The sequence below is a fragment of the Pleuronectes platessa genome, chromosome 7 (genome assembly GCF_947347685.1).
Source record: "Pleuronectes platessa chromosome 7, fPlePla1.1, whole genome shotgun sequence".
In the NCBI taxonomy this organism is placed as follows: domain Eukaryota; kingdom Metazoa; phylum Chordata; class Actinopteri; order Pleuronectiformes; family Pleuronectidae; genus Pleuronectes; species Pleuronectes platessa.
Genome location: NC_070632.1, coordinates 25,521,207 through 25,629,193, shown reverse-complemented (window position 1 = coordinate 25,629,193; position 107,987 = coordinate 25,521,207). Strand labels below are relative to the sequence as shown.

Genomic DNA, 107,987 nt, shown 5'->3' with positions numbered 1-107,987 from the left:
AAAAAACACTCTTGAAAGACCAAATGTAAGCCAATTCTCTCAGTGTTTTTACATGGTGCCTCAATAATAACATTCATTTATGTAAAAGGGATCAAAAAGGGTGCGGTTATAGAACTATAATAGCATTGAGCACTCAGCTCTACCAAGGCCCAGCAGTCTTCTTGAATTCAATCAAGCTGCACCAAATTGCACACATACATATCAGTTTCCTAGATGTGCACAAAATGTCAAAGAAAATGATAAGAAATGTTTTGATGAGCCCCCAGATCCAGATCCACACTCAGATCTGAAGGAGTTCTTCCTTGACCCACACCGTATCCTTCCTTGTTCGTTTCGTGGTTATCCGTCCAGTAATGTATTTCTGAATGTGCAGTATGAGGGAGGAGGCAGTCAGAAAAAAGTGTTGAAAGATCTGCGTTAAAATTAAAGGTTACAAAAATCTCCACTGTATGGATTCAAAATGATTGAGAGGATTTATGCCATATTCTATTCCACAATCTGGATCCATAATTTTCTTTTACTGCCTATAGCAATATAAAAGGTGTGTCTCCTCATAGAAGGTAGAAGGTAAATCAAGGAATCTGGTGTAAGCAGATGATACCTTTATGATTTTATCTCTTTCTGCGTTTAACGTTTTAATCAAGGATAAGTATATAGCCTCAAACCATCTGAATAAATCAAGGCATTTGAAATTCAGGCCCAAAAGATATAGCATCATTCATCAACGCTCTTTTTATGCAGTGATTGAAGTTTATAAAACATGCAGCAACTTTAGGAAAGAAACAGAGTAATTCTTATTTACATCATAAGTTACTTCTTGATGTCATTTCCTTTTGCTGTATTAGAGCATTTGCTAGTTCAGTCTAAAACAAGATGTTGACTCGTTCCTACTCTTGAGTAAAAATCAAGCAAACATGTCTTGCTTGTGGTCACAAAGTGACACACACACACACATACACACACACACACACACACACACACACACACACACACACACACACACACAAACATACACGCACAGACACACACACACACACACAAACACACACACACACAAATTACGGCTGTTCGTCAGACTCTGGTGGAATTTTCCAGCCCGTCAGGAGAACATGGACTTAATGTGAGGTATCTTAACCACCTCACTGCATTGTCCCTGTATTAAAGCTTGAATCATCCCAGCAGAGTCCATGTTAATCCCCAGCTAACACGAACATGAGGCATGTCTGTCTTTGTATCTCAGTCTTTGCATCTTGTCTTTCATCTCTCTTCCCTCTGGATCCTCCACTCAAGATTCAAGATTCAAGATTCAAGATTTTTATTATCAGCCGCCTCCAGAGCTACTGGTCTCCTCTAGTGATTAGTTTAAGATTGGAGCCCAGTTTGTGTGCGTAACAGCTCTGGGCAATGCACGTAAGGATGAAGAGAAATTTGACATTACTTAACACTGTCACAAATTCAAAACTAGTACATTTACATTGTGTTTCTTATTAAGATGATGCTACAGTTTTATTATGCAGCACAAGATTGACTTCTATAATGTTTTAGACATTTTTCTATGAAAATTGTAAACTTAAAAAATCCAAAAATGAAAGAAACAGCATTCTTTTTTTTAAATACGACTATTATCACATTAAAACTGACAACCTCTCCTCTCTCCTTTCTAATCCCGTCTTAAAGTCTTTAAGTCAACAACAGCAGGCTTAACACACCACCTCAGTTATCAACCTGTGTATGTGTGTGTTCCTGTCTCCTGCAGTAAGTGATACACACTAATAACACGGCCACATGCATGTTCAAAAAGTGGACAGGTGCGCGACTCTTGATGGTGCCACTGTAAAAGAAAAAAAAAAAGTTCAACTGGATGCAGGTTTTTGTCCGGGACTCATCAGGTGAGTCAGCAGGATCGGTATGCAGGTCAGGGACTACCGCTGAAATCCAAGCACGCACCTCGGGTAGTTCTCACTCACATGCATGTGAGCACACGCACATGTACGTAAATGCAGAAGTGATAGCCCCCACAAAGAAATGTGCTTACACTGAGACCATGTAGCTTTGACAGGTGCCTTGTAAATATGTCTAGTTTTCTCACTGTCTGTAGTTTATACAGGGGGGGGGGGGGGTTCATTTAAAAACAGATGGTTGGGTAGAAATCACTGTAAGATTGATGGCACTACGCAGAAACACATACAGCCACTTAAATTGCCCCTTTGTACTGACACTGAGTGCTTTTACCTGTCATCGCTGTCCATGCTCATATTTGTTTGTAAAGTTTTTCAAACTGCACACCCTTCCTATACAGGCTTAACTGAGATGACCCTGATGATGTCATCCAGGTTTTTTAGATTTATTATCAATATCCTGGAAAGAAAAGGCAGAGCAGTGCTCCTCATGGACGGTCCAGCTGTCATGACCATTTTGCTACATTTTCAACTCGTTGTAACATTAAAAAGCTGTGTATGACCTACTAATTCCACAAATGTCTATCTGTCTGTCTGTATGTGGAACGTATATCTCATGAACCGTTCATCTGATCAGCTTTGCACTTGGCTGCAATATATACATCATCGGTTTGAGATTGGAAATTTGTCTTCAAATTAAAGCACACTGTTTGTTTTGTTGCTGTAATGGTATATATCGAGCTGAATAACAAATCTTTTATCTTGAAAAGTGAAGTTACAAACTGACAGGTGGAGAACACTGCACTGGACCTTGTGACGGCTAGGAAAGACAGCTGGGCGGGGGGGGGGGGGGGGGGGGTAACATAAAGTACACACACATAAAGTACATTTTGCTGATGTCTTTTTTTTGTTTTATAATTGTAGAATGTTGGACTTCTACTTCTAATGAATTATGTGTATAAGGACATTGCCATCTTTACTCAAAGTAAAAGATCTTTGTTGTAACCCATTTTGAAGTGTGCTTTGTGTTTTATGGATGTTGGCGATGAGTTACGTTAATTGTACGTCAATTGCGCACCTTAGGGCATAGGTAGGTAGTACTAATTAAAGCCATACAAAGTATTTATTTGGAAGTCACACAAACAGTTCCTGGGAAATTTTATCAGGAAGACCCACAATGCTTCTCAACCCTGCCTGCAGCATCATATTTTTTTTCCTGCTAATTTATTTAGATGTTCACAAGATTTTTTTTTGTATTATTCTTGCAGTGCACCGACTTTTTTTAAGGTGTTTTTAAATAAATCCAGACAAAGTTTTGCCATTATAGTCTTATTGTCAGTAAACTGTTTTTTCACCACTGCCCACAGAGCAATCAGATATGAACTGGATAATGCCACAGGAGTGGTTCCAAGTCTGTCATCATTTTTAGATTTATTTTCTTCCCAATAAAATGTTTCAGCAATAGAATCATATTAAACTTTAATAAAATTAGGTGCAGTCGCAGTTTAAACTAGACAACACACACACACACACACGTACATGCAATCTTATCATTTTATAAAGCAACATGTGCCAGTCACTGCCGTTCTGACCTGCTGAGTCAAACTCATTAAACCGTTAATGAGTTTCTGCCTTAGTGATATCAGGGAGGTTGATGGCACCGGGTGGAGTGAGAACACAAACACACACATGCAAGCGCAAACATACACACACACACACACACACACACACACACAAACACACACACACACGTTCCCATTACACAAATACCTTGGCTGCCTTCATTAAGATTTCTCATCAGATATTACATCTTCCATTGTTTAGTTGCTGCTCAGTCTTTACCAGGATGAAACTTTAACACAATAACAAAGGGGCTTGTCGTTGTGTTGTTGGCTCCCCCTATTGATTGTGCATTGTCTCTGCACTTAATGGAACACTTTATCAAGCACAAGGACTATGGACAAAATAATGGAAACACCACATGACAGAGAAGCACTTTAACTTTTAAGTCTTGTTACAAATCCAGCTGCAACAGCTGAGTGACAGAAGGGAGGCCAACTAGCAGCACTTATTCTTTTAAAACATCATGATTAGCTCTTGACTTGACTTGTACTGAAGTACTTTGGGATTGTTTTGTTCTCTTGGTCGGAGTTTATGCCCCAGAGCAACTTCAAAAATTAGTCATTTTTTATTGTTTGTGTGCAGGACGTTTGTGCAGAGCTTTTTATCAACATGGTTCAGAGTGAAGTAGAAAACAATGTGTTCCTCCTACCTGATAATCTGCAGTGAAGATTTCATAGTCAATATTTTTCATAAAATGAAACTGAATTTGCTTTATTACAGTTCACTTATGTGGCTTTTATAGATTACATTTATTCAAAATAAAAGCTTTGTTTTTCACCTGGATATTAAGCATTGGAGCAACAAAACATACATTTTAATTTGAAGTCAAATTGCTAAAGAGTCAGTGATTCTATGATTCTGTGTTGCTGCGATGGAAATTAGAACCCACAACACCCATGAATGTCTGTGTCTGTCTCAATCTGATATGGTGAATTAAAAATAATCAAAAACTCTAAACGATCTGCAGGGACTGATATTATTTAGGCTGCCAGTTGTTGTCCACTGCTGTACTTTAGAAACATAAGTAATAGGAAAAAATTACAATAAATTAAAAGGGATTTAGTAAAAGTAGGTTTTGAGAGATGATTTAAGTTAACATTTTGGAACTCACTTCCATCTGTCTGAGTGCCACACTCGTGTAGCAAGATAGAGCCCTGAGAGAGGTATTTCAGTCTGATGATTCATCCTCCGCTCTATTTAGGGACAAGTGTACACAGGGATAAAGGCAGCGGTTGCCTTCAGCCCCAGACTGTTTAACATCTGTCTTCAACTGCTAAACATGGTGAGCGATCAATTATGGTACGGACAACCAGGCCATGAGATAGATCTGACTCTTCCAGCATTATGTTTTCACATTGCATGTGGTTAATAGCCCTCATACACGAGGCTAAACTGCAGATTCTTTGTATGAACACTGTATGGACACCAGACTTAAGCTTAAACAAATTAGGTGACCTTCCAAAAAAGCAGATCTGAGAATAGCTGAACATTTAACTTGACTCTGAAGTAAGGAGGAGAGTTTTATTTTATTAGCAGAAGGTGGTAGATTTTCTTTGATTTTCTTTGAGAACTTTGACCTTCTTACCTTGATTATGATTGATGATGTGATCTGGATATGTCCTCAGGTGCATAGATTTCTAAGAAACATGGTCTTTAATTTCAAATATTCTGTTAACAATTATAACCTTTACATCAATAATTTAAGATCAAGCTGATTAAAGTTCTGCAACAGATGAGCTGATGCCCCCATTCTTCCAAAACACAACATTATTTGTTTAAGTTTCTCCATAATGAATCATCAAAACATGTTTCCACTGGCCACTTCTCACAATTTTCACTTTCAGCTGCAACATGTGTGCGAGCGAGGCCCAAATTTATTATTCAACATGCGGTCCAACACATCTTAAAATTCAGACCTACAGGCTTGTTGGCTGAGGATGTTCATTCCAGCAGCCAATCTTCCAAGGTCGACATGTATCACTGTCCGACCCTGGGGATGCGTTTTCTGTCTGCTGTGACTGCAGCTCCCTGGCTTTCCTGTTTGTAGAATCAAGGTGTTTGCAATGTCAAGTGGTGAGAGGGGATGTTAATTACAAAATTGCTTGTTATCTTTTTCTAGTTGTTTTTTTTTTTAAGGGAGACCTGTATATAAGTGTGGCCACAGAATGATTGCCAGGCAGCCATTACATCTTGGCGTACAGGTTTCTGAGTAATAATTCCAGAAATGGAAGCTTAAATTCTCAGATTCTCATTGACCAACCCAGTCTGGTTTGAAACCTCCTCAACGAATAACTCCACAATCACTCATACAAAAATGTAATCTCCATGAAAGGACCAATAACCAGGACTGGGAGTGATGGTACAATGAGGAATTCCTAGGGAGTGTGATCACAGCCAGACTGGCGTTGAAAGCCCATATCTGTGGCTAAGTGGGGCACCAAGTCCCAGGGGACCATGTGCAGGGGTGGAGACCTTTTGTAACCACACAACAGGTGAACACAGAGTCCTGAAAAATAAAAACCCACTTTTATCTATAAACCTGAAACCATGTTAGCATGAACACAAGTAGAATACATTTTTCAAAGTGATTAAGGTTTGAACATGGCACAGCAGGCAGAGGCAGGACGGTACATTCCACAGTGGACATCATGTTTTTTGTTTACAGCACATTGACAACGATGTCAACCTGCATCACCAAAAGCTCCCTTGACATTTGCATCAGTGTCGTGTACTCTTCATCCTTAGATATTCATTTTCTTTTTGTGTTTTAAATTTTTCAGTCTGTTGCGCAAGAAACACCAACACACCCACTTGCTCACTAGGAATCCTCCAGATGATCTCCTGCTGTTATATCACGGGGCTGACAGGAGAAAGTCCTTACTTACCTAGAAACTTACGTTTCATCCTGAAGAACATTCTCTGCTGGACCAAATGACTGACATTGCTGTCCCTATAGTCACACCTCTGGTGTGGCCAAACAAACTTTCCTATATCGTCTCACAGTTGCCAAAAACCACATCCTGGGTACATGCATAGGTTTCTACCTGTGCTGCTGCGGCCTGCATTTCACCACAGCAGCTACTGAAGTGGGACAAGGCAGACTACAACAGATACTGTCAGGATGTGTGGAAATATGTTCTCAGTCATCCCAATGGCGCTGCCTCCTTAGACTTTGATGCACTGCCAAGATATTTCTCACACCGATACTCAGATGGCTGCAAAACAGAGAGGGACACAATCACTTAGTGGGGTATGACAGAAATGATACTTGCACACAAAAGTTCGGTTACTTTTGTATCCTCAGTCTTCATCATTCTGCATATTTTAATACATCAGTGTCTTAGTGCCTTTTGAGTCTTCTGTGTGATTATTGTCTGAGCGGGAACAGTGTAACGAGTATCCAAGGTGACTAACCACCGGCTTAGGGATGAGTCACAGAGCAGCCCCCTTTTCACATGCAGAGTTCTCCATTCTCCCTTTGGTGCCTAGAGGTGATGAGTGGCTCCATTGTCGGCACAATGGTGGCACTGCACGCCATTCAAGTTCTAGGCTGAGTACAGGGTTTATAAAATCCCCCTGGATTTATCCTCCAGTGTGCCTCATCATCCCAAATCTGAAGCCTCACAATTATTAAGCCACTTGTGCTGGATATGGGGGCCTTATTAAGGATGGAAAATAAGCCTCAGTAATACTTTTTGGGCTTCATCAATCATAATTTCACGCATAAGGACACTTTAAAAAATCAGCAAATATCCTTTTTCAATAGGTCTAAAATGACAATGTGAAACATTAGTACAAATATGATACAACAGGAGTAAAATGATGTACTTTTGGGACTATAATGATAGATTCAGTAATGATATATTTGAGGACTCTATTGTTAGTTCAAAGTGGAGTCGTGGACGAAAGAAGAAGGTGACGGATGGATGGAGTCTGGCCTGTAAGACGTAGATTACTATCATCGTTGCTCTCCTTGCTGTCGCCCTATAATAGTGGTAAAGTAGAGTAGCAACATGAGTAGTGAAGTGACCCAACCAAAAAAAGAACAGATCTGTGGCGGTGGCAATGAATGAACTCTGGGCCTTTTCAAAAGACGGATAAATTACAGTGTTGGAGGAAGAGGGAAAGGGCACAGCTCAGAGGAAGAGCTTGTAGCTGTCAGGTGGCAGTTCCCTCTGAAGTGCTCATTATGTAGCTCAACAGTCAGCTAGCTCATAAATGTACCACTGAATAACAAGCTTGCTAGAAAGGAGAAAAATAAGGTTTGGGGGATTATAAAGGCGAAAAGCTAACCAGCTTTTCAATTCAGTTCAATTCAATCCAATGCCGGTATAGATATTGCTAAGTGACAAACAAATTGAGTTTCCATGTGGTATAGAAAGTAACACAGACAGTATTGACACATTAGAGTCTAAGAAAATAGATAAACGCAAGCAATAAATAAGACAAAATTAAGTGTATTAAAACAGATGGTTGCATGTACTCAGGTATATAGCACATAGTAACATTACAGATTATAATATTGGACCAATGGACATTATCACAGTTGGTTAAGTTGTCTAATGGCACTTGGATAAATGGTTTTGTATTTATATAGCGCTTTTCTAGTCTTGATGACCACTCAAAGCGCTTTACAGTACAGTTTTACATTCACCCATTCACACACACATTCATACAGTGCATCTACTCGCAGCACTTTGTTATTCTATGGGGGGCCATTCGGGGTTCAGCAGTTTGCCCAAGAACACTTCGGCATGCAGATGGGTCAGACTGGGGATCGAACTGCCGACCTTCAGGTTGGAGGACGACCACTCTACCCCTCAGCCACAGAAAGGGTGGTGACCTGGGTGAGATGAGTCACTTATGATGTTTGTGAGCCGGCAGAACAGTGGGGTCTGTGTCTGTGATGGTGTCAGTGACTGAAAGTGATCTATTGGACCAGTTTTTTTACTCTTTTCTATTTTCCATAGCAAATAAATACCTACATACAGTTCCATACTTAATTATCCAAATATTTTTACTTTAAGCTATGTTATGATTTTATTTCACTCTCATTTATTTCAGAGGTCAGTCTTCAGTAGATGTTTTGAAAGCCTGAGTTAGTCATTCACACATTAATGATTTACACGTTATCCCAAGATCAGATGGTACATTACAATGAGTTAATTAGTTCAGCCTTTTCCACCTAAAGACAAAAGAAATCCGATCCCCGCAAATTAACCTATTTAATGGATACAAATTATTTTAAAAGTATTTACTCATTTATTGGTCATGTTTACGTTGTTTAATTCATGGTGAAGTTTGAGTTTGGCCTTAAAAGGGACAAACGCAAGTAACAGTTTCTCCCGATGTAGTTGTGCCACACTGCATGGATCATGAAGGTGCAATGAACAACACCCCTGTGACTAAGGATGGTCAAAGAAGGTTTAATCCACCAGACTTCCTTATACTCTGAGCTCACACATTATACTTTTTGAACTTCCTCCACCAAAAACCTAACAATCCTTCCACCATCTGTGATAATGTTTAACAAACCGGAGTGATTCTCCTTCCATCCACCCCTCACCCCTCTGCCCTGTCTCTCTGTGACTGTGGGCTTTTGTATTAGGTTACACGTTTTACTTATTGCTGGTTTAGCGTGAAAGAGAATGAGTCAGACACATAGTGAAACTGATCTCATTCCTCTTAAAGCGCGCTCTTCAAACCCAAAGCCGTTTAGGAAAATAGTGTTTGCTCGCCATCTACCGGTGAAAGGCAGGGCTTACACACTGTGACAGCGTCTTTGTGTTAACACGGGGCTTTCCTTAAGTCCCTCCTGAGGATGAACTCCAAAACCTGAACGATTTTGACCCAACATGCTCTATTAGAATGAAAACTAATTTAATCCCATAAATCGGAAGCAAACTACACAAAACTATTTCTTGATTTAAAAACCTTTATATGTACAAAAATGTAATACAAATTTAAAAAAGTATATAAAATGCAAATGTCCTCTTGCAATGAAATAGTTTTTATTCATTTAACCCTGGGAGGATATTTTTTTTGCATTACAGCAACAAGTACAAGAATAAAACTATTATTCAAATTTTTACTACTGGTTTATTAGTTAAAGCCATATACATTGTTGTACTCCACTGCCTTGACTTGTGATTGTGCATCATTGTTTTTATGTAGTCTATATGGACATATAGTTGTGTTTTGACTCACCAAACTGGTGGTTTTCAAATTTTTGTCCATATTGAAAGTACCTCGTGGCCAAATCACACATGCAGGTAGATAGCGAATAACATCTTGCTCATTTCTTGGACATGCTGAGGAAATTTCTATTCATTTATTCTTTCAATTTAAAATAACTTTAAGATAGATTTCTCATGTTTCCAATAACACGAATACAAATCAGTAAGAGATATGTCCCCCTTGAGAAGATGGAGGTTGAGGTCACTGTTGATATATTGAAGTTAACAGGCACAATCTTTTAAAAACAACAGTGATTAATGAAATCCTACAGACAGGAATGACGTGGAGCTCAAGTAAGGGGGGCCGGATAACCCGGTCTACACAAGGAAGCGACAGCATCACTGAGATCTGATGTAAACTGAACTGAACGGAGCTGGGAAGCCACCCATGCCATGACGTCACGCAGCTCTGACAAGCTGGTGGTGCCGGAAGAAAAGATGGCGGATCATGAGGAGCAGCTATCCGAAGAGGAAAAGGTAAGACGCCGATATAATCGCATGCTTTCCCCCAACACCTGGCCCGGCACGCCAGCACTCGAGTTCTGGGTCGCGTCAGGGTCGGTTGGTCAGTGCGGAGCGGCGTCGTTGTTATATTCACAGAAAACCCCGGGCCTCGGCTCCACCGTTGCTGCTTCTGCTCTTATTATTTTTAGCTCAACTTCCGCTCATTTGCGAATCTCAAACGGAGGCTCCTTGTACGGTCCTGACTCAAAATAGGAACCGTGTACATATTATAAATTCACCCAAGCTCACCTGCGACGACCCTTTGCTCCTGTGGACACGTCGTTTCAGCCACGAGTCGTTAGCTGCTGTGTTACAGAAGTTTTTACACACCAACGATCGGTAGCTAGTTAGTTTAGCTTAGCCTGCTATCAGACATAGCAAGTCTTGCTAACACGCCCTGTTTCGCTCTGTGATTACACGTCTAAATAGTGACAGTGGTTTTGTTCCAGGGTATTTCCTGTTATAATAAGACACATCGCAGCAACTATTCACATTTCACAAGCTATCCTGCTAACCAGCTGCTGTTCATGTGACGTGCATTGTTTCACTGTCAGTTCAAATATCTGGGAACTTGTACGAGCTCGGTATGATCGAAACGACCTGAAATCACACTTGACACATAGTTTAGAGAATGTGTCACTTGTGTCTTAACGTTTTTATTGATGTTCCTCTTCAATAGATTCATTTTATTTAACAGACTTAGATCCTTTGCAAATCTCTGTTTAGCTTGTTTACCTTTTGGTCAGGCAAATTGATCAGAGAGCTGTTGTGACGTGAGGCATGTCAATATGATAACCACAGCAACACAGTGGAAAGGATCAATACATTGACAATTTGATCATGGAAAAATACCAATAAGTTACTTGTTATAGTTGCACAAGTTTGACGATTTATTTCATTGTCTTGGTTTTAAGTCATAGTAAATATAACCCTTCGTCTTTTCAATGCCGGTCAGAGTTTGTAAGCCAGTTCCGATCAGCACCTGGTTTTATTTAGTTCACCTCCACATCGCCCTGAGTCAGAAGTTCTGTTCCCAAGTGTAGGCAGCTCATTCACCCGAGGGTGTGACTGCATCATGCTCATCAACACACAGGCACCAGCACCAAGCTGACCATTTCAATACAGGGGTGTGGGTCCCTGTGGCTGCCTTGGGATTTTGTATTGCACTAGCGTCACAATTTGTAATGTTTTCAGGCTTACGTTTAACAATTTTAGACTTTGGTGCTGTAAAGAAGATGGTAGTTCTTTTTAATATCTTAACGACATTGGTTTCCAAAACTGTCAAGCTACTTTCACTGTGTTGACCAGACAGTGTGATTCTGTATAACTGAAAGAGTGCTTGTTGAAGACCTGCCAGGTAGACTACCAGTATTACGCAGTGTTTAACTTGTTGATGTGAAAGCTGTTTGCTTACTTCTGTTGTGAGACCGAGAAGTTATATTACATTATGCATCTATATACTATACGTGGTGCCGTTGAAAGCATTTCTGTGCAAACTCTGCAGTTGCATTTTGCACTTTGAAGGCAGCCTCTCCAGTTTATTAAGAGCAATCAGCCATCTGCTCCGGCCCCTCAGCTTGTCTTGCGCAGCTCAGACGGAAAACTGCAGGGAATGACATTGAGTGTTGTTATTTGCCTAAAACAGTGACAGTGGTCGATATTTTATTTTAATATTTTATTATATCAATAATACTTTTCAAAATTCACTAGCTAAAAACACTCTCTGGCCAGTCATGATTTAAAAAATAAAGGGAAGACTTCATGTTTTTATGACTTTGACGTCCATGACATTTGTGGATCTGTCAGATAAAGGTACAGGGGAAAACCAAGCCTCCGCCAGAAACTCCTAACACACGTCTGATGGTATTTCCCCACCCTCAGTGACAAATCTGCAAACTTGCTTTATCTTTGGGAAGCCTTACCTGCTCTGATCTGACATTATTTTGATGACTGTTTGATCTATTTTGGAAGAAGTGGCTCGACGATACTTTGAGGTCATCTACAAAAGTTATCCTAGGCCGTTTCACTTTTTCAAAGCAACACAATAATACAATCGAATACAATTAACAGTTTGGACTTTGTCTCTATAAAATACTTTCTAAATGTGTCCCAGAGGAGTTGCGAATGTGTGGCCTGGGGCTGTTATCACTGTCAGCATCATTTTGTGACTCAAAATAGAACCAAAGCTACCTGATTAGGATTTAGTGAATAGTTTCTTCAACTTGTAAATGATTAAACAGCACGACGAGTCTTGGTTTAACCACAGAGAAAAGACTGTGTGCAGCCTTTTGAAACCATTTGGGTACTGGCCTGCCAGCTTCCTGATTAAAGCAAAGAAACCAAAAAAGTATAACAGGAAGCTCACATTACTTGCATTCGCTGTTGGTTCTTTCATCTGTACTTAAGGGCCTGGGCAGGTGCCACAACTAGAAACATAGCACTTTTATTATTTTAGCTCTCAACTTGATTGTTACTTTAACAAACGAGCTGAAAGAACGATGTGTTAACTTTGATTGGGCAATATGGGTTTTAAGAAATCCTCTGTAAAGGAGTGGGTCTCTGCTTTGGTTCTGGTTTCAGAGAGACAGTTCTTTCTGGTTTGGTGAAAATACATAATCTTGTGAAATGGCTCATAATTGAGAGGGGAAGTAATATTGTGTGTTTATTGTCTTAGCTGTAATGTTGTTATCCTGAGGTGCTACTTGTGATATCCATTCGTATTCAAGCTGATGCAATTGTTTATCTGTGATTTCTCCATAGTGCTCAGAAGTGCTGTCAGCGTTTTTACATAATTTTCGTTTTTCATTGAACCTGTAGTTTGTTGGTAATGAACGGCTTAATGCCTGCGGTGAGAGGGAAAGTCCACTCAGCTTTCACAAGTATATTAAGACCAAGAAATACTGCACATAATGCTGTTGGTGCTGAACTAGCAGATAGTATCACAGTCGTCAGGAGACTCTAGAACACATAAGACACTTAAGCCACATGCAGAAATGAGCAAGCTCAGCATATGGTACTGGTCCCCTTCTCCATAATAGGGCATGAAACACAGCACTCCTTAAGTTTGTGAAAATTGAATCAGTAATTTGTGGATGCAGTATATAGCCACACACCTCTGTTTATAGGCCTGTAATCTCATACTTCTATTTTGAGCCCATTGTAGAAGGCAATGCAATGTAAATGTTCAGGTAAGACCACACACACACCTTTTACTTACTCCCAGTATATATTTTATTTCAAAGACGGACTTGGTTCATAGACATCATATCTCGTATGCCTGTTTACCAGCATTGGGAGCAATTAGCAATTAGCTTCTACTGTGTGTGTGCAAGCATATTTGTACAGTTCTGTCTGTTGGTTGCGTGTTGTAGCATACAGGACAAACAAGAATGGCTGTTGTTTTGACAGCGATGCGAAAGGACATTTGCTAAAGAGTGTAAAACAATCCTAAAAACAAGCAGCTTATAAATTCACTGAAGTATGTGAATCTGTCCTGCATGAATTTAAGAGCAGAGTTGGTTCTTCCAAGTGGGGTTTCACTGATGTATAAAAATCTGAATTCAGCCCTTTATATTTAAATACTTTATATATACACCAGGAGCTTTTTTTTATAGCAATCCAAACTGGACAGACTGAACACCTTTTTAGTTTTTATGACAACTGAAGGCTGCCACAGGTTCTCTTCCTCTAAACTTGGAGAACGTTCATATTGTTCTGCTGTTGATCAGAAAATATATAGGCACTTGTAGCAAAGCATCCAACCGACTGGAACACTGGACTTAAATGAAGAAAACACAATCAACGATTCAGAGTTGCAAGCCCAACCCCAAGTCTGTAAAGGATTCCAGCAAAGGTCCCTACTTCCTGAGCTTTATGAAGAGAAAGTAACTTGACAGAACACAGAACATAATGCTGCGGTAAAAAGGGATAGTGACGTGATTCCTACTGGGGGCACCGATGTAAAGAATATATGCCAAGTGCAGGCTGGCTTTTCAGATGGAGGCCTCCATTAAATTTTTGTATAAAATAAAGCATGTTTCGATATTTAAGATATGCATCTTGGTACAACTTTACTATGGTGGAAAGATCTACCACAAATTAAACAGGATAGTTATACAGTACAGTATCATGTAAAACAGTGCTTTACATATTACAACATATTAGAGAATTTAAGTCAAAAATGTTAATCTCATAATCGGAGATTGGGAAATAAATTATTATACTGTCTTTTCGCAAGATTTCTAGTTTGAGTTTTTTTGGATGTGGGTAAGAAAAGCTGATCAATTCTAATAATATTTAACTATGTCCACTAATTTAAATAATTGTAAAATTATTTAACCATGCCTCACTTTACTTTATTGCCACTACAAGATCACAACAGCCCAACATGTGTAGGTGTGTTTAGCTTGTGAATAGCTGTCATTAGACCACATTGTCGGATGCTGAAACATCGTGGCATCTCCCTTTTACTGAAGAATGCTAAGACAGTGGAGCGCTGTCTGCAGGTGCCTGCAGCCGAGTCAGACCTGGAGATGCATGTCTTTTTAGTCTCAGCTTTTGGTAAAAGTACCATTCCTAGAGGGGCCCAAAAAGGATTTAATAAAGCTTGAGAAACTCTTGCTATCAGTAAGCACACTTTAGAATTGTTGCTTTAAACTATACTATAAACTGGTTGAGTTTCCTATAAAATGTTGTGTGGATTTGTAAAGACCAGTGGCTTTACACTGTGCTGTCTGTATACTGGAGCTTGTAATGAAATCCAGTGATATATTGCATAGCTGGTTGTTTTGGGTAAAGTGACACTACTTTTACTGGCAGTGCAGCAGGAGGATAAGTCGTTGGAAGGTGACAAACGAGCACATGGAAAGTAGACAAGGCAGCATTATTTAAGTACAGTGTGTGTGTGTCAAGCAAATGCAAGGGCACAAGTTTGATTCCTGCCAAAGCAGTTCTAACTTGTGCTTAACAGTTAGATGATTCATTGGTTATTGTATGACTTGTTTGTTTGTTCTTTTTTCGTACTTCCAACTTTTAATTGGTATTAATATATTTAACTTTTTTGACATTGATACACACATCAATGTTGACTTCTTGTTTTTCATCTGCGTAGTATTTCACTGACGATAGCACAGACATCAAAAGCTCTGGTGCTATAGGAGACATGGGTTAGGAGAGTTTGCCATTCGCATGGCTGCTTTATCTCAAAACTTTCATATATGTTTGGCATGAAAATAAAGAAGACAAATTAACAAATAACCAAAGGAAGTTTTAAGTCACCACGAAGTCACATTAAGGCTTGACTGAGGTCAACAGGGACGGCAGCTGCCTGGATTTGTAGTTGATGTTTTGCTCTTACTTCTTCAATTTAATCTTTAGTCTACCATTTGCCACCTCCTGATTTGCATCAGTGGAGGGACAATTCTGGTTACAGGTTATGGCTGTTTGACATTCTGCTGTGGGTGTGTTATTCATAAATTCTTGCATGCACACTTCCTCTCTAAAGTTTGCCCTACTCTGCTGGAGCATCTCTAGGCACCAGGCCGGCCTTCTCCCCTTCTAGGATATTGTCATGGAGGAATGCCAGGGAAGGGGATCAAAGCTGATGCAGCCTGGAAGCCAAAATATCACCTGAGTTTATTCCTGCTGTTTTTTGTGCCGTTATCTTGATTTCTATGGATCTTGAATGGCATGATAAGAATATTTCTTTCTTTCTTTATAATGGCAGGATTAGGATAAATGTGGCCTCAGTGTTAGTGGTTGTGGTTTGGGATTAAAAAAGGGTGCTCTGTAAGAGAGTGTTGGGATGGTGCAGGGGGAGAGTCTGCTGCTAGGAAAGGAAGGGTTGTTGGGTAATAGGAGGATGAACATACAGTGAGCAAGTTGAAAGAAAAGAGACAAGCTGGTGTCTAGGCCAAGAGAGCACAAAGACATGATGAACCCACACTACAAGGGTGCCTATGTCCCCCAGTTTTTGTTTGAATGTTTGAGGTGTGTTTTTGTGTGCATGTGTGCGCTTCTGTATTATTATTATTATTAAAGCTGCTTGGTTGAACTCAAACCCCTGACAAACCTTTCAAAGAACAGTTCTCCTCACCACAAAGAATGACTTTGTCCAAGAACATGTGGCTGAAACACATTTTGGTTAAACATATTCTTACACTTAATACAAAAGACAGCAGAAACTGTCACCCACACTTGCTCACTTTCTCTCTCAGGGTTGCAATGACCTAATACTAATATTTGGATGTCAGTCCTATAGATGTATCTATTATTCAGATAAAAAGACCTCCACTTCATTTGACCCTTTCCATCAGTTTATTCGAAAAGCGACTTCATCATCTTGTACAATGCTGTTTATATGTATAATAGTAATCTGCAGGTTAATTATGATGATAATTCTAATTTATATGTTACTTCCTGCCTCCTGCATGCTGCACCACCCCTCGTATATACACTGGAGATTTTTGTGTTTTTATTATCACGCCTGACTAGAGATGCCTCTGCTGCGTTCTTCATAAATGAAAACCCAAAATCCGGAGAAAGTTTGGATCAGTTTTGTGCACATTTCTTAAGACTACATAGTTAGTCTTAAGTAGTCTGACAAGGTTCAATCACCAAAGATTGAGTGAGATAATACAACTCTTGTAGAGATTTCTACTAGAGCTTGGCCCTTATGTTGCACAGCAGTCAGTCCTCAAGGCTAGAACTAGGTCTCACAGCGCCGATATGTCCCAGAAGCCTTTGTCCCAGCTTAACACTACAGTGGAACACTTAACCCTGGAGCCCAACATTCACTTTGCTGCTCTAGAGTAATTACCTTTGCAAATGAGGTGATAATGCGTCTGCTAGTTAACAAGATGCCTCAAATTTGATTTACATTTATATCAATTACCTTTGTCTCTGTAAATGCTCTACTCAGATTCCTTCATGGTAAAAAAGATATGGTTTTAAACAAACAACTTCCTCCTGTCTGTGCAATAGGCTTGTGGTCTCATCACTGACTGTAGCATCTTATTATCAATCAGTAGCAATACAACACAAGAGTGAGATTTAGTCCCGTTTTCCATTCCAAGGAACTATACGTCCCAAACAGTGATTAACATGGAAATAACCATGTGAATGTATGTATTCTATCTATCATTCCTGTATTGTCAAAGCAGAAAATTATATATAACGGTTATATATGATGTCCAAGAAGGGTCTGAATATAACCCAGCACAGAGATTTTGTACATGTTTGGGAAATTTTGGGTTTCACTCAGCAACTTCAACAGGATAACTAATTTGCATGACTTGGGTTCACTACTAAGTAAATCTGCTCCATGAGCCCTGGAGTGTCTGCATATGCAAAGTATGTTTACACTGTCGTCCAGTTTAATGAGGGAAACCCAATGCAAATGACAATTCCCACTGGGATTCCAAGTGACAAACACGTTCAGTACAAATGGGTCATGATGATCTCAAGACAGAAGATTAGATTAATGCAGATAAACTTTGGCTCACACACACAAGCTTCTTCCCAAAAGCCTTCCTTTCTCTCAGCAACGCTCATTAGCAAGAATCAATCTGCAGCTCTGCGTAAGTGCCAGAGCACTTGTATATACACATACTGCTAATAGGGACCCAGGAGACAGACCCAAACAAACAAACACTTAAGGCTGTATCATGGTTCAGCGTTGAAGCAAAAGTCGTAGGAACGCACATCGCCTATGCACAGTGCCTACACCATGTGAGCATTCATAGTGGTGTGTAGGTGTGTGTACGTTGCTTAGCACCTTTCCTTGAAAGTGAATCTGGAGGGGAACATGGCTAAGCCACTGTACCAGGCAAAAGTTAGAGAGAAGTAGAGAGATACAGAGGTATTGCGAGAGAGTGAGTGTGGATTTGAGTTTCAGCACTTTTTCATGTCCTTATATGGTTGTAAACCATGCGGGGGAGGGAGGGTCTGTCTTCTTGCTGTCAGTTTGACATGTGACCTGGAAACAGGAAGTGTTGTGGTGCAGAAGAGAACTGGGGAAGAGGAAAAACATTGATGTGCGGTAGACTGTGACACTGAAGTTCCTCAGTCCTCCCTCCAAACCAGTGATGCAGTCACATTACTCCCCCTGTTGGCCATTCTCCATATATAGTCAGTGTTTATAATGTGGATTATAGACACTAAATTGGTCCTTATAGTGAGCGCAGCAATGGTGTACGTTAAAACTTCAGCACACTTAAAAGGGACTCAAAAGTTTTATGAGAAAAATATATTGAATGCATCAAAAGGTAAAAGCACAAATTTCCGTAAATGCAGTATGCACTATGTCTCATTTTTCTGTTTGAGCCCAACAGAAAATTAACTGTTCTCGTCTAATCCAAACTCAATAGGCATTGGTTTTTTTGTGTCAGAACCCAAGCATGATGCATTTAATGTAATGTTAGTTTATACACTGCACTGCACTTCAGTGTAAAAACTCAGCCTAGCAAACATGAAATGAACTGACCTAAATTTTTTACAAACCCGGCTGGGCCTGTCAGGCATATTATTTCCGCCATTGCTTGAGAAATGGGGCTTTGGGGCCTAGTACCATGCCCGAGTGTCCTGCCTCCTCACTCCCCCGCTTTATATTTACTGCTCTTACTTTACACTTTAAAGGTTCAGTGTGTAAGATTTAGGGGAAAGTGATCTTTTGGCAGAACTTGAATATAAAATAATCCTAGTGGTTTTCACTTGTGTGTAATCATCTAATTTGTCGGAATTGTTGTTTTCTTTACCTTAGTATGGGCCTTTTATATTTAAATACTTGAATAAACATCGTAAGTGAGTCCTCTACATGCTTTTTATAGCAAACCTGACTGGACAAACTAAACACCTTTTGCCTGAAGGTCACCACAGGTTCTCTGTCATTTTTGGAAGGGGAGGGTGAGGTGAGGGGTATTCAGCTGCATTATGCAACTTCACCACTAGATGTCACTAAATTCTACCTACTGAACCTGAAGTTATTTTGTCTTGATTTATTTTTGTTATTTATTATTTTCATTAAGTTATTTAGCAATTTTACAGTACTTAACATTTACTTTGTGTTTGTTTGATACATTTAAACATATCACAACAAAACTGCCAGGACATCAGGGTTAGTGACAGTGAAATGTTGATATGTTGACATCATCATGTTTAGGTTTTACACTTGTCTTGTCTCTGATGAGTGATATCCAGGTTGAATATGTACTCTTTGTTTGCAGGTACGCATAGCAGCTAACTTCGTCATCCACGCCCCACCAGGAGAGTTCAATGAGGTTTTCAATGGTGAGTCCTCTGTTCCCTTTTGTCTACATAATGCAGCGTTTCCAAACGGAATTAATTATATGGCTGTAACGCACGTGCACAAGCACAAAGGTCACTCTCACATGCAACAGATTCCAAAGCTGCCTCGAAAAAAGTCGTCACCTCAGAGAAGCGCCGGGGGGGCTGTCTGTATGCTTCTTATCACAGCCTGACAGCCACACACACACACACACACACACCAAAAGACAATCCCCTAATGCCACTTTGCCCCCTTTCATCTCCCTGGGATTTTACAGCCATTTCCACTGAGCTAATTTACCATGTCTGCTTCACTCCTTTGACATAAATGTTGCAAAGATTGACTGCAGGCGGCTTTGTCATGGTGCTAATCTTCTGTACCCTTCTTCTTTCTCCTCTCTCATTACCTCTCCATAGATGTGCGATTGCTGCTCAACAATGACAATCTTCTCAGGGAAGGTGCAGCTCAGTAAGTCTCCCAGCTTGGGCTCGATCCAGGTTTTGTCAATTTTGCAAAAAGAGAGAAAAACAGGAGAAAAACATTGGTCACAATTAAACTACCAGACACATGTGCATCATTTTCATATTGTGTGGTTTTATTTAAATAATTCATAGCATCACAGCTGTGTGTTGGTTGTTGTTTGTACAAGGCTTTGCTTACTTTGTATATATGATTCTGCGGTTAATGAACACAAATTCTGTCTTCAGCTGCAGACTTATTCTGGTTTAACTCTACACTGTCAGCATATTTTACATCGTCCAGCCCCTTAAATACAATGTATAGATTATGTTTGAAAAAAGAAAAGAGTTAAAGATTTTAAGAGTGTTTTTTGTGTGTGTCCTTTCAGTGCATTTGCACAGTACAACTTGGACCAGTTTACCCCGGTGAAAATCGAAGGCTACGAAGATCAGGTGAGTCCAGTTTCTGACTGAAGATAATGGTTCAAATTTAGACGCTAAATGTGTGAATCTGGATTACGTCATTGGTTGTGGCATAATTGAATGGTCCAAACAAATTATTATTGGAGAACATTAAAGTTCTGATCATTTAATGGAGAGTAAAAACTAGGCCCAACGTAAAAGGTTTTTGGAGATGATAATGCTGATGGTCAATATGTTTAACAAAAAATGGCAACGATACCTAAGATGCTATAATAGAAAAAATGCAAATACTTAAAAAAACAAAGTAAAAAAACCAAACGCATGGTAGTTGACTAAAAGAAGATAAGCCACATAAGAGCGAGAGAGCACTTAAAATGACTGAAATTTAATAAATCATTCAAAAAGAGATTTTATCAATAATACACCTGAATTGAGATAATTAAGACTTCTGAACAGATCATATTGTTACTTACATGTTTGTCAAATGCTCACATTGACAAATTTTTGTTAGCCAACTGATAAAATCTCTTCAGCTCTACTCCAAACACACTATTATTATTGCATTAGGATATATTTTTTTTTTATATTGCTCAGTTCATTTACTCTGTACTTATGGGTTTAACAGTCACATGTTGCTATAGACCAGGGGTGTCCAAACTTTTTGTCCCGAGGGCCACATACAGAAAAAAATCAGAAGGACTAGGCCTCTCACGCCGCCAGCTCCCTGCGCTGGGGCAGACTGTTGACAGTGCGACTCAATTGCGTCGCTCAGGGTGGGGGGGCGTGGCGGCGTTCTGAGGGACAGCTGGCAAGTCAAGGCTGAGAAGTGCAATAGAGTGGGCCATAGTCCATTATATCACATTACATTTCATTTAGCTGACCACTTTATCCAAAGCGACTTACAATAAAGGCCGGCGACTGGTTCTGCAACTGCAGCTGCAACTGTTCACGTAGTTGTGTCGATGGACTCTTTTTAATTTATGGTTCTCCAAGGGTTGCGCGTGTTGCAAAGCAATTCACCGCCAGAACACTAGGTGGAGTACCGTTTTTTGTCGAAGACGACCTTAGAGACGTCTTCTTTGTGTGTGGCAGTCGTCGTCGACTGGTTATCATTTTATTACTTTTTCTGGAGGACAAATTTGTACCTGATCTTTCTCCACAGCTTCGTACCTTCGTCGACCTGCAAACCGACGTTAGCCGAGATGTCCTTCCAGGAATTGCAGGCCATCCGCGTGTCCTTGTATTCCATCAATGACGGGTTATACAAGTGGTCATACTTTCGGCCCTCTTCTCTCAAACGCTCTTCTATTTGGTCCATATTCATTCCTATAAATCTTCTGTGGTTTCTGCCGGGGTTATGAGGCATGAAACCGGAAATGTGACTCCGGAAATGATGTAGTCAGCGGACCAATCACAGTGTTGCGGGCTGCGTGAGGCTTGCGTAGCTTTGTCGTATAGTTAAAAAAATTGGGCAACGCACACAAGGGGCACACAAGGGGCACGCAAGGGGCTCTTGAGCGTAACCCTTCTTGCATGTCTCTGAAAAGGCAGAAGCATGCGCCGGCCTTAAGTGCATCAACCCCCGAGGGTACAAACCTAGAACAACAAGAATCAAGAAAGTAAAATGTCTTCAAAAATAAAGCAAAACAAAGTGCTATAAGTAAGTGCCATTTAAGTGCTACAAAATTTTTGTTAAAAAATTAAATTAAAATAATTAAAAAAACATTTTATATTTTAAGACATTGATGCGGGCCAATTAAAAATGGATGGCGGGCCGCAGTTTGGTAACCCCTGCTATCGACGCAAGCAATGAAAACCCCACAGTCTATATACACAGCCACAGAGATTATTTTTATCACAGGGCAGTGTGGCTTTATAACTGTGTAATCCAATGTGTTCTACATATGTTTGATGAGTGGAAAGAAGAGACAATAACACGAGTATGATAACCAGCATTGTAAAGAGACACTAAAGTGGGGAAAGCAAGAAGCTTATTCAGCTTTATTATTTTCCTGCTCGTATCATGTTTTAAGGGAATTAAAGCAGAGAAAGGGGATTTGATGAAAGGATCACAGCGGTCCCTTTGTTCAAACAAGTCTGTTCTAATGTCATTGTCCTCACTGCCTGTGAGACCGTCTGGAGGTCAAACGCAGTGGTGAACGTGTGCTGCTGTGTGTTCTCCTCAGTAATGATTGCAGACTCTTGTGTAAAGATGTCATCATGTCCCAGTGCTCCCACATTATGGATTGAAATTCCCCCGTCTCATACCCAGCAGACTGAGCCAAGTGTCGAGGTGAAAGATAGTAGATGAGAAGTTGAGACTGATGCCAGTGCTCCTGTCTGTTTTTGTCCTTAGTTCTTTTATTATTTACTTACACTGTTTGCATCATTTACATTTTTTATAATAATTTTTCTCCTCTCCAGGTCTTAATCACAGAGCATGGTGACCTTGGAAACGGCCGGGTTCTGGACCCCAAGAACAAGATCTCCTTCAAGTTCGACCACCTGAGGAAGGAGGCCAGTGACCCACGGCCCCATGACGGAGACAGCTCCCTGGAGGGCTGGAGGAGCTCTGTGGACTCAGCCGTCCGGGCCTATGTGAAGGAGCACTATCCCAGTGGAGTCTGCACCGTACGTCCCAGCTCACTTCATTAGCAAGTCGCTCTAGTTTCATTCACAGATCACCTCTAAAAGTGGAAAGATCTTTGTGTTTTCAGTTCTGTCAGTTCAAAACGACCACAGCTCTAAAATAGCTTTCTCTTAAACAGTGAGCGAATGAAGTCAGATTTTTCAGAGGAAAAAGGACTGAAGATGAAACTAGTCTGTGTAGTATAACCCAAATGTTTTGTAACGTAGGCGTGGGAGCTTGACGACCTTAGCAATAGGATTGCTGTAGTAGTCCATATTACATGGATATTTCTCCAATAGAAATGAGCAGCATTATTGTACATCAACCAGGTTTTTTACTGGTTCTACTTTAGACACTAAGGGCAAGGCATTACCTCAATGAGCTAAAGTGAGAGCAGTGTGCACCGCTGAGGAACAGCACAAAACTTCTTGAAGATCTTTTACGTTATTATGAGAATTGAACCATCACAGTCTGTAATTAAACACTGCAAATAACTCAAAATTCAGCAGAAGACCGAGACTACAAACAGTGAAATCTATTCAGTAAATGCTGTACTAAGCCAACATGTCTTTTCTGGTTAAATGTACGGTGTACTCTGTAAAACCAATGTTGTCAAGAGTTTATTTGAAATTCCCAGCTTGTGGCATCTCTACTTGGCTACCAAAAAAGCCCAACCTTACACATTGACACATTTATCAGGATTCTGCAGTAATTGGCTGGATGTCTTTTAATGTTAAATGGTCCCCTGTTCAGGTTTCTTTCAAGCAGCCAACAGTGTTAAATCATTGTCAAGCATGACAATCATAAATAATTGGATTTTGTTCCATATTTTAAAATGACTGCTTAAAACTTTGCCTCACTCCTTTTTTTTTTAATCAACTCCTTAACTCACCAGTTTTTAATTATCTCTATTCATCTTATTCTCTCGTTCAGATGAGAACAAATAATTATTGGCAACCCATATGGCAACCGTACAGGAAGTAATGGTTCCCATAGAAATTGTTGTAGTTAACTTCATAAAGCTCTTGTTTGTACAACTCATTTATAAATGCAGCATGAATGAGAAGGTTCTGCAGTAAAGACAGAAGAGTTGTGCTGTGAATTAGTTGCGTGTGGTTTGCCTCTGATTATGCTGTATATATTACAATGTCAAGGTTGCCTGGGATTTATTTTGTAGCCGTTAACCACAAACCACTCTGTGATACATCTAATGTACATGTACAGGCGTAAAGTGGAACTTAACAAGGTGGAAGTAAAACAAAGTGGAACTTAACAAAGTGGCCGTCTACCAGCAGGGAAATGCAAAACTGTTTGCATGTTGAATCTGATCTAACTGTCGTTTCATTTCCCTCTAGATTTATGGGAAAACCATCGACGGACATCAAACCATGATCGTGTGTATCGAGTGCCATCAGTTTCAACCCAAAAACTTCTGGTATGTGTCCATCGGTTACAAAATAGATCTTCTCGACATTTTGCACCACTGGGGATTTGAAACCTCTCTTATTTATTTATTTTCTGAGAGGAGACGTTGGACACAGGAGCAGATCACTGTTCGATTCAGGATCGAGCACAGCTGTCAAGCTACAATGTCAATTTTACTTAACACTAAGACTTCCTTCTTTCTCTGTAAAACCAAGAGAGCATTTAGAATTCCGAGTGCTGGTTTTTAAATCAAACTTTAAAAAACAATGTTGAAACGACCAAAAGATTAAAAAGCCTCCAATGTTATTTGATACATACAAGAAGCTTTAGAGTCATTACTTTAATTGGCCCTTAACTCTGAAGTAGTGGACTGTTGGGCCTCATAACTGTTGCTGAGCTCTTTTTGATGGGGTTAATCTAATCGGATAAGAACTGCACCAATCCTCTTTGCTGCTGGGTTTTACTGGGCTTATGGGTAGTTGGATGTCATGATCCCTCTACTTCTGCATGTGGCTGCTGCCTTTGTTTGCCATGTTGCCACCTTTTGTGCATATTCTATATATTATTAAATAAACGAGTATATTATAGCACACATTTCCTCTTTTATGTGATTTGATTTGAAAAAGCCTTTTTCTCCAAAACCACATGAACACCGTTTTGCTTTAAATGAGCACTGACATTTCTGGCAATTCGACTACCGATCAACATGCTCCTTAGAAAACTAAGGAATAATCTCTAAGTCAGAAATGCTGTTATGCTTTTATTTTGAAACGGTAAGCTGCAGGAAGTTTTGCAAATATTTATGCTCGACATATTGGAGAGATAAAGCTGATAAGTCACTATAATAATTACACACCTGTTTCATCTCTACATGTAGCTGTAGAATAATGTGTCCAGGCACTGACATGTATGGACTAATAAACAAGTTATATAAATCTTGTTTTGTGTTTTCTCTTTGCACAGGAACGGACGCTGGAGGTCAGAATGGAAATTTACCATCTCCCCCTCCACCACTCAAGTGGCAGGAATCATGAAAATCCAGGTATGTATTTTAAATATTCCACTGTGTGAAGAGATAGACAAATTTGTTGTAGTCTGGAATTGTATTTACTCTGTGCTTATTTGTCTGCCAACTTGACTTCTTCCTTGCTGCTTTCCTATCATTTATATCAAGTAGAGATAAAGAATGAACGTAAGGTTCCAAATAAACTGAACCAAAACCTTCATCTATACAGGTTCATTACTATGAGGATGGAAATGTTCAGCTGGTGAGCCACAAAGAGGTGCAGGAGTCCATGTCTATTTCTGTGAGTATTAGTTTTGTTGCACACCTACTGACAAGAAGATTCATTCTGTTGTAACCAGAGCTCAAACCACAGAGAACGGTACCTTGGATAGAAGCTACATCAGTCAATTCCACTTAAACTGTTCTATTTCTAGTAACCTCGGATGTAAGTGATGACGTCTCATAAACTGAACACTTACTTTCACCATTTCACTTTTTCACTATTTCATTGAATTTGGATTTACCTCCCAAAAAAAACACAGTTTTGACAATTGACAATTGCCTGGGGATGTTTTGCCTAATTGTGCGGAGGTGTTAATTTGGGTCCTCCGCAGTTTCGAGTGCATCCTCTTCCTGTTGTTTGTTTATCTTTATCTTTGTTTCCACTGTCCTTGAAATAACTGATGCATGTCTTCTTTGTCACCTCAGAATGAGGCTTCAACTGCAAAGGAGTTTGTCAAGATCATGGAAGCTGCAGAGAATGACTATCAGGTATGCAATGTTAAATAGTCATCTTTGTTCAATATAAATGCTTTCAGACATACATTACACTGAACTCTGGGTAATCAGAAATTACCCAGGTGCAGACATTGTCAGGAGTTTTCCTTGCCAGCCCCCTGGTTAAATCTCTGGATAATGTCCAAATGAACCCATGTGAGAAACAAGCAGGAGATTCTCTGAAAGATTCACAGCGAGCGAGTGGGCGTGTTGACAACGTTTCTTACACGCAAAGAAGATTGTTTAAAACATCTTGTTGCAATTCCTGAGCTATGTAGTTGGTTAAAATGAGATATGAGGTTTTACTCTTGCCATACATAAATCACACTCTCCCTCACTTTCACACTGCATACCTGAAGCACAGGGTTTTCCTCACGATGTCAGGTTTTTAGACTGAATAATGAAAGGCTGAGTAATACTGTTAAATTAACTGTTGAAAACTGCTCTTCCACTGTCTCCCAGTCATTAAAAGATACTGAGACCTTGTTTTACTTTCCAAGGTTCACAGAAAATACTGTCATACTTAATTTGTAACTTTTGTTTTTAAATAATTTTGAGTTAACGGTCTTGAGACAAACAGCCTCATCCTACACGCTCAGCCACTGGTAGCCAAAACATTTCCTCAACTTATTATACAACTCCCCCAGACTTTTCATAATGTGGAAATATTTGGTATGTATGTGAATCAATTTCAAATTTATTTTTATCTCCCTCCGTCTCCCCATCTCTATGTTGTTAATTCCAGACGGCCATCAATGAGAATTACCAGACTATGTCGGACACTACCTTCAAAGCCTTACGCCGCCAGCTTCCTGTGACACGCACCAAGATCGACTGGAACAAGATCCTGAGCTACAAGATTGGCAAGGAGATGCAGAACGCTTAATAACAGCAGAGAAGATAAACAGACAGCTCACCCCACCCCCTCCCAAACAACGTTGCATGACTGGATAGTTGTATCGTCTTTGTACCAAAATTTGAGAAACAGGGAAAAAGGAAAGGTTTGGTCTCATAGTCAGATGTCATCTTACACATTGGATGTCTACTTATATTCTTGGTATTCTGTTTTTATACAGACACTGTAAACCCCACTGTATATTGACAATGATAATCGAATTTGGGAAAAATATAAGCTGAGGAAATATGACGAGACATAGGAAATGGGACGGAACCTTGTATGCAAAAACACCCATATCAAATATAATATCACATGTGCAATATTTATTGAGTCAGTGAGACCATACCTTTTAATTTTGACCTGCTAATAAATGGATTTAATTTGCGGTGATGGTGAAACAAAGGATTTTTGGGAGAAGGTTGTCTGCATTAGCTTAAGAGCTCCAATATTATGGCTGAAAAGAAATGACTCCCTTCACTCCACGGTTAAGATCCTATATGGTCAACAACCCCCCCCCCCCCCTCAGACAAAAGAAACATTCTTGGTGTTCATTGACTGGTATCATTGGCACAAGCAGTCACTCAGTGTTCTTGTTCCTTTATTTTGGTACTTCCCTCACTGTTTTTCCTGTATGTGAGATCTCATGCTCGCAGCACTCCTGGCTAAATTGCCTTTTTAACTCAACATCCTCTGATCCCTCAGCGCAAGGAGTTCTGTGACCACTTAACATGCTTAATTAACAAAAGTCATCAAGCGCAAAGTAACGTGCATAATGTCGAATTTACAATAAAACAAAAAGTATCACTATCTCCTTCAGTGCTTATTTTTATTAAAAAAAACAGAACCCGTCTGTATTATATAACAAGGCACATTGTAATATATACCTGTATGAAACATCCTGTCTGTCAGTTTGGTGATTTACTTCCATGAGAGTAATTGTAATTCAGTCACAATTATGTTGGATTAAAAGACAAATTTTCTATTTAATGACTCATTCATAATTTCTAATTTATCTAATTGTTATTATTGAAAAATTCAAAAACCAAACTCAAGCTGCAATATTAAAAGAAGATTGCCACTCACCAAAACTGGAAAGTGAGACTTCCTCTGTGCAGTTTATGTATATTTGTTTACTGACTGGTTTCATGGAGACAAAAATGAGGATTAAATTAAATGTCTTTTGGAACTGATACATTTTCAGAGAGAACTGCAGATGTTGTGTTAAATCAAAGAAAAAGTAACTGAATGAATTTTAATTGTGTCAGTATGACCTTTTTTGTTTAATAAGTGATTTGATGAAAAACTAAAGAATTTGTAGAATAATTAATTTGTTGTTGGTAGAACTGAGTATCTGTCAGGTTAAAGTCAGTGAAATGATTTGGGATTCTACTGAAATGTGAGGAGAAATTAGTTCATACAGGAAAGGCATAGATACAATGAGTATTTCAGAGTCTTCACAGTTTATCTATACAATTAAGGGAAATAGTTTAATGTACATGAGTTCTTTATGTACAATGCATTTTGAGACATTTATTCTCACAATATAATTGGTAACAGATGCAGAGGTGTTAAAGTTTGACTGGTATTATTTCTAAATATACAATACAACTCATCACAAACAACTGATCCTGATTAAGTTGAGCTGTAGAGTGTAATTTCTTTCAAAAATATCAAAGGTTATATTGAATAAATTAAGTAATTACATAGTTTCACACAGCAGAAAGACCATTTATATTGTTTTGCTGCATGTTTGCATGTTCTTTTCATATTATATGTAGCTAAAAACAATCTTAAAACTCTAAATTGTATTAAAATTCTTTAAATACTTATAATACAATCAAAATTGGCACATACATATAGACTAATGCTATATGTATAAAATACAACAGTCTGTTATAGACATATAAGAAACTAGTAAGAAAACCAAACACACGCACACAAACAAATGCATTATTAGATTTTTTATAATAGAAGCCACCTTGAGGCGCAGGTAAATCAGTGAGAGCGCCCTCGTGAGGCGGGCGGAGCTAAGTGTACAGGTTAGCGAGCCGGTGGCTAACGTTAGCAGACAGACACGTCCACAGTCAGTCCTGCTTCTGGATACTGGACACATGTCGAACTGTGCTGGGAGAAATGCTAGCTACAAGTCCGCCTTCAACCCTCCTCCACACGCACACTAACTGAGGTAAGCGCCCACACACACGTCGCCTTCACGGCTACAACCAACGCCGCCGGCGGCTCCACTTTGTTTCTTTCCTTAAAACTTTTAATGATCTGCAAACGCTAGCTCACGTTAGCACTTAGCTAGCATTATAAGTGGCTAACTCTTAGCCAAGTTTAAATGGATACGCTCGGAGACGTGCGTGATATCACACGCACACCAGAGCATCAGTGGGATATTCCCAGTGAACATGTAGTTAACTTCCTCTCTCACACCACCACCACAAGTCATCAGAGGGCTGCATTGTTTTTAATGCTGTCCTATCTGCTGCTGCACGGCTCCACAATGTCAGTGGTGTGCCGGTGTTGTTATTATTCATGCTGGACCAGGTTTGCTCTACAGGGGGAACCTTCTGTTGGGGGGTGCACTGTGAGCACGCACACACAAGTTGCACAGTCCTTGGGTTTGTTGGGAGGTTGAGCCCTGCTTGTTTTGCCCTGTGGACCTGCAGTGTTTGCTCGGCGGGGCTGTGAGCGCTCCTGTTGGCAGCGTGTGTCTCCCTGCTCTCCTAGCAGCGAGCGACGAGTCTCCTGCGACCGTGTGCTGAGCTGCAGATGGAAGAATGTGCTCTTTCAGCAAAGCCAGCTGGCTGCAACCAGAGACGTCAGGAGAGCCTGTGGGCACACAGCGGCTGGCCGAGGAGCCTCACTGGTAGTGTGCATGTATGTGCATGTGCAGGGACTGAACAGTCAGAAGCAGCAGCTCGAGCTTTGGAGGTTTTACGATGTGGCATCACTGTTTCGGCTGCCGACTCTCATTCCGACCCCTACTCCACAGAGAAGGTGTAAGTGTTCAGTATGTGTTCAGCTGCTGCCTCCTGAGTTGAGTCTGACACACACCTGACATCCTGGACGACTCTGGAAAACATACAAGACGATTTCGATCATTTCCAATTATTCTGAGTAATCACTCGAATCACTATACACTTAGTAATAGTTATTGTTATTCAGCCACGATCGCATCGCCTACCCATTTTCAGCCTACTTTTTATCATTATGATCATTAGACATGTCTGGCAATAGACACAACACAATTACAAACAGGAAAAACCCAGCACTTCTGAACTATACTAGCTCCCTTGGACAAATTTCACCCCTCTTTGGTTTTACATAACACCAGCAGGATTATGGATAAAATTACTTTCTGCTTAGTACCAAAATGAAATTGAAGGAGCCAAATAAACGATGGGAGATATATGTGGCAATAACACACAGTTTTGGGCTAAATTACACATTTCATCTGTTGTAATAAGATCTGTACCGACTAGAGGTCTAAAAAGAATCCATTCAATAGCCGGTGCTAATAGGGATAAGTCTTTCACACTACGTTCAATTTTGACATGTTCACAGGCGAATGAAAAAGTTTCATGTTGCTGCAGTCAGATTTTATACTTTTGAGCTGTGTGAAGTGTGTGTAGTAAGTAAAGATGGACAAATCTTCTGCAAAGTTGTTTTTTTTACCAAGGCTATAAATCAGCATGATCAGATTTTAAAAATGACATCCAGGCCATTGCACTTTGCTGCCAGTGTTAATAATGTAGGTAACTTTATAGTGTGATGTTGGACTGAACTGAAAATCCAAAGCCACTCAGTAGCCTGACGCACCTTTTGATATTCAGACTCAACTTACGTAATGTGTTACATTGATAACGTATTTTCACTTCCTCTTCCTCATTAACATCAGACAGATGAATCTTCCTAATTCCCCTTCCCCCTTTTACAAAAAAAATTCCACATCAAAACTAGCAGGAGGTTGTCACACCATCCACTTTCCCTCAGCTGGCCTCCGGTTATTTTAATTCACTTAGCAGTTTGTAGCATATCCCAGAAGTACTTTTGGCATCCCCCAGAGAACTTGATGTTGTGTCCCCCATAGGTGGCAAAAGCAGTAGCTATAATAATACTAGGAGAGAGACAGACCCCCGTGGGGAATAAAACAAGACTTGTGCTGAGGGATTGATTTACGAAAATCCAAAGTTAAACCTATAGTAAAGTTGTTAAAAACTGTAGTATTGATAAGCTTCAAAATATCTGTTCTGCTAAATTTACTGGATAATTTTAGAAAATAAGTTTACAATTTATTATTGCTGGATAATTTTATCTTGCAGATATTAGTCCATAACTGATGAAGACATGCGTTTAATTTTTGTTGCTGTTTCTTATCCAGATCTCTCTCTCTTAGCTGGAGACAGTGTGTGAGGTGCACATATACACAACAACGTTTTGTTTAGAAAAAATAAAACATGTATGAAGTGTGCCTTCGTCCAAATCTAGGCCTGAATCATAATCAACATCTTTTATGATCGGCCTTCCATAGAAAGGACCCACTCCCGATGTAAATATAAAGGTCCCGCTATAGGGTAAAGAAAACAACAATTTAGATGATCACACACCAGTGAAAACATCACTAGGATCATTTTATATTCAATTTCTACCAATAAACCTAAATGTTACACACTGAACATTTAAGACAAGATTTCCAAAAACATCTATGGTCCCGAAGAAGACCTTTTTAGTGGACTTGCATTAAGAAACGAATGGGCTGGCAACTTGTTGTATGCATGTTCTTAAGGTTGCCAATTTTGACACTGGCTTCAACTACACATCTACAAACTATATGCTTACAATGCATAAAGACCGTGTTATCAACATCAATCTGATGAATTCTTGTACCAGCATTTAAATCTCAATTCTGTCGCTTGAATATTACATTCAAATTGAAAGTTGGAAGTTGAACTAAGCTGAGCTCAAAAGAAGGTAGACCCCACTCCTAACTGAAGATTGCTGAACTCAGCAACAAGCTATAATAAGATTGTGGCTCAGTTGCCAGAAATAATTGGTCTTGGACTCTGTAATAGGAATTATAATTTAGTTGTGTAGCCACAAGGCTCAAAACGTCAGACTGTAAAGAGCAGCTACTTTGTATTAACAGATCAACTGCTAGTAGTCAACAGTGACCATTTGAGCAGTGCTTCAATTTAAGAAAGGCCATATGATGTGTCTTACTGTTTTTGTGAAGAACGTTGGCCTGCTGACAATTTGATAACTTGTATCTGGGTTCAGACATATTAGGCAGGGCATCGTTCCCAGGCTTCATTTTCCCCAGAGAAGTAATTGAAACATCAGAAATAGAAACTGAATCTCTTTGAAGATTGGATTTTTTTCCAACAGACTTTCTATGCAAAACAGTTCTTACATTGTTAACCTTGGATTTCACAAAGAACAAGGTAATTCCACTAGCCTGGATGCCAGACGAACTTAGCCCCGCCCACAACATTTTTGGTCGGGCAGTTCGGTCTGGAGTCGCTCCATTGGGAAAAAATGATGGCCCGACCGGGCCAATCAGATTGTCAGGGCGGGCTTTATACGATGATTGACAGATGATCAACGGTGACGTAATCAACCACGTCATCAAAGTGACCTTGGGTTGAATTCGTTTTCAACAAACATGCCTGCCGCTGGCGAGCTGAGATGTGTAGATGCTGCCATTGAGTCTGTTTTAGAAGATATCGACAGCGCATTCATTTTGAAAGAGGAACACAGAACGTGGAGGCGACGCCAAAGCACCGCGCTAATCCCTATCGCCCCGGCGCTTGGCTGTTCACAACGGACACTGAAGCGACGCTGAACCGACAGGCAGCGCTAATAATATCACCCGTTGATCCAGTAGATCGCTGCACGGCTTTGTGCCAGTCACACCGGAGGCTGAAGCACCGCGAGGCAGCCTTGGCGCAGCCGGTCACAGCCTCCGGTGTGACCGGCACAAAGTTTCAACATGGGAGTGGATGGGAGCCAGCTGTTATTTAAGGCTTGGCGCTGCGCTGAAGCGTCCGGTGTGAACCCGGCGTTAGTAAATAACTCACAATGTGTTGCTTAGCATACGTCACATACTACGTTGCTCTGATTGGTTGTAGGTCTATCCAATTGAGCGAAGAGGAATTTTACTTCCTGGTCAGTTGAAACACGCCCCATAATTTTTTCCCAATGGAGCGACTCCAGACCGAACTGCCCGACCAAAAATGTTGTGGGCGGGGCTAAGTTCGTCTGGCATCCAGGCTATAATTCCACAGCTCTACAGGCAAAGAAAAAGTTAAAAAAAATATACAAATAAGTCTGGAAAGGTTCAGGCAGATTTGTTCTAGATGTCACAGTGCAATAGGGGAATAATAACTTCCATACATCACAGAGACAACACTAGCCTGTGTTACAGTTCAGTCCTAAATCAAGATACAGTTGCATGTACGAGTAAATAGAAATGCTAAGAGTTAGCTGAATGGTGTGACACACTCAGACACAGCAAACATTTACCAGAAGGCCAGATCAGACTAGTCAGGTACACTCATTTAGAATTTGTGCACCGCTTTGGTAACAAGATCTCCTCCAGAAATGTTTGCCCTCCTTTTGACAGGCCAGACTGCTGCCAGACTCTGCCTGAAGAAAAAAAAAGTCCACAATCAGAGTCAGTTTTTATGGTTTCGTCCATTCACTGAGGTTTACTCACTGAGATCATCCACATCATTAAGCCTGGATCACCCTTAAAACCTTTGCACCTTGAAGTACCCAAAGTGGTATTTAAAGGCAACACTCACAGCTTGCCCTGTAATATCTGACCCACCATGACGGTGAGGGCTGTGGCCAAGAGAGGGAAAGGTCACTACTGCTGCGTAGGCACCCTGGATCTTCGAAATGTCAAAGACTCTGTTACTGAAGTACAGTGATGAGTTGAATCCAGGTAACATACACTAGCCAATATGGATACTTCATCTTATACTCTGCATTCATAGAAACATTTGTGGTTGTGGCAATTTTCACCATTTATATTTTTTTGTGAAATATTTGTCAAAAGCGCCAACACCCAGATATTCTGCACATAATGAGGATTCTTATGCAAGCCTTGCCAGTGTAGTTCCACCATAACAGTACACTCACCTTAGGTGCTAACCTTATGAACTTAATTAGTCATTAACTCTGTTTAATGGTTGATTATATGCCAAAGAAAAAGGTTAACGGCCACACACAGGGGTTCTCCCTCATCCTGGCTTCCTGCTTTGCATACAGAGACGGTATGATGAAAGACATGTCCATTCGCCTGTATTTACATGCGTTTAAGATACTCCAGATTTGACTTCCTGCACATATTTGAATCTATGCAAACTATATGATAAAATTGACAAGAATCTGAGTAATAGCATTGGTCAGCCTCAGGAAGCATGTCTTACTAAGATTGTCAGTTACCAGTTAAATGTTTCATTATGAACATCTCTTTTCAGTACATCAGTTGGTAGTTGCTCATAATGGTCCAGAGAGTGAGGCACAGATGAAGAAGGGGACAAAAATCTGCTTGTGAATTCAGAAAATACAACATAGCATCAGAATAGAAGAACATGACCGAAGTTTTTAAATCAAATGTTGTTGTGCAAGTTGAACTGGTGAGTGCCAGCAGATAAAAACATGGACTGTAAAGGGCACTCCCATGTCAGTACAGTTAGGAAGTTAAATTAAATTTGAAATATTGTCAAACTCAACTAATAGACACTTGGTCCAAAATACCAGTATTTTCTAGACGGGATATTGATCCTTCTATACTAGAAGGTGGACTTTAGGCATGTGTTGAAATAAAAGGATTGCCTTGCTGTGGTGGAAATAGGAGCTTATAAACCCCAAAGAAAGATTGTGTGGAACAACACTTTTTACTACAGCTGAAACTACACCTCTGTGTGGGTAGGGATGTAGTATTTGTATTCCCTTAGCTGAAAAAATAGGTAAAAAGAGATTACTGGCATTACTCTTTCCTAACGACACAATATTGTTTCTACTACCTTAACAATGCAATAATAAACCACAACACTGCTGGAAAAGAGGAAATAAAGTTAGCAAATGTATAGTGGATGGGATCTTTTAAAAAATGAATTCTTCCTCCCTGTATTATCCACCCTGACTGAGCTTAGCTCGTTTGGCCTTATTCAGATTAGTCCTACTGCTCAAAAGGAACTGCTCTAGAAGAAGTGACATCCCACTCCCCCTGCATGTTATCAAGCCTTTTTCCTTTGTGCATTCACTTCATTGGGTTTCTGTCTTTGAAGTTATTTATTAGTAGTGTTTGGAATGCTGTGGTCCTGTCTCTAATGCAAATTTGTTAAAAGCACATTCTTATAAAGGAGATTGAGTCTGCAGCTTCAGTTGAGTTGGAAAAGGTTTGATCCAGTGTTCTTCGTCTTAAACCACTAGACTGTAATTCGCTTGATTTTCATTGGTTGTCCACACATTAGTGGTCTAGTAATAGAAGCTCTGGGAAGCAGAAGAAGCATAGTTCCCAGTTTTGACCAGTTGGTGTCAGCAGTAGGGGTGCAACGATTAGTCGACGGCGTCGACAAAATTCGATGACAAAAGTAGTCGACGACGGATATACTCGTCGATGAGTCGTTGGTTACGTCATAGCGCGTGTTTATTCGTGCCGTGCCGATGAACTAAACATTGTTTTATCGGAGGTGCTGATGGAAACCGCTGAGGAGTGAGCCATCTCGCTTCCTTCCTATCTCTGAAAGTCGCGCATGTGCAGTAGTGACAACACATTGGCCAATGGCGGCGTGCGCTGCAACAGCATCGCGCAACAGGAAGTCCATAGTTCGGGAAAACTTCACCCTCAACATGGCCCGAAAAAAACTACCTGCATTATGTGTACGGCGGACCCGCTGTACACTGGTCCGCTCGTCGGACCAGTGTACAGCCGGGCCGGACGAGCGGGATGGCGGACACGCGCATTTGAGGAGGAGAAGGTTTGACATCGTAACGTAAACGATGCAGACTCGCCTTGGTAAAATAGCCTGTTAGCTAGCTTGCTACATAAAGGTACCTGTGCGCAGGATTCTAGAATCCATTACAAAAATATGGTTTAAACTTTTTTTTTTACGAGTTTAAAAGCGTAATGTTATCCTAGTGCCTGACAAACGTCTTTTTTAATTACAATTATTTAGTCCAAAGAAGACTGTAGTTTCGTTTGTTGATGCTACTTTCCCTGTCCTTTTTGTTAACAAGAAAATTGGATTTTTGAAATTTAATATATTTTTAGTATCAGCTCTTTTCCTGTTCTTGGTTCACAGAAAAAAGGAAGCTTAAATTAGATTTTTTTTGTTGCTATTATCACTTTGCCTGTCCTTGGTTTTAAATAAACAAAACCTATATTTTTCTTTGCTTTTGTGTCAACAGTACACTAATGTGCAGCAAAGTTTATTAAAATACTTTTTTTAGCATGAAGTATCGATCTTAATTGTCTTTATTTTAAGTCATCACATGCGTCTAACAACCTCAAGCTAAATTTAGAATCTGTTGGCTAAATAAGAGCAATTGAGAATTTGTGTCATTCATAATCCGATTAGTCGATTAATCGTTTCAATAATCGATGACTAATCGACTATTAGAATAGTCGTTAGTTGCAGCCCTAGTCAGCAGTGATAGTGACAGCCTTCCTGACCCAGTTAATACGGTGAGGATGATGCTGCGTTTGAAGTGGACCCAGTGGAGGTAATCAAAGCCTCAACAACCTTCCTTTTGTGATATTCTGGCTCCTGTGAGAAGGAAAAAGAGAGGGGATGATTGTCTGTTATTAAATCCAAAGCCAATCCCTGTTGTTTTCTGCACTGTGGATATGGCTAGCCCAATCCATACTTCCAAACAGTTGGCCCTTTTCAGGTCAGGAAATGACAGAGAGATATATATTAAATCTGACCACCAGCAAATATGACTTCACAGAGTTTTATGTTGATTGAACAATGCCCTGTGTCCAGTTAAAGTCTCTACGGGGCAAGTTGATTGACCAATCACTGGTCCCTGTGGGCAAATGACTGGTCAAAAGACCATCTAAAGATTATGACAAGATAGTCACACTCCTTTGAGAGTGAAATGGATATGGCATTGCAATATATCACTAAGAACATTGCTGTTTCTGAGGCAGTCATCTCTTATAGCAAGGGTCGGCAACCTTTTTTGACAATAAGTGCCAATGTGAAATTTTCTTGTTATGTAGGGTGATATAATTTTTTTTATATTAAGCTTCATTATTGGACCACGTTAATATTTACAACTGTCATGTCATTTTATTCCATCCATATTGGCTTTATATAGAACAACACTTTAAAGAAACATGTTTATCTCATTATGATTGCAATAATGAGTTTGTCATTAACCCCACCAACCACACTCCTATTCAGAATTGCGAAAACTTACTTCAGTCGCCTGGTTTTTGGCAGTGACAAAGACTTTGAGAGAGTTGGCTTGCTTCCCATACCTGGACACTGAACGTTTGATTGATTCTCCCTTATCGGCCTGATCCTTGAAACTTCTTTCGTGCTTTGTCTCAAAGTGGTGCCTAACACTGGACGTTCGGCACGCAACATTTTCAAAACATAACATGCACATAGCACGATCCTTATGAAAAATAATTAGGGCTGGAATTCCTGTGTCTTCGTTTTTTTTGGCTAGCGGGCATGCCATCAACAGTACACCAGAACGGCTGCACTCCACGGAGATTCATGTGGGAAAAAGCGAGCAGCGCCGGTTTGAAGGTTTCTTCTTATTATTTTTTAATGGCAATTGGCATCCAGCCTATGGTGCATTACTGGCACCTAGTGGCTGGGAGTTGTTAACATCAATCAAGCTAAATAATACAGGCTGCGTTACGGTAAAACCTTTGAACGTTGCTTTAAAAAGAAATCGCCTGTGTGCTGCTGACCCCTGTCTTATAACATTCGACTGTAAGCCTCATTACATGACACTTCACTAAGGTCCTTGTGACTAGCTAGCCATGTAGCCAGCTGCATTGAGCTTATCATTGAGCTTTGGTTATAACTGAGACGGTTTTAAGTTGACTTTTCGTCACTGACGTTAAAGGTAGGGTTGGCATGTTGTTTCTGAAACTCTTTTTTATCTTATTTTTTTTAATCCTCTTTACGTCCTGCCATCAATAAATCGAAAAAAAAAGCTGGTGTCAGTTGCCCAGGCGCAACTGTAATAAACATGAACAATCAAATAATTCCAACTGACTGCCACTAACCAACCCTGTCTGCCTGCACGCACCCTGTCCATGCGGAAAATGGCAGAGTGCCGCCAAAACTCCCAGTTCTGCTGTAGACAATTAATTCCAGTACAAAATCAACCGAGAAAAGTGCCTGTTTATGTCTGTTGAGGGTTTCTGGGGGTTTCTGGGGGTCAGTTGCATATTTTTAAAGTGTAGCCTGGTCATGCTTCTCTATTCTCGGCTTTCCAACGCTGGCTTTAATATAAAAATCTGAAATACTGACATCATTATATACCCCTTATTTCCCTATAGCCATTCTTGCGGTGTCATGCTAATCTACTGTGAGCTTTGTATTCTGCAAGAAAATTGTGTCACTGTTTGTGTGTCCTCTCTGTATCAGCTTCTCTCTGACCCACCCCCTGGTGGCTAGCTTCAGTATAGGTAATAAATTCCAAATTCTCCTTTTCAGCAGATGGGACATGGACCAAACTAAAAAGTGAGGCCTGATACATTTAAAAAAAAATAGTTGATTTTCTGAAGCTTGGTTTTAATTAGTAATTTCATACTATACACAAGGTGCCAATAAACTTAGCAGAGGTGGGACCAAGTCATTTTTTTGCAAGTCCCAAGTAAGTCTCAAGTCTTTGCCCTCAAGTCCCGAGTCAAGTCCCAAGTCAAGACAGGCAAGTCCCGAGTCAAGTCCAAAGTCAAGACTGACAAGTCTCAAGTCAAGTCTAAGTCCTGCAGTTTGAGTTTCGAGTCTTTTCGAGTCCTTTTGATCACTGAGTAATAATATATTTACACAGATCATGTATGCTTTTAAAATCTGTATTTATTTATTTATTAAAACAAGTGCAATTGAAATTACAGAAAAAAAATTGTGCCAACATTGCACTTCCCTATTGCACTATTAACCAGTCATTTTTAACATTTAACTCATATTTTGCAAGAATATTCTTCATTTTAAACCACTCCTACAGAATGAACACATTTGAAAAAACAAGTGCAACTGTAATTATTTGTACAAAAGTGCTAACATTGTATTTAGCATTTTAACTAGTTCCACAGCAGTTTCTGTCCTGTCCTGTGTTTATCTCACCTCATATTATCTGTGTTTGTGTGTACATGTGAGAAACATAACAAATACTTGAACATAACAATGAACGGGGTTGTGCTTTTTATATGTCAGGGCCCTATGCTGCATTGCATTTGCAAAAGACCAAATTGGCCAAAAGTCTGTCAGTCATTTGTTCACGATGGGGACGTAGTGTGATTCCAAGAATAAACAAGTTAAACAAGAATAGTCAATCTTCTTTAACTTTTTTTGAGCAATTTAATATATCTCTTGTTCTGACTTTTTTGTGATATACATGGATAAAAGGTACCTAACATTTCTATACTGAAATAATATCGGCATTATAATTGTAAGCTAATTTATTTAATGACGTTATTGTTGAGGGTTGATTTGTATTTCGGGGTTAGGGTGATTCCGAGGTAGTGGTACTCAAATATTGAGCTGGTAGAACGCTAAAAAAAGGCTGGTGAATTTTAAAAGATGCTAGACTAGGGGGGAAATTATTCAAATTTTTTCTGACAACATGTTGGTGTATACGCCATGCATATAGGGATGCAACTAACGACTATTCTGATATTTGATTAATCTATCGATTATGGAAACGATTAATCGGATTATGAATCACACAAATTCTCAATTGCTCTCAGCTTTCAAATTTAGCATTAGGTTGTTGGCGGTATGGTATGACTGAAAATAAATGCAATAAAAGTCGATACTTCATTCAAAAATGTCTTTTAATAAACTTTGCTCCATTTAAAACCAAGGACAGGCAAAATTTGTTTTATTAAAAACAAGTTTCCCTTTTTCCTGTTAACCAAGAACAGGCCAAGTGCTGATACTAAAAATAAATGTTTCTGTTGACAAAAGGACAGGGAAAGTAGCAGCAATAAAAACACCAGCCTGCATAATTGTCAGACTGCATAATTGTGATTAAAAAATACTTTTGTCAGGCAATAGGATAACATTATGCTTTTAAACTCGTTAAAAAAAATCTATATTCAAACCATAGTTTTGTAATGGATTCTAGAATCCTGTAAACAGGTATTGAGGAAGTTGCCAAGACAACTCTGTTTATATAGCAAGCCAGATAACAGTCTATCTTAACGAGGCGAGTCTGCATCGTCTACGTTCCGATGTCAAACGTGCCTCCTCTTGAAATGCTCGTGTCCTGCTTCCATGGAAAGCAAGGTCCGCCTTTTCGGGCTTTGTAAAGGGTGAAATTCTCCCATACTTTTGACTTTCTGATACTCGATGGAACGGACTCCGCCATTGGTCTATGTTTAGTCGTTATTGCACATGCGCGACTTTCAGAAATAGGAAGGGAGCGAGATGGCTCACTCCTAAGCCTCTTCCATCAGCACCTCGGGTAAATCAAAGTTTAGTTCAGCTTCACGGCACGAAAAACACGCGCTATGACGTAAACAACAAATCCTCATTGATTAATCGTTGCACCACTAATATGTAGCTAATGTTATTATCTTTACTGTGGAAGTAACATGATTTAATCAATCAAGGATTGACGGAGTTGAAGCTTAAGGCAGATGGCAAATTTAAATATTGAACACTTTTTTTCTTGATGTTCCGCTTTTAAGACTTTCAGGCCGTATTGTCAACACAACATCAAATCTTCTTGATATTTGAGAATCTGGTCTTGGCCCTCTAATCGACTGGCTTTCTCATGCTCCCCCCCATCTTTTATCCTTCTCCTCATTTCCCCCCCGTCAAAGGACAGCCACACTCCTCTTATGCTTATTTTCAGTTACCTAGCAACCAGGAGGAGATGCCTTTTTAGGGCGGTACTTTGCAATGGAAGCGGGGGCAGGGTGAGGTGTACATTGTTCAGGAATAAATGGTTAATGTATGCAGCTCTACTGATGCAGTGAGGAGTACTGTTTTAAGTATAGCATTCATTGAACCTTAAAACATTTCCATTTTCGCAGTATCTGACTCAATCAGCACTCCCATTCATGTGGACTTCACCACTGTTATGGCAATGTATTTGTAATCCAGTAGCACAATGGTCACCAACCTTTTCAAGCCCAAGATCCCTTTTTAGTCCAAAAGTAAGCCTGAAATCTTCCCCAAAAAATCTTAGGAGGGTCATATTTATTATTTTTGCAAATTCAGTTAAAGGCTGAAGGTAAGAGCGTAAATATACACAAAGAAAGGCAGTACTGCAGCTTATCAATTCAATGCACAATTTTCACATTAATATCAGCCTGTGCTTTGACAATAGCCATAAAAGTGATTATTTCCTTGTATAAAAGTAGTCCTGTATACCTCACAGTAGGGATGGGCATAAGTAATCCTCGATCAATTAATTGATCATTAAGAATTTCGTCAATGACATAATTTTTTCATCAATAAAAGTATTGCATGTTCGCTATGTGATAGGAGGTCGGAATATCCCAGTCGCCCTGAACGCAGCACGGCGAGGATGTTAGCAGCTGGAGGAAGCAGCCCGGAGCTAGCCTCTGCTGCTCGGCTTCATGTCCCCTCAGTCCACGGGGAAGGGAACCAGGACAGACCCGGGTCTGGGTGAGGGGTTCCGGGAGTGAGGGCGTGACAACAACCGGACTGAGAGGTCGAGAACCGTCAAACCAGTGAATCCAGAGCATTACAGGGATCGACCGTGAAGACTTTCAAGATTGACCAGTCGACGGGTTGGCGGCCACTGCTGTATGCAGAGCATGGTGCCAGGGTGTGAAACCATGGACATTTTGTGACTCAAACACACTTAAACTGAATAACAGCAGTTTGTAGGAGTAGAATGGTGACACTGATGCAGGATGTTGAAATTATTCTTTCAAAAAAGAAAATTCAAGAGTGTATGGTGTTCCCTACCTTTGAAACACAATCTGTACTGCCAGATATCCAATTAGTTTATTTAGTCACTAAATTAGTTTAATCAGATGAAAACTTTGGAGCTCTACAAGTTTTTCGTCTGGCCTACGGTTTATGAATCGAGTAGAGCTGTTCTAAATACCATTTGTTGGACTTTGAATCTTCAGTGAGAATTACTTAATTGTATAGTTTGTTAGCAAGCTGGTTGCACTATATCAGTGATTGTCTAAACAGATTCTGTTTATGGTAATGCAGGCCAGAGTTTGAGGCCAGAAGCCTTCTGGTTGCTGTTTCTTGTTGACCAACCATGTCTGAGCATAGGGATGGGACTTTACAGGAGTTTTCATGTTTGAATATTCATAACGTTATTGAACAATTAATCGATTATTTGCTAGGGGGGGAGTCGCGAAGAACCGGGAGACGGCTGGCGAGTCTTAGCGAGAAGACTGCGTCGGAGTCCACGGTGAACAGTGATCCGCACGGCAGATTCAAGGGTGTTGCGCTCTCCACGCTCTTTCTCCTCCTCCCCTCCTGTCTCCTCCCGTGAGTACTCTGACGCTGACTTTCTCCACGGCAGCACTGGGCTTGAAGTTAGCTCCTGCTACAGCTCCTGCTACGGCTAAATAAATGTTTATTTTTCAGTTAAGGAACCCTGGTCTGTGAGTTTACGGGAAGGGATGGAGCGGTTAGAGTGAATACATATTTTCTTTAGATGTACACATCACTGACCTGAACTAATGGTCTGTTAAGATATCTGACGGGGATTTAGCAACCGTTACACTCATCTGCTGTAGGAAGTTTCGCTCGCGCAAGATACCGGAAGATATTGTTCTCATAATGCGCGACTAGAACGATTATTCATTAGGGTTGGATTTTTATTCGAATGAATTCTTAATGACGAATAATCGTATATTCGAATATTCATTACCAACCCTACCAACAGGTAAACGGTCTGTTTGGAGAGCCAAATAGTTGGAAAACAGTGACTGGATTGCATTGGCTATCGAATTTTTTTATTTATCTGCGTTCATTTACAGATAGCTGTTAATAGAGATTAGCCTACAGAGCTAAAAAACCTACAGAAAGTATTGCCGTTGGTGTTTTATTTTGAGAAACATTCGATACGTGTGGTAAAAGAAAGTCACTACTCACATTGTTAACATTGAACAGTGAACGAAAGTGTTATGTCGTATACAGCAGAAGCTCCAAAATATTGTCTGTCGCTCTTTGTAAGACTTTGGGATCCGAGTTTAATGATGGTTCAGCTTTACTTGCATTCTTCAGGTGCTTTGCTAAACTATTTGTTGATTTGGGATATGCCAAAAAGATTGAATGTCCTGTCTGAGAATTACTGGTCTGTATGTTGATTGGCAACAGTTGAAGTGTTGAAGCTTGGAGTCATTGAAGTCAGCCCTAGAATTAAGTAATGAAGTTTAGGGCGTTACTGCATGTTACCACAATAAAGTGTGTATTTACATTGATTTTGAAAACCACTGTGTTATTACTCCTGCCTTGCTCAGCCAACACTGTCGCAACACTTCTGAGCTGTTCATCGCCCACTCTCCCTGACAACTTAGCCGGCGATGTGTGATGTGTGATAGAGAAAGGGCTGCACAATAATGCACTATATGAATGCATGTGTGAATGGGTGAATGGCAAAACTGTAAAGAACTTTGAGTGGACTATAAAATCCCTGTATAAATACAGATCATTTACCCTTATCCACCCAGGTGACATGGTACAAAGTATCCAAAACATATTTGGAATTATCCAAACCCAAAATCAGATATGACCAAGTTGGCAACTTGGCACCACTATAGATGTTTTGGGGAGTAAAACAGGAGTAGATTCAGGGTCTTTTGCCTGTTCTCGAAGCACAAAGACTTGGGAGAAGGAGGAGGAGGAGGCGACTGGGTATGAGACACAAAAGAACAGAGGCCTCCATCAGTACATGCTCCCCTATTCAGCTGTTGAGCTAATCCACATCTTAGCTAGCTTCACGCCATTCACAGCGGGGCCCACAAGGACGTCTGACTGACCTCCCATCTATTTAGGTTAGCAGGCTGGTGTACGGACTCACCACTGTACCCATTCATATGCTCAAAGCAGGCCCACTCTGCACCACTACTGAACTGATACTGGGTTATGTGCACTTTACTACATTTAAAGGCTCCATACTTCAGTCTTCATTAAAGTTTTACTGTACGCATCAATAATGAGATTTACCTCTTAAGTAAGTTCACCACTCGTACATCAGTGCATCCAGAAAAGGGCAGGAAAAACTTGAATCATTTAAATTTAGAGCTCTGAAAAGATTCAAATGTCCTGAATACAGCGACCAAGGTTCCTTTTTTATTTTATTTGCTGTTTTACTAGCGTCAGCTGTGAACTCAGGCATTGTGGTTTTGGGCTTTCCATACGCACCTATCTGCTTATTTACAATCTTGTGAATGCTCTCTGTTTAGCTCAATGTAGCTGGCTACATGGCTAGCTAGCCACAAGTACCTTAGCAAAGCATCTTATAATAAGACAGCATTTCTTCAAATTTGATGCCAACACATAAAGGGGACATATTATGCCCATTTTACCACAGTTGATATGGTTCCTTGGGGTCTTAATGAAATGTCTGTAACATATTTTGGTCAAAATACCACAAGGATCATTTAAAACACCACAATTTTTACCCTGTCTAAAACAGCCTCTCTCAGATTGACCTGTTTTGAGTGTCCCGCCCCCCTCACCCCCGGTGAGCCTGGCTGCGAGAGCCCCAGCGCAACCCCGCAGTGGGAGCCATGGGAGCTTGAGCTGGCGCAGCAGCAGCACACTGTTGAGTCAACATTTAGAGGTGTCTGACGGGTAGCAGCAGCAAGCTAACGCTAGCCGGTCTTCACCAGCCCGATTAGCTTGCGAGCTAACGCTAGCCTGGGAGGCCCTAGGGAGCTAATCGGGCCGGTGGAGCCCGGCTAGCGTTAGCTCACTAGTCCAAGGCCATGTAGCGAGACTCCTTACATGGGCATGGTGTGACTATGACGTTTATTTCGGTCGTAAGCCCATTTGACGCACTCTAGCGTATGTATGGAACCACAACAAATCGCGGAAGTTGTTTTTTTCCAGAGTTTTTGGGACGGTAGACATGCCAGATACCCAAATTAACGTGTAGAAGCACTACAAAAGTGGAATTTTGATAATATGTCCCCTTTAACTTGGATAAATTGATTAGATTTAGATAGTCAAATGTCAATCTGACCTCACAGCTGTCCAATTTTTGTGAATGCGATTTATGACTGGAGGGAATTTCATTACATCAATAAATTATGTCTATTTTGCTGTAATTCAGTTGTGTTTATTAAGAAATAGCAGGCAACCTCTTTTACACCAAATTTCACAGATCAATGCATTATTTTTATTTTTTTTATGCTGTTAATCCCAATCAACTCTTCTCCCATTGCCAGTTTGCCTTTCTGTTTTTTCCCCAGTGTCTCATTTTCAACATCACAAGTGCATAGAAAACTGAGAGACTCTCTCACCTCGCTGTCTTGCCATATTAGCATGTTCACCCAGATGTCATGTTTGATCACAAAACCTGTTTCTACTGCAGAATCATTTGACCCGGGAGTGAATTCTGATTGCTGACATTCCCATGTTAGACAAAAGACAGATTTTAGAGGTTGCTAGTGATCTATACTTGGCTATATTTGGATGCGAGTCCAATTAGAATTTAAGACACAAAATAGTCTTAAAATGTTCTTTCTGGAAACTTTAAATAATAAGTCTTTCATTATGTGTGCATCTCATTTTTGGAAGCTTACACTATTTGCAATTGTTTTCATTTACGCCATACATGTTATGTGTTTTGCTTAAGCATGTAAGGATTTGAGGGTTTAGACATTTTATGTTAGAGATTTCTCTATATTTGCTTTGCTTTCTAAATGATTAGCAGAGTAAGCACTAGATAGGATTTAACGTGACATTTATTCAACATTTTTGATGTAGTATTTTTACCTTAAATGCAGCTTTTACTGATAATGTTGTGATAACATCAAAAAATTTGTGTTTTCTGACTCCCTGAAAGCCAGGTGAGTGCATGTTGTGTTAACAGCAGGTCAACACGCAGCCGTCTCCAATGCTTTGCTCAATACTCATTTCAATTTGTCCAACTGACGGACCGCAGCCCCCTGCCCCCCATGCTGCTTCTGCTTGCTTTTGTGTGTCTGTGTGTGTGTGTGTGTGCGTGTGTGTCTGTGTGTGTGTGTGTGTGTGTGTGTGTGTGTGTGTGTGTGGACAGACAAATGGTAGACAAACCATTTTGACTGGCCTGCTTCCCTCTCATATCCTCCAATGCCCCCCTCTGCTCCAGCTGCCTTCCTCCTCCCCCTCTATATCTCTTTATCTGTCCCCGCTCCTCTCCATCTCCATCTTGCTCTCCCTCTTTCTATTTTCTCCTTCTGATACCTCCTCCTACTCCCTTCTCCCATCTTACCCTTTTTTTGCCTCTGCCCTTCTATCTCCTGCTCAGCTCTTTTACAGGCTTTCCACCCCTTTCTGCCATTCTCCCCCTTTTCTCCATGTTTCTTGCTGCTTCTCCCTCCTTACCCGCTTCTCTCCATTTAGCAGCGGTACAGTCGGTCAGCCTTTTTATTGCCCCCACCCTGCACCCCAACCCCTTGCTGTGACGTCAGTCTCTGTTTGCTTAGCTATTGTCTTACAGCGGCTGCAGTAGCAGCAGCTCTTCACCAGAATTTTATTTTTTCAATCATCCATTCTCTCCATTCCCTGGGAAAGTCTCTCTCTCTCTCTCTCTCTCTCTCTCTCTCTCTCTCACCCCCCTCCCTCCCTTTTCATGAGTAAATCCTACAGTGGAATGAGAAGTGAGAGAGTGACAGAGAGGAGAGGATGAGAAGGAGGCTATAGACTGCATAAAGAGGAGAGATGCGATAACTAGCCACATCTCCATGTCTGGATTTTACCAGATCACCTTGGCTTGAAGGATATCTGTTTGTCTTTATTTTATGTTTTTTTAATGATTTAGTCCTCCACAAGGCCTCTTGTTTTCCGCGTTTTTCTTGCGGCCGGACTTACTGAGTGCGCGCGTGTGTGTGTGGAGGAGGGCTTTTAAAGCAACGACGGAGAGCGGAGCTAGGGCATCTGGCCGTCTGGGAGGCAGTGACGGCCGGCTGGCTGCATTGTGTTGCTTTGATGACCCCCGCTGTGTAGCTGCCTGTTCATCAACCTCCCTCTCTCTCTCTCTTACCCTCCCCTTTCTCTCTCCCCTCTTTCCTCCTTCTCCTCCTCCTCCTCTCTGTCCATCACAGCTCCCGGCCCAGCCATGTTCGGCACAGAGTCCTCATGTAAGTACCACCACCATCCTCCCGCCTCCTCTGTGTTTGTCTATGCTTGTGTCTTTTTATGTTTGTGTGTGTGCTCCATCTGAATGAGAGGGAGAAAAAGGAAATTGCTATGTTTCCTCTATTCCTGCATCCATCTTCTATTTTCCTCACCTTCTTCCTGTTTTGCCTCCATGGTTGCTGGTGGCAAATTGCATGGGGAGAAATCTAGGATCTACCATTTTAGCACAGAGGGTCGGCAGCACAAGCTAGCTGGTCACGCTGAGCTTAGTGCCTGTCTTGCATTCTCTCACTCTCAGTCTAAATGCATGAGTGTGTGGTTACGCGATCATCTCCTGTCTTTAAGTATTTCCAGTCCTCCTTAGTAAAGCGGCGCGTTGGTTAAACGCTATTTAAGCGTGTCATTGTGTATGTTTGCGTTTGTATGAGTGAGCGTGTCAGAAGATGGATGCTTTCCTCTAAGTTGCATCGTTTCCAGAAGTATCAGCCTCCTCTATCTTCTCTCTCTGGCTTAGTCAGATAGCTTTAAGGTCCAAGTGTAGTGTTTCCAGTCATGGATGCTGCCGAAGCTAACATAGCCCGCTGCTGTTGTGTATGTATGTGAGCATGTGTGTCTGTCTTCGGGCACCATGCACCTCCTAACCCCCCTCAGAAGAGTAGTAGTGTCGATCCGTAGGGGGGGCCCCTCTACCCCACCCTCACCAGAATACCTTTCACTTGGATCAATACCATGCCTCAGTCCAATACCTGCTCAATGCTCAAGGAAGCCTGAGCTGATGCATTGATTCTGTCATGGCCATACAGTCACAGCCAAAAGTGACTTATTGTTTTTATTGTCGGATAAGAGCTAGCCGAGACTTTGGTGTATTAGCATCCTGCAGGTTATAGTGGTGGAGAGCTGTCTAGCAGCAATTATCCACAGAGCAGCTGAATGTAACCTTTGTTTATAAAAATGAGGGGATAGAATGATGTGTGATGTGAATGAATTACACGATGGAGTATTGTTACACATCAAACCTCACATTTCACCAAAGCCTGACTGAGGTTTTGGTTTGATATTCAGAATTCTTGTCAAAATCTGAGGTCATTTGAGGGTCAAGCTTAATGTTATCTTGAACCTTGGTTGAAGGTAAATGGTCTTAAGTATTTTTAGTCTGCAGGGTTCGCGTTCAGCTTTTGAAAGGGGTTGGGCATAGTACTACATAAACATTTCACGAAAATATTTGGAATTATTATTTATTTAGATGACATTCTGTAGGTTAAGGGATTATATTATATTGTGGCTGTCAGGGTTATCAAAGTATAAAATGAATGATGATATATGACAGTGTGTCGGGTGAGCTTTTCTGCTCATCCCTATATTAATTATTATTTTTTTTGCCGTTTCTTGCCTTTGAATTTGATGAGATAATTCATATAAAAGAAGATAGAAGAATACAAGTTTGAATAAATAAAAAAATTGAATGGTTTTCTCTTATTAATCTCAAAGCATTCAATCTCCAACATTTTCATTGGAATGCCCATTATTTTAATGCTTCACCTCGCAATTAGACCATTATTTTCAGTTTTGCATTCACACAATATTTTGTCAGAGATGCGATGTTTAATATATGATGAAGCATTTGTCATTCTGCTGTCTCGTGTTTGCATAGGGCTGTAGTCTTCTCCAGTTTGTCACCGAATGTGGAGCTTAGACCAAGTATGCTAGAAAACCATACTTGTTGAGTATTGTAATAGCAAACCAGTTGGCAGCGGTGCTCTGACAAGGCCTCAGTCAATGCACATACTGCATAGACCACAGAAGTTATTCATTGCTAATCAATGAGTTCACAGGATCTGACTTAAGACTGCACAGGTGTAGTTTCTGTGTTGACTTTTATAATAGTGCTTTGAAGAAATAGACATTTTATGGCTTTTTTCGGCAGATAACAAGCTCTGACTATCATTACATATCGTAAATGATGAACTTATTAAGTTGTTGTGGTGCTTGATGTTAGACTACAATTGTATACTTAGATAAACTAAAATCAAGTTTATACATGCATCACAGGCTTAGGACACTTGTTGATGAAGCATAGATAATCCAAGAGTTATTGTTTAAACAAGCTCACACCACTATCTTCTATGCAGCTTTGTTTAAATTCATTCATACTTGTTGAGACTACCTGAGCCATAGAGATGGATGGAAACGGGCTAAAATTTAATGAATTCACCTCTGTAGGTTTAGATTCAATTAACCCCGCCAGCATTTGTTGAAACACTCACTGGTAAGTGGAGCCCCTTTTATTGGCTATTTCATTGGAATTGCATTGTAGGGAACAGCTTGGAACCATGTTTGTTTCTGAGCAGCCATTACTGCATCAGCAAACACAGCAACAGGTAACAAATTTAGACACCTTAAGAAAGTGATGATCTGCCATTTACAATTATTGTATTTATAGACAAATAATGCCTTACTTTGGATTGTATTTTAAACTAATTCTTTAATTCTGACCTTTACCATAGCTATGTTGAAAGCCTTAATAAATTGCAGTCCTTGCAGGGACGTTGGTCAAGCCATTCACTTGACTTTGACAGACCCTCATTTACAGCTGCTTTCAGACATACATTGGAGGGGATGTATGTGAGAAGAACGCAAATGTCCAAGTCAGCTGCTGTTGACATATATACAGTGGAGGAAATAATTATTTGATCCCTCGCTGATTTTGTAAGTTTGCCCATTCACAAAGACACAAACAGTCTATAATTTTAATGGTAGGTTTATTACAATAGTGAGAGATGGAATATCAAAAGGAAAATCCAGGAAATCACTTTAAATAAAATATATAAACAGACTTGCATTTTATCGAGTGAAATAAGTATTTGATCCCCTGCCAATAAATGGCTTAGTACTTGGTGGCAAAACCCTTGTTGGCAAGCACAGAGGTCAGACGTTTCTTGTAGTTAATTACCAGGTTTGTGCACGTATCAAGAGGAATCTTGGTCCACTCCTCTTTGCAAATCATCTCCAAATCCTTAAGGTTTCGAGGCTGTCGCTTCGCAACTCGAAGCTTCAGCTCCCTCCACAGATTTTCGATGGGATTAAGGTCCGGAGACTGACTTGGCCACTCCATGACCTTAATGTGTTTCCTTTTGAGCCACTCCTTTGTTGCCTTGGCCGTATGTTTTGGGTCATTGTCCTGCTGGAAGACCCATCCACGACCCATTTTCAGTGCTCTGGCGGAGGGAAGAAGGTTGTCACTCAGGATTTTACGGTACATGGCCCCGTCCATCTTTCCATCAATGCGGTGAAGTCGTCCTGTCCCCTTAGCAGAGAAACACCCCCAAAGCATAATGCTTCCACCTCCATACTTGACGGTGGGGATGGTGTTCTTGGGGTCATAGTCAGTATTTTTCCTCCTCCAAACACGGCGAGTCGAGTTGATGCCAAAGAGCTCAATTTTGGTTTCATCTGACCACAGCACTTGCTCCCAAGACTTCTCTGAATCATTCAGGTGATCATTGACGAACTTCAGACGGGCCTGTACATGTGCATTCTTGAGCAGGGGGACCTTGCGGGCACTGCAGGATCTTAATCCATTGCGGCGTAGTGTGTTCCCAATGGTTTTCTTGGTGACTGTGGTCCCAGCTGCCTTGAGATCATTAGCAAGCTCCTCGCGTGTAGTTCTTGGATCATTTCTCACCTTCCTCATCATCAGTGATACCCCACGAGGTGAGATTTTGCAAGGAGCCCCAGAACGAGGACGATTGATGGTTGTTTGTGCGTCTTCCATTTTCGAACGATCGCACCAACAGTTGTCTCCTTCTCACCCAGCTTCTTGCCTATGGTCTTGTAGCCCAATCCAGCCTTGTGCAGGTCTACAATCTTGTCCCTGATGTCCTTAGACAACTCTTTGGTCTTGCCCATGGTGGAGAGTTTGGAGTCTGACTGATGAATGCATGTACAGGTGTCTTTTATACAGGTGATTGGTGACTGATTGACACACAGGTGTCTTTGCTGCAGGTAACATGTTTTTTTCAGTGTATCTAAGGAGTAGGAGTATTTAACCAGTCTGTGGGAGCCAGAATTGTTGATGGTTGGCAGGGGATCAAATACTTATTTCACTCGATAAAATGCAAGTCTGTTTATATATTTTATTTAAAGTGATTTCCTGGATTTTCCTTTTGATATTCCATCTCTCACTATTGTAATAAACCTACCATTAAAATTATAGACTGTTTGTGTCTTTGTGAATGGGCAAACTTACAAAATCAGCGAGGGATCAAATAATTATTTCCTCCACTGTATATTAGAGCTGTCAAACGATTAAAATATTTAATCACGATTAATCGCATTCATATCATAGTTAACTCAAAATTAATCACAATTAATCGCAAATTTGTATCTATTCTAAATGTCCCTTCATATTTTTTTTTCATTTTAATGCTCTTATCAACATGGAAAAGTGGATTGGCTTGCTTTATGCAAATGTTTTATTTTATTGAAAAACAACATTGCCAAACAGGGCGGTACAAAATAAAATTATAAAGTGCACATTTCAGGTAAACAAGGAATCGCTCCTGGTACTTCTGCGGCTGCGGCTTTTCACGCAGTTGTGTCGATGGACTTGTTTAATTTATGGTTTTCCAAGGGTTGCGCATGTTGCAAAGCAATTCATCGCCAGAGAGGAGGAGTAACCTTTTTTTTGTCGAAGATGACCTTGGAGACGCCTTCTTCGTGTGTGGCAGTCGTCGTCGACTGTATATTTACATCGCCAATGTTGCTCCTCATAGCCTTTTTCTGGCAGACAAATATTTTTCCCTGATGATGGGTTATACAAGTGGTTATATTTTCGGATCTCTTATGCCAAACGCTCTTCTATTTGGTCCATATTCGTTCTTCTAAATCTTCCGTGGTTTCTGCCGGTATTATGGGGCATGAAACCGGAAATGTGACTCCAGAAAGGATGTAGTTAGCAGACCAATCACAGCCTTGTGGGCTGCATGAGGCTTGCTTAGCTTTGTCGTATAGTGACAAAAATTGGGCGACGCTTGAGTGTCCCTGAAAACGCAGAAGCATGCGCCGGCCTTTACAAACACCGCAAACGCTGTCAGTCATCGCATCCAAATCCCTCTCTCTTTTGAGGCCATCAGTCCAACGCAGGTTTGGGTGAATGGCAGCTGCATTCTGTTGCGCGTTCTCTTTCCTGTGGCCTGTGTCTTGAAGGATCTTATGAAGAATAAAGTGAATCAGTGGCTGTACAATAAACCTACACTGTATCAAAATGGAGGTCAGTACTTGCAGTTCATTCTGTTGTATTTCATTACTGCCTGAAGGAGTATTGATTTTTTGTCTTCTTTTAAAGTCTTTTAAACTTTATCATTACAACACACCATGACAAATGGTGAGGGAGAGATGAAGTGAATATTGTATTACATAAATTTCAGGACAGATTAAAACCAGTTACTTTCAGTTAAAATAAATGCACCTCAGCGAATCTAGTCAATCCTCAAGAAATGTTGATCTGATGTCAAACTGTGGTGGAGGAACATCTGCTTCTTAGACTTGACAGGAACTGAAGGGGCCAACAGGGACCTGGCATTATTCTCATTAGTTAAACAGATGTCAGTTTAACAACTTCTTGGACACTTGAATGCAGGGCTCCACTGAGGTTGTACAGATCTACTCATGACCCGACAGTGCTGCTGGGGTATAACTTGTAGTTACCTCCACTAATTATGTTATGGTTTCACCCTTATCCCTTTGTTGGTTGGTGGGTTTGTTTGTAAGCAAGATCATTCAAAAACTGCTAAACAGATTACCATGAAACTAGGTGGAAGGATGGGGTCTGTATCAGGAAGGAGATATACAATTTTGGTGCAGATCCAGATCAGGGTCTGAATCCTGGAATGTTGTATCACTTTCTTGGACATTGTGAGATAATTATGGGTTATATTTAGGGTTTTCAGACTGCTTACAACATGCCTAACATGTTGTAACATGCCACACAGGCAATGACGAGTGAAAATTACTTCTCAGCCTCCACTAGGGGTGCAACGATTAGTCGATGTCGTCGACTTAAATAGTTGCCGAAGAATTAACTCGTCGACGAATCGTTGGTTACGTCATAGCGCAGGTTTTTCATGCCGTGCAGCTGAACTAAACGTTGATTTACTGGAGGTGCTGCTGGAAGTAGCTGAGGAGTGAGCCATCTCGCTTCCTTCCTACAGTGCCTTGCATAAGTATTCACCCCCTTTGGACTTTTCTACATTTTGTCATGGTATAACCACAGATTAAAATGTATTTCATCGCGAGTTTATGTAATGGACCAACACAAAATAGTGCATCATTTGGAAGTGGGGGGAAATATTACATGGATTTCACAATTATTTACAAATAAAAATCTGAAAAGTGTTGAGTGCATATGTATTCACCCCCTTTACTGTGAAACCCCTAACAAAGATCTGTTGCGACCAATTGCATTCACAAGTCACATTTGCAAGTCACATAATGAGTAAATAGGGTCCACCTGTCTGCAATTTAATCTCAGTATAAATACACCTGTTCTGTGACGGACTCAGAGTTTGTTGGAGATCATTACTGAACAAACAGCATCATGAAGACCAAGGAGCTCACCAAACAGGTCAGGGATAAAGTTGTGGAGAAATATGAAGCAGGGTTAGGTTATACAAAAATATCCAGAGCTTTGAACATCTCTCTGAGCACCATAAAATCCATCATAAGAAAATGGAAAGAATATGGCACAACCGCAAACCTACCAAGAGGAGGCCGTCCACCCAAACTGAAGAGTCGGACAAGGAGAAAATTAATCAGAGAAGCAACCAGGAGGCCCATGGTTACTCTGGAGGAGTTGCAGAGATCCACAGCTGAGGTGGGAGAATCTGTCCACAGGACAACTATTAGTCGTCTACTCCACAAATCTGGCCTTTATGGAAGAGTGGCAAGAAGAAAGCCATTGTTGAAAGGGATCCATAAAAAATCCCGTTTGGAGTTTGCCAGAAGCCATGTGGGAGACACAGCAAACATGTGGAAGAAGGTGCTCTGGTCAGATGAGACCAAAATTGAACTTTTTGGCCTCAATGCAAAACGCTATGTGTGGCGAAAACCCAACACTGCCCATCACCCTGAGCACAACATCCCAACAGTGAAACATGGTGGTGGTAGAATCATGCTGTGGGGATGCTTCTCTTCAGCAGGTACAGGGAAACTGGTCAGAATAGAGGGAAAGATGGATGGAGCCAAATACAGGGAAATCCTTGAAGAAAATCTGATGCAGTTTGCAAAAGACTTGAGACTGGGGCGGAGGTTCATCTTCCAGCAGGACAATGACCCTAAACATACAGCCAGAGCTACAAAGGAATGGTTTGGATTAAAGAATGTTAATGTCTTAAAATGGCCCAGTCAAAGCCCAGACCTCAATCCAATAGAGAATCTATGGCAAGACTTGAAGATTGCGGTTCACAGACGGTCTCCATCCAATCTGACTGAGCTTCATCTTTTTTGCCAAGAAGAATGGACAAACCTTTCCATCTCTAGATGTGCAAAGCTGGTAGAGACATACCCCAAAAGACTTGCAGCTGTAATTGCAGCGAAAGGGGGTTCTACCAAGTATTGACACAGGGGGGTGAATACTTATGCACCCAACAGATGTCAACTTTTTTGTTCTCATTATTGTTTGTGTCACAATAAAATTTATTTTGCACCTCCAAAGTACTATGCATGTTTTGTTGATCAAACGGGAAAAAGTTTATTTAAGTCTATTTGAATTCCAGTTAGTCACAGTACATAATGGGAAAAAGTCCAAGGGGGGTGAATACTTATGCAAGGCACTGTATCTCTGAAAGTCACGCATATGCAATAGTGACAAAACATGGACCAATGGCGGTGTCCGCTGCAACAGCATCGCGGGGAGAACTTCACCCTCAACATAGCCCAAAAAAAACTAGCTTCAATATTTGTACGGCAGACCTGCTTTCCATGGAAGCAGGACACGCGCATTCGAGGAGGAGGCACGTTTGTCATCGTAACGTAAACGATGCGGACTCGCCTCGGTTAGATAGCCTGTTAGCTACCTTGCTATATATACGGATTCTAGAATCAATTACAAAAATATGGTTCAAATTAGTTTTTAACGAGTTTAAAAGCATAATGTTATCCTATTGCCTGACAAACATACTTCTAAATCACAGCTATGCAGTCCGAAGAAGACTGTAGTTTCTTTTTTTTACGTTTTTATTGCTGATACTTTCCCTGTCCTTTTTGTTAACAGGAAAAATGGATACTTGCAAAGATGGTGCTTCTAACACGCTGGACTGTTCAAGTCTCTAAACCGCGTCCGGGCTGTTGCCAAAGTATTATTTAGGTTCAGTTTATAAAACAAAAAGAGGCTGTTAGTGTGATTCATTTATAAAGTGTATAAGACTTTGCTAATATATTTGGGGACATTGAATACCTTTACTAGAGAGTAACAGAGGGTTTTGGATTACAGTCTTCCACTAAACCTTAACTTCTGTGTGTAGTTCATCTTTACCTCTAAATAGTACTGCTATATATACTGTGTCTCTTCTCCAACCTAATACATCTACATCTGTATATTTTCAGCGTTTTCAGATTTCTAGAGTTTCATTGGATTCAAGTCAGGGATCTGGCTCAATACAGACATTAAATACATGGGTTTGTTAAAGTTTTACTCGTGTCAACTGTTGCCAAACATGCTAACACATTGTGGGAGCTGAAAGCAGTTTTGATTAAATAAATCTCTTTTCTTTTGCTCAACCTTTACCAGTCTTCCTTTACCTACTGCTGAAAACCCCCCCAACAGAATGATGTTGCCACCAACATGCCACACGGTTGGAATATTAGACGGGTCATGAACGGTGTCTGGTTATCTTCAAAGAGGATACTTAGAATTCACACCACATGGTTCAATCTTGGTTTCATCAGACCAGAGCATCTCTTTTTCTCGCAGTCTAAAGACCTGTAGATGCCTCTGTCTTTCACTGAGGAGAAGCTTCAGTCAAGCTTTCCGCTGTAAAGCTCAAACTGCTTTCTACTATCTGTACACATGATCTCTGGAACTCACAGTGACCATTGTGTTCTTGGTAGATTGTTTTGGAAAACATACTTATAGTTTAGTTCAGCAGAATACTGCAATAACAAAATATTTTGGAAGTGAAGGGGTCTGATAAAAACCGTCTCCAATCTACTCTGCAGTTACCGCCTGACACCTGAATGTGCGACTAACTTTCGAACAGGCTATTTCTGTGTCAGATTAATTTTAGATTGCCAACATTATGCCTTCTGAGGTGGATGAGCTCAGGGTAATGCAATTGGCAAATGGAGGCATGTTTGGATTGTGGGAGTATTGCTGGGGGCCCTACCTTAGTCATATCTCTCCAACATTGTATAAGTGCCATTTCATCAGTGGCCATTATGTTTCTGTTTAAGCTAGATATTATTTTGTCTATTGCCTGTCAGGATCACATCAACTTGAAATGCAGAGATAAGCCACTAATGGCTTTGAACAGTCATGCTGAGGAGGCTCCAGATTGTGTGTGGTATTTGTTTGTGGCACTGTTGGTACTCAAGACCAGAATAAGGTACTAACCGACTATGGCCATTCGATGAAACCAAACTCTCTGACAGCAACCAGCTGTCTCTGTTGCTGTGGTAACCCCCGTAAGAACGGCAAAACTGCAGAGCGATGTGGTTTCTGTGGTAACTGCTGACTTCTGCTATTTTTGTCTCCTGAGCTCATATAGTGGCTGGAAGGTTAACAAGCCAAAAAATTAAGCTTATTTTTGATAATGGATCCTTTGCACAGACTTTATTTCATATTTCATGAATGAGTCTCTAATGTATTCTCATGCTAATGACTTCTGACCCTCAGTCATCACTGACAGGTGCAAGCTCTTAAAACACTTCAAGCATGTACAAACTGTTCCCCAAACTTTGAATTTGAAGTTGGTTGTTCTTAGTCACCATTCTTGTTGCAATAAGGGTTTCTATCTTGATTTTTGACATACAAACCCTTGATATTGCATGGCCTGCTATGTAAAAGTGTCTGCCAGTTGGAAGGTATTGCTCTTTCACTATGTGTTAGGTGTGTGATTTGAGCTAACTTCATTTTAGAAATGTTTTAAACCTCAATTAAGATACACCAGTATTACTGAAGTAAATCACCTGGGACCATGAGGCAGGAAAATGAGTGTATGAACATAGACAGAAACATGGATACCCTTTGCATTCTTCTCATTCATTACGAAGAATTAATTTTGAAACTTCATAGATCTATCTAGATTTAAATAAATCTCAATCACAGGGGAGCTGCGCACATGCACAAGCCCCATGTCTACCTCACAGTTTGCCATACATTAATGTAGAAATGCTCTTCAACAACCACTTGCTCCTCCTGTCAATGACATTAAGTACACAGCAAAATCTATTGTGTCACTTCGGCAAAGTCTTCGAACAGCACTGTGCCTGTGTCATACTAATTTATCCCACGTATCTGTAAACCGTCATGGCTGTGTTATCTCAGATATCCTTATCAACCCACCTCACAGTTAAATATAGAATTGAAAGATGATTGATATTATGGCTGAAATGTAAATAGAAAGAATAATACAGTCATTAACTGATAATTAAGTTTTGATTGAAATTCAGGCAAAGTGGAAAAACCAACCATACTCTTATATTTTACATGTTCATGCTTGGTGGCAGGATGTGTGAAGTTTGCATGTTCTCCTAGTGTTCACTTGGGTTTTTGTGTAGGTACCCCGGCTTCCTCCAAGAGTCCAAAGCTTAACTGCCTGTAGCATGTACCCGACCTCTCGCCCAGTGTAAACTGGATCTGGCTGCTCCCCCGTCCCTTTCAAAGGATGAGCGGTGGATGTTTGATCTCCTTATCCTTTCACAGGCAGTTGGCTTTAGAAAACTGGAGCTAATATGTGTGAGGTGCGCAAGTTCTCATGGCACGTTCTTTTACCAGTTTATGTGCGGAATTGGCACATGCATGTTTTTTGTACATGCATACATCAGGACCTAGCAGGGTTCGTACGGTCATGGAAAACCTGGAAAAGTCATGAACTTTTAAAATGTGTTTTTCCAGGCCTGGAAAAGTCATGGAAAAAAATAATCTCCCAAAAGTTTTGGAAAAGTCATGGAATTTTGTTATATTAATATTTTCATGTTGTTCATTTTAGGGATGGACATAATTAATAGACGATGAGTTTCGTCGATGACATTATTTTTTCATGGATGAAAACTATTGCATGTTCGCTATGTGGCAGGACGTCTGAATATCCGAGTTGCCTTGAACGCAGCACAGCGAGGATGTTAGCATTTGGAGAATGCAGCCGGGAGCTTACCTGCGCTGCTCGGCTTCATGTCTGCACACGGACCGTCAGTCCACCTGGAGGGGAACCCGGACAGACCCGGGTCTGTGTCAGGGCTTCCGGGAGTTAGGGCGTGACAATAACTTGACTGAGAGGGCGAGAACAGTCAAATTCAGCTAGCTCCAAACGGGGCTTAGTTTGGAGTACAGCAGCGCATATTTTCAAGTGTTAACTGCCACAAGAGTTGTTCATCTTCGAATAAAGATCTCAATGAGGAAACACGCTTTGTTTTTTCTATTTTCACTGCATTTTAATATAGCCTATAAATAGTGAATATTAATATGAAAATATTAATGATTAATCGAAAATCGATCGTTAATTCTCCCAACGATCGATTAAGACCATTTAATTGAATGCCCATCCCTAGTTAATTTACGCTGAGTTTTAAATAATTCATATGCTTTTAAAGAAATACGCTAAAATATAAGCAGGCATACTTGGGTTTGTGTAATTTAAAGTATACTGTATGCCTTGGAATTCTCATTGTTAGTTTGAATACTACATTGTCACTTTTTCGCGAATACACCGAGATTTCAAAAAAATGTTCGGTCATGGAAATTTGGTTTAAAGTCATGGAATAGTCATGGAAAAGTCATGGAAATCCACTGGTCAAAATGTGTATGAACCCTGACCTAGGTATCTAAACTTGACAACAGAGCCTGTATGTCCTTTTCTGTAGGAGAGGTTGAATGAATGATACAATTCACATTCAAAGTCATGTGGTAATTTCAAAGTCTCAGGAGCTGGTCTGTAAAGTGCAGTACAGGATGATTGTACAAGCAAGTAAAATCAGTTTTGTGTATTAAAAAAACATTTGTAAATAAGACCACTGTACATAAACACCAATGTGAAAAAAAAGATGTTCTGGTTATTTGATTTATAATAGTGATATAATCAGTAAACAATCCTCGTTTCATGATATTAAGTTTCATTACAATGTTCAAATGCAAAAATTATCAATATCGGCACTTATCAAGTTGATATTAGCTTTTAAACATCCGTGATGCTCGACCAGTACAATGCTCAGCATCCTAGTTTATGAAATTGATATTCATCCTTGGGACCTGTAAAATCCTTGCTATGCTGCAAAATGAAATCCCTCCGATAACATTATCAGAGGCCTGATAAAAAAGATAGAAAACCTTGATACGAGTAACCACAAAAACCAACATGCTGATTTTGATTGATATCAATAAATCTGGTAGATGAGTTGGACCTTCCGGAGTGGATGGCTGAGGTAAGGGTTGAAGTTGAGTCACAACAAAAGGGGAGCTTGTGGTTCGAAAACCTCTTCTTCCCTGACAAAACAAAGAAAGCGTCTAATTTCTCTTCTGCATGATTTTATTCAAATTACAGGTCTTGTATAAAAGGAGGAATAAATTATGGAGACAATAATTTGAATGTCTTTGTCAGTGTTGTTACCGTTTGCACTCCCCAAACACCACTGTTCAGCTGTTTATGCAGCAGCTATATGCGTGGCTATATAAATTCTAGTCGAGCTGTAAGGGTTGACTCCTGGATTCCTACTGTAAAATTGAGGTGCAGGTTTAGTTTGCCTCCTATTCATTATCACAATTTTGCTCTCGTCCCTAGTTAATACCATAGTTGTTCATGCCTTCTAGGAGAATGTAACAGGGCTTCTGGTGAAGACTGCATGCGTGAAATTCTTTGTGGATCTTCAAGGAAGCGCAGCTTTAATGAAATCAGTTCAGTGGAATCTCGTAGAGGGAAATCACCGCATTTGTCATCATCATGCTCAAACGCTAGCATAGAACTGCAGCTAACCTTGTCAGCCATTTAATTTCACTGCTCTCTCCCCTGTTGTCCTATCTTAGCAAGCGGGAAAAAGAAACAAAGTGCATTGTGACCAGAAAGTTCTGTGTCGGGTGAAAGCGAATGATAATAAATAAAACGACTGCTGTACGGGGGCTCCAGAGAAAAGAAGTTAACCCCCCAATTTCTACATTGAACCGGTCACTGACAATCTTGAAGACTGGTTGGAGTAGAATCTTTAGTGTTGTGATTAACTTTACTGTCTCAAATAGCTGTTGCTTAAAGAGAATATATTCTCTGGAAGGATTGAAAAACAAATAATAATTTGTTTCCCATTACATTAAACACAAGGCTGAATGGCAGAGTCTTGCCTATCTGTAAATCTACACTGAGCAGGCTCCATTTTCTTGTAGGGTCATTTAAGGGTTGTCATGGTTACCTCTGCAGCAGGAGGCTAAGGAGCATCCCCCTTCATTAAAATCCATGTTATTGATTGGCTGGACTGGTATCTACAGAACCCCCTCCTTGTCCTTATTCTACTGGGTTACTAGAGTGAGAGCATGACAGAGTCGGCTCACAATTGTATTGGCCTGCTGTCACTCACAGACAGCAGCCAATCAAGAAAAGCTAACCGTTTTAGGGGCCCCACTAGTAAATGTGCCCTATGAAAGACGGCTAGATGCTGCTTACACTGCTCTGTGGAGGAGGACTGTCTGTGGAGAAACACAATTCTGATTTGTGGTGGAAGAGAAAGGAAAAAAAAAATCCAATTTTACTGTGTCATTAACAAAGATATTTTTATGCCAAAGGCCTTGTTAGTGTGTAGGTGGCTCTGGTGGATGTGTCAGTGGAATGGAGGGTAAGTAAAGTGGTGGCTTCATTTGGTCCTCTGCTATATGTAGTCGGGAACTGAACCTTAGCTGTGTTTCTGATATTTCACTTGCAAATGGCCTTTGTATTGTGTACAGCAGGTGGCCCTGTATATTTTGTATTGATATTCATGAAGTGGAGGGTTTATTCAGCGCGTGGGCGAAGGCCTGCTGGCTGTTTTGTGTGTGTGTGCGTGCGCATGTGTTGCTTGTCTCTTTATGTCTTAGTAGTAGGCTATATCTGTTTTAGTGTGAAGTATTCACTAGCTGATATCTGTGTTTACACAGGGCAGCGAAAGGGATCAGAATTCAAGCTTGCATTTATTTCTGCCGATATCCCATGCGTTTGTTTTTCTTTTATTCTCTGTGGTCATGGGAAATAATTAGAAATAAAAGGTTGCTTGACAGACTTTGTCTGCCTTTGCAGAATCCAGCACAACATCTTGGTTGTTATTTGGATTGAAAACAGCCATTGAATTGCCTTTTCTATCAGCTGGCAAGGAAAGGCACAAAAATCAATAACTAAAGCCTCTTTTCTCTTCTCCCCTTTCCTGTTGTTTTATTGACATAAAATGAAAATGATAATGCCAAAGCATTTTGGGGCTCAACAAAGCATTTTTATGTTTAGAGTGCATTGGCGACATTAAACAATGAGAACAAAGCTGGGAAATCAAAAGCAGTTTTTACCAAATGAAGACAATAATGCTAAAAATAAATGACATTATGTTGCTATTTTCTAGACACAAAATTAAACCAACACTAATTAATAAATCAATAAAATTAATTCCTTTTAGTCTGCAAGGATAATGGCATCATTAAAAAAGATATCATTGAAGACAAGATTTTAAACAATTTGAAAAATTCAGGATGATGTTCTTTTGTGTTGAACATTTTAACTGCTTTCCTTTAATTTGTTATTATAATTATTATCATCACTATTATTATTATTGGCATTAAAGGTATTATGTGTAAGGTTGCCTGAGGCTGTAGTAAACCACATGCTTTTGAGATAGCAAAAATATTTAAAAAAAGGCAATACATATAAAAGCTATTTATTTGAACTAGGTTAAGCTTTCAGATAAAGATATAGGATTGCAAATTGCTATGGCAACTGCTTTAATGCTTTTCAAAACTGCAACAAATCAAGAGCAGAGCAATGTGTTATCAACCAACAGATTTATATGGACTAGTTCCCAAAAATTTAAAAAGAGTGGTGATATCTGGAGAACTTTGAAGAAGTGTTTAAATACTAATTAATTTATCTGTGCTAGAACAATTAAGCTATAGGATCTAAATTGCCTTTTCAAATATTTATGCTTGATAAAAAAACCAGGACCATGAAATCAATATGGTCTGTGTCACTCCAAAGTAAATTACGTCGTGAACTGAATCAGTTGGTCCCAATTCAAAATATATAAAGGATTTGTCCTTGGTTGATATTTCTTTATATTGAACTAACATTTGGTTAAGATGTATTTAGCAGTGCTGCTGATACTTCAACGTGTAATTTAATGAACAAATTGCGGCTATAATGTTTGTTCTTATTGTTGTTCTTGTCTTTGCATCCAAGAGCCATATTTGAGAATTTGTCGAGCATCCAACAGTGTTCTTTATATAAATGGACTGCATGTACACAGCTTTTTTATTCTTATCAACCCCTCAGAGCACTTTACACCACATGCCGTTTCCACATAGACACACTGGTATACTGGGGTAATTTGTGATTAGGTTTTTTCGACACTTGGATATGTGGACTGGAGGAACTGGGGAATCAAACTCTGATTATTAATACATTTTACACATCACACCGACTGCATTGCCGACCATCACTGCTGTGACAAATGTTGGCTACACACTCTTTTGCTCAAAGGTCAACAGAGGTAGTTAGACCCAGACAGGTTCCTCTTAACAGTCCCATCAGTCAGGGCCAGCCACATAAGCACCTAATCGGCCTTGCCAACAGACATTTTAGGCATGAGCAGCTGAGCCAGAGTGACTTTACAAACCAGGTTAGGATGCAGCTGGAGCTCCTACCATTGGCTCATGTTTCTTACTCCAATGATGGGATTAATGGATGATTAATTCATGCTCTGAAATTTAAAGGTTTCAAACAGACTTTAGATGAATTTTCAGTCAATCAAACATACTGATAATATCCCCATACAACTTTTCATCTGTCCATCTCAACCCCTGTTTAGATGTGGAGAAGCCGGTCGCATTCACTCAGGAACCACATGACAGCAGGACTCAGTTTTATACTGTTCTTTTGGTAGACATTGTAATAGCAAACACATTCGAGCTTCATATGTAACACATGTAGGACAGCTGTATTTACAAGAGCCATTTTCAAGTCCACCTACTAATGCTGGCGGTTTGAGGTCTTGTCGGCTTTTGGGTTGGGGTGATTGGACAAATGTATTGTCCATCGACTACTGTTTTTTTTCTCATTTTATATTACTAATATAATGATCTGCCCTCTCGAGCAATGATTTAACTGAAGAAAATATATTTTTCAAGAGTGATTAGCATCAAAGCGAATTAGGTTATAAAGGCATCATGTGAAATGATGTTTTTCCATTGTCACATGATATTGTTATATTACACAGGGTTATGTTCCAACTATACCTTAGGGTCTCTTAGAGATAAATGTTGAAGTTATTTTAAGTAATGTCCATTGTAAGGCAGTATATGCAACCTACTTAAACATGTGATGGTAGTAATATTAGTGGCAGTTTTCTTTAATGCTTAATGAAATACACCTTCCATTTGTTCTGCTTTGTTGTTAGAGGACATAATTGTATGTGTGTGTGACTGTGCATTCTTGAGGTTGATTATATGTTTGCATGTGTGCATGTTTCTTTGTGTCTCAGTGGGTGTCTTTTATCATTCCAGTCAGGCCAGCGGTCTGTCAACCGTCCCCGCTTCAAGAAAGGTCACGTCTCCTGTTGTCTCCGGTGACATTTAGTCCTGAGTCTGTCTGTTAGAATTTGTCCCTTCAATTCATCACTCCATCCTCCCAACATGCTAGCTGCGAAAGAGGTAGGGAAGAAAACTTGTGGCAACAGAAAAGGTCACGAGTTTGAATCATAGCCAAGCAATGAAAATAAGCAAGAGAAATAGTCTCCTCCATTTAAAAACTGTTGTTTGCTTCTTTTTTTTTGTCAGTTGATTTAGAGCTGAATGATTGCATGAAGCTGTAGTAAACCACATTTAGTGGTAATTTGAGAAGATATGTAAAGTATTTGACAGTCCAATGGATTCGCCAGAAAAATTATTGTTGGATTAATCAATGAATTTTTGACCGAAATCAATTAATTAGCTTCAATTTTGATAGCTAATTGAAAAGGTTTTTAACATTGCCAGCTTTTCAGGAGGATCTGTCGCTTTTCTTTGTTTAATTTAGTTGTCGATAAATGCTGTGGGTGCCTTATAAGGGAGAAGCAAGAAGTATTTTAAACTATTTGCTGGTTTCATTGATCCAGTGATATTTGTAGTGGGTGAGCAGGTCAGACTTGGTGATTTAGTGGCAACAGGACTCATGATTCGATTTGAACCAGTGAGCCAGCAAAGCTGCTTTCGGGCAGGCACTAAATTTCATACGAAGCTCAGACTGTTATTTAAGTTCATTCATAATTGTCTCTAGAAAGAACTTCATATTCCTAGAAAGTCTGAACAGTTTTAAACACTGGTGAAAACCATTTTGATTACATGACTATCTTTTTAAACTCCATCACTTTGGCACTGGGACATTTTGTTCAGGCTCTGACAGCTTGTTCTGATTCTAAAGTTAATTGCGAGACATTGAGGCTTGATTAAATTTTAGGTTAATTTAGTTTGAAACTGAGATGATCTCCAAATAGGAAATCCATGTTATAACTCTACCCTGAGGGTGATGTTATGAAATCATACAAGGAGGATGAATGATGTCTGTGAGTGGGACCTGATTCCTGGACTTCCAGTCAAGGAATGACAACCTTTTTTCTGTTCATGCAACCACTACTAACTTTAAGTTATCAGTTAATCTCTTCATAATATAAATAAATGTCCATGACCAATATGACATTTTAAAGTTGAACTGGTTATGAAACAGTCTTATTTTAATATTGCTGCCTCTTTATGACTTACATCAGCAAATGAGACAATTAGGGAGAAAATTGCTTATTCCATAAACTATTCTCAATGTCAGTGGTCAGGTTGGATTAACCGCAAGGAACAAAAGCAACCATTTACAGCAGGGGTGTGTCCTGAACTCACTACGTGTGTTTTTTTTCCACTCCTTGTAGTAGCTTTAAATGTCTGGATTTGTCTGCCTGCAGACAACCACATTATCCTGCTTAATATTACAGAAAAGCAAGAACATTTTGTATCAACTGATTACTGGGGAGTCCATCTACAAAGTAGTGCATTAGTATTTTGCATGTACCTGATGTGCACTGATCACTAACTGCTGTTCAATAACAGTTTAAGGAATTAGTAATGTGATGCCTCTTCAGATAAGTAATATCTAAAAAAAAACAATGACCAAACTGTTTGGAAGACTTGAAGACTATATAAACATTTAACCAATTTGGAAACATTGTTATTCTCGAGTATTTTATATTTTTATATTAGGGATGGTATTGTTTAGATAAAAAAAAACAATATGAGAACCATTGCTTTGTGAATTCATTAGCCACTCTCTCTCTTAATTAGTCTTTAAACCACATGGAAATTTGGTTCCATAGATTTCTCATTCGACCAAATCATCATAAAAAATGTCACTACTCTCTGTGACAGTGTGGTCGAAAAGTGTGAGGATTTTACATGGAATGACCATTATGGATTGTACCTGCCCTGCTATTTTGTTTAATTTGAATGCACAAAGACAATTAAGGCAAAAAGGCATTGGCTTAGAAGATGAGACGATCCTTTGCCAGCCCGGCAGCAGTATCCTCCGTGCAGGCTGACAGCAGCTGTTAGGCATGTTTCACCACGGCCATGCTGAAAGACCCTTTTCTGCTAAAACGAGAGCCCCTACTTCACAGCAATGAATAGCTCTCCAGCTGCACTTGGTTGACGCACGTGTGTGTGCGTGTGTGATGGTGGGGTTCATCTGAGTGAGGTCTTTGTCCCACCCGCCCCATCCTCTCTGTCTGACTCCATGTACCCAACACCCCCACCCAAATGCTGTGGCCGATCAGTTCAGTATCTTTTAGTAACGCTCGCAGAATCCTGCAGCGGTCCTAATGCAGGAGGTGGAGGTCACCTCTCGCCAACAGCAGAATTAATGATACATTCTGGGTATTACCAAACATTAGGGGAATCCATAGTCCCAGTTAACTGGTAAAGACATTTTCAGTTTTGTTTTTCATCTGTGCTGTATATTTCTATTTTTCACAGGCATTACCCGACAGTTGTGATGAAAGAAATGTTTCCTACTGGCGTTTCCTTGTTCACTAACACAAACCAACCATACAAGCTCTCAGACACATTTAGTCATACATTGAAGAATCTTTAGACCAACAGATTGTAATTCTGATGCCTCCAGGTTTGCGTTTCTCCGCAAGTAGATGCAAAGTGTTTGTTTGAGGTGTGACACAAGTCATTTGGCAGTTAATCTCTCCAAGCAGGTCTTTCTTCAGATGCTATCCCTGCTATGTGATCGTAGTCACATTAGCTTGCTTTTTTGTTCGCCTCAAGTTTTTCTGGGTAATCAGTCCGTTAATGTTGCTCCTCCTTACCTGCATCCTGCCCAACAAAGCAGGCCTTTATGATCATAATTCATCATAGGTTAAATTGCAGTCTGAAAAAACAAGCCAGTGTTGTTAGATTGAAAACGATAAACAGTTCTCTGAAAAGTAACAGAAAGGTCAAAGCTTTCAATTTAGTTGTCAGTGCTTCTTTTTTTTTTTTTCTTTCTCAAAGAGATTGTGTAAATGAAAAACCAACCTGAAAAGAGAATGAGAGAGAGATTGTTGTTTCATCCTTCAGGCACGATCTTATCACAAGCATTAAAAACTGCCTCAGTCACAGTGATCCCTTCCAACAAAGTAGCTTGCAGCAGTATCAATAAATGTGGTCCACCGGACAGTAGTGCAGGGACTTCCCTGCCACATCTACTGTCCTTTCCTTGTAGAATAGGAATACTTTTGTATGTGTAATAATTATTCATGATGATGATGATGTGAGTCTTAATTAATTTGACTCATTGATGGTGAGTTGTAATTTTTAATAATATAATATGGTCCAGAATGCACACTTCCCAAAATACCTCTGCAAATAATTTGGATAGACAAACGATATAAAGGCTTTAATGGTCTGACAGACAGTTATTCTTCATCATATGTCATATAAGTGACGTCGTGAAGAACTCAGAATGAAGTCAGAAAATTACCTCATGCATTCTAGAGAAATACATATGTCGAGGTATCGCTGCATTGTAAAGTGCCATATGTAAAGCTTTAATACTGTAGATTTATTTTTGATTAATATGCAGATTTATTTTGATTAATTGATGAATTGTAATATTGAAGGGGTCCAATTTTTAAACCTAAACAATGGCAGAAAATAGTGACAAATTATGGGTATAATGCACAGGATGATGTAATAAAACTGACTTAACTGAAAGTCAGGTCAAATGAAAATAAGCCCATTTGAGAAGCTGTAAATGGAAAACTCTTGTAATTTGTCCTAAATTATTATTTAGTTGATTCATTTTCTGTTGATTCATAATAAATTGCACAATGATAAGAAATGCAGTTTATGTTCTTCACATCATTGTTTATCCACTGATTAGAGTAGTAGCTACATTGGTTCATCTCTCAACCTGGCATGAGTTCAGTCAGTGTGAATAAAATGCAGGCTGCGAGGATGTGTAGCCTTCTGCTCCCTGCAGTAATCAGAGTTCAAGGCAGACTACTGCACCAGTGTTTGCACTCCACCTACATGACATTTTCTATGCTCAGTTATTTTTGCTTGCTGAGATTTTGTGAACTGCTTGTGACTCTTGTGTTTCAGCAAAGGCTGCCAGTTATAGCTTAGTTTCCTCCCTGGTTTCTTACCCACAGCGCTCCCTCACTCTGTAGCTGAAGCTTACGCTGGTCCCCCGGTGTTGTGTAATTTCACGTCTGAGCAGCAGGGATCTCTGGGAAATGCCAAACACTATATGTGAATGATGTGTTCTTTTTTTCCTGAAGCTTTCAAGTCTTGGAATAACAACTGGCCTTGAATGTTGAGTCTTTTTGATGTTTTACTTGCAGACTTTTATTAGTCTTCTCTGTAGACATGTCCTAGTTTTATATGATCATCAAGCATTTGATTCTACAAATATCTTCTCCAAAGTTTTGCCATTTGGTGAAGAAGAGAGCGTTTCTTGTATTTAATAGCAAGCTTTAACCTTAATCTGTCTGTCTTGTGTCTCCTTCACAGTAAGCATGTTTCTCAACACCCTCACGCCCAAGTTTTACGTGGCTCTGACAGGCACTTCCTCCCTCATATCAGGACTCATATTGGTAAGATACTATATTTTCACTTTTCATCTTATTATATTGAATCTTGTGCTGGTAACAGTTTTGAAACTATTATTCTTGTGATGCTAGAAATGACTTTATTAGCTAAACTGACTTCTGAAGTAATCTTATAGCACAGGTATCACTTGCTGAAAAGAACTGCACTTTACAATACTACAACATGACGGGTGTAACTGCAGTACTTGACCTCCCTCCTGTCATACTCATCGTACATTGATCACAAAGATGACGTCCTAGGTGAGCCCAGGATGTAATTTGTTAGTGTTTTAATCACAGGTCCAGAGGCCACCAGGAGCTGAACAGAGAGAAAATCCATACTCATTAAGTGGTGCATGAGACGAACTACCCAAAAATGTCAGCCGCTGGCATTGTCACTGTATATCATTATGGCCTCATACCTTGCAAGACAATTTTAGTGTTTTGCTTTTTATGTTTAAAGATGTCTGTAGAGTGATGGTTATCTGAGCGGAAGTGAATTAGCCTTTCACAATAAAACAACCCTTGCGGCTGACCAGGTTTTTATATAAGCTGAATTAGATGTTAATATTACTGTACGATCATTTTAATTTCAGACTTCTCTAGCAAAAAACATACTGTGAATTATATAAATATGTTATTTACTCATTACACAACCTCTACTGGTGCACTTCTCTACTCTGTGCATTAAACCCTGATAGTTAATTGCAGCGTGCACTGATCAGATGATTAATGGTTCCAAGTCGTTCTGTGCCCCTGGGCAAGGCACTTTTCCTTCAGCTGATCTAGATGAGTCAACTACTGCAAAATGTTGGGTTTAATGCATGTCTGAGATGTAGGTGTGTTGCAACTGCCTGTCCATTCCCAGCTTTGCAAAGAGTGCTTGTCTGCTGACATCTTCATTTAGATGTAAACAGAAGAAAGATGTGACAAATAACATTGGAGTAGGAAGGGAATTTAATGAAGCTGTAAGCACTACTTTTCCTATAAGCAGGAGGCAGGTGTTTTCTCTCTCTTTTAAGTTCTTCACAGAAAGGGCTAACTGTGCAACAGTGGTGGGTCTATATTTTGAAATACTTCCTCTCATAATTAACTCACTCTCTCTTCCCTGTGGGCCATTGGACGATATGCGTAGGCTGCTTAGAGATTGTGTTGAGCTTCGCACATGCTCTGTGAGATGATTAAGACATGTGGAAGCCAATTGGTTTAGTCAAAATGCTACTGATTTTTGCTCTGTAATTTCATGTTTTTGTCCTAATTAGGTAATTTTCCACTGAAGAGTTTGAGACATGCGCCTTCAAATGTGTTATCACTTCCTCACTCAGGCAAAGGCTGACAGTATAGCAGCATTGCCAGATGGCAATCTGTACATCTTAAAATAGCTCTAATCAGTAATCTGAATGTTTGTTTCACAGTTAAACTCATCTCATTAAAATTAATAATTAAGTACTGATTCATATAGCACTTTTATTTTTAAGCCAGAGTTATAAAGTTCTTCACGGAGTGCAAATATAAACACACATATGAATACATACATAAGAAAAAAAAAGGAACATTCTAGGGCAGGGACCATTAATAAAACATTAGGGCTTTAGATTAGATGCAAACACTTGGAAACCCTTTCTGTTGACCTGACCCTCGGTGGAAGACTGATCCGTAACCTGGAGGCAAATACAGAACAAGCATTGTCACCACAGGTCTTGAACATTGACAACTTTAGACCCCTAGTGAGTCTGTATGGGGTCAACGATTCCCTGATGTATTGTGTCCCCAAGTTGTGAAAAGCCTTAAATGTAATCAGGCTGATTTTAAATTCAATCCTAAATTGACATGTAGCCAGTGTACTGAGTCCCGCACCAGGGGGCTAGAGAGGCCTGTGATTCTTAACTGACTACACACGTGCTCCATCAAGTATACCATGCATAACAGTATAGCATGTTGAGTGGAGAGAAAGCAGTGGGTTGCTGTTGTTCAGTCTGTTGTATTGATAAAAAGGGTGTAGTTTTGAAAATATAATATTCTCCTACAGTTAGCTGCCCCACCAAAGCAACCTGGTGCCTATGTAGGGTACTATTCAAAGGTTACTTGTGAAGTTCATCTTGTAAAGTGAGAATGCTTTGACAACTATTGCCTGAATGGTTCTTATTTATAAATTGACTTCATGAGAGGTGCAGTAAGTGTGACCAAACTTTACCTCCCACTTATTACGTCACTACGTCTGACATTATTCTGCCAGTTTTAAACCCCGACATGAATTAGTTTAATGAACGTTGACCGTATACCATTGTTCATGTCCTAATTTAGTCAAAACTATATTCCTCTTATTTTACATCTAGTTTGCATGCAGGGCATTGGTTATCAAGCAGTTAGTAACTGTTGTTTATCAATGTAGCAAAATGGTGTGCAAACCCCAATGCAGCGATATAATGTGATCAAAACGTATAAATGTCTACTTATTGTGACAAAGGTCAGAAAACTCCACATGTCTTAATCCGATTATAGCTTATTCAGAGTATGAATAACTTACATGGCAGTAGCTTATTCAGACTATTGACCCAATCTGGTTAATATCACAATATTAGTGTCCATGTAAACATAGTCAGTGTCCTTGTCTCATCATGTGATCCCAGACCCACTTCATGAGATCAGGGTTTCGTAGCAACTGTGCCATTTGTTGCAGGCCCCTGGTTCATCTTGTTGTGAAGTAGAAGGAATCTGGTACCAATCACTTGCCCCCTGAGTTGGCATTCAGTGTGGATTAGAAGGAAGAAATCTTAAAGTTTCAAATCTGGTCAATTATATTTACACACACACACACACTGATGGAGGAGACCTTCTCACAAGAAGCAGTGTGGAGTTCAGTGTCTTGCTTTACGAGTAGGTTAATTTGGTACTCAGACACGACCCAACAGACCACATTTTCAATCTAACTAAACAGCCGGTGACACTGATCAGTTCCTCCTCTCTGCATAAAGGTGGTCCAGTAATTAATACAATTCTAGAGAAACACACTCATTGGCCTGTGTGCCAAAGACTGGGACTCACTGATTGAGAAAGTGTTAAGAAGTCGGGAAGGATAGTCCAATATAATATTAAATTGATTGTTGTTGTCACAACCCGGCTCAAAGATAGTGACAAGGAGGGAGAGGACACGGGTTGACAGACATTTATTTTAACAACAAGAAATAACAAAATGTGTAGGAATCAGTAGGTCAGTAATGTAAAGCATGTCTAGTGTCCAGGTGAGGTTGGAGGGGGTCATCACATTTTGAATGGATAAGTTAAAGATTCTCTTTTCTTTCTTTCTTTTTTTCTAAGATCTTTGAGTGGTGGTATTTCAGGAAATATGGGACGTCTTTCATTGAGCAGGTGTCTGTAAGTCATCTGCGCCCCCTGCTGGGTGGAGTGGACAGCAGCTCCCCCACCAACTCCAACACCAGTAATGGGGAGGCTGACTCAAATCGACAAAGTGTGTCCGGTAAGAGCTGATTTGGTACATGACTGTGTTACTGTCTCAGGTTAACACCTTGATGTTTAGTGCTCTTTTGACTCTCGCACTACTTATCAGTGTAATTATTTGGTCAGACATCTGAAACCCTACCTTTATTCTAAATGATTCCTTTTTTTTGTCACCATGTCAAAAATGAACTTCCTCTCACTTTTAAAATGTGACTAATTATCCTGGTTTTACTGTGAAATACGTTTATGCTGTCTATGCACATTTTGAGAGTTTTGTGAAATAGTGAGGAATCTGCAATCTGAATATGTCAGATGTGGCTTCAGGGAATATAGATTACATCTTTCTCTTTTTTGTAACAGTTTATACACTGAGCAGTCAATGAATTATTAAATAAAAACAATTATTAGATATAATGATACTAAAAGGTTGTTTGGTTGCAGCCTTATAAAACTTCTGTGAGGGAATAAAAGTATATTGGACTAGACACAGATCAATGGAAGTAATTCGATCACACACAACTAAAATATGATATATCATAATATAATATGATATATAATTATATAATATATAATAATTTTATATTATATAACATATAATATTATACCATTTTAATGGTTGATGGAGCTACCTTACTGCAGATTTGATTACCTCATATCCATCTTGAAAAAGGTCGGAACAACTTGTTTAAAGCTTGCTGCTTAAAGGGATAGTTCATCTTAAAATGAAAATTCACTCAGTATCTACTCACCACTATGTTGATGGGGGTTAGGTGGACTGTTAGAGTCCTAAAAAACCCTTTTGGAGTCTCAGGGGTTCAACTTTGTTAATTCAATTGAAGTCAATGATGAGTCCTTCTTCAGAAGTAATAAAAGAAGCTTCACATGCCTCGATACTGCTGCTGTGATGTCATCCAAGTGTCCAGAAGCACTTTTTCTGTTGTTTTATTATGTCTGAAGATAGGTAACTAATCTGTTTACCCCTGAAACTCCAAAAGTGTTTTGTGGACAAAAACACTTCGGCATAAGGACGAGTAGATAATGAGTGAGTTTTCATATCTGAGTGAACTATCCCTTTAAGAAGAAATGTTTGTTTTAATAATGTACTCTGAAACATGTTGAGTTACACATCAAACCTCTACACTGTCACTGATAAAGTACAGTGGAGGAGATGTAAGAAATTGGATTAGGTCCTGCAGTGTCCTCCACAGTCACTAGGGATGAACTCTGTTTTGTGGCCTCTTGTCTCCCATCTATATCAGTGACTCTTTGATCACAGTAAATCCCTCCATGTGTTTGTGATTCCTCATGGATACTCATTCATTTCAAAAAGAGGAAATGTCTTAGTTCTGAATTAGTGCCTCAGTGCCTTTGGTTCCGTTGCAGATTATGCAGAAAAAAATCAATCCTTCACATGCATCTGTAATCCATCATACATTTAGTGACTCAGGCTAAAATCGTATTAGTGCCAAGTTGTTATGAAAGTTCAAGTTAAAAGGGTAGAGATGATGACTAACCTCAGCATCAGTGTAATCTCTGCACGTTTTTTCTTCAAAGGATTATGTCGTCGATGTCGCTGAGGAGACGTAACACAGCTTGTTTTTGTTTTCAGCCAAACGACTGAATTAAATAGGATTATGTGTGCTGTGTGAAATAAACAAGGCGCGTTGCAGAGAAGAAAGGCAGGTTAATTATTTCAACTCTGCTAATCGTCAGTTTTCTCACTAATAATATACTCTGTAAAAACACTCCATTGTTTTTTAAACAGATGTCGTTAGTAAGTTAGCCCAAATGTAATTAGTAAGAAGCCCAAATAGTCACTGTTAAGGGGATTCTTCAGCACTTGAGGAAATTGTTTAAATGAACAGACTTTAATACCAAATCAAAGTGAAAGAGGCTGAGATATCCTGACCAACTAATGTTTGTTGTGGTTCTAGCTCAGTTAAAGCCTCCTTCTCAAATCCCAACAACCCACAATGCTTTTTCTCCTTCCGACCCAGCAGTCTAAAATTCAAGACTCCAGTTTGTAATCCAGACTTTCTGTTGTATATTCCCCCCCAAGCCAAAGCTGGTAACCCACGATTACATAACATCATTACATTGCATATTATACAACTTTTTTTGCAGGCTGAATATCAGTCATCATAACAAAATAGGATCATCTTGATGTGTAATCAAAACGAAAAAATCTGCCTCTCCAAGTTTAAAGATATTTTAGGTAGCAACATCTTGAATAGCTATATTGTGAAATCCTGTATCCTGCTCATTCATCTGTTAAGTGCTATTAGCCAAAACATGGGCTCGTGACTGTTTTCTGTCAATGTGTTTTTTCAATGAGAAGTTTTAAAGGCCTTTACTTCCTGCCAGCTGCGCTCCCAGAGAGGGCGATGTGCCAGTCAGCGAGCTGTGGGGGGGATGTCAGAACACACAGCCGAGCCTTTTGACTCGCACCGCGGAGGCTCAATGTCGACTTTGCCCTTGACACTCATCACCAGTGTTGTTCTCTCTCTGTCTCCCTCCCACAGAATGTAAAGTATGGAGAAATCCTCTGAATTTATTTCGCGGAGCCGAGTATAATCGGTGAGTGACAGCAGCTCAGCTACCTGTGTGTGAAAACCCCTGGCTGGTCTGGGCCGCCGGGTTAGCCTCCCCTGTTTGTCATCTTTATCTGTTTGATATACTGTCTCCGTTCCTTCTCCTACTCCCTCTCCTCACTTCATGATCTGTAAGCTGTCTGGTGTTTTCTCCTCAGATACAGTTATTTTCTCTTTTTCTCCTAATCCTCCATTTCCTTGTTTTGTTCATTTTCCCTCATGAGCACCTTGTCATTTTCCTCCCCGATTTCTTTCATTTCTTTGCTCCCTCACGTGTCTATATTCTCTTGCCGTTCTGCTTTTAAACTCTCTTTGATGTGTCTGCCTCGCATTCCTCCCATTGAGTCATACTCCTCTTTTCCCTCCCTCACGTTGTAATTATCCTGTCTTTCTCTCCAACTATCAACCCACATGCTGAGCCCAATCTATACCTTGGCCAGTCAGAGTCAAGTACATTTCTTATTAAGTCAGCACAGCCTCTGACTCTTCTGGGATCTGAACATCTAATATCTGAGTGTGTCAATTTGCTCTGGGCTTTGCTTCTCTCGTTCTCTTCTTAATTTCGTCTTTCCCTCTGTATCTTTCATTGGGATTCTTTTATTCTGTCAATTGTCATATATATTGGAGCTGTAATTTAGTAGCTTATCACTTATGTTATTTCTTTTATCTCCATGCTGGTGCTCAGATATACGTGGGTAACCGGTCGAGAGCCACTGACGTACTATGACATGAACCTGTCGGCACAAGACCACCAGACCTTCTTCACCTGTGACTCGGACCACCTCCGGCCTGCTGACGCCAGTAAGGAAATGCATATAAACATGACTATTTCCCTCATCGGAATATGCACAATCACACATCTAAAATGGGCATGTGTGGTAAATATGTTTCTGTGTTTGTGTGCTGGCAGTAATGCAGAAGGCGTGGAGAGAGAGGAACCCACAGGCCCGTATCTCTGCAGCACATGAAGCTCTGGAGCTTGAAGAGTGAGTTTGAAATAGTCAATGTGTTGATACAGGCCTGGTGCCAGGATGAAGTGACTGAGGGAGCTGTTATTTATCGCAAGGGGGCAATCTATTTTCCTAAAACAAGAATAATTGATTTAACTCTCCCTTTAATTGTGATGAAAAGCTTTGTAAGATACCTCATACCATACATCTTGCAATGTTAAAGAAAGCGAAGAAAAAAAAACGCTATTGGATCTGCCCCCTGATCTGGATCTGCACCAATAATTAACGTGTTCTCTCCTGACCCATACCCCATCCTTCCACCAAATTTTGTGGTAATCTGTCAAGTCGTTTTTGCGTAATCCTAAAACTAACAGACAGCCAAACAAATGCAGACAAAAACATAACCTCCTTGGCTGCAGAGTCAACTGCTACTGTATTTTTCCCTATACTTTCATAACTTTTGTTATATTTCCATCGATAAAGCACTGGGGGCAAATAATACAATTAAGGAGGCTAAGCCCTCTTAATACCCCTTCTGGGGCTGGGCCTGTGTTATTATAAGAAAGTACAGTTTGTTTAATAAATAACCTGCACTTATAATGGGGATACCCAGTAAAACAATCAGGCAAGTTAAATCTACTTTTATAAAAAGTTAATTCTTGATTTCACCCTAAACTCCAAAATGAAATGAACCCCGTCAGTGGACTTTCAGTCTAATTCATTGACAGATTGAGAACTGCTGGTTGTCTTGTGTCGGAGATGTTTGATGCATCTAGTCACACTTTGGCCCTCTGGGCGTCTGCATCATTCATAGAGGGAAGACATGACAACTCGTTTTCTCAGAGGTTTGGGTTTATCTTCAGGAGCATCTATTACGACAAAGTCAGGGTAGGAATCGTTGCTGTCAGCTGGAATCAAGGTTGTGGCAGCTGGTTGACTCGGAGGAGATCTTTGTTGATCAGTGGCTTGAAAGCAGTTTTATGGTCTGGAGATGCAGTGCTGTGTAGACAAACAACGTTCCCTGTGCACTGGTTGGTGGACCAATTAATTAATTCACAAGGATGTGAGAATAGATGTATTTATAATTCCCTTTGTAATAGGAGAGAAATAAAAAAAGGATATTCAGAGTAAACATGGGAAACTATAAATAACTGCAGTTAAATATTTGCTCCCGTTGCTTCCCCATGCTGCATCCTTCTCTTTTCTTACTCTCTCACTTTCTGCTCCTATTCTGTCTCCATATCGTCTGTCCTTATCTACCCATATATTCTACCCATATATTTCCTTCATTTTGACTCCTCCTTGTACTCTGTACCTCTTCTTTTTTTTATTTCCCTCTTTCTCCTGCTATCTTTTCATTGTCTCCTCTAATTCCTCTCTCATCTAAATCCCTCTCCTCTCCTCCTGCAGTTGTGCGACAGCATATATCCTCCTGGCCGAGGAGGAGGCCACCACCATCATGGAGGCCGAACGTTTGTTTAAACAGGCACTAAAAGCTGGAGAGAGCTGCTACCGCCGCAGCCAGCAGCTCCAGCATCATGGTACACAGTATGAAGCCCAGCACAGTGAGTATGATTCACTCATTATCAACACTGCTAATAATCAGAATAGTCTTAAATTTTCTTGCAGCTATAACTCACTTCTTGGGCCTTAATCATGATTCTTAATTTAAGAAATAGATTTCAGGATTCTTGAATTCTGTAAATTTCTTATTTGCAACCTCACTCATGTCCTGCACAGACATTGACAAAATTTACATTAATTTTAATATTCAAACTGAGCTTTATTTATTGAATTATTTGTTTGTGTGTGTTTACCAGGAAGAGACACCAATGTGTTGGTGTATATAAAGAGAAGACTAGCCATGTGCTCCAGAAAGCTCGGCCGAACACGGGAAGCAGTTAAAATGATGAGAGATGTAAGTACACTCCTTGCCAGCAACACACACACACACACACACACACACACACACACATACACACACACGCAGAGAACACACACACACACACACACACACACACACACACACACACACACACACACACACACACACCACACACCAAACAGAGCACACAGCACACACCACAACACAACCCATACACACACACAGACAGGATACTCATTGGCCAGCCAATCCCAGCGTCACATGAAATCACACAATTCAAACACATGTATCACTTTTTCATATTATACGATTGTAACCAGATTGTACACTTTTTATGCATAGTGATGACCCAAACCTCATGTCTGCTGTGCATGTGTCGCCCCCTCTCTGGTATTACATGTAACAACAGTTGTGTGTTTTCCAGTTAATGAAGGAGTTCCCTCTCCTCAGTATGTTCAACATCCATGAGAACCTGCTGGAGTCACTACTAGAGCTCCAGAACTACGCTGACGTCCAGGCCGTTCTGGCCAAGTATGACGGTGAGGGAAAAAGGAACACACGCACACTCTTCATGTTCTGGATGTACGTTCAACATTCAGCAATGTGACAAACACTGTATTTCCAGAAAGAGCAGGGGACTTATCAGAAACCTTTTTTTATAATCTATTGGGTTTTCAAGCTTTAAAAAAACAAAAAACAAGCAGCAGAATAACTGTGCTGTGTTCGTTGCAGCCCTAATAAAGCTGACATAACAGTAGAGATAAAACACAGTGTTGTAACAAAGACAAACACTTTGTTTGTTTTTACTCTCTTTGTCTCCGTTCTTCGGAGCCTGATCATCTGTGATATGATGATATCTATGAAACACAGTAGATCTCACTGAGCTGTTAGATAACTGAAAACTAAGAGCTGAGTCATAACAAAACACCCTCAGAGCTATGAAACCCAATCCCACTATCTTCATTCATTAGCCCCTTTGGGCGGCTGCAGGATGTTAAGCGCACGCCTCCCCTCTATCACCTGTAACTCCAAACTTTTGCTGCGTTCACTAAAATCCCCCTTCCTTTCTCTCCCTGTCTGCTTTGTGTCTTCTCCACAGATATTAGCTTACCCAAATCTGCAACAATATGCTACACAGCAGCCTTGCTCAAAGCAAGGGCGGTATCGGACAAGTGAGTATCTCTTTTCATCGGCTACAATGCTCATACAGAGGCCTGACATACCTGTACAGCTAGAGTTTAAAGTAAAGCTGATAATGGCCTGGAGGACGTGTTGTCTGTGAGTGAGAGCAGCGATGAGCAGTGGTGCTGTAGAACAGAGGGCAGGTAGTAAACTGTGTAGAACAAAGATACCTAGGGGGAATGATCAGTGTTATAGTGAAGAGTGTGTGTTTCTGTCTTGCAAGAAAGCTCTGGTTACCATCCTGCAGTTTTTCTGTAATCTCGCTTTCAAACACAATCAAACAGATTAAAACATAAGCTCTTTGGCAGATATCTATCTCTAAGGTGACCTATAGAGGCAAAGCATTCTGCTCAAATTCAAACCTGTGGACCATTGGGTGTGGCCACCTAACCTAACCTGCATGTCTATGGACTATGTGAGGACACTGGAGCTCTTGCATCGCCCCGCAGGTTTCAACCCAGATTATGCTGCAACCACTGTGCTAATAATTGTTAGGATTTATGTGATTAAATGCAGAGCAGCTATTCAGTGATAGCTTAGGAAGTTGGACTTCAGTGTCTTTATTCAGATTTTTTTTTGTGTTCACCTAGTGTAGTGCAATCTTAAGTATGATCACTGGTGTGTTTGTGCAGGTTCTCTCCAGAGGCAGCGTCCAGACGAGGGCTGAGCACAGCAGAGATGAATGCAGTAGAAGCCATCCACAGAGCGGTGGAGTTCAACCCTCACGTTCCCAAAGTGAGTCACAGAGGAACGCCACCTGCATACACACTTTACACACTTGCTAAGTCTTCACACACAAACCACCGTCACACAGGGGGGGATGTAAATTTATTGAATTGTTCACATAAAGAAAGATGATTGGTTGCCAGGGGAGTTTTTCTTGTCTATGCGCTGGGGTTGATTAACTGTAATATACACTGTTTGAAGGAGATCAGCACTGATGCACAAACTCTACAACATTTATATTCTCAGTCCAAGAGTAGATACACTGTTCAAGAGGAAATTGTGACTGTTTAACAACCATGTGATCATAGATCATAGAGAAAGAAAAAGTCAAACTTGACAATATATCAATACTCATCTAGTTGAACTCTAGTAAACTGTATTCAATTGAAGCAGGAGCTGCAATTAGATTTTAAGTCTTAAGGCCGTGTTCAGACATATCCACACAATGGGGTCTTTTCCAGAGTTTTAACTTTCACACATGAAGAACAAAGCAAGAGATGCTCCGCACAGACACATTCAAAACACTGAAATCTCTGGAGTCTTCAGGTGAGGGGTGGTGCAGGAGGCAGGATGTAATGTAGACAATCTCCTGCTGTTTCTCACATGGGTTCACTCGGACCTTATCCAAAGTGTCTACTAGGGGGCTGGCAGGAGAAACTCAATTGGACATTTGCTTCTCACACACAACCCAGATTATCCAACGTTTAGTCTGAAAGCACCTTAATTGTCGTAGTGTGCGATTGTCTGGAGTTTTCTCTTACATTTAAATTACAGTTGACTTCAGTCACTTAATCCTGTTCATCTTATTCTTCTCTCTCCTGTCTGTCATCTTCCTTTGCTTCCTCCTCCTCCTCCTCAGTATCTGCTGGAGATGAAGAGTTTGATTCTTCCTCCAGAACACATCTTGAAGCGAGGCGACAGTGAGGCCATAGCCTACGCCTTCTTCCACTTGCAGCACTGGAAAAGGGTGGAGGGGGCGCTCAACCTACTGCACTGCACCTGGGAGGGCAGTGAGTACACACCGACGCACATACAAACAAAACCACACGCACATGACACACAACTGCTTTCAAGCACATGCGTGAATAGTTACAGGCTGTTGTAGGCATAAGAAAATATTTTAGTGAATCAACCCAGTGATAATTATTCAAAACAATGTAAAGGCTGGTCAGTGATTAATGAGATCATCGTCATCTATCTGCACAATTAGTATTTTGAGCATTGTTAATTTTTTCAAAACTACATTTACGTGGACACTATTCGAAATTCACTGATCATATCATTATAATATATGTTGTATAATTGATTTTATATTAACTGTCTTAAGATTAAAATACGTAATAAAGTTGCTATCGTGAATTCTTCCATCTTGGAAATCTGATGACATTACCGGCCTTTATGAGACCAAGCTTAAAACAACTGCAAAGTGACTCTTGAGTTCCTGCATGTTTACCGCTGAAGAATGAATTATCTGTACTGAGACCTGGGTTTCACCTGATGTGTTTCTGTGTTTGTAGCATTCAGAATGATCCCCTATCCTCTAGAGAAGGGTCACCTGTTCTATCCCTACCCCATCTGCACAGAGACGGCCGACAGAGAGCTGTTACCCAGTAAGAGACGCCCTGACACAGACTTCTACATGCACACCACATCTATTCACTCAGTATAAACCAAAAGCCAACAGCCCTAAAAGGTCAATCCTGTCTGTTGGAGTGTGTTTCATGATTACTTTTACCCTGGAACTAGAAAGCTTTGCAGGAACTAGAGTATATGTAAAGTTCTTATTATGCTACTTTTAAAGTTTGGCACTAAAGTTTAATGGTAAGATGTGTCCTTTATACTAGATGATTAATTCCTCTTTGTGTGGAAGTTTGTTGGTTGGTGTGAGACGTGTGTCGTCCTGCTGTCTGCTCAGCAGCTCGTCTGTCCTTGCACACGTGGTTAACTTGGCGTGCAGCCACCAGCAGTGACACAGTGTTGAGGTTCTATGCAGCAGCGAGGACATTTGTTTACATGCCGTTTATTATAGTGCAACAACAAACCACTGAGTGTATTTAAAGACAATTATTTGTCAACTCTCTGAAAAGACCCATTTAGTTTTTAACTCATTTACAGCCTCATTAAAGATGACTGATGCATAGAAGATGATGTAAACGGTCAATCAGTGGAACAACCTTTGTGTTTTCATCTGAGACAGAAGTAGTTTGTGCTTAATTTTTTGCACTAAAATCCTTTTATTTACAAAAATCCTTCATACAATAAAACCTACATCAGATCAATATTTGCTGTCACCATCAGCGCCAGTTCTTCCTTGGGCGTCTGCACACCTTATTTCAGGTACTTGTCAGGTAGTTTGTTCAGAGAATGTGGAGAGCCTGCCACAGTTTCTCTTGGTTTAGTTTTCTCACCTGAGAGTCTGAATCAAGCTTCATGTCTTTGTTACATTGTTTACATTTGACCTGGTTAGTTTTTATGTCACATCGTAATTCAGAAAGCAGACTAAAGACTTTTGTTAGACGAGTTTACGTCCTGATCCCATCATCAACGTGATGGCGATACGTAACCTGATCAGGCAAGTCTGCTGTTTTCATACAACTGCACTGCTGCCTTTAAAATCTCCCTGTTCAACACAGCACATGAAGAGTCATGAAGGGTCTTGCTGTTTAAACAGACAATAAGTAGGCGTTTTGTGGAAATTCTTTCTCCTCTATTGAAGTGCTCAATTGGCTTCTCATTTCAGAAGATTTTTAGTTTAGTTTGGTTCTAGTTTCACCAACATTTAATTGAGGAAGTAAATTTGAATTATTGAAATATATGCTTTACAACATCCTGTACAATGTAAAGTTTGCTGTACACATGACTTAAGATTTGTTTTTACCTGCCACCAGTGAAGTATATTTATGGATGTGTGTGATTTAAATGTGTTACTCCAAACTAACATTATATTTGTGTGTCTGTGTGTGTGTGTGTTTGTGTCTGACGTGGAAGCAGTGTTTCACGAGGTGTCAGTCTACCCGAAGAAGGAGCTGCCCTTCTTCATCCTCTTCACAGCCGGTCTCTGCTCCTTCACCGCCATGCTAGCTCTGCTCACACACCAGTTCCCCGAGCTCATGGGAGTGTTTGCTAAAGCTGTGAGTACACACACGCACACACATACACACACACACACACACACACACAGTTTTCTGAAGATTTGCTGCACGATTATCACAGCTGGTGTCCACATGACACATGAGGTGCTGTGAATATTCTTCAGACAAACAATCGGAATGATGTCAGTGAACATTGACCTTTCGCTATTATGAAACTTTTCCTTCAAACTTCACCTCAGTCAACAACAAGGGATTTAACTGAAAGATAACTGCTTCGGTTCCATCACGTCTGCTGGATGTGTCAATATATGTAGTCACCCTCTGACCTTTCTACTTGTACTGTCTTCAGGCAAAAATATCTGTTTTGCACATGATATTTAACATCTAAGAAACTAACATCTACCTACTTATTCCACAAACGCCTGTCTGTGTGTGTAACATATATCTCGCCTCCAGCTTCACACTTGGTATAGGTATCAAGTAATTTGACTGAAGACATTTGAGAAAATACGATGATAAATGTATTGTAAATTGCCCAAGGAGGTTTGGTGCAATTTGGACACACGATACCTTCATTATTAATAACAACTGAATAAACAGACGACTGTGCTCTGCAGCAGTTAGATAAACTACAGCAGCGGTTGCTAACTTGGTCAAACCGTGGGTAAACATCACCGCCAGATTGTTTAGATATTTAGATTTTTCATTTCACCATATTTGCCTTAGATGGACAGACAGACAGACAGACAGACAGACAGACAGACAGACAGACAGACAGACAGACAGACAGACAGACAGACAGACAGACAGACAGACAGACAGACAGACAGACAGACAGACAGACAGACAGACAGACAGACAGACAGACAGACAGACAGACAGACAGACAGACAGACAGACAGACAGACAGACAGACAGACAGACAGACAGACAGACAGACAGACAGACAGACAGACAGACAGACAGACAGACAGACAGACAGACAGACAGACAGACAGACTGACCTGTGACAGGTGCTGATCTCTGTCACGGCAACAAAATTCTCAGAATTACTTCCTCTGTACAAATCTGTCTTTAAAGTTAAAGCACGACGTTGGTTTTGTGCTGCAATGCTTTCTACTGAGCGGAATGGCAGTGCTTTTATTTTGAAAAGTCGTGAACTAGGGTCTGAAGATTGGGTCAGTTGCATAACAGACCTGAAATAGTGACATGCAACGTATGAAAAATTAAAACCAGTTCAGTAAATTATTCAAACCAATCTATAAACCACACGTGATCAGGAATAAAGCAAATTCAGGTGCATTCTATGAAAATACATAGACTATAAAATCTTCATCGCAGATAATCCATGTAGGATGAACACAAAGTTTTCTAACTCGCCGCTCCACCATTGACTGTTATAAAAAGTTATAACAGACTGTTTGAGGAGGACTCACTAATGACAAGGAATAATTCTGAAGTAGCTCCACAGCATTAACACAGGACAAGAGAACATAACATTCCAAACAAGCAGGTTTAGAATAAGCTCTGTCCTAGTTGACATAAAAATCTGCTTAAAGACAATAAACAGATTTTATTTAAATTCATATTCATATCTGACAGTGTTGTTGAGTTTCCTGTTGGGCTGCATCAGCTACACTGTCAAGCTGAGAGTTGAAGCGACTGATGAGCCGATCATCTCCTGCAGCCACTCATCCAGAGTATTTAAAGTAATCATGCTGTTCTGTGCCAAGCGTTGAACACATGCTGCAGCCTCACAGCAGCTGTGGCAAGCTTGCAGCCTTGAGACAAGACACATGTCCTCTTCCAGTATTAGCAACACAGATCCACCTTCAGTCATCCGGCCATTATTCACAGCTGCCAGTGGATGGCGCTACCTCCACTCCGCCCCTCCCTGCAGTGCTGCACTGCTCCCCTGGAATGTGGGTGAACTCATCTCTCCTCCACTGATGTGACACTATCAGCAGATACCATCTACTCACAAAGACCTGGAGCTGTTCGCAACCACACACAAACGAAGAGGCCTCTTGCGCTCTAAAGGTGGACTGCTACAACAAGTTTAAATGCAGGGATCACCAATCAATTTATCAATCGATCCAAAACCAATAGGCAGCTTTATTTAGTTTCTCGTATGCCAAATGAGCTGTGGAGACACTCACACAGTAAATGTCATATATCTGATGTGTGTGGCTGTTGATCAGGTCATCAGGTGTTAACTGGCAGTGCAGGATGTTAGAGGACAAACCCACACGATGATTGAACTCCTCATGTTTGACTGACACCTGCACATTTAATATTTGTACCCCTGCTGCATGGAGCTATTAGTGACACTCTGCCAGGTTTTGCTGTGACAGTAAAATTTGTCTCAGTGTGAGTTACGTAATTATATCAGTGTCATTAAAATCACATTAGCTTATTCTCAGATAACTGATAGGAATCTGCTTGTCATGCTATGTGGTGTGTAGCCGATGTTTTGGTGTGAAGGTGGCAGGAGCAGTAAGGTCAGAGCCTCTGCAAACATTCTCCATCCAGCAGACTGGAAGGAAATGTCACATCGCTGTCCACACTCTTCTGATATGTCTGAGTGCTACATCGCTTCTTCTAAGATCAGGGGACGTTCTCTACCTGCCCTCCCATTCAGTTCAAACAGACAGGGAACACACACACACAGATGATGCGATGTGTGAGGCGGTCATCACACACAAACCAGCGACTATCAGACACATGCAGGTGAAGAGCAGAACGACACAGAAAGAGACTCTTTGCTCTTCTCTCTGACCCCCCACAAACCCTGCTGGGACTTTATCTGCCATCAGACAAAGTGCTAACCTCCAGGACCTCCATGCTGCTCTGCTGGACCCCTATCCCCCCACACACCCCTCCCCTCCTTCACTGGTTGTTGCCAAAACACCAACCAGAGGCTGGGCTGCTCGTTACTCAGGCAAACTGGAAGTGTGGATGAAACAGAAACACCTGGAAAAAGATTATTTCTTTTAGATCTTTTTCAACAACATATTTCATTTGGAAAATGCAGGATACATTATTTATCATAAGAGAATATAATAGTCCTCTGTTCACTGGCAGTTAAACAGCAACACGTTTTTATCTTTGTGGAATTTCAGGTGAAATTAAACGGATGATAATCACAACATATGGGAGCTTGTTCAAGCAGCCGAGCTGAGCTGCTCTGATCACGTGACACATCTCACTCTCCACAACGCTCTATAATGCACAACCTCACAATATAGAGCTCTATTTAAGCTTCAAAGATTGTCCATCGCTCCCTTTACTTGCCGTCCTGCGTCAGTTTCACTGTGTCGATCAACACCTCCACCACCACATACTGAACTTTAGCAGTGTTAATGCCGAAACAATCAGATGATCCACTTTTGAGGATCAGTCACGTCCTCCATCTTTGTATTCAGTCTATGGTGTGTACAACTAAATGCTACACTCCAGGAAAGAGACAAACTTGTCAGTTGTATAAGTGACCAGAGATAAATCAGCAGCATCTACACTAGTTTGGATGTAGCCTTGACTTGTGATTGTGATGTAAAAGATCTTTTCCAAAGTTGAGAATGAACATATTGCTTTAAACAAATAATCAGTTCAGTGGAGACTCCAACCTGGACTCTGGGTACCTGCGTCAGGCTTTTGTGTCTAAATGATTCCCTTTATTCAAACAAAGAGATTTGAACACAACTTGTTTCGATATCATTTCCTTGAATTGTTAGTTGACCTGTGTGACACGAGGTCAAGTGAACAGAACTCTGCTCAGTTTGATGTGGAGGAACTTCTCGTTCACCTGCTGACTCTGTGTTTTCTCTCTCTGCAGTTCCTCAGCACGCTGTTTGCGCCTCTGAACTTCATCATGGAGAAGGTGGAGAGCATCCTGCCGTCCAGCCTCTGGCACCAACTCACCCGCATCTGACCTTGAGCACCCCCGCCCCCACCGGACCAGGACCAGGAAGCCGACCTCCATCCAGACAGAAACAGCTGAACTGAAACCCAGAATGCTGCATTGGACTGGACTGACACAGCTCTGTGCCAAGAGTTCAAACCAACCCGCAATCAGACGAGGACAACGGGAGGAGGAGTTACAAACAACAAGAAAACACAACAACAGAATCCAGAATCGGTTTTGACTTTATTTGATATGTTTGCATTTTTGGGGGGTTTTCGATCATTTACAGCTGTTCTTTTGTTGTACAAAAAGAGGTGATAAATTGCCATCATTAAAAAAGTGAAAAGACAAAAAATACAATAAAGGACTTTTTGTGTATTGCTGCAAGCAGCTTCTTCCAACAAGTTGATTCACTCAGAGCCTCACAACAGAAGCAGTTGACCGTCAGCTGGAGCTGCTGCAGGAGACAAGCTGGTAAATTGGATTATTTGTCTGTGGAATCCTTCACATCTTCCTCCAGCCACTGGATTAATGCTGTCATCCACAAAATCACACCTCACTAACCCGTTGAACCTGCTACTGCTTCGGTCTTCACTGATGCTGACGGAGGCTGCTTTATATGGCCACATTGAAGAAAACACTGACATTTTGAGAATACGGTCTTAATATTCAAAAAATAACGTCATTTAAACTGAAAAAAATATCTCGAGGAAAAATACATTTTTAGGAAATATCAGCAGCCAACAGAACAGGTATGAGGTCGGTGGGTTCTTCTGAATAAATGCAGTTTCTTGCACATCTCAAGTCTGATTTATTACTTATGTTGTGGAGCTGATGAGCCAAAAAGTATAGATTTCACTAATGAATAAATCAATCTTTAAAATGTAGAAGAGGGACTGATTCTCTGATATTGGCCTTCTAAAATGAGATGTAGTCAAACTTGTAACATGATTTCTCTCATAATATGACCCATAAAACATTTTTTTATTTTTTTCCTAAAATGAGTTTCTTTTCATCATATTACCTTTTTCTTGCAATATTATGACCTTCTCAAAATCCCGTTGTATATCCTTGAAGTGATCCTGGCGTCATCATAAGAATGTGACTTATTTGAAAGGAAGTTTGGTTCTTTACCGGAAAACAGAACTTTTCATGACAGTTTAAAATGATTGAGAACAAGCTCAGTTTTTTTATAAACTTAAACCTATTCTCAGTTTGAGAATCTGATCACTGTATCTAAATAATTGAGTGATCGAGGAGGTTTTGACAAATGAATGCTGCATCGATGTTTCCTCGAAGACAAAACAAAGGACACATTTCAGCAGTGTTCATAGATTTTCATGGCACACAGAAAGGAACAGATAAGGATAAATACAGTTTGTGCAAAAATCAAACGGGTTGTTTTAGAAAACGACCGACAAACACGTTAAGTACTTGATTTGTAGGTTAAGCTAAAAAAAGAAACTCCTTAAATGAGACTTGAGAATAAAACCGGGAACAGAAGCTGTCTTATTTGTGTGTGGTCCGTTCATCATGGTAACAATCTCAGAATCGAACACAGGGAGTGTGATGATTTTGACATGGAGGTGACTGATTATAAATCCTGGACTGAGTGAAATAACGTTATTATATAGGATGTGTGACCGGTCTGTGGGTTAAAGTTAATGGTTCCATACGCTATATATCTGATCTTTATTTACACAACATATTTACACTAACAAACAAAGCCAAGTGGGATGCCTCTATAAACAAGTTGCGTCTGCTTAAAGGATAAAAACAAACTCATTTCCAATCTGAATGTGTTAAAACGCAGGTTTTTACCTCATCCAATGAGTTGTGTTTACTACAGTCTAGCTATTGTGTGACACTAATATTTCTTCTTCACAAATAAACTTCAGATATTCTTACAGACGTGTGTAAATAAATACATGAAATGACTAACGAGGATTTAGAGATAACTTAAATGTGTTCAGACGCTGTTTCCTTGAACTGATGTTGACGCTGGTTTGGAGGCGACAAGATTATTAAGTGTGTTTACATGTACACAATATGATCTGTCTGCATTTTATGACATTTAAGAGCAGCAGATCCTATTACAAATGGAGTCCCAGACGAGCCTGCGCCACCTACAGGCATAGGGTAAGAATGCGAGGTCCTGTCCTCTTAATGGCTGCAGTAAGTGTTTAAACTTGTCAAATGTGACATTTTTAACTTCTATTAACCTTAAACATATGATCTTTTATCCGCCTAACACTGAAGACTTCAAAGTTTACACTGCTGGTCATTGGCACAGTGGACTTGATCTGCTTGTTTACGAGAATGGAAGATTTCCACTTCTAGAATTCACTGTCTTCAAACATTTCACCCATGTTCACCTTGTTTCTGTCTGATGGGACAGATTTAAGATTCCCCACTGCCCACATTCTTGCTCCAGCATCAGAATGGAAGTTCGGCTGATAAGATAAATTGCAGAGTTAAGGCCTGGTCACATACGCGAATGCAAAGCAAATATTGCGGGTCAGAGTTCACCAAAGTTGAACAACAGGTGAAGCCACGCTATGATTTTCCTCGACACAGGAGGCAAATGTTTCATTCACTCTCTTGCTCATTCAGATTCAAAGTGAACAGACGGCCACTAAACACTTGCGTATGTGTGAACAGGCCCTGAAGTGCGAAAACGTTTTTCTTTTCTTTTTCTTTTCTCATTGCCTGCAGGTGGCACTAGTGGTAGAACTGCAGAGGCTGTTACTTTCTTTGCCTATAGATGGTGAAAGAGGCACAATCACGCTTGATACGGTTATTATTTTTACCTGCTTGAAGGTGGATTGATCATAGTTACTTCATTGTTTTCATTTATATTTGACATAACTTATGAGCGCCCACCACAGGAATTATAGTTATAAATACATGAATAGAACCACCAAGTACAGTGTCTGTTAACCATTATGTTATATATATAAAATGGCTGTAGTGCGCATAAACTTGAGAGAAGCCTCTGAATTCATAAATTTTATTTGAAGCAGATGTTAAACAGTATGTGTGAAATCTCCCAGTGTACTGTTGTGCTGCATGTAATTCCACTCAGCGAATTACAGAGAGCAGCAGACTAAAGGAAAGCACGTCACAGTCTCTGGTTTAAGATGACACACGAACCGCTGGATGAGATTAACAGACTTTTTGTTTTACATCTGAAACAAATGATAATGTATGTGCTGTATAAGAGAGATTCTAAATGATACTGTTACAAAGTGGAAACACAAGAGAGGAAAAGAGTCAGCGATGACGACTGATGATAACAAATGATCTTAATCCTCACACGTGAGGTGAGGGAGAAAACATCCTGCGATCAGAGCCAGCAGCCGGAGACCTGGATAAGGACGGGCTTGTTTCTGCTTTGCATTAAACTGTTGGAAAATTTTGAAATTCTCAAGAACGACACAGTGAACGAGGCGACTCTGCCCCTGGTCACAGATCTGCCATAACTACAGTAGATTACATAACTTCAGATATATTTTCAGTGCACAGTCCTCGGGGCTGCTGTGTTTTTATATCTGTTTACCTCCGAACTGTCAGAACTCGGACCAGCAGATTTATTTCTACACCTGATAATTTCTGTAACTCTGATTTAAAGGTGGGGTGGCTGATTATAATAAAATACACTTTTTATTTGGGAAACCTGAACGCTGGATAACCCAAACAGCACAACACTGTTCCAGCCAATCAGCAACAAGGGGGGTCATATTCGTGCACACGACGGGGATGAAGTTGCACTGGGAGCAAGATGGTGTCTGAACGGTCATGAATAGTATAAGCTGATGGAACACTAGTGCTCTCTCTTGGAGACAATGTCATAATTCCTCTGCTTCTACTATGGAGGGAGGATGACTTTAAAAAGTGGCCTCAGATAATGTATGTATGTAATATCACCATTTCTGTTTCAACTCCTGTTAGCCAGTGGCAATGCTAAAACACTAACCTCACAGGAAGTCAACCCCACAATCGATTGCACAGTAGTGCTCCAAATGCAAAGTGCTGAAACACAACACTCACAGAGTTCACTGTAGAAGGTGTGAATTAGTGTTTATCGATATAGTTTCTTTTTGAATAAATGCACTGATCATTAATTTTAGTGATTACTCCTGTTGCTCTAATCATCTGGAGTCTTGAAGCTTCGTGGTCAGACACACAGACGTGGCCTGTTTGTGTCTCGTGTTTTTTTTGGCATAAACGTCATTTTACAGAGAATCTAACTACCTACTGTTTGATTGACAGGTGATCAGTGGGCGAGTCCCTTGCTGTCTCTCTACGTGACGCAGTGTGACCTTGCTGCTGTAACGTGAGAAGGTCAGTAGTGTTCAGTGATGGCGGCGGCGAGGTCACGTCTGGCCTTTGCAGGTGTGCACGTCAACCTGCTGGTGGCAGTCCTGGCAGTGCACGGCACAGCACCAGTGGAACTTGCACTCGCACTTGGTGGTCTGGCTGACCCGGGACGTGTCGTAGCCCCGGCCGCAGCACATCACCTCGCAGCCGTCCACTCCTCGGGACGTCCGGTTGCAGACCCGCCCTCCTGTCCCCATCGAGCCTGCAGGGAGGGAGAGAGAGAGAGAGAGAGAGCGTTTTACTTTCTACTGCAGGATGTTATGTGCTGAGCACCACAGCATCATTTTGTAGGAATACATTTTTGTTGTTTTATTTTCAATGATTACAGTTAATCATAGCTAATAATTTGTCCTCTAAGACAATTCGATCTCAGTCTTCAGTTAAGATCTGACAATATTATAGAGAAACCCAACAGTTTCCACAATGAGCAAACACTTTGGGGTCTGAGAGAAGAATCTCTCTCGTTAACTGGAAGAAACCTGGAACAGAAGCAGACTCAGTGTGCATGGAGGTGGCGTGGAGCCGCTCCGCCTGCTGAGGCCTTAATGAAGCCCAGGCTGCTTCGACAGCAGCCTTCAGCTCGTCTGTACTGCTGATCACTTCCTCTTGATGACAACCCATAGATTCCCTATGGGCCTCAGGTCAGGTGAGTTGGTCAATCAAACACAGAGACGTCTTTCTGGAGGTTTTACTTTACTACATGCTTCGACAAGCTTCATGGAGATTCTGATTTCCTCTTTCCCAGTGCCATAAATGGTGTTTTAATCATGTGACGTGCCTCACTCTCCACAATCCTCTACAACACACACCCTCACAGTTAGGTGGTGTGTCCCCTTAAATCTGTGGATGTGAGGAAGTCAGAACCTGGACTTTAAACTGTGACTGTTCTGCTGCTGTGATAAGCATCTCACATGTGAGCTGACAGAACTACTACTAACTGCTTTAATATTAGATGCAACTGTAATTTCAAAGTCTTTGAATGATCTCAGATCATGTTGATGGATTGACTTGCTGACCTGCTGACCCCTAACCCATAACCCTCACCCTTTTCAATATCTTAAACTGTTCTGTAGATTTGGTTTTCAATAAAAGAAAGAAAAATATCTGATACATAGGATGTCACAACTTCTGCTTCTTAAAGTTACCAGCTCCATGGACTGAATGTGAATTGTTTTAATAAATAAATTTATAATTTTATAATATATAAAAACACATCTCAGTAGTTTGCTTCCAACATGACACTGGATCCGTGGGACAGTGGCAAACTGGGACAGTGGAGAAACAGTCTGACACTGACAAAAAAAAGGTGACAAGCATCCTGGGAAATTACTCAGGATTTTAGACGTCCTGAAGAGATACTTATCCGAAAAGTGACCCTTTAACATGCTTCTCCTAAGTGGAATCAGGAATGTGACTTGGCAGAATATGAGCCACAGTTTGTCCAATCAGAATAGTTTCATAGGTTGTCGGGAGCCAATGGGAGCGCAGCAGAACACTGGCAGCGCAGTGAGGAGGAGACAGGAGGAGGCTGGGTAAGATGATGAGCGTTAAGACGATGGAGAGATGAGAGATTGATGATAGGAGCCGTCAGCCTGCGCTCCCACTCTTCATCAGCTGTTCATTTTACAGGAGACAACCTTCGCTCTCACACAAACGCACACACACAAACACACACCACTATCTCCTCATGCTAGACCGACTGGCATCGCTGACAGTGTATAAACTCACTGTGTCGTGTCTGCAGAGGTCATGGCTGTGGTTATTTGGGGTTTTATCAGGTCACATCAGAATAGACCATCGATCAGTACAGCACTCACCTCAACCAAACTGCGCTAGATTTCAGTCCACTGAATCTCTTTGGGTTTTAAACTGCTTCTCAGACAAGACGTCACCTTTTCACTGCTTTATGAGATTTCTGACACTTTATACATCATGACAATAACTGTTATTTCAAGCTCTCTATGACCATGTATTGGGAGACAGCAGAGGAAAGTGCCCTGACACGACACTGTAAACTTCCAGCTGAGCCAGAACCATCACCTGAGGAAGGTTGTGAGATTTGGCTTTAAGCTCTGGAAAAAAAGATAATGAGTGGACTTTGGTCCCTGTTCTCCGTCCATATGACAATAAAGCTTTGAATTTAGTGTATAAATAATCAATGTATTTATACTCTTCCATATATTATGCACAGAGAATCAAAGCTGAGCAAACAAACATTTGGCAGGATACCTTTTAGTTTGAGTCGAGGCGACACAAAATATAAAATATTTTAGTTTTTACACCATATTTATTTCATAAATTACTTTTTTGGGCCTACTGTTTTACTATAATGTCTCAGATTATTTTACATTTTAAGTTTGCAAAGTCATCTTTTTTTTAAGTTGCCCTCTTTCATAGCAGCAATGTTCATAGAATAACATCCTCTTTAGATTCAAAGGAAAAGCTAATAACTTTTTTCTGCAATGCTTTATATTGAGCTGAATTACAGAGCTTTTATTTTGAAAAGTTGTTAACTTGGGTCCGAAGATTATGTTAATATTCAAATTTATATATAAACCATACATGAGAACAGAAATAGAGCAAATTCTATTCTAACTTCACTCTGAACCATTGTCTTTTAATCTAAAGAAGCTCGGGATGATTAACACAGACCAGGAGAAAAGACCATACCAAACAGGCAGGTTTAGAACGAGCCCTGTGATAGTGACGACAACTTGCTCAATATCCAGTTCCAGCTCCTGATATTTATTTCTATATTTGGGTTGTGAACGAAACACACAAGCAGATCATTTCACTTTGGACGCAGGGAAATATTGACTGACAGGATTTGTGACAGATCAAATTCTTGATGAAAATACCTGAACGAAAAGAATGTGCAAACTATGAGCCTCAAGATGTGTGATATTTAATTCTGAATCCAGGTTCTTTCCTCTGAGCTGCTGTGGTCCAGATGCTAATCCCCTGGAGGACTGAACACGTTACTGTCTGACTGTGTTAAGTGTTGCTGAAGAAGAACATATGTGTTGAGTGTGTGTGTTCAGCTGACTTCTCCTGTATAAATAGAGGTTTAGAAAAAATGATGCGCTGACTTCAAGTGCCATCTCGAACATTGTTCTGGAATTCGCTGGTGTTTACATTCTGCTTCGCTCTGTGTGTTCGCCGTCTCTGCACCGTTCCCTCGCCAGGTAATATGTCTGGGCATGACCTGAAGGCCTGCCCCTCTCTGGCAGCGCGCCCGCCCGTCATCCACGGTATGCTGCTAGGGGTGACATCACGGCCAGAGAGGCTTCCTCACAGGCCTCGCTCTCCACGTCTGCTTATTGAATTAAGATGAGGGGGCGCCGAGAGATGAGTTTAGCACCTGAGCCTCACCGGGGCCGAGGGAAATTGATTTCACACTTAAAAGAGGCACGGAGGAGCCGTCTCACATCTCTGTGGGCCCTGGGTTTAAGTGTGTGTGTGTGAGATAGAGAGACAGAGCGAGAGAGAGGGTGTGTGTGTGTGTGTGTGTGTGTGTGTGTGTGTGTGTGTGTGTGTGTGTGTGTGTGTGTGTTTGTGTGTGTTTGAGAGAGAGAGAATGGATTCAGTCTGCATGTTTCAGAATGATTGACGGTAATTTTGCATGTCTTTGAGAGTTTTTTTTCAGTGTGTGTGTATGATTGGAGGAAGAACAAGGGGTTAATAACTCAAAGTGTGTGTTTCAACGGTTGCTCTTCCTATGTGTGTATGTGTGTGTGTGTGTGTGTGTGTGTGTGTGTGTGTGTGTGTGTGTGTGTGTGTGTGTGTGAGAAAAAGAGAATGGATTCAGTCTGCATGTTTCAGAATGATTGACGGTAAGTTTGCATGTCTTTGAGAGCTTTTTTTCAGTGTGTGTGTGATTGGAGGAAGAACAAGGGGTGAATAACTCAAAGTGTGTGTTTCAACGGTTGCTCTTCATGTGTGTGTGTGTGTGTCTGTACCCATGTTAAAGAGAGAGAGTGATTCAGTGTGCTTTATGTGTCACGATTGAGGGCAGGTTTACATGCCTGTCTCTGTGTGTGTCCCAGGGGAGCCAGTCCTCAGAGAGGGAGTAAGTGAGGTTCTCATGAGAGGCCCATGACGAACACACTGTCTGTGTGTGTTTGTGTGTTACTTCATCCTGCTTACATGTACACAGCCCATACAGCCCTGGTGTCTGCTGGGAAGCCCCCACTTGTTCTCTAAAGGAGGCCCTGAGACCTGCAGAGGTCCAGCAGGAGGTGAGAGAGGATTTCAGGAGGAATCAGAGACCTCAGCTCAGTGAGTTCACAATGTCAACTATTCATTCTCTCTATTATCTGGTTAACAGTATTACAGATACTCACAGCGGTGACATTTAGTCCAGAGATCATAAATATAAATATAGAAAAATATTTAAAAAATATATAAAACCATCTTTATTGTGAAAACATCCACCCGTTCCTCTTCTGTTCATACTAATGATTTATCCTCTATTTCTTCACCTTGACTGTAAATCAAAATTCAACTTGTTCATGAATCATCAGTAAGTAGACCTGCCTGCATGTCTCCTCAAGACTAAAACCCACAATCCAAAAAAAGACTACTGCACATATTGCATAAACTTGCACAATCACAGCCTCCAGTATTTACATTTTTATCTCATTACTTCTACATTCTGGTTCTATTGGTATATTTATATCTTACTGCTGCACTCTTACGCTGAAATTTCCTTAGGCTGCAATGTCAAATTAGAATTTCCTCCAAGATGTAAAGGTACATCTTAGCTAATCTTTAGATTTTGATGTGTCCTGGTGGAGAGGCAGTCCAGTGGTCTAGTGGTAGTTGGTGCGTTCACTGCAACCTGTAAACCTTAACTCCTCTCCTAGCGGTTCCTGTCTATCTAACACTATCCGAAACAAAAATAACCAAAACAAAAACAGGTTTAAAAGCTTCAAAAAGCAGTTAGTTGAGCCTCAGATATTCTGTCCCACTGCTCGCAGAGATCAAGCATCCCTACAAATTTACTCCTGTAATTTATATTTTTTTAATCTCCCATGAGACAGTCTGAGCCTCTAAATTCAAACTGTGCATCCCTGAAGATGTCGGAGCAGGTTTGACAGACTACTTGAGGTCATAAAGAGTTCTGAGCACCTTAAACGGCTGTGACCCGATGACGTGCATCGTGGCACAGAGGACATGACACACTGATGGAGAGTTCCCCGCCTCGCTATAACATCCAGGAGTCATTAAGTAAGACAGTTAAACTACATGGAAACAGGTGTGGTGGGAATCAAAGTATTCAACAGTCACTAAACAGTTTCTAAATTGGACTTTAATGGGAAGAGCATTGTTCAGACTTCCTGTGGACAGCGGAGGCTGCAAGATAATAGATGGTAACTAAGTAAAGCACTGGTAAATAAATATTGAAATAGAGAAATAAAATATGTCTTCAAAGTTAAAGTGTAGTCAACAGACACAATGTCACATCGACGCTGCATAGATAATCTATTGATAGTAGAAATAATGTAGATTAGTGATCCGCAATAAGGACATATCTAACAGATCATTTATTAACATTAGTATAGAATTTACAGACTATAAATGCACTGGCCTTAACGTGTTCATAAATCACAGGGAGAGCTGTGGCTGATTAGCTATGATAATGAAATGGGCCGAGATATTTAAAATAGGATAAAGTCTACACATGAATGGAGAGTTTCTCATTAAAGCTGCACAGCTGCAGGTCCAGACAGTCTGTGAATGGCCTGTGTGAAGGAAGACTTCAGAGAGGCTTCTCACTGTGACACACTGTAAACTAACTCATTGTGTGTGTGTGTGTGTGTGTGTGTGTGTGTGTGTGTGTGTGTGTGCGTGTGTGTGTTTGTGTGTGTGTGTGTGTGTATGTGTGTATGTGTGTGTGTGTGTGTGTGTGTGTGTGTGTGTTGTGTGATCTAACCTGCCCCAGGAAAATGCTGCTTTTGCTGGCCGACCGTGCCCTCAGGCGTGTGTGTGTGTGTGTGTTTCTAACAGTGGTGATTTATGGTGATGTGTGGTGCTCTAAGGTTTCAGCCTACAGAAGTGTGTAATGGCTCTTAAACTGGCCGACACCCGATCGCCACAGATCATCTGCTGCCTGGCAGGCATCCACCTCCTCCTCCTCCAACACACACACAAACATACACACACACACTCACACACACCTCTTCATCTTTTCTTTCTCTCTCACAGATTTCATACACAAACATTTTCTTTCTCACACTCCACTGTCCTGCTTCAGAATTCACACACATAAACAGATTTCACACACTTACACACATATTTATAGCTGCCTGTCCATCCTGACGACAGCGTCTGGACACCAGTGGACGTAAAGTAACACCATGGTCTCACTGCCTGCTTTAGATTAGTCATTCTACCAGTCTGATGAGAACTGTGTGACGTCTCAGGATGAGTTTTTCAAACCGAGACCAAATTATTAGATGGGTTTTATTCAGTCAGTGAAAGTGATGTTTAAAAAGTATGTTTTATAAACTTGCACTACAAAATAAAATGCATCTCTGAAGCTCTGAGCAGGAGAATTTCCTAAACCGATACCAAAGCTGCAGAATCACTTCAAGATAATAATAAAAAAAGAACAATATCGCAAATCAATTTATGATCGACACAATCAACACTTATGTTGTCAAAAGTAAAAGATACAATTTCAGACTAGTTCAAAGACACTGCCTCTATAATGACAACATGAAAACTCTTTACTGTTACTTAGAGCTTCAGAGAAATCAGCTGAGATCAAGTCCAGTCCAGTCTCAGTCCATCTCACTGGACACGTGGCAGGAGGACATGCATTGTTAACTCCTCAAAGACTCGAACGTCTCCAACCGACGTTACTTTTGGAATTTGAGAAGAAGCTTAATCGTACGGAAACAGCTTTTTACAGGTGTGACATCCAGTCTCACTCATTTTGATTCCCTTGTAAAACAGCTCCTGGAACGCGGATGCAGCCACACGGTGGATCCAGGATTATGATTACCACAGGATTGCTTAAATATACAAAATGCTTCCTCACATATGCAACCATTACCGACAATACCTCTATCGTTACAATGTCATTACTGCTCCCTTCATCTCTGTCAGACAATTCCATTGATCCACTCTACGTTCTACACTGTCATTTCTAATGAATGTTATAAATTGTGTTATTTTGTTGATGTGCCCTGTTACACACAGCATCTAGTGCACTTCTGTCCATTTTACATGTATTTTTTGGTAGTTTTCCTCCCTCTTGTAGAGGATTAAGGACGGGGTTTATCTTACCTTGTAAAAACCCTATGACAGAAATTGTGATTTGTGAATATGGGCTATACAAAGACAATTTGATTGATTGATTGAGAAGGATTGTGAATTTGTCATTTAACTGGCTTCACCTGCATTTGGCAGCTGATTTAACTCTGACTGCCTCCCTTTGAAACTGTGTGGCACGAGAAAAAAACACTGGAAGACGATAAAACACATTGGAAGCAGTTCTGTCAGAGCACAGGTTTGAGATGCCAAGAACATTTAATCTTTGATCAAGCGTTTGAAAACGTCCCTGGAAAATCTGTTCACACCCCTCCCCTCATGCATAGGTGGCTCAGTTCAACTCCGAAGCGTTTGTTTCTGTGGTAGTTCATATGACCAGGTGAGAACAGTGTCATTTCAACTCGAGTGGAACCACATAACCAAAGCAGGACGCCTGATGTTTCACACCTCAGGCCTTGATACAGAGAACAAAGGCCTTGCAGATGTGTAGGTAAATACTGGGCTGAATGCCGCTCTACCTTGAAATGTCTTCAAGGTTGAGCGGTTTGAATCTCTGGAACATTTTGTCTTCTGTGGTTAGAAAAAGGTTGAAAGTCTGTTTACCTGACTCGTGGTCTCGTATGCAGTAGTCTGGTGAGTCCTCAAAGTACACCAGGTCGTTCTTGCTAGGTCGTTTGAAGTGCGTGTGTGCAGCAGTGAAGCCGGTGCCGTACTGGTTGACGGCGACCTGCACCGCGCCGTTGTACCGCTTCCGTAGGTGGTCGCCGGTGCGTCTGAAGTCAGCCATGGCGAGCCAGCAGGTCCGCACGCTGCACGACCCACTGACGCCGTGACATTTACACTCCAGATTCATGAAGCGCTTCACAGCCTGTAGAGGACAACAGGAAATCAGTTTAGAAAAGAGAACTCTGTGTGGATTGTACAGTGTTGTTAACCTTTCAAATGTTCTGTTCTCTTGTGTTAATGATCAGGAGCTACTTCAGAATGGTCCTTAGGGAGTGCTCCTCAAACAGTTCTACAATATACAGTCACTTTTTATTGTTTGTTTGCTGGATGTTGTGTCCAGAACCTTTTAAAGTTAGAAAACTTTGTGTTCATCCTACCTGGTTAATCTGCAGTGAAGATTGTGAAGACTGTTTTTCATAAAATGAAACTGAATTTGCTTTATTTCTGTTATATCTGTGTAAGTTTGAATGATTTACTGAACTGGTGTCATTTTTTACTCATTACCAATCAGCTATTTCACAGGTCTGTTAAACAATCGAGCAACCTTCAAGTTCACAACTTTTCAAATCAAAAGTTCTATAAAACAAAAGTTGTACTTTTACTCGGAAGACATATTGCTAGAGAGGAAGTGATACTGTGAATGTTGCAGATCAGATGGAGAGCAGCACCCACTGCACCCGTGTCTGTGTGAGTCTGATAGTGTGAAATAAAAAGAATCAGATTGTCAAAACGATCTGAGGGAACAGGCTGTCGGTTGCTGACCGCTACTGTCTTTTACTACATGACGTAGAACAAGATATATGCTCTACTCAGTCCACAGACTGAAGCCCCACTGCCCCACCCCCACTGTCTGCTACTGGTCGTCTGTTTAGTCAATCTGTATCAATATTAAAAGTATCACATAATTTTACACTGCACTTCCCCAGCTCCGTAAGTGTGAAGCAGATACGATTAATTGTTTACGAGATAAACGTTCCACAGGCAGAGAGACGGACGTTTGCGGAATTAGCAGGAAGATGTTTGAAATGCTGAACAGCAGTTATAACTCAATCTATCTTTAAATTTGGATAAGATTTCATAATTTTTATTGTGTCTCAAGTCACAACATGAATCTGACTTGTAAATAGTAATGGCACACAAGTATCTATTTTTCACCCTGACAATCTTTCAATTCACACAATACGTTCAAAACAAGAAGCATGGCTTTGAATATGGACGAGTCTTGAAGACTTGAAGAAAATATCAAAAGGCTCCTCTTCTTTGGATTTAGGTTTCATGAAAAATTCCAAAGAGTTTGCGGCTCCAGACACCAAATGATTACAGATGGGTGGACAGATGTGTGAACTGACCGACATATCAATCACTATTTCCCCGGTATTATATGCTTGGGGAGATAAAAAACAGCCACACATTTTAAAACGTCCATCAACACGTGACGACTACATGTGAAGCTCAGATGCAGGTCGAAGCAGAATAACAGGTGAATGTTTTAGACGTGTTGTCGGGTCTGGCACAGCAGATTCAGATTAAAAAGCTCTTTGTGAGCATCCACAGATGTTGTACTTCCTTTATAACTCAAAGAACTTAACTCTTGATGTTCTTTACCACAGCTGACTCACTGCAAGGTGACATCTTTAAACTAACTTAAAGCAGTATTTTTTAGAAGAAATAGCATCTCAATGATTTCATCACTTGATTTCCTGAAGGAATATCTACAGCTGTAAGGTCAGCGCGTCCTCACCTTCCTGCCGGCTCGGTTGTTGTGCAGGTTCATGAGGGCCCGAGCATCCCTCTCCTTCCTCTCCTTGGCGTCCACGAAGGCCTGGCTGAAGCGCATGGCGTGCTCCACGTGGTCACTGCAGCCGCCCCAGTCGAAGGAGCCCTTGGCATCCCGCGAGGAGCCCTTCTTAGTGGGATCGCAGGAGCAGGAGTCCAGCTCACCCTGGCTGCAGGCCCGCGCCAACGTGTAAACCACACCAGCCGAGGAGATGGCGTACATGAAGGCCACCTCGCGGCTGCCTGTAGGGAGAGGGTGAGATGTTGTAAACAGGGAAACCTGCATCAGGAAAAAACAGGGTAATGCAGAGAAGAATCTGATTGAAACAGTTTACCACTGGAAACTAGTGGATATGATGTTATTCCTTTTGAGACAAACTCAGAGCCAGTCTCCAGCCAAAAGTTAGAGGTCTTTCAGATCTGTCAAGGTCATAGCTGACCATTAAAATGACAAAACAATAAGATATTTCAGGATTGCTCAGGATTAGGTTAAAAGTAATTTAGATGATTTGCTTCAGTAAGATTTAGCAGATTAAATCTCAGCTGTCAAGAGTCTTTACTTTTGCACGAGAGACTAGTCCACGTTTCAAGTGTGTAACCGTGTTGCTCACATCAGGAGCTGAGTATAAAGACCCATTGATTCCATTTTTTCATTGATTGAACAAGATTTACGTCAAAGGCCTGAGGCTTTGTTAAACAACAAATCTAGAAATAGTGTGACCATCAAATGTGTGGAGCTGGTGTCTGGGGTTCAGAGGAGTCACCTGAACAAATGGATGGATGTGTCATACAATATTGGGAGCAGTGAACACTGAGAACAGCTCCGGATAAGAATCTGCAGCCATGCTAACAGCTCTGGTCGTCATATACTAGTGTTAGCGTGCTAACACTAGCAAGTCCTGATGGCATTTTTTGTCATATGATTGTGTTAAGAAGTCTTAGGAATCATTGCCAATGTTTTTCTAACATATTAGCCTGAACACTGTTTACCCCTGAAGCTCATGAAGTGTTTTGTGGACCTACTCCTCCATGGGCAAAGTGCTGAGTAGATAATGAGTCAATTTCCATTTTTACCACAACTGAGCTTGATGGGAATGTCGTTAATTTGCATGTTATTAAAGTTCAGCATCAATTGAAAATGTGAGATGAAAAGTCACAGAGTCTGCTCACACGTTAACCTGAAGGGTTCATGAATGTGTGCCACTTTTTTGTAAATTCATTCTGAAGCCATTTTGTTTAGTGTGATCCGGAGATTAATATAAAATGTAATTAAACAAATAACACAGTAACTTCTTCACTCCTCTACAGCAATAATCTGTATTGATATGAAATGGGGGATCAAACCTCCACGTTTTATCTTCTCTCATTGATCTGGTTGGCTGACGGCACAATCACACCATGAAACACAGACTGATCTTTAAGATGTTTGGCCCCGCTGCTGCTACCTGTATGACCCATGTTTGTTGTTGTCTGCTCCAGGCTTTTATTTCATGCAAGGCCTGGAATTAAAGCTCTTCATCTACCTCCAAGGTGGATAAGCATCTAACGTTTACCAGCAAGGCCCTGATATCTGCCCTTATCTGACTCTCCATGTAACTGATGAGAGATCAAAGGGTGTGTATGGGTCACATGTGAAAGTTCTCACAGTGACAGGCAGTGAAAGGAGTGAATTCTTGACATGTTTAGAGCTGCTTCTTTTTAAATTTGAATATATCTTTTATTATTTTTAAATGTCAATATAAGTGACAAAAAGTGTAATCTGAATTACTCTCTCTCGACACAAATTACATTTCTTTTTCCATTTTTTTGTTTAACTGTTAGTCTTGTGTGAGATTACGTTCAGACTCTACTTCCAGTTTCTGGAGCTCAGCGGGAATTCACAGTGACCTGAGAGGAAATTCTGCAGACACTATTCAGGAGCGGAAAAGCAACTGCAAGTGTGTTTATGTTTATCTGAGGGAGAAAAAAATCTTTTTATTTCACATTTGATAATGTGCAATTAAATTTGTTTTTTCTATCTAGTATTTCGGATTTTTATCAAGACTCTAGATTTGAAAACAGCCAAACACAAGGGAGAGGATAGTACAATAGGTAAAGATCCCAAAACGCTCTCATTAAGTTTCTTTCAGTAACAATAAATGTGATTTTAAGGGTTAACAATAAAATTCATAATTTAAAAACTATAGTACTCCTTTCATGAGAGTATTATAGTATTATGGGAAGCCTCATAATGTCACAATGTTTTATCCTCAGGATCAATATTAACGTAAATAAATACATGAAATAAAATCAACTACATTTATAGGTTGATTTCTATTGAAGAAAAATGTACTTGCTATTCTAACCTGAATTCCATTCTACAAGCACATAACGACCAAATCCTCAGTGTGTTGCTTTGATTAGTAACTCTGAAGGATTAACAGATTCTTTTAATCATTATCAATTTTAAAAGAAAATATATATTTACATAAACACTAAGGTTGGGTTACACACAAGAGTACCGTTTTTGGGGCCTACCAGTCATTTATTCTTATATTTTAACAACTTTCCAATTTTAATTAGGTTATTATGCAGTATTTTTTCCGATGGCAAGTTCAAACATTTGAGAACTTTGTTTTAGATTATTTTTTCTTAAATGAAAATAAAAAAAATTTGTAGCGAAATTTCCTTCTCAAAAGAAAAAAATCAAAAACTTGTGATCACTGTATTTAAATCCTGGTATTAGCACCAGTTTTAGAAGAAAGAGACAGAAATGACTTCCAGTCCTGGCAAACACTCAGATATGTGTGTGTGTGTGTGTGTGTGTGTGTGTGTGTGTGTGTGTGTGTGTGTGTGTCTGTGTGTCTGTGTGTGTGTGTCAGTCCAGCAGCTAAGTTGAGCGTGCCTAACGAGGTTAATGAGGGGAATGCTGAGAGAAAAACTCCTGTGTAATTGTTTGAAATTAGCCTCCTGAAATTGACAATAAGGAGCTTCTGAGGGTGCCTTGACGTGCCGTGATAATGTTGTGTGACACGGCCGGGGCCCGGCTGGGAGGTCCGAATACCACACGGCTGATTAGAGGCCCCAACATGAAACAGACTAAGTCAAAGGATCCGCCTCGCAGGTTAAATCTCAGGGCATGGGAGAGGAACATCAGGCCGCCAGGTCCAATAAAAAAAGATTATGACTTGTTATAACAAGTCCTCGCAGGGGATACGCACCGATTCTAGCTCCGGAGATGCACAGTGACACATCTGGTTTGACAGAGTGCTTCTGTCCAGACTTCTCATCTGTCACAGGCAGTGACAGGCTGCTTATCACTGCTCAATTCTTCTTAAATCATTTCAATCCCTGATGCTGCTAATCGCCATTCACTCCTCAGGAAGAGTCATTTGTCACACTCTACAGAACATTTATATTTAAGTACCCCCCCCCCCCCCCCCCCCCAAAAAAAAAATCAGTGACTTCTCTCGTCTTCAAAAAAGAGAGAGAACCAGAGAGCAGAAACAGAGCGAACAAGCCGACGTGGAGCTTCAAAGTGGAGGGATTAGCCAATTTAGAAAAAATCTACATTTCTGCCATTTCTCTTTTGAAGAAGCTGAGTTTAGAGTAATTAGTAGAGCAACTGAGACAGTAGCTCAAGTATAAACATCACTATGATAAAACTGAATCCCACTGATTAAAAAAAACTGTTGTTGACTGTACAGGCTAAAATATGAACTCGAACAAACTAGGACATCATTGCTTTAATTATCAAATAATCTATGGATTATTTTGTCTATAAAATGTCAGAAAATAATAAAAAAAAAATGATCACAATATGAGGGAGATGTCTTCAGATTTCTTCTTTTGTCAAAAGCAATAGAAACTCAATCAAAAAAGCATATATATATTTTTATATATATTTATATTTGAGAAGCTAAATTGGTAAATATTATATTTATACTGCATTTGCTTGATAAATAACTTTAAATGATTGAGCAATTATCAGACCTGTTTCCTCCATTGGCATCTTGTCTGTTCCCTGTGCTAGACTGTACTAAACACAGAGGAACATATTAGCCCCCAACACGAGCTCAAACTGACAGCGAAACCAGTGGAGATGATAAATGTACAATTGTAAAGAGAGGGAAGGTGTGGAATGTGATCCAACCTCAGACAGAGAAATAAAATATTTTCCCCCAGGAAGCATCTGTGTTGTAGTAAATATAACACTTAATTGTTTGGTTTTATCAGCTTTAACTTCAGGCATGTGGTCAAACATGTTTGTCAGTGCGGAGAAATCGGTGTGCCGTTACACACGGGCTCGCGCAGGCGTTCATTTCCAGAAGATGCCAGCAGCACACAATGACCTGGAAACACGAGCCAGCAGATACAGTAGCAGGCAATCTAGTCAGTAACTTTCTACCCTCAGCCGTGCTGCGTTTAAGGCACCGGACGGCCCCTGAAGTCATTGTCTCATGAATAAGATGCTTTGTACACACACCTTCTGCATCTGATATCACTTACAGCACTGCAGGGCTGAAACATGGACCAACACAATGCAGCTATAATTATCACAGCATTACCTGGTCACTGATATCCTGACGACGTTTACTGAAGTTTCCAAAAGCACATGATAGAAAGTTACGTTCAGGACACAGGCAAATAATTGGTGTTGTCCCACAAGGAGAAAGGAGAGTTTTTAAACAAAGGTTCAGATTTGATCAAATGTAACTTCTTATTTGTTCGGAGAGGACAACTGTGAACCATGAGAGCTCAATGTGAGGACTGTCCAACTCGGTAAATAACAAATCGACCATTCAGCATTTGTCTACAGAGAAAGAGGGAACAGGGGTTGGATGGACATGATCTCATGGGTCCAGGTAACTGACTGGTTGAGAAGTCAAATTAGCACTGAATGAATTCCTCACTCATCTAACCTGTAAAACTGTGTCTGTCCTTCAGAGGGATCACAGGTCAACTACAGAGGAGCAGGAGCTAAGAGACACTCACTGACTCCTTCAAGTAGGACGCTTCTAGACTGTAGATGAATGCAGTTTGATCTCACATCCCCCAGATGACAGACAGCATTATCTGAACATCTCCACTAGTCCAGAATTGAAGTTTCCAATGAGTGGGGGACTCACTGCGCAGCAGCAGGCGTCCGAACAGGTTGTGGTCCCTCGCCGTGGTGTTGCAGTTCCAGCGGTGGCTGCGGAACTGATGCTGGCACTCTGAGATCCAGTCCTTCATCCCAGCCCCGATGACCTGCATCACTCGGGGGTGTTGGCGGCACAGCTGGCGCTGCTTGTTCACCAGGCCAGGGATGTTGTCACACATGACCTGGGAGCCCAGGGTGCCCATGTACCTGCAGAGCGGAGCAGACAGACAGAGAGGAAGCACTTTAGAAAGCTGTCTGCAAAATATGTCAATGTTCATTTGCCAGTACAGGCAGAGGGATGGACTGGTACATGATTTGATCAATATACTGTCTTTACTGTAATTATTCAATGGAAGAATGTGCAAATCACACTTTAAACAGTTAAATTTACAAACACAGAAATAGGATCAAATGAAGCAAGAGGGCAGAAATATGTTTTGCTGAGAAAGGTGTTGAAACCTCCACACTCCCAGGTCCCTGCAGAACATGAGGAGAGGCTGGTTGGGAAAGAGAACACTTGCAATCTGCAAGGATTTTATAAACGATTAGAGCCCAGTGGAGAAAGGATCTGTTCAAACAGCATCTGTGTCACAGCCAGTGTGAGCTTTGGGTTTAGTACACAGCTCTGGTGTAAATATTCATTAAAGACTCAGGGGCTTAAAGGCAGCAAATACAGAGAAATTATATTCTACTGAAAATGTTTCTATCCAAGTGTTCAAGCTGAAAGCTGTGGAGGTGGATTAGTAACAGAAAATCTCATTATCGTTATGGAACTGTTTCTGAACTGAATTTTAATACAACTAAAAAAAGTAAAAAGTAAACAGAGTATCAGTTAAGAATCAATTACTAAAAATTATTTTACACAAATCCCATTTCAATATTTCTGCCGACAGATCAATTACAACGTGTGCGCACTGGAGCGCTTTTTGTACGGCACGTAAAACGTGTCACTAAGAGAGCTTCAGTAAACTGTTGCATTTAAATAAAGATGTAAATAAAACGCAGTGATCTTCTTACCACCAGGACGCATCGACCTCGGCCGTCAGCCAGCAGATTGCCACAGATAGATAAAAACATATTCCACTTGGCAACAAGTTCATATTAACCAGTCGTTGTTCCTTTATGGATCTGGACGGAGCATTTCCACGGATGAAAGAAATATAAGAAACATTTGAGAAGTCACAACTTGCTCAATCTACAAAAATAAACAAGCTTGGATTAAGAAGAAATCACACTGGTGGACGGAGGTCTGCGCGTAAAAGCCATGCCACGGTGGGAACGCGCGTATGAGCGCGGAAAGTGAAGAGCGACTGTGTAATAGTCCGGCAGAGATCCTGAGTGGAGATAGGCAGATGATGTCCTATCAGGTTTAAATTGCTTTACACAAGGGGTGGGCAGACTCCCGTCTCAGGAATGAGGTGAAGAAATGAGATGTCTGAGAGTATCTGTTCAGGCTGGTTTGACACCAGACAGGCTTTGGCCCGCGTCCAGAGCGCAGCAGCTCCGCAGCTCAGGTCCAGACTCATGATGGGGCTCCTCACCCACACTGCACCGGGCGTTCAGGCACGGAACCGGCCGTGGGAGGATTCAGTCCCGCAGCCTCAGCCAATGGTGATCGCCTGAGAGAGAGAACCCGCTTCGATTTAAATGCAGGGAACAAAAATGGAGCAGGAGAGTTGGTTAGGAAAGGTACATGTTGTGCTGACTAAAACATTTTGGGAGTTTTGTGGTTGCAA

General features: G+C 40.6%; 3 protein-coding genes across 6 annotated transcripts; 2 read left to right on the top strand and 1 right to left on the bottom strand.

Annotated features, from left to right (window-relative positions):
• The first annotated feature begins 10,088 nt into the window (after nt 1-10,088).
• LOC128444479 (F-actin-capping protein subunit alpha-2) lies at nt 10,089-28,147 on the top strand. The gene is made up of 10 exons (XM_053426985.1): nt 10,089-10,234; nt 19,483-19,546; nt 19,961-20,012; nt 20,392-20,455; nt 22,850-23,056; nt 24,410-24,489; nt 25,443-25,521; nt 25,715-25,786; nt 26,194-26,256; nt 27,008-28,147. The coding sequence occupies exons 1-10, from the start codon at nt 10,151-10,153 to the stop codon at nt 27,146-27,148; spliced, it is 906 nt and encodes a 301-aa protein (XP_053282960.1). The 5' UTR covers nt 10,089-10,150; the 3' UTR covers nt 27,149-28,147.
• Nucleotides 28,148-29,181: 1,034 nt separating this feature from the next.
• Nucleotides 29,182-87,800, top strand: LOC128444771 (suppressor of tumorigenicity 7 protein homolog). 3 transcript variants are annotated; one of them, XM_053427424.1, is made up of 16 exons: nt 29,182-29,345; nt 47,625-47,660; nt 69,104-69,186; nt 72,499-72,658; nt 75,162-75,216; nt 75,916-76,031; nt 76,141-76,216; nt 77,591-77,745; nt 78,001-78,098; nt 78,490-78,604; nt 79,165-79,237; nt 79,880-79,982; nt 80,833-80,983; nt 81,491-81,583; nt 82,965-83,104; nt 86,901-87,800. In XM_053427424.1, the coding sequence occupies exons 2-16, from the start codon at nt 47,639-47,641 to the stop codon at nt 86,994-86,996; spliced, it is 1,536 nt and encodes a 511-aa protein (XP_053283399.1). In that variant the 5' UTR covers nt 29,182-29,345; nt 47,625-47,638; the 3' UTR covers nt 86,997-87,800. The 3 variants fall into 3 exon arrangements, with proteins under 3 accessions (XP_053283399.1, XP_053283398.1, XP_053283401.1); XM_053427423.1 differs by having other exon boundaries at nt 82,962-83,104; XM_053427426.1 differs by lacking the exon at nt 47,625-47,660 and having other exon boundaries at nt 82,962-83,104.
• On the bottom strand, nt 87,194-107,668 carry wnt2 (wingless-type MMTV integration site family member 2). 2 transcript variants are annotated; one of them, XM_053427427.1, is made up of 6 exons: nt 107,269-107,668; nt 106,238-106,458; nt 101,095-101,372; nt 99,231-99,495; nt 91,357-91,551; nt 87,194-90,705 (listed from the first exon to the last, which is right to left on the bottom strand). In XM_053427427.1, the coding sequence occupies exons 1-6, from the start codon at nt 107,349-107,351 to the stop codon at nt 90,614-90,616; spliced, it is 1,134 nt and encodes a 377-aa protein (XP_053283402.1). In that variant the 5' UTR covers nt 107,352-107,668; the 3' UTR covers nt 87,194-90,613. The 2 variants fall into 2 exon arrangements, with proteins under 2 accessions (XP_053283402.1, XP_053283403.1); XM_053427428.1 differs by having other exon boundaries at nt 87,194-91,551.
• Nucleotides 107,669-107,987: the final 319 nt, after the last annotated feature.

Bases quoted from the DNA above. Each gene is read 5' to 3' on its own strand.
- wnt2 (XM_053427427.1), bottom strand. From the start codon at position 107,351: ATGAACTTGTTGCCAAGTGGAATATGTTTTTATCTATCTGTGGCAATC. The intron at 106,459-107,268 runs GTAAGAAGATCA...TCCGCTCTGCAG, and splicing joins GAGGTCGATGCGTCCTGGTG to GTACATGGGCACCCTGGGCT. The intron at 99,496-101,094 runs GTGAGGACGCGC...TGTCCTCTACAG, and splicing joins ACAACCGAGCCGGCAGGAAG to GCTGTGAAGCGCTTCATGAA.
- LOC128444479 (XM_053426985.1), top strand. From the start codon at position 10,151: ATGACGTCACGCAGCTCTGACAAGCTGGTGGTGCCGGAAGAAAAGATG. The intron at 19,547-19,960 runs GTGAGTCCTCTG...ACCTCTCCATAG, and splicing joins GTTCAATGAGGTTTTCAATG to ATGTGCGATTGCTGCTCAAC. The intron at 24,490-25,442 runs GTATGTGTCCAT...CTCTTTGCACAG, and splicing joins TTTCAACCCAAAAACTTCTG to GAACGGACGCTGGAGGTCAG.
- LOC128444771 (XM_053427423.1), top strand. From the start codon at position 47,639: ATGTTCGGCACAGAGTCCTCAT. The intron at 76,217-77,590 runs GTGAGTTTGAAA...CTCCTCCTGCAG, and splicing joins GAAGCTCTGGAGCTTGAAGA to TTGTGCGACAGCATATATCC. The intron at 77,746-78,000 runs GTGAGTATGATT...TGTGTTTACCAG, and splicing joins ACAGTATGAAGCCCAGCACA to GAAGAGACACCAATGTGTTG.